The sequence below is a fragment of the Nannobrachium achirus genome (genome assembly GCF_963921795.1).
Source record: "Nannobrachium achirus genome assembly, chromosome: 13".
NCBI classification, from domain to species: domain Eukaryota; kingdom Metazoa; phylum Chordata; class Actinopteri; order Myctophiformes; family Myctophidae; genus Nannobrachium; species Nannobrachium achirus.
The window spans coordinates 33,571,062-33,715,240 of NC_137833.1; the positions used below are offsets into that span (position 1 = coordinate 33,571,062).

General features: G+C 41.7%; 2 protein-coding genes across 5 annotated transcripts; one reads left to right on the forward strand and one right to left on the reverse strand.

Moving 5' to 3' along the window:
• Nucleotides 1–23,527: 23,527 nt before the first annotated feature.
• Nucleotides 23,528–60,886, forward strand: LOC308297649 (atlastin-2-like; the record flags this gene model as incomplete). 4 transcript variants are annotated; one of them, XM_080741164.1, is made up of 14 exons in its annotated part: nt 23,528–23,600; nt 37,267–37,454; nt 40,791–41,006; nt 45,992–46,126; nt 46,997–47,101; nt 47,218–47,268; nt 47,459–47,515; nt 47,661–47,753; nt 48,257–48,395; nt 49,990–50,117; nt 54,186–54,242; nt 55,220–55,291; nt 55,997–56,428; nt 58,597–60,886. In XM_080741164.1, 14 exons carry the CDS (start codon nt 23,528–23,530, stop codon nt 58,714–58,716), a joined length of 1,866 nt encoding a protein of 621 aa, XP_080597290.1. In that variant the 3' UTR covers nt 58,717–60,886. The 4 variants fall into 4 exon arrangements, with proteins under 4 accessions (XP_080597290.1, XP_080597291.1, XP_080597293.1 ...); XM_080741165.1 differs by having other exon boundaries at nt 45,995–46,126; XM_080741167.1 differs by lacking the exon at nt 58,597–60,886 and adding an exon at nt 57,793–58,562.
• An 8,762-nt stretch (nt 60,887–69,648) lies between these two features.
• LOC308297573 (equilibrative nucleoside transporter 1-like) lies at nt 69,649–87,038 on the reverse strand (the record flags this gene model as incomplete). Its single annotated transcript, XM_080741043.1, has 12 exons — nt 86,966–87,038; nt 86,509–86,590; nt 85,698–85,882; nt 82,364–82,503; nt 80,055–80,189; nt 79,200–79,297; nt 78,436–78,517; nt 77,797–77,870; nt 74,008–74,116; nt 73,582–73,667; nt 70,298–70,497; nt 69,649–69,760 (listed from the first exon to the last, which is right to left on the reverse strand). Exons 1-12 carry the CDS (start codon nt 86,992–86,994, stop codon nt 69,649–69,651), a joined length of 1,332 nt encoding a protein of 443 aa, XP_080597169.1. The 5' UTR covers nt 86,995–87,038.
• Between the last annotated feature and the right edge of the window lie 57,141 nt (nt 87,039–144,179).

Genomic DNA, 144,179 nt, shown 5'->3' on the forward strand with positions numbered 1-144,179 from the left:
TGATACCTTCATCAAGGGATATGATTTTGAGGAGGTGCACACATCGAAGAGGCTGCTGACACTGATGTCCAATTGCCCTGAGCTCTGAGCTTCCACTAATTGAAGAGAATTGATGGAATTCAGAGAGTGGAGGGTATGTTCCAGTTGCCTCAAAGGCAATGCTTGAGATCATCACATGTAGCTGCAAAGCAGGTTGCAAGGGACAGTCAGTCTCTGCAAGTGCTATGGCACTGGACTGGAGACTTTGCCAACTGTATAAAGGCCCATTCCCACTGGGCCAGATTAACATATAAAGAAATATAATTCCCCATTCAAGTGGATGGTAAGACACAGCTAAAACATATCTGTGACAGATATTTTCTTTTATCTGTATCTTACCATCCACTTGAATGGAGAAAGATATTTTTGTATCTGTTTATCTGGCCCAGTGGGAATGGGACTTAAGGGAGGATATAGATAACATTGATGATGAATAGATCCTGTATTTGACAAGAATAATAACAGGCCAGAAGTATAAATGCTACCCCATCCTCCTCACTTGAACTGTTCCTACCTAAACTATTGAATAGCCTCGGAATATACTGTGAAGTTGTTTATAAAGTACTGTAAAGTACTCCCCCCAGGAAATGAGGGAGAAAATGTGTACCCCGTCATTTTCTGAGTTTGGTCCCTATAGAAGCCAAAACAACAATAGAAAAATAATATTTTAGCAAAACAATCCTATGGGAGATTGGGAAAACATAGTCGAATTGGGCCAAAACTGAAATGACCCGCACCCAGGAAATGAGGGAGGGGTCTGAAAATTTGAAACCCATAGTTTTCTGATGTTTGGTCCCTATAGAAGCCAAAACAGCAAACACATCAATTTTAGCAAAAAACTCCTATGGGAAATTGGGAAAACAAGGCCAAATAGGACCAAAACTGAAGTGACCCGCCCCCAGGAAATGAGGGAGGGGTCTGAAAATTTGACCCCCGTCATTTTCGGATAGTTTGGTCCCTATAGAAGCCAAAACAGCAAAAAAATCAATTTGGGCAAATAAATCCTATAGGAAATTGGGAAAACAAGGCCGAATAGGGCCAAAACTGAAGTGACCCGCCCCCAGGAAATGAGGGAGGGGTCTGAAAATTTGACCCCCATCATTTTCTGATAGTTTGGTCCCTATAGAAGCCAAAACAGCAAAAAAATCAATTTTGGCAAAAAAATCCTACAGGAATACATAGCATACCACACTATTGTGACGCCCCTGGTCAGGTGAGCATTTCCAGCACTGTGGGGAGTTCAGCACCTTGGACAGTGCCGCCTCCTAGGCCAGCTCATTGAGGGGAGGTATCTTCCCATTTCAATGCTCAATCGGCTTGATGTGATGACACCTGGCTCTGATTCATAAGCTGGTGACAGCTGAGCTGAGCTGGCACACGTCATCATCACTCCCGCAGATCTTTGGTGATACACACACAATAGCTCTAAAAGTTCACAATACACATTGTGAGGCCATGTGTTGTGAGCTTGTAGATTGGCTATTTCACAATTTCTTTTTTGTTGTTTGTGGGAAAAATGTTTGCATATAAATGACGTGCTGCCTGACAGTAGGGACGCCAGTTGAGTGGTTAAAATATATCTTTAATGGTATGAAAGTGCACACTGCACAGTGAAAAGTATTTAGTCAGTATGAATCTCAGTACCAATCTCGGTAACGCCTCAATAGCAATAATGAATGGTTATCCAGGGTTTGATCTTTTATTTTAGACTGCTCTGACATCCCTGTGATGTCAGGGGAACCACACTAATAGAATGCCTTTTATGCCCATATATGGATATGTCATCAATATTAAGCCCATATCTGTGAATGCCAATATTATATATATATAATATATACTGACATGTATATTATACATGTCAGTCTAACCTATAGACTATACATGTCATCAGTCTAACCAGTGTGGCTGGTTCTGGTCCTTTTATGCTCCATATATGGGCATAAAAGGGATTGTATGTATGATGTCAGACGTCATAAGACTTTCACATAACGAGTAACCGAGTAAGAATGTCTGGGGTCATCACCACACACGGTTGGTTCTACAGACTCCAACTTTTGCACACGGATAGCTCCGTTTTTTGCCTATGTTTTGCTGCTTCCCCTGCCGTTACTGTACTACTACTGTACCGGCGATCCAACCAATATGCCCATATCTCCATATTCATGGATCTCCATATATGGGTATATATAAATTTATATATATTAATAATGAATTCCGTCCTGTGCGAATTACGTCCTGCGCGACCTCGCTCTCGCCCTTAGGCGTCTTACTGGTATAATGGTAAATAAAAAGCATATTCATAACTTTTTGTAAACATATTGCAATAATAATTTCTGGTTGCACAAAATCCCAAAGTGCACCTGGCCTTGTCTCACGACAAACGGTTTGGGAACCGCTGGTACAGAATGAACAATGGGGTTTTGCAGTGACAGGTATAATAAATCCATGAGGGGAATTAAAGAAAGAAAGACATTTTGAGACCTTTGTCAAGGACTCAACACAAAGTTTTGTATACCATGGAAGAAGAAGAAGTTTATTCTCAAGACTCAGGAAAAACCCTGACCTGAAAGTCAAATTATATCGGCAAGAAGACACGCTTCTGCAACATAAATAAATTGTGAATGTCCCAGGCAGTGCTAACTCTGCAGCAGCAGGTTCTTGGATGACGTTAGGAGTTGGCGTGTCTACTGTGGTCCGCACATGCAGGGTTCTTAGAAAACAGGGTTAGGTCAACGATGCAGAAGTAAACGACCAATAGTGTGCTGATTAGAGGACCAGCGTTCTAAACGAATCCTTGCCAAGGTTGTCATGAGTCCCTCCTGTCGCTGTCTGTCTGCACAGATCGTCGTTGTCGGGTGGAAACCTTGTACCAGGTAGGCCTATGTCAAAAACAGTTAGTAAAAATAGCAGATCTACAAGCACGCAACGCCTCGCGGTAGTTTTGTGCGACACTTTTGTATGATGATGAAGTAGGGCTTTAATTTAACAAAAAACATTTAAAACGTGGAGACACAAGGTTTCTGCCCGACAGTGACCATATCCCTATTCCAGTGCTAGTCTCAGTGATCGCCAGATTTCAGTATTGAAATGCCATCATTGCTTGACATCGATGGCATAGAACAAGAGATCATGCCTCTTGTTCTATAGAAATGAAAGCAGCACTATGTAACTTTTTTTTATTGAATAAAATATAATTTTGTCCAATGTGTATGGTAGAGTATGTTAATACAATATTTGTCTCCCTGCTCTTACATTGAGATATCTAGATTGTGTCATAGGTCATGTTCTCACCTAGACACAGGATCTGAAATGAATTGCAGGCTCTATTAGCTTAATGGTAAAAATGTCAGCTCTCGCGCAGGAAACCGGGTTCAAATCAGGGGTAGAAGAGGAAAGTTATATAGTGCTGCTTTAAGTCGGCTGTCTCCCAGCTATACCCTGGTCATAATATAATATTAAAGCTACAGATCTATAGGCCTACAGTAGAATAGAAAACCACTGTATCCCGTGTGGCACTCGGAGCACTGTTGTCCTGAACCTTTAACTCACTGCTGACTCACCAAATCACCGTAGCTTTGATGTTACAGGATCTCATTATTCACATAATAAGTACTGGCTGATGCTAAACGTCACTTGTAATAAGTAAAGTGCTATATGAGCCTTTTTACCTTTTTATATTTATTCATTTATTTTGTCAAAATTCCACATTTTTGTCCTAAACAACATACTGTACAGTATATCAAAACCTAATGGCTCAATTGCTATGTAATTTGCTGCCGGGTGGATAAACCCTACTGACTCTAGTGACCTCATGCCCTATGTTAGTGCCACCCGTAGGCCCAAATGTGATGTTTTTTTTAGGCTCGACAGTCCAAAGAAGGACACAGCTGTTTTTGAGCGGTGCAAACCGCTCCTAAGTGGCTGTGCGTGTGTCTGTAGCCTTTTTCCTCAGCGTTTTGCCATAGCAAAATGTGTGTACGTAGCATCATGTTTGTCTAGTGATGTCATATGTCGACAAGAGGGGGAACAGTGGTCACTACCACTATACCACCTTCCTCTTATGACCAACTCCAGTATGCAATTACAATTATAACTTCATTATCCACCATTTTCTCCACACTTTATTAAATACCTTTATGATAACCTGTATATGCCTTCTCAAGAATGTTACATATGGCATGTGATGTCACATGGGAGGTCTACAGGGGCTTCCCATGGGTCACAGAGAAGGTTATAGGGAGTGAAGGATGAGGCTGGCTGTGCACTGTGTCAGGCACCTGGAACTGATCACGAGCCCACTGACACTGTGGGAGCCAACTCGAGGCACAGCGAGGACAGGAAAGAGGCACACTGCCGCGTGGCAGTGGAGCCAGCAACACTGCAGAGCTCTAGACCCTGATACTAGATAGGAGGAAGGGGAGGGCAGCTGTCTAGGAGTCCCTGGAGAGTATGTGGAACTACAACTCCCAAAATCGGGAAGCTGCCTTTTCCGTTCACGAAAATATATTTTAAAATGTCATTTCTGATAAGCAGCAATATATATATGCTTAGATGATTTTTATTTATATTAGGATAAATGTGCGCGACTCATGCCAGATACTCATGATTAGAACTTCCGTCTTCCAGACTGTATGACAGAAGCATTTGCAAATTTTGGGAGGCAACAGTCTGGCCAAGCGAGACTAAGGAGTCTCAAGTTGGTGTTGGCTTGTCCGCACCCTCGCATTGCATTGCATCGCGGGCATGCGAATACTGTCTTGTTGCTCTATGTATGCGTTTCTACTTATCAGGGCAGGTGTAAACAGATGAGCCATGAATGTGAACCAATTTTATTGACACGCGTCCATAAAGAATAAAATGAAACCCATAGGAACTAGGTGATATGCTAGTAATCTCTCCTTATGTCCATACATCCATGAGACAAAATACAAGGTAGAGGAGGACTGAACAAGGGACCTAACCCTTGACCAATAGACTGAAGTGAGAAGAACATATTAATACAGCATTATGTTATTACCTGTATCATTATATTATTCCTTGATGTTATTACACGTATTACTTGAATTACTCTATATCATTGAAATCATTATGTTATAATCACAATGTATTGAGTTCAGTGTTTTAATATGGTTTTAATTTACAGTAAGTGTTTAGATCTAGAGTTTGACACCCACCACAAACTACAGTGAGGAAGGAAGAGCTCTAACAAATGTTTGATTCAAAAATCCCAGCCTTGTTCAAACCACCAACCCTCCACTCACCAGCACGGCATTGACCACAAGAGCTCCTCCTGCCCACCACATAAAGAGGGTCAGAATCAAGTGTGCAAACTCACTCCAGTCCTAGTGGATCTCTAGGGAGCGAATTGGTGTGCAGACTTTATCTTTCTAACCTAACTAATCTGTATTGTATAAGGTGTGGATTGTAGCATATACTTATACAAGTGTGATTAAGGCCTGAAAGCACCTCGGACTGAAAGCCTGAGAGTGCCTGTTGAACAGGCACAAACCCCAGTGCATGCAATGGGAGAAGAAGCTGATCAGACCGGTTTGCTTGGCCTAGTGGATGATGATTTTTTATTGTTGCGACCGAAGGTCGCATATACTCTGAAGAACCGTGTCGCTTGAGTGACCTTCCTTCCGTATCCTCGTGACCTTCCTTCCGTATCCTCTGTGATGACAGTGTGATGTCATCGAGTTGTGACATCACTTCCTGTACAGGGCGGCTACACGAAATGTGGATAACACTATATATGGAGATAGTCCAGTCCATCATGTCATATGGGACTACCGTCATAGAAAGTAGCCATTGTTAGGCCGGAGTCAATGGCTGTCTAAACATGGAGATGTGGATAACACTATATATGAAGATAGTCTAGTCCAATATGTCATATGGGACTACCGTCATAGACAGTAGCCATTGTTAATCCGGAGTCAATGGCTGACTGTCTGTACAGGAAGTGATGTCACATGACATACTTTTTATGCCCATATATGAGTCCTTCTGTACCACATCTCCATGTTTAGGCAAACTCCACACAGAAAGGCCCTATCGCCAACCCAACCTAGGGTGTGAGCGATAGGGCCTTTCTGTGTGGAGTTTGCATGTTCTCCCCGTGTCTCCTAGGGTTGATACCCTCACAAAAACATGAACAAACTCCCCCCAGAATGACAACAACTAGAATCGTCAGAGAAACGCTGTGGTTGGCCAGATGGTCAAGAATTGGCGCGACCTCGCCCTTTAGGGCGAGGTTGCATGTCACCCTGAGGTCGCATTCCACCCTCAGGTGTCTTACTAGTATTAAAAAACTCACTCATTGATTCACTCTTATACCTAAATGCACTACATACTTATTTATATATATATAGGCTATATCTAACTATTAAACAACCAAATGTCCGTCCATCCCATGAGGAGGGGAGGAGAGGACAAGGGTGAAGTGAGGAGGAGGACTAGGGTGAAGTGAGGAGGAGAAGACTAGGGTGAAGTGAGGAGGAGAAGACTAGGGTGAAGTGAGGAGGAGAAGACTAGGGTGAAGTGAGGAGGAGAAGACTAGGGTGAAGTGAGGAGGAGAAGACTAGGGTGAAGTGAGGAGGAGAGGACTAGGGTGAAGTGAGGAGGAGAGGACTAGGGTGAAGTGAGGTGGGAAGGAGGAGGGATAATGGAAGAAGGAAGGGAGGAGAAGGGGAGGGGAGAGGAGGGAGGAGGGAAAGGGAAGGGAACCACAACAAAAAAAATCTCGAAAACACAACATAAGAACCTCCCTATTTATTTATTTTGACAGGTAAGGACCTATTTATTTTTCAACGGTAACGGGTAAGAACAGACTAGTGTGTGTATAGCCTGTCTGTCTGTCTGTCTGTCTGTCTGTCTGTCTGTCTGTCTGTCTGTCTGTCTGTCTGTCTGTCTGTCTGTCTGTCTGTCTGTCTGTCTGTCTACACACACACATACATGCTTACTATGGTCTATACACATGCTTACTATGGTCTCAACATGATTAGCCTAGAACAGCGGTACATACTGAGACAGGTTTTCAGTTAATTCCTTCACCATGGGCAGATGCTCTCTCTTCAGACTGTGACCTTGCCCTCAAAAGTCCCTTTCATTGTTTCGATGTGACGCACAGCATTAGCACAGCGACAGATTCCTCACGTGTAGCACACACACACACACACACACACACACACACACACACACACACACACACACACACACACACACACACACACACACACACACACACACACACACACACACACACGCACAGACAGATAGATATGACCTTCTCTTTACTAACAGGTTGAATGCACTAAGTGTGGGAATCAAAGGCAGTCTTCCAGCATTTGGTGTATTGACAGCTGGCCAGCAGGTAGAAAATACCACTCAATAAACCATCTCAGTCCAGAACAGAAATCCATTTTTGCTCAGTCCTTACCAGCCTTTCAATCCATCAGCCAGAGTCAAGACCAAACAAAAACAAGTGAACAGAGATGCCTGGAATGGTCCCAGACAAATATTGTATAAACAGAAAGGAGGAAGAGTATTGTCTTCAACTGAATGAAAATGCTTTAATTAAATGTTGAAGATCTCTCCTTAATCTTTGGTTGGGGAGTGGATGATGGTGATTATTATTTTTTAAGCAAACAATTGTAATATTCAGTGCCTAATTAAAATGGCCCTCTGTGGCTGAATGTGTTCTAGCAGTGGTAGGAATGCATATAAACAGGATTGTGCATCAATTGACCCTGGTGCTTACCAAACAAATCTGTTTTGTAGTAACAAGATGACTTTTCCTATGAAGAAGTACACAGCTTTATGAAAATGCAATCATCACATTTAATTTCTCTTAGGCTTAGCATAAATTAATAATTTAATACAAGCGGAACAATTGTGTTATTTCAAGAATGCTCTTTAAAGATAAACAGTGAAACCCTATTAACATATTGCAAATGCCCATGAATGAAGACAACCCATATTTTACTCTGTGTCCTTAAATATATTTAAAAAAAAAAAAACATTATCTCCACAAATGAACAGCCTTAAAATAGCCTCTTCCTCTACCGAATGCCTCCTTCTGCATGGGACAGGATATAGATTCCAGTTTGAAAGGGGGTTCCGGGGAGCGAGGGTTACAGAGGGTTAGGACACCTGCCTTAGAAACATATGGAACAAGCAGCTAGTGATGGGATGGGATGTGACAGTCTATACGATCCCTGGAGATGCACCTGTGTTGGAGGTCAGCCAATAGCTGCGGAGACATCTGTGGACGACACATGACCATAACCATAGTAAGATTTCTTGGCCCCTTAACATTTGCTAATGACCTCTCCTCTCAACACACCAAGCCCATATGGTAGTGTGATATTTTAACCATTATGGTTGGGTAACGTAGGTAAAGGAACAAGCAAAACAAATGACAATACGGTAATTGTATCCTAAAGTGATCATGACATATCCACTTTGAGAACTGGATAACATTTTGCAGTTTGCCCATAACGTGCCTTAAAGCGTAAGATCAGCAGCAAAGCAATGAAATGCTAGCCCTAATTTATTGATTATTATAATACTTTTCATGAGTCAAAGCTTTGATATCCCATATGGCTTAACTGTTAGCTAGTGTTACACACGTTTATTGTGCTTTATTAATGCAACAAGACCTGCTTTGAATGTACAAATCAAAATGCTGAGATATTTAAAATGGACTTGAAGAGGGTCCAAATATGGAACCTTATTATTCTATAAACTGAGATCCTGTTCTATTTGGCTGTTTCTGAGTCAGCATCTCTAAGGATCAAGGGGTTACAGTAAAACTGAAGAAATGTGACCTTGATTTGCTTAATTACTGTACATCAAATTATAACTTGATTCAAATACATCCGAACACCACTTAGGTGGCTGCAGATGTTTCTTTTTGGTGTTCATCATTTTGAAAAGCTGACTTGTCAGGTGTTGAGTATTGATGACAAATATCTGTGTTTGGCATTATATGAAGATGTAGAGGTGCAGCGTGTTTCTGTTACTTGATGGTGTTCTCTTCAACCACGCACTCTAGAGCAGGGGACAGGGGTCTTCAATGCCAAATCTTTGTGTGATAGGATATTTGTTTTAAATGAACAACTTGAACCCTTACATCCCTATTCTGAGGAAAACGTTAGACAGAAATAGCACATACAAGCTCTCAATGCCTCACAGAGGTGTTAAGAGCTCTAGATCAGCTATTTTCTTTAGAGAATGTTGCACTCACATTCCCATATCCACTCCCCAACCCCACTCCACCAAGGTTTCTGTTCAAACGGTGCAACATCCTTTCTTTGTCAATGAGCTGTGTGCTGCAAGGTTATACATGTTGGATTAAGGGGGAGCTAATAATTTATGCACTGTCTGGGACACAGTATCACATGTTCTAAATTGAAATAGACAGTGAGCTATAATCTTTATTCTCTGTTTCTCTGGAATTGAGTGTGTATGGGATTTATTTACTTTCTGATGTGATCAACTCAAAGCCTTTACCAAGTTTTAAGGCTGTTTTGTAAGCCTTATACTGGTCTAACATGCTAACATGGAAACTGAGAGCTCACAACTATGTATTGCATTTGGAGGAGTGTCTCCATTCTCCTCATGTTTTAATTCATACTGTAGATCATACTGTACATTGTTGGGGAGAGGAGGAGGGGTATGTATTGCCTTGTGGTTGCTCTGCAATATTGTGTCAGCTACCTGTAGTTATCACTTCCTTTGCTGTAACAGTAAACTTGCCCCAATATTTGAATATTAGAACATATTAGAATAACAATAGAAGTTTTCACCCTGGCTTGCTGGGGTTACTGGCAACACAATAACCAAGCAAAATAACTCAAGTGCAATTACCCTGTTGTGTTCAGGTTTGATACATGGTTGAAATTCTTTGCTCTTTGGGAAGGGCAAGGGAGGGGTGGGTGTTTCATGGTTGTTGACGCTATCTATCTATCTAGGTCGTCCTCAGACGAGCCCTCCATCGTTGTTTCCAGTCATCTCGGTTCTCCATACATCTGGCCAGCTCATTGGTGTTCTGTGTCCCTACGTCTTCCTTGAGTACGTCCACGTATGTTTTTGTGGGACGTCCTTGCGACCGGTGCCCATGTGTTGGCTCCCACAGTACCAATTTGCTGGCTGGAAGCTCCTGGTGTCTTTGGCAGTGTCCTGCTAGTCTCATTCTTCTGGTGGCAATTTTCTCGCTTACCTTTGGTATTCCCTCATACAGGCTCCTGTTGGTAACATGTGCACTCCTGTTGATGTTGAGTACTGCACGCAACATTCTAGTGTAGCACCCGTCTAGAGACTTCTGCAGGGTTGGCTTCAGGGTCCAGCATTCACTGCCATAGAGGAGAACAGACTCCACCGTTGCAAAGAAGAAGCTAAGTTTGATTTGGCGGGGGAGGTTAGAGTTCCATACACTGTTCATGCCGTTCAGGGCCCTCCACGCGAGTGCCTTCCTTACTTTAAGGTCTTTCTCAGTTGAGTCGACCCATGCGCCCAGGTACTTGAAGTCCTTGACTTCCTTCAACACAGCTCCTTCTGTTGTTGTCAGAGGTGAGTGATCAGGTAGGTTATAGGTGATAACCTCAGTTTTCTTAGCATTTAGCCTGAGACCAACTTTGGCACACTCTATCTCCACCCTGTTCAGGAGTTCTTGTGCTTGTTCCATGCTGTCGGAGAGCAGGCTGATGTCGTCCGCATAGTCCAGGTCTGTCAGAACTACTGCGGGATGCCGCCTTGACCTCCTTGGTGTTAGCGTGAAGCCAAGCTCTTGTTCTCGTCCCCCTATGGCTTTCCTGAGCGCGTAATCTAGAACTATGATGAAGAGGTAGGGGGCTAGGGTGTCTCCTTGCATTACACCAGCTCGGATGTCAAACACCTCACTGCTGCCATCCGGGGTCACCACTTTGGCCCTTGTTTTTGCGTACATGGTCTCGATAGCCCGGAGAATGTTGGGAGGGACATTGTAGGCCTCAAGGATCTTCACCATCTTGCTTCTGTGGATAGAATCAAAAGCTTTTTTGAAGTCAATGAAGCACAGTACAGCTGCTAGGTTGTCCTTTTTCACCTGCTCTATTAATCTCCTTAATGCCAGGATCTGTGCTACGGTTGTTCTCTCCTCTCGAAAACCATTTTGGTTCTCTCTCAGGTGAGGGTCGATGGCATGCCGTATCCTGTTCAGTATCATTCACCGGGATGATGTTAGACAGAGACCATATTTCAGGTTGCTTGTTGTGCTGTAGAGCATTGTTGCAAAAGTCTAGGATGAGGTTGTCTAGGTCGCAGTTCTTCAAGACCTCTGGGGGTATGCCATCAGGCCCAGCACTTTTTCCCTCTCTCAGGGTGGATTTTGCCCTGGCGAGCTCGCTGGTTGTGAAGGGTCCGTCGTCGATGTTCAGGCCCTGGAGGACTGTCGGTATATTTTCCTCCTCTCCCTCTTCCACTGATGTTCCCAGGAGCCTCTGGAAGTGGTCGAACCATGTTGCCACCCTCTCCTCTGGGCTGTGTCCTTCCACCTGGCCCTCCTTGGCCCTCTTCCGCCCTGTCATCTCATTTATTACCTTCCAGGCCTCCCCGTATTGCCTTTCACCTTGCGCTGCCTGCACTCTTCGCACACTTTCCATCACTTCCTCCCCTTTGATGGTGTCGTAGGTGCTGAAGAGAGACTGTTTGGCTTCGTTCAGTGTCTCGCGACCCTCCTCTGTTGGTTCACGCTCAAAGTTGAGTCGTGCTTCCTCCATCCTGCCTCGTGCTGCTACAACCTTCGGGTGTCTGGACCGTGGTGGTGCTCTTACTCTGTTCAGCACTGGCACGCACAGTCTGGTCGCCTCCTCATTCGCTGTGATGAATCTCCCATATTCACGGCTGGGCTCTCCTCCCCTATCCAGCTGCCGAAAGCGCTTCCTGACTTCCTCCGTGTACCTGGTTTGGAGGCCCGGATTGGTCGTGAGTGCCTTCCAGTCATGCCGAATCTTGGGGCTTGGCTTGGGGACCCTGAGGCTCAGTCGCACCCTCATGGAGACCACACGGTGATCAGAGCCTACAGAGCTGAACGTGCTGTATGGCTCAGCATTCAGGATGGAATTCCTCCACTTTTGCCTCACTAGGATATAGTCCAACTGATATAGCCTGGGTAGCTCCCCAGGCCTTGTGGCTCGGTCTCGGAAGGTCCATCTCTTCCCTGTTCTCTTCCTGAACATGGTGTTCGCTGCCAGGAGCTGGTGTTCCATGAGAAGGGCTGTGAGGTATGCGCCGTTGCGGTTGGTAGACTCATGGTATGGGAATGGTGCATCCTCCTGTCCGATCCTGGCGTTGAAGTCGCCAAGGATTGCCAGGAAGTTGTGCGCTGGGACACCTCGGACTGCTGTTGTGAGGTCCTCATAGAACTTCTCAACATCCTCAGGTGTTGCCGTGTTAGTGGGCGAGTACACCACTATGACTGTTGTCACTGGGTTACCTGCGAACTCAGCCATGAGGATCCTTTCGGTGTGCTTGTGAACCCGTCGGAGGGCCCTGCGCGCTAGAGAGCCTAGCATTAGTCCTACGCCTCCTGTTGCAGCCTGGGCCTTGTTTCGCCACGCAGATGCAGTGATGAACGTGCGTTTCTCCACTTGGCAGTAAACTATCTGGTCGTTAGTGTTAGTGTGGACTCTTCTGTGTTCCTGGACTCCCAGGATCTCTACCCCCTGTTCTTCAGCACAATGTGCCAATTCCACCAGTCTAGCTTCTTCTCTCACTGTGCATGCGTTGAAGGTCCCCATTACAAATGGTCTCCGACAACGCATGAGTGCATTGGACGGGATGCTGTGGTCAGACAGAACCCTCCCTCGTTCCCGTGGGTTTGAGGTCCTGTCGTCATGATGCCCTCCGGAAGGGGGACCAGCACCACCATCCGCCGCGGTGCTCCTGCGGACTCCCGCCGCTGGAAGTATAGGATTTGAAATGACTTTGTTCTTCATGGTTGGCTTTTCAATGCTAGTTTAAGGGCTGTGGGGTCGCAAATTCTCACAGTCCTGGTTTTTACCTCAGAGTGACCTTCTCCTAGGTGGGTTGCCTACCATGGCTAAGAGCCCCACCCGCCCTGACTGATTGCTCAGATTGCTGGATCTGAATGGTCCACTTGCTGATGTTTTAACTCACTGGATGGTTCTAATTCAATACAAGTTCTTAATTCAGTACAAGTTAGAAAGTGTTGAAGTAATCACCTGAGTGTTCCCAGCTGTGTGCCATGTTTTCCTCCTGAGCCCATGAGCTAGGAACATGCATTCCCTCAAGTCTTTGTTCCCTGGACCTGGAATATGCTCCTAAGTTGGCCATTCTGGCTGCCTATAGGGTATTCCCTTTACAAATGCCTAGTTTAGGTATAGGTGCCACAAAGGCTCACAATTAGCCTACATTCTGGTGTCTCCAAACTACTTCCTTGAATATTTACTTGCTCTTATATTTAGGCTACCCTAGAAACTCATGCAATACATTATTCAGACAGCAGCCCAGAAGCAAACAAGTTGAGAATGGACCACCTCTGCTAGCTCGAGCACAACAAATATGAACTAGAACTAGCACCAATGTAGTGTTTCACTTTCAGCTAATATGTATTGAATATTGAATTCAAATTCAAAATGCAATTGGAAGCCGATAGATATGTCTTAAGTAGGCTGAACGTTGTAGAGTTAGAACAGAATTTCTAGCTAAAAGTATGTGGGACTACTAGTTAGGGATAAAAAGAAAACGGTCAGAGTAGTGTGATCACCTTAGCGCTTACACAATTATACAGACTGTATAAGAAATATCTACCATACCATAGTAATATGCTACATTTCATAGAAAAGTCCTATCTAATTTGAACCAGGATATTCCATTGCATCAAGTTCAGTTTTTATTAATTGTCAACATGGCAACAGCTTTTATATATACTCTATGGGCAACAGTAACAATAGCCAATAGTGTGAAACCTCTTTGAAAGAGCAACTACATGCTAGCAGCCTAGCACAGCATTGTCAGAGCATAATGCAAATGAAAAGGGTTTAGCCTGTGTCTAGTTTAATTTGCTGTGCATGTTTTATTGATTGCTTTCTCAACATTACAGTCTAGCGAAGCAGCTGATGACAGCTTATCACTTCCTAAGACATAAGGTGTCACATCAAATGCATGCCACTGCAGGAAGCTTTACAAAAGTTATTACTGTAAGTATAATCTAAAATGCATTTGGCCACTGTGACAGGATCTGGAGGGCAACACACTACAGTATTATAAATGCTATCATTATTCAGATTGATCTCTTCTGAATTGATTGATTGATATTGACTTTGAAAACATATGTCAAACTACATCAGCTCTCAAACGATGTAGGCTAGTTTGCTCTTGTTGTAAAATGATGTCAACCCAAGACACTGACATCCTGTAACTACTATATTTGAACTATAGAGCGCCTTTCAGACGGAAGACGGAGTGGAGAAGTTGAGTGGCAAAATGAGTTTAACATCATTTAACATCGTCTAATGCAATCAGATAGGACTTTTTGGTTTGGATGTATGGGCTGTCAAGGCCAGAAAGTAGTTTTTTTTTTTCACGCTGTCCGTCTGAAAGGCGAAATTATTAATCGATGGACAGAAATGTATTATTACTTATAACATTTTATTTTAGTGATCAATCTGTTTAGTGATGATCTTTACATATTCAAGTTGCCTAGAGGGTGGTCAGGCGGGCAGGGGGAGTCTGGGGGATGGTGGATGTCACAAATGTTACATGCGGACTTGCAAGGCAAACAATGTTCTGCCATCAGAATAGCCACATCAGGGGCCACGTGTGGCCCCCAGGGGCCCCTGGGTGCCACATTGGTTCCGTTTTTTTAACCAACACACAGGTGTAAAGGTTCATAAGCTGATGCTGTCAGTGTCATGCACTATATGTGATACCTAACTCTGAACACAAGGCTGTGTTATTGCTTAGGCCTGTTCATCAATAGCATTGATTTATGAAATAATTAAAAAGCTGAACAAATGGAGTTGTTTTTCTGCCCGACAGCAACGATATGTAAATTAAATTACATATTTTATACAGACTTTTCCCCTTGACAACTTTACAAAATATTTAATCATGGAGCCAAAATGGTGCTGTTGCTTTTTTTCCCTTTTTCTTTTCTTTCTTTTTTTTCCAAGATAAAACATTTCTGTGGAACACTCAATAGAGACCCTTCTTGGAACACTGGTGACAAAAAATAAATAAACAGATTGGCCACCAGATGGCAGTAAATAGCTGTGGCTGCCTTTTACCAAGCAACAGTGAGACACAGTGCACAGGAGTCTCATTCCAATGTAAAACAAATAAAAAATAAAAGAAAGGAAAACTGAGGAAAATAAAGAATATCTGATATTGCATTGACAACTATTATGGATATAATATATAAATGAGAAGATTCTGTGAAGTTAATATGGATGCCCAGAATCCTTCCACACTCTCAGAGCTGTTATGTTGTCTGTGTGTCTTGTGGGGTTTTAAATTCTATTAAACAATCTGTTTTCTGCTCAAAGTCAGTGAATACTTTTAGGAAAGTGTTTTTGACTTAAGTGTATGATCCTCCAGGAGTAACCAACAGAAAACTATTGATGTCTGAAGAGGTTACTTATACAGTGATTTCACCTTTGTTACCTGCCTGAAAGCATTATAGCCTACAGAGCATTATCTAAACCCAAACAGAAAATACAACCTTCCATCATACTGTAGTTCATCATGTATGAATGTGTCAAACATAATGTAATATATATGTCAAGTAGGCTAATATATTGCTGTGTGTTGGTTGTTCATAAGTTGATGCTGTCTGTATTTACATGGACACCTTTAATCGGGTTAAAACAAGATTTAAAATAAACCTGATTAAAATTATCCATGTATAGGCCTACACCTAAATAAACCTGATTAAACCCAACCCGATTTAAATAATCGGGTGCAGAGGGGTGGTCTAGACCTTTTTACAACCTGATCAATCGGATTGATCTCACCACATGTAAACGCTTAATCCAAAACCTTCAATCGGGTTTATTTTAATCAGATTGGAAGAAAGATGTCCATTTAAATGCAGCTAGTGTCATACACTGTGTGTAATGCCTAACTCTGACCACAAGGTAGTAGTAGTAGGCCTATTGCTTAGGCCTGTCTAACATGGCCATTCTTACCACTTACTGGGTTCTAGGTGTTCAAATGACCTGTGTCTCATTTGGGCTGTGTCTTTTTTCACATTGTCACAGACTATTTCCAACGTCGATTTAGTTCATTGTTCTTCCACTGCAGTGCAGGATCAATTGATTAAAGGATGATTACAAAATTGCATTCATAATTCAAATCCTTTCTTATTTTTAGGGCCTACAGCTTATAACCTATATACAAGTACACAACAGTCTTTGATTTTTGTTCCTCAACATTGTAGCAGCAATAACAATGACAAAAAATAAATAAAGAAACTACAGGAAAAATAGCAAAGTATGTACATTTTAGTAGCACAGCACATGGTGTGTGCATGCCAAGCACTGTTCATATTAGGAGAAGAACCAAGCAAAAATTGACAGCTAAACGGTATGCGGAACATCTGCAAGTGTTCATTGAAGTGTGCCCATTTCACACATGCTCCAAGATTAATTGCTTGTCAAGATCTTTAGTTGCAAAGTCATTCTACACCCAACACACACACACACACACACACACACACACACACACACACACACACACACACACACACACACACACACACACACACACACACACACACACACACACACACACACACACACACACACACACACACACACACACACACACACACAGACCACAGTTATGTGCAGGGAAAACTGAGGCTCCATTCTTTTCCTCACAAGTCACAAGTTTAATATCCATGGTAAACTGTTAACTGTATTGCTATCTTGCAGGTAGATAGTAGACTAGTAGGCTAGAAAAGCCTCCAACTTGACTGAGGGCCCGAGACACACCTGACTCCACTCATCCCTTGAGTATTTAAGTAGCTGCAGGCTGGCCAAGACCACTCTTTCTCTCTCTTTCTCTGGGCATTTTTGGAGCGGTGTGGAACAGCACTCCCAATGGATAGCTTTGTGTGTCTCCCTGTGCAGCATAAATAGCTGCAATGACAATGCTTGACCAGAAGAGGGCACTGTTGCGCATTCAAGCCACACCAATATTGTACTGTAAACTACTGACAGACAGGAACAGATTGAGAAGGGCATTGTGGCACTTACCCTACACTACACTACATACATTACACTACTGATACCACTGACTACTCACACCACCGTTGAGTGAAGATGGTGTGCTGTGCAGGTGTTTTTTATTATTTTGCTGTATAGATTTGCTTACAATTTATGATGTAAAATCAATAAGATGTGAGACACTGTGCTCCAAGATTCCAGGCAGGTATAAGCTGGCTTTTTCAACAAAATTTTAAAAAATGAGTGCAATATAAAAACAAAGAAAAAAAAGTGCAATCTGAGCTCTTATTTTTATTTATTTTTAGCAGTAGGAGTAAACCCCTAAGACAAAAATGGACCAACTCTGGTCAGCTTCTTCTGTGTGACAAGGGAACCTTTTGAACTGTGAGACATTTGAACTGTGTCAAACTGTTAACTCCATCTCTTATGTATCTGATACTCTCCTCGTCGTCACATCTCCAGTGGCACTTTTGGCATCTGCTCTCTCCTCTTGTTCCCTTCTTATCTCTCCTGTCCTGGTTTGGTCACAAAAGGGATGCAATCAGCATATGCCAAATCAATAACCAAATCATTTTCTTATGTGTCTAACAAATGTTTATCAAACGTGTACATTTTATATTTTATACTCTAGACTTAACCAATTGCTGTAGTTACACCAAATACTTTCTTTCTATACTTAGCCCATAATATCACGTAGAGTGCAGGCTAGCAAGACCACGTAGTTCTCACACTGTGTGCCATTGCACTCTTATGTGCCTTCGGAGCAGGCTAGTTTTGCCTTTGAATTTGTCTTGTTTATGATGACTTACACAACTATATTTATGTAAAGGAAATAATTGGCGGTCATATGCCAGATAGTATGTTGCGAATGCTTTGTCCAGTTTTGAGAATTGACCATCCCTGGTTTCACAGCTGCTGCTTATTGTCTGACCATGGTACCTTTTTGAACTGTGAGAAATTTGAACCGTAACACATGTTAACTCTGTGTCTTATCTGTCTATCTGATACTCTCTTCTTCTCCACCTCTCCAGACAGCAGCTCTACTGGTGTCTCGCATGTCATCTTGCGCACTGACACAAAAATACTAAGTACTATAGTGTATCATACATATCATACATATTGTTTATGAATGCATAATTGAAATTATACAATAATAGATCAAGGGCTAATAAAAGATGGGCACCTCATGAAATTATTTAACTAACTGTTTAAAACAAAGATCACACATGTTGTAGATCCAAGGATGCCAGGGTTTGTTTTGGTATTAACTCAATAGATAAAAAGGAGAACTGCTGTAATGAGAAAAAAGAACTCACATATTTATCATATCAAAGAGAACAATATCTGGGCACTTCTGGAGACTACCCAAATAAAGAATACTGAAGCACTCGACTGGTCTGCACGTTCTTTATCGCAGGGGTGACTGACGTTTCAATGCTTAACGCATCTTCAAAACATCTCCTTGTCCACATATTTCTCATACACAGTAAAATCCTGTGTTCATTTAACCATTTTAAATTCAGAATGAGATGACAGTTTTCACACAGATTTTAGTTTTTCTTGATGATTAATGTATGCCTTTAATGCATTGTATGAATGGATCTCATTGTTCTTTCATTTTGAACTGTTGAATCAGTTATATTTCAGAAGATATTATGTGGATGTTGTATTGTTATTTCACTTTGATTCCACTAGATGTCACACTTTATATACAATGACCTCTTTCTGGCAACCAAGACTGGGAAGCCAACCAAAGGTTCAAGCATGTATGTTTAAATCAATGGCTATTATTTGGGCCATGAAAAGACAAAATACCATTGTCACAGATATTCATGTTTTTATATAAATCGCAGTGAAGGGGGAAAGAACAAGGCAAAATAATGATGGAAAGGCTGCAAGACAAGCAAATACTACCTAAAGAAGAGTATTTTAAAAGAACCCATGTGCAAGGCTTTCACTGAAGTTATTGGAGAGCTGATGAAAACAATAGCAATGATGCAGGTGAGTTCTGTAAAAGAATGCTTTGTGCATGCTTTTATAGACAGTGTGTACGCGCAGTGCTGCGCCACCTCACACGGGCGTGCGCCACACACGTGTCACAAACGCACGCACACACAGTCATGTAGGCCTTGTCTGTCTTTTTCTCTTGTTCTTCCCCACCCTGGTCTCAGGGCTAGATTTGGTAGTTTTGTCACTGTTCTCTTACCCTTTCTAAATTTATCCCAGCTTGTTGCTGTCCTCGTGTCTCTCATATTTCTTCTAGCTACTGGGACAAGCTAAGAATAGAAGAGCTGTGACATAGATTAGCCCAACCTCACAAAAATACTGTACCTCCCCTCTCTCTCTGTCACACTTCCTACCCATCTATTTATCTAGATAAGAGATAACATTGCATAAAATTACAAATACATTTCTATTTCTCAAACAAATGGTATGCAATCTTTTTTTCTGCCTTTATTTTGATAGTAGCCTACAGTGAAGAGTGACAGGAAACAGACGGGGAGTGACATGATGCAGCAACGGCTGCCAGGCTCGGGAATCGAACCTGCAACTCGCACATCTCTCTGCCTTCTTTTTGCAACATGATAGAGTTTTGAAAGATGCACAAAGTGAGGGGCAGTTGTGAGCATGTTTTTACTCCCTGTTTTATTATAGTCTTTCTGGGCAATGTGCAGATAAATGCTGTTTTCTATACATTTTCAGTGAATATAGTCCATCATAGTGGGGTGGTGTGCCTCTTTGTAAGCTTACATATACAGTTCCCTGGGCCTTCATCCTGTTCATCCTCTCCCCCCTGTGTCCTCTGCAGGAAAGTCAAAACATTGTCACATTTGGATTACTAAGAATAGTCTCTGTTCGTTTCATTACACAACTGTGATTTAACTGAAAGGATTTCAAACAATGCTACTTGAGTACCCTCTGAGAAAGTATCAGACCCATGTGCCAATACTCCCTAATATGAAGCAGGAATAGGGCACTAGACTGCCCTCTATCCCTAGGAGAAATGGTCTCTCGTCACTGTGAGTATGACTCCGAATGTAAAGTTAGCACAGGGAAGACTATAAATGTCACGTTTAATCCCAGGATGGAGTAGGATGCCCAGGATATGTGGGGCAGCCCCTCACTCGTAGTGAGTGAGTCTGAGTGTGATCCACACTGTCCATTAGGGTCAAGTAAAACTGTCAGGCCTACAGCACATGTACAGTACTGTGTGTAGGGTGTTATTTACGGTCAGATGTGTAAGTGCTTGCATTCTGTCAGCCTCACCTCTATATTATATTACAGACCTGTGTACGTATATGTGCATTATGCAAGGGTGAAGCACACAAACACAATGTTTTCATGATTATTATTTTTCATGGTAGATGGTAATTTTCTCTAACTTTTTTTGTTGCTGTGTTATCTTATAATTGTGCCTGCATTATTTGCAGTGCCTGTGTTTATATTTGTATTTGTTCAACACCATGACCTCAAGTAAAAAGAATAAATGTGGTTAACTGTACATTTGTGTATGCTGAATTTACCTTGAAGTTGAATTACATTTAATTGAAAATCTGCATACACATAAAGGTTATGGTTATTGAAAGAAAGAAATGAAACACGCAGAGCAACAAAACAAAACCCTTTTTCTAGGGACTCTGAAATAATAAAACACATCCTACTTCCTTTGTTTTCTTACTTGTTCTTGGGGGCAGGCCAACTTTCCAGCAATTGTCAGGTCACAGGTTCAATCCCCACAAAGGTGACTGGGTTCATCCTGTCAGAGTGACTGAGCCCCCCTCTGTTCTCACATTGCAAGATAGATAGAGCAACTAGATACCAACAACAACAAAAAAAGACAGGCCAACAGAATATGAAATAGAAATATAATACGTTCAAGAAGAGCTACTCCACCACATATACAATCATGTCATGTGTAACAGCAGCTAGTCTTTCCACAACAGCAGCTGAAACGGATCGAAGAGATTTTGATTTGTCATGCCTTGACATGGCATGACATGACATGACAATGATGATGTCATGTCATGTGATGTCACATCATGGGTTGATTGAGAGTAGTATAACACTATAAAGTGATAAGATGAAGGTGAGCTTATCTCTTTGATACAGCTATTTAGCAAAGGACAGGTGGCGCCTTTTGTTCCTGTCAGTTTTCATTGTCAATTTTTGGAAGAAACAGGGAGAGTTTCACTGATATAGCAGATACAGTAGATCACAGTTCCCCAAAAAAGTAAATATAGAAAGCCCATGGCTTTTTAAATGTCTGAACCATCACATAGTTTTGAAAGAGGTTCATGGGCAATGCTGACTGAGAATCTCAGACATATTACATAATGTTAGTGCAAATGTTTCTTCATGTTAGCCCCAACCTCACCTTGTCTCTCACTCTCTCTGTGTATTTGATATTGGGAGACATGGACTAATATGAATAGAATAGAATAGAATAGAATAAACAAAATACAGCAAAGCTATCGTGCTGACATAGGCCTACACATGGAGGAGGAAATATCTCATTTCCTCTGCCATTCCTGCATGCCACACATTCTTGGTCAGGGTAGGCAGGCCTACTGAACAGAGCAGACTTTATAAAAGCTTAGGATTTTGCTAATGATGCCTGTGTTGGTGTTTTAGTAAAGGCTGGTACACCATTACTGTGTTTTGGGGGGTCACCAGGTGACAGTAAAGTGACAATTTAAGACATTATAATACCTTAATCTTTTTTTTAAAAAGACCATTGCATCAAAGGTAATCAACATAACATTGGCCAAATTGTCAAATAATAACGGGCAAAAAAAAAGCTGATCTACAGAGTCACATTGTGAGTCGTTGTGAACTTGTAGATCTGCTATTTTCACCATATTTATCTGATGTGGAACTAAAGAATGTTAAGGTAAATTTGTATGGCGCCTATCCAAGGTGCTTTACATAGATTGCACAATGTGTGCATTACATTCACCCATTCACACACACATTCATACACCAATGGCGAAGGAAACCATGCAAGGCACCAACCTGCTCACCAGGAGCAACTAGGAGTTTAGAGTCTTGCTCAAAACTCTTCGACACAAACTCTGGGGGATCCCGGATTCAACCTGGGAACCCATCGGGAACCCTCTGTGTTGTAATGACGGTTTCTCTACCCCTGAGCCAATGCCGCCCCTAAATGTAGCCTAATGCCTCAACTCCTACAAGTGCTTGTCAGGGTGGGCGTTCAAATATGATTCTTTTGTGGAGTCCCCAGCTCAAATATGATTATTTTGGGGGGTCACGGCCTGAAAGGGTTGAGAACCACTGGCCGACATCAATGTTTTGCTACTCAGTGTGGGCAAGGGAATATAGGGGAGGGGGATTAGTCTGGGATCTTTTTTTAATAGGCCTTTTAAGTGTCAAATACGTCATTGCTATTAGAGTGTTTGTCTAGTAACAGGAGTCTCCCTGTCTCTCCAGCTCTTTAGTAAACACTAAACAGACAGTAAAGGCTGGGAACAAGGATAGTCAATCAGGATGAAACACAATTAGGACAACTATAGGCTAGGCCTACACTGCAGCAGGATAAGCAAGAGAAATTGGAAGTTATGAAGTGGAAAAAATGAGCAGACAAATAAAATTGAAGATGATATAAAGGGTTCTCTCTCCTGATTGGTTGACATTTGTAAATTGTGACCCACCTGAAAACATTTTCTTCTGTTTTTGAGCTGGAGAGAGAGAGAGAGAGAGAGAGAGAGAGAGAGAGAGAGAGAGAGAGAGAGAGAGAGATTAAAGAGCTGGATTTGTACTATCTCAGAGAGTCAGAGACATTGATTTTAGAATATAAATTGGGGTCCCAGAGTTAGAAATGCCATTAAATGGAAGTCCGTGGCCTCATGCAAGTGCAACTGGGGGTCCTTGAAATGGTTGAGAATTACTGCTGCTATTTATCTGGCATATCTTTTCAAATGTGGTCCGCGGGCTAGTAATTAGTGTCAATTTGGGAGTCCTTGACATGAAAAAGTTTTAGAACCACTGGCTATAGCTATCAGATAAAATCAGAATATAGGCTACGATCTTTTAGGTTTTTAACAAAATACAGTTCAATTAATTAATTAATTATTCAAACAATCAATCACAAAAACATCTTTCACATGTACATTGCTGATATATTAAATATAGCCTATAATTATGTTATTTCAGAGCAGCCAGGCTATGTGAACTTGTGCCAGGAGGAGGGTAAATAGAAAGTAGCTTTGACGTCAGCCACGTTGAATTTCAGTTACAGCAAGATGGCGGAGGTGAGCGGGCTGAGGAACCGAAATCACTTCGAACCGAAAAGCAAAAGCCGCGTCTTCAAAGAAGGTGAGTTGGACATTTCATTGACTGAAATAATCTGAGTTCTTGTGCTGCGGGAAATTTGGAATTGACTGGAGTCGTCGTAGTTATGTTAGTGGCAAACTGTCGCTATTTCGTTAGCCTATGTTTTTACTAGTGAGACACTCTGCGGTACACAGTGGGCACACCGAAGATAGTGACCTATCAAATCCAGTGACGCTTCTTGTTTACATTTTCAGCAAATCGATGCTTTGCCGTTACACAAATATCCTCCTGATAGTTATTACGAAAGTGGAAAGGGGCTCCCTCTCGCTCTCTATTGTTTGACGAATTTCTACATATTTTCGGCGAATCCGCTGAAAAAAGCGACCCCTGGCGTCACAGAACCCGATGGGTCAAAATGTTCAGTGTAACACACACCGTCAGCTGACTGAACGATTCGTTGTATTTTTCGGGGTTAACAATGTAGCTTCGGCTGCTCTAGCATTTACTTTTGTTTTCACACTTGGTCCGTTGGCCGCTAATGACCCTCCAACTGCCAGCTCACCTCTGTCTCTCTATCCGAACTTTAACCTCTAGGGCCAGGCTCTACTAGATTACAGTAGCGGTTTTCTTGGACCAACGGTCTTCTTGACTTGGCTCCAGTAAAGCCTCTCATCCTGGTAATGACCTGGTTATTTTTATAAACACTATTATTGGTGGTCCCTCCCCTGCTTATCCACTTTAAGGCTATAATTATTTACAAGCCAATTTGGTCCAAAGGGATGCCGCCAAAGCAGCCACTTTTGGGAGATCCCTGTGTGAATTTAAATGTTGGCATAAAATGAAACTAGCCTCCTATTGATCTGTGCACATGATCTTGATGCTGTGAGAGAGAGCACAGGCACAGCCAACTGGATGCTAATTTCTCGTGCTCAAGTGTATGGTGTGTGGTAACTCCTCCTAATCCTAAATGAATGATCAACATGAAGTTCAATTTCAAGTTATCAAAAATAATACCTTGCATCTGTCAAGGTTGAGAAGAAAAGGGGGAAAAAAAAGTTCACACAATTAATCTCTAACCTGCTGTTGCTTGCTTCCCCCTTTAACTTGTATTGGTCAGCCTGGTTTCAGTAAATATTGTCAATTTATGAAGGCTAGTGAAAATATAATCTATAGATCTCAAATACTCACATTTGCACCATAAAATAAGATGTTGCACTTTACTTGTTGTTGTAATCTATTACATGGTTTCATTGCATGCATTCAAAGACGTTTATTAGTGAAGCAATGTGCTGCACAGATCTAAAAGGGAATGGATTAATCATGTGCCTCTATTTTCCAGTTAAGCTGAACTAGAAACATTAAGCTAAAGCTACTCACAATCAGCTTTTTTGTACCATTTCAGTTGCAAACAGGGTAGGAAATGAACCCCAGACATGCTGATAAGCTTTGACAGTGGCTAACTGGGTGGTTGCTAGATTTGGGAATAATTCATAAAGAAACATTTTTGTTTTCATTTATTATGGGCTATTGGACAGCCATTGTGTTCCTTAGCCAATTGAACCCTAGTAGCCCTATTCTGGGGGGGAACATTTGCCAAAATAGCAGATCTAAAAGCTAACAATGAGTTGTAATGCTACGTGATATGAGCTTGTGGATCATCTGTGTTCAGAGGAGTTTTAGTGTAGAGGATGGGAAAAGGAAGGAGCGGACCTAGTATAGAGCCTGGGGATCCTGGTGAACTAAATACTGAATATAGGGGTTTAAGTGGTAAGCATACAATGGTGAATCAATGAAATTAATTCCAGAGCTTAGTTTCTCCTTAGAAAACATTACCTGCAGGATACCCGTCAGCATCTATAAACGTGTTACTTATGTTGTCCATGATTATATTCGAACAAAATTTGATCAGTTAAAGAAACCATGTATTTGTCTTGTGGTAATAATATTGAAGCTGAAGTATGTTTGTTATAAGCAATTTGGAAAACAGCAGTGTTTGGCTAATCTGTAACTCCAGGCTATCATGGAAAAGTTGATAAACAATCTCTTCCAAGTGCATATCGCTGATCATTGAGATATGATCCTGAAGAGTCCTATATCTAAGGTTGCCAGAACTTGCTACTTTCTACTGAGAGAATTGCCGCCGTACTACAGAGAACCTATTCGTTATATTAAATAGTCTCTGTGCACAACTGTTGTCCCAGGTTTTCATAAAGTGGCATACCCGTTCCTTTTCTCATAGCTTCATTTGATTGGCTTTGGCTCAGCAGCAGTTTTGGACAGGAAACGAGGACTGCAGTTTTATGCAGCCGATAGGGGTTTGGGCTGCTCAATTAATTATTATAAATTATTATTTATTAATGTATTTGTATTATATTTTGTCTTTCAATGATTATGAAAACAAGATAATCAAGAAACGATTATTGTGCTGTATTCAGTTTTGCAATGATGCTGTCATGTTGTTTGTTGCGTTATCAATCCAGTACACCCTCTTTCGTTTACAGTAGTTTGTTTTGACCAACACTCTACTAGTCTAAACTCGTTCTCAGTTAGACTGAGATGTTTAGTCCAGCTTGAGCCAAGAAAGAGAGCCTTTCGTCAACAAGAAAGGTAAAACCAATTCAGCTGTTTGGAAACATTCTGGTTTCAATGAGTGGAAAAACAACAAATATTGTGCAATATTTGTTACATGCTGATGTCTGCAGCTCAAGGTAATACGACCAATTTATTTAATCATCTTAAAATTCAAATTAATAATTATCATGATCTCAGTATTGACCACAATAATGGGATTTTTGCCTTAATCTGTGTTTAATTTACCTTGAGATTGGGTTAAAACAAAATTCTCAGTGTCTGTAAGTGATGCTCATTGCTCCCTTGCATCACTCTTACCCTGAATTCAAAACAATGTGCATAATGTTAATTGTCAGAGGGTAAAGGCTAGCTGAAATGGTATGGTTTGACACCATTTGGATTTGGGTCCTGGAGCAAAGCTATGTGCCAGTCTGAATTCTGTTGTTTACAATCCAAATCTCTCATTTTGGATAGTGTAATTCCAAGTGAAAATAAATGTCATATTACAACAACAACGACATTTGAAACAACTGTTGAAATTGAGACTCTTGTCCTTATTTATTAACAACTGATTAAATTATATTTTGTTATTACAGTACATTAACGGGAAAGGGTACTAGTAGTACCATATTGTTTCAAATGTGAACAGAACCCAACCGTACCCATATCTTGACACCACTTTTGTGTCTTGTTTTGTACAGGCCTACTGGCTCTGTCTGTGGTAACAATCACTGTAACACGCACTCACTCTGGCTGTACTTAATTTGCACTTTGTCCTCTGAGCACAGACTAAAATCTCTCTTAGCTTGGCGCAGTTGAAGGTTTGCCCTGCTTGACTTGCATCCAGAGAAGCCGAGTCAAGTTGTCCACTGGTGTGTGTAGCAAGGAATTGTGTGCCTGCATCTCAATAGGCTTGAGTTGCTCCCTAGCGCTCTTTCACAACTTCATTCTCCAGAGTCCTGTGGCTAAGTAAAGTAGCCTTGAAACATACCCATATGATTTGCTTTCAGCTTGAAAATGTGCAATGGAAACCCTTAGATTTTGCATCTTCGTCTGCAACAAAGAGGAGGGGGGAGTAGCAGTAGATACCCAATATCAGAAAAACTGCCGATACGGCTTAAAATGCTGGTTTCAGTATCGGCAAGTCTGTCATTTCGATACCAGATTTACAATGTTTAATTTACAGTCATATTTTGAATGCTACAGTTCATGTTGCACAACTGTTTTATACTTTTACTGTACTATTTACAGTACTACTACTATTTACATTATTATTTTACTAACTTGTAGCTGCACTTCAACACCTATTAATGGATTGATCTGTGGTTATTAATTTCAAGGAGACTGTTGAGAATTAGAAGCATTAGCAGAATTAGCAGAAGATGCCCAGACTACCAGTGTTTTGTCTACCAGTAAGACTCCCTAATCGGGAGATAAGCGACCGTAGGTGGCTTATCTCCACAAATAGGGCAAAAATTTGTTTTTCCAAAATCTTCCTGATCCATGTTGATGACATGAGTGTAGACATGCTGTGTAGTGATATTTGTGATTTTAGGGCAAAAGTGTGACGGACTGACTGACTCACTCACTCACTCACTCACAGACAGCCGGTGGAGGTTTTGGTAGTAAATGCGACCTACGGTCGCAATTAACAAAATGAAAATGTGAAACAAGGAGTCGTCAAGCATACTATGTTTGATGTTTTCCTAAAATAACATGGTACTGACTGAAAGTACTGACGGTTGATGTTTGCTCTTAGCACATTTTAAATAACATATTCACCTACAAAAAACAAATGCACATGGTGATTTATTGTACCAACCAAGTCTCATACAAATGAGTGGAAAATTACCCTTAAAACTGGAACATTACCATATTTAGATGGCTGACTTAACAGTGGTGAACCTGGCCTTCTTCAACAAGGTCTGCCTCAGATATAGTGCATGAGTCTGGGGAGGAGAGAGCTGTTTTGGGATACAGAGCTGAGATGTAGGCTAACTTGCCCAGTCTCTTTCTTGCGCTCCCTCTCTCTCTCTCTCTACTTGGCCTGCATAGTTAAAGATAGACACTGCTTAGAAACAGAACAATGCAAGATTAGATTGGAGCACAGGATCATGTTGTGTACGCTGATGTAGGGCTCTGTGGATTTATTTTATTTTATTTATATCTCATTGATTCAGATTACATTTCTAACCTGTATTAGATCGTAAATGTTCTTTATTAGATTGTATTTAATAATAGTCCAAGAAATAATACGATAGGCTAATATCGTTAACTGAAGCTCTCAACCTTAATTAAGATAACTTGATTTCCACTTCAGGATTTGTAAATCGGTGTAAACAGTGCAATCCTATCATGAGCAGCCTTTGCAGTTTAAAGGCCCCAAACGTTGGAACATGTTGCCCACCCGCGTCAGGCTGGCCCCCACTACCTGTTATTGAAACCTCTTAAAACTAATTTATTTTCCTTGGCTTTTATCACAGTGGCACATAATATCCTAATGATGTAATCCGGTACACCTTCCCTTCTTGAGATTCTAACTCCCTGTTTCTGTGGAAATTTCTAGACCTCCGACTTCCCAGTAACTGACAACATTGACACGTCATCTTGAGTGCAATAAGGTGTTATTCATAACGTGCGTCATAAATAAAATTGGTTTGGATTGCTTATTTGAGCTAATACTACCATTTGAGAAACACATCTTCTCCAGTACATGATGGTCAGGTGTTCCTTTAGTTGTTGACTGAGCTCACTAAGTAAATAAGGTACAACTATAGCTCTGCCTTGCTCAGCAATCAAAGCACTGGGGTTTTTCTAATTTTTATTTTTTGTCTTTTAAATTTTCACCCTAATTTAGTCATTGCCATATCCCCCGTGTAGTCTGTTACTGCCCCTACTGTTGGTCTGGGGACATAAAGAAAAAATATATATCTTATATACTTAATTGACCATGATCCCCCAGCCAGGGGTCTGTACTTTGCTCCACTCCCTCCCTTACAGAATACTAGGGTTCATGTGATTAACTCTATCCACGCTTTGAACGTTCCCGTTCGCCCCATTTTTGACGGCCCGATAATGCCAATTGTACGTTCTTTGGCTCGTTCTTTTGTACCTTGGTTTGATGTCTGTAACCTGTTGAGGTGTCGCGCGGGTGTCTACCGTTGAAACAGCTCCCATAAAAGTACTCTTAAAATCCAACTGGACGTTAACATCAATGGAGTCACAACACTGTTCCATGTGTTTTTCTCTGGATCTATTGCTCTGTAGCGACTCATCAGCCTTGAACAGCCTTGACAAGCAAGAGTCGATCTAAGACCATTTTCACATTAATTCTTGCATGAGGCTGCCCCCTACTGCTGGTAGAGCCACGGCACACTCTTTAAGAGAACATTTCAAAAAAAAAAAGAATACACCTTTGTCTATATCATCGCAAAGGTAAGGTGCTTTTGCTGGCACAAAACCCAATAATAAATAACAACATCTGGCAGAATAAGAGTTAAGTGAAAAAAATAATAATCTTAGATTAAAGTTCTTGCAGTGCCGTACCTGTTGGTGAGGAAAGTTCACAAGCTTAAATGTGCTAAATAATGTGATGAAATAGTTAACAAATAAACCATCATGATGAAATGGCATTTTCAGAGACTACTAGGTTTCATGTTGTTAAACAACCAAATGTCTCCGATAAATGTGGATTCTCCAGCCGCTGATAGCGAAGAGTTTCACCAGCTATCCCGCCAAGTTAATACTGAACTTATATTATTCCCTTGACATAATCGTGTATGTGTGTAAATAACTTGGGCCAGACAACATCTGCTCAGTGCTTCAACAAGATAAGAAATTAAGCATCTAATTTTAGTTCTGCCCCAATTCAGTGCAAGTTGACGGACAGTCTGTCTTGCACTTGATATATCGCACGTGAGTTCAATGAGTATGTATTGTGAAAAACTACTTGTCAATATGTTGGGTGGAGTTTATAGCTAACATACTAGCCTCCCTTCAGTATACTTGAAAGCTTATTGTACACTCTCTCTCACACGCGCACACACACTGCTGCAATACAGAATGCTTGCAGTCCCTGCAGAATGGTGTCTTTGTAATCATGCTACTGTGGCTACAGTGCCACTTCATCATGCTGAGGGTCGCTCTGGCCTTGACGGCAACCTGTGACATGCTGCCACACACTCAGGAAATGTGCAGGCCTAATTTGTGTGCTGAGCAGAATGGTCATGCTGGTTAGTGGGTGCATTTATAGCACAATCGCATTTTCTAGTATATTAAAACCAATCAAATGTAGGTGTATATAAGGTGGCCCACGTGTGATAACCTCCCATAAGTAATGATTGCTTGTATTACTATTTCAAGGTGGTGAATGCTGCCTGATACATACAGCTAAAATGCAAAAAATGCAATATGTTAAGAACTCATGCCTGTTAATCTTAAAGATCGGACCAAGGCGTCCCTAATTGTCACAGGTTTTGACGCTACCATATTTTGGAGAGACCCCTGGTTTGGATATGAGATTCTAATGTCTTGTTTGCTATTTGAGGCTAATGTCAAAAAGTCAAAAGTCGTGAAGCTTAATTTATATTCTGAGCAAAAGTCATAAGTCATGAAGCCTAATTTATGTTCTGAGCAGGCCTGTAGAACGAGTTTAAGACTACCCCAGGTAGCGGCATGTCAATTGACAGACTAGTTTATGGGCTGTTTGTCTGGCTTGCTTTATAATGACAGAGTTGTGAAGGATATGATATATTTCCACCTTACGGGTATATGAGCACTTAACTGTTAAAGCACTTAAAGGTAGGGCTCTGCATGAGTTTGTTGACAACTCTTGGCCTTGTAGTAATTTTCTCAATTTCACCTGCACCGTGACCCCTCAAAAAACCCTAAAGAGTAGGTCTTGAGATTATCTAAAATGGTCCAGCCTAATTTTTGTGCAGTTGTGCTTGTGCATGACATCATAGAATGGAGTGTCAATATACTGTTCAGGCACTCACCAACCCAGCAGTCCAGTCCCACTGAGCTGTGGTTACGACAGGTGGTGTTTTGTTTGTGTGTCATCCTGATATCTGTCCAGTATCACAGCACAGCACCCTTTGGCCCTAGGCCGGTTAGAACTGGCAGAGAGGAAAATGACCACAGCAGACGGCGTCCTACTCTGCATGAGCTTTACTGCGTCTTGTCACCAGAATGGACAGCATGCGGACCAAAACACCGACTTTGTAAACATGGGGCTCAGTGAACCAAAAAAAAAAAAAGTCTGAGACATTTTGCCATCCATTTAATACCCATCAGTGATTTTAAGGACACAACCAGGTGCTGGGTTGTTGACCCCTATGTTCTCTTTCACATGGCTTACTTGGCCTTTGACCGGTGGAATGGGAAACTATTGCACCTCCGGTTATGGAATAATCGTTCTACCCTGAGTACTTTCAGTCTGACAGCAGTAGTATGATGATGGCATATTGACATCCCCTTCCCTACCATGAATATCATAATGTACTGTTTAGTCCATTGATCTCAGGATACACATACTTTCAGCGGCTCAATGAGTAGGGTGTAATTCTTGTCCTACCTGTTAAGTGGATGGATGCCCTGTGACTGTTGTAGTATATGCCCAGAGGCTTGCTGTTTTATTATATGGTGCACATGCATTTTAGGGCAGTGTTTTTCAAACCGTGTGTCGTGGCACACTGGTGTGCCATCTAAGTTGCTGGGTGTACCATGTAAAACAGAACGAAATCGACCCCCCCAGGATACCATGGTTCCGCGATCGTGGAAATTACCGCAGGCGCAGAATCTGATTTCTCAGCAGTCTGAGGAATACAAGGCATGGTGGAGAAAACAAGCACAATGACTGAGAATTTCATCCCGGCGGTTGTGTGCCTTGCATGTGCTGGATTGTATGAATGGATATAGTTTTGGAGAAGGCGGGTTCTAAAGCGGATGGTGCTGATTTAAGATGGAATGGAAACCGTCAGGCTTTTCACAGCAATTTCAGCACGAGTCATAACACTGCCAGTTTGACAGCAGCGGGCATAATGAAGTGATGTGCCTGACACAGACCGACCTGTGCGCGTGCGTGTGTGTGTGAACCGTTTTCATGATGGTATGTTTTTGTTGTACTACTTACGATGCCTGAACTTAAAGTGATAGTTCACCTATTTTTGACATGAAGCTGTGTGAAATACTTGCCATTAAAATAGTGGTTACAAATGTATTAATCCATTACCAGAGTCCCGTGGTCAGAGTTCTGGTCAGTTTTAGATGAATATAAAGTAGTTCCGGTGATTTGGCAGGGGCTCATGGCCCAATCGTTAAAAATAGATGAATCCACAAAACTAGCTTCATTTGTATTGTTGACCTATTTCTACCAAATAGACCAACTTTCGTTCAACTTTGACCCCTCTGTCACATGGTACTATTTTTTGTGTCCAGTATCACTACGCCGCTGCAACGTATTTCCCCAAAACAAGGTGCTTTGCAGGCAGCTGATCAGAACGAAACCTCGCTCTATATGGTAGAAATATAATAGGCCAACAATACAAATGACGCTAGTTTTGTGGATTAATCTATTTTCAATGATTGGGCCACGCCAAATGGCCCCCACCCCATTGGAACTACTCAATATTCATTAGAAACTGACCAGAACTCTGACCACGGGACTCTGGTAATCAATTAATACATTTTTAACCACTGTTTTAATGGCAAGTATTTCACACAGCTTTATGTCAAAAATAGGTGAACTATCACTTTAAAGGAGGACTTTGCCACTTTTCAACTAGTGTCCGACCGATAGACTTTTTTTTGAACCGATACGATACGATACAAGAGAGGGGGGCCCATCACCGATACCGATACGATACCGATATAAAATATTTTTGAAAAAAAAAAGTTTTTGAGAAAAAAAGTTTCTCTCGCATAAATCTGGCAACACTCTTCTTTCCACTGTCCACACAGTGTTTTGTTTTATATACCAGTTTGCTTGTTTCTCTCCCATAAGTCTGGCAACACGCTTCCTTCCTCCTCTCTCCACTGTCCACAGTTTGGCTAATGGCTAATGCTAGCTCCGGTAGAACTGGTCGTTTAAACTCTATAAAGGGAATTAAAAATGCTATCCTTAGATCGCCAACAAGTGCTGTCCCTATACTCCCATGGACATTGTTTGGAATTATCTTTGTTGTTCTTCAGCAACGTGAGACGTTACGTGAGTTATCACGCACACACACACACACACACACACACACACACACACACACACACACACACACACACACACACACACACACACACACACACACACACACACACACACACACACACTCCACTGGCCTGGTATATTTCATTACACTACCATTCACCAGTCCACAGACTCCACACAGCTCCCAGGCACTGCGGCCAGTTTTATTTATTGCGACCGTAGGTCGCACTTTACTATCAAAACCACCACAAAGTGTAAGTCAGTCCCTCCGTCTGTCTGTCACACCTCACACGTCACACTTTTTCCCTGCTTATATCTCCGCAACCGTTGCCCCGATCCATGCCAAATTTTGCACACACGTTCCTTGGCTGCCAAACTACAACCTCCAAGGACCCCCGGAGCTCCAGGGACCCCCAGGTCCCTGGGGGACCCCCAGATGTAAAAAATGACCAAATGCGCAAACATGACCAAATGACCACCCCAACGGGGCTGCTCACGGGGAATTCCCGGGGACCACCGACTCCTGGTGCTCCAGAACGGATGCAAAAGTGGTGGCGCCCCCAGTGGAGGACCCCCTACACTGCAGCTCACATAAAATGCCGTAACTCCGGCTAGGAGCGACCGGGACAGCCGGGGCCGGTACCTATTCGTCCGCCTTGCCGGCGCGGAGACCCCACCCCTCATTTCTCACATGGCCCTCTTCTAGCGCCACCATGAGGCCGATTCTTGCAAAACACATTTTTGGACACTGCTCCTACAATTTTCGCCCTAAAATCACGCAAATCGGTACACAGTATGTCTACACTCATCCCATCAACATGAATCTGTCCCATATAGCGCCACCTCCAGGCCGATTTTTAAAAACACATTTTTGGACACTGCTCCTACAGATTTTGCCCTAAAATCACAAAAATCACTACACAGTATGTCTACACTCATGTCATCAACATGGATCAGGAAGATTTTGGCAAAACACATTTTTGCTCTATTTGTGGAGATAAGTGACCTACGGTCGCTTATCTCCCGATTAGGGAGCCTTACTGGTTTATATATTATTTATATTTTCTAAATGTTAATGTTTTAACTTTAATTCATTCATTCACTCATGAATTCATTTATATATTTGCCTTATAGTTATTTACCAGCATTACTATGTATTTATTATCATAGCAGTAACTAATTATTCCTTTAGCACTGTGGAAAGCAATACCCCAAAATGGCCTCAAGTGGGCATCCAAGAACTGACAAGAGCTGATGGTTGAGTTCAGAACTTCAGTCATATTAAAGACATGTTTATTAACAGACTGAAAAATAGAATAGCACTGTATAATACGGCTTTGATCGGATGCACCGATCCGATCGGATCGGTGAATTTACCTTTTGATCTAAACCACCGATTATCGCCGATCACGCTTTGATCGGCCCGATCTGATCCATTGCCGATTGATCGGTAACATCTCTATTTATAACCAGTAACATGGTCTCAGTGAATAGGTTCCACAACACATTGTTTTAGAATGTAATTACAATGAAATGTATATTTCATAAAGGAGTTTTACTTGATTATTAAAACAATCTATTTTCAGTATAACTGGTAATTTTAGGTTTTGTCCGCAGAATATTAACTTTTCGCTCCAGAGTGAAAGTTTTGTTAAAAGGATCCCAGGCTAATACAACAAATATGCCTTAATACATAATTGTCCTCTATAACTACAATGTAAAATTAAAAACACCTTAAATATTTTATTTCTTCTAGAAATAGCTAATCTTTCACTCAATAGGGGAAATGCCCGTTGCAAGTTGATGATGTCATAAAACTATGTGTGGTCTGTCCCTATGGAATGTATGGCATGAATGTGCAAAAAAAAGAAACCCACACACGCATTGGAAATATTGATTTCATGCTCATATTATTAACCATAGGAAGTATTAAGTTTGTTTTTATTTTCACATGCATGCCATAAATTCCATAGGGATAGATCACACATGGTTTTATGACATCATCAACTTGCAACGGGCATTTCGCATATTGAGTGAAAGATTAGCTATTTCTAGAAGAAATTTTATATTTAAGGTGTTTTTAATTTTACATTGTAGTTATAGAGGACAATTATAATGTATTAAGGCATATTTGTCATATTAGCAAGGGATCCTTTTAAGTGTATATGAACTAAGGGAGAATTACAAAGCTTTCTCTGCTGAGCAATCCATATTGGGTTTATTACCAAAGAAGTTTTACTCAAGGAAGAAAGATTAATCTGTCAGTCAGACTCCTCCATTCATTGCATGAGTTTATATTTATATATTTGTAGCTTGTAGGCCAAATGTACTATTTTGTAAAGGTTTTATTATTGCATCTTCTGCACATGAGAGTAAATATCTTATTCTGGTTCCTCATACATTGTAGCAGCAATAAAAAAAGTTGTAATAAAAACTCACACCTGCTGGCTTTATTCTTGGGGTCGGCATCAAAATGCTTACCTCCTTCCTGGGAAGGTAAATCCGAATACAGTCTTAAAATTTTAATGTTGTGATGTTGCAACATAGAGTATTGACAATTTCCATGTTGATAAATATGTGCTGGTAGCCTAACTCAGCCTGAATTGACATTTCGTTTCACTCCATTATTCAGTCTGAACTCACTTCCACCGAAGGCGATTGCAGGGATGGGCGTTGCCAAAAAAAAGGCAGTCTTCAGCGATTGGTTCAGTGTGGCTGGCTAGTGGCTAGCCTGTTGCTTGCTAGTGCTACTTGCTAACCAAAGAAACAGTCAGAATAGGAGCACTACGAACTAGTTATCAAACACAACATAACATGCCTGCTACTGGTGTTTCATAGCGAGATCGATACGATCGCATTTTACCGCAATTTACCGCATTTTATCACGACGCGATGCGCGGTGCTGGTGTACTTGGAAACACACATGAGTTCTGGGAAACCCCCACCCACGCTGATCACAAGACGCTGATTCACGACGCTGATTCGCCGATCGGATTTTCAACCGAGGCAGGCCTCTTATGAGAGCGATGCTAGACCTGAATCGCCAAAACAAAAAATTTAAAGGGGTGTGGCTAGCGATTAAGGGTCTGGAACTAGGCTAATGTGCTGGTGATTACGTGTCAACAATTTCAAATGTATCATGAGGATACTTGAGCATGGTTTAAGCTAAACATATGCCTCTTTCACCTGGCCATGTATTAGAGATGTGCCGATTGATCGGTGAGTGATCGCGATCGGCCGATAATGCCTCTATTGGCTTTGATCGGTATCGGCTTTGCCGATCTACAAGCTAGATCATCTATTTTCACATACTAAAGGACCTCAGCCTGCAATCTCCTAATGTTTATACTTAATATACAATGTCAATGTTTTGTAAGAAGAATCATTAAATATATAAATGCTGCTACAGTAACACAATAAATAGAAGAATTTATGGATTTGACGCTGTGATCGGGAATATCGGTATCGGCAGATACTGATTCCAGTTGATCGGTGATCGGTATCGGCCCCAAAAATCACAATCGGAGCATCTCTATGACACTGTTCTTCAGACTTGGGTACAGTAATTGGCTTTCACAGAAAGCAACGAAAAACTACAGTGTGTGAAATGTGAAACATTATCCCTTTTAACGTCCTCTGTTCCCATCCCTTTCTCTGCCCCTTTGGGATTTCCATTCAGGGCTATTTCAGAATCTGACCTAGATGGGTAACAACATGTAGCCTAGTGCAGAATGTTGTTGGTTTTGGAATCACTCCCAACAACATGATGACCCAACTAATTCCACACTGCTGCACAGTTTCTCATTTTTAACACAATAAACCATCTTTTACTATTAGGTCATATAAGTCCCTTCTCGCTCTTTGATACCATGCACTATATTCCCTTTATCATTGTCATCTTATCCCTCTCACTGCACGTGTTGTTTCTCCCGGCAGGTGTGAGCGGGGTGGAAGATGTCCCCGTTTCCCGGCGTAAGCAGAGGGCTCCGCTGGCACGGCCTGAGGACAGCCTGGATGGGGATGAGAGCCGCAATCACAAACGGTTGCTCCTCACACTGGACTCTGATTCGGGCACAGACGCGGGGCTAACCCCCTCACCAGATGAGGAGGTCCGGGAGGAAGAGGTGATTATTACTATGGATAGATTGGATACTGCTCTTTTCTTACCAACCCCTAACATGTGTTCTCTGTAGGGATGTCCCGATCGCGTTTTTTTGCTCCCGATCCCATATTAGTTATTGGGACCTCCCCAACCAACTTTATCAAAAGGAATTAAGAGAGTGCATATTGTATTGTATTGTTTTTGCCACTGGCTGGAAAAGCCAGTGAGCCTACTCAGAAACCAAACTTTTGATTGGCTGCAGAATGAGCATGTGACCTTATCTACGGAACAGAAATCGATAGGTCACCACATTCGGCGCAACACTAGTGCACATACTGTGTATGTGTGTCTCCCAGTCTCCAGCTTTTTAACACATTTTAGGAAAATACATTTTCAGGTGTGTTGCCAATTTTCGGTCAGTCAGTAAATGGAAGTGGAAGTCAATCAGGAAGTGTTCTAATTTTTCATGACTTCCAATTTCAATTGTTTAATCTGTATCCAGTGTGAGTTCTCTCTCCTGATTGGATAAAATTGGTATTCTGTCCTGCTAATGCATTTTATATTTAATAAAGATCTGGAGAGACAAGGAGAACTCCTGTTACTGAACAAAACACACTACAGCAGTAAACACGTCAGAATATAGGGCCATTTTATTTATTCAAATCATTCTTGTTGAGTTTTTTTATGAGCAGCTGAACTGTTTCTAATGGGAGGTTGGAATGAGAACATTCCAAAGCCTCCGTTCCTTTGTAGGAACTTCACAAATGTAGAGAATGGAAAGAATGTCTTTAAAGTGTTTTTGCTGTGCTTCCTGTTAAAGTATATGTTCCTTTTTCTCTGAGATTTGTCTAAAGCCCCTTTAGGTTTCTTATCTCACAGTCCAAAGCACACGCCGTGCTAAAGTCTCACAGTGTATGGGTGCTGTAAGTCAAACGAAAAAGAAACTATTAAAAGGATCCCTGGCTAATATGACAAATATGCCTTAATACATTATAATTGTCCTCTATAACTACAATGTAAAATCAAAAACACCTTAAATATTTTATTTCTTCTAGAAATGGCTAATCTTTCACTCAATAGGGGAAATGCCTGTCGCATGTTGATGTCATAAATGTCATGTGTCATTTTTATGGCATGCATGTGCAAAAAAACAACACACAAACAAATTTGAAATATTGATTTGATGCTCATATTAACCATTGGAAGTATTACTTTTGTTTTTATTTTCACATGCATGCCATTATGACATCAACTTGCGACAGGCATTTCCCCTATTGAGTGAAAGATTTGCTATTTCTAGAAGAAATAAAATAATTAAGGTGTTTTCCCAGAGTAAATACATAAATAATCCAGCTCCTGCCAGCAAAATCAGCGTTTTCCTTATAGTCCAGGGGAGTTTTCTCCGCAAAAAATATCTAAAAAATTCCCTTTAATAATAATACATTTTATTTATAAGGTGCCTTAGTTTCAAGGCATTCAACGTTGCCGTACAACAATTTAAAACTTCCTTAACAACCCTCTAAGGCCCGCATTAAGAAATACTTGAAATAAAAAATTGAAAAAAATCAGATGGTGTTGTAGGAGTCCTATTAAGAGGAAAATGTAATGTTTTTTTCAAAAAAATGTTTTTGTAAGATTTTATAGCCATAAATCAAAAATCATAAATCATGCTCTAATTTACATATGGGGGATATTTTTCACAATAATAACATATGTACATGTTCTACACATTCTAATGATCACCAAAAAAAATTGTACAGGCATTTTACTTATGTTTTTGTGAGGTATAGCTTCCATGAAAAAGTGAGATGTTGTTCTTCAAAACTCTGGAATTTCAGCGGGTGTGGCGGGTGTGAATGTCAGCCCCTGTGGGGGGTATTTATATGCAAATATTGTGGCCAATGGCATTGTAATACTAAACAATAGAATCCAATGGTGGTGTTTAGGTGGTAGGGGGAGCTAAAATAAAATGATTTAAACCTTTCTTTGGATAAAATACAAACGTTGTAATATTACAACCGTGGGCCTTAGAGGGTTTTAACAGACAGAGTGTTTGGTATTGAACATAATGGTTGGATCCTCTGTTTTTGGAGCTGTGTGGAACACAAGCTCCCTATACGTGGCCGTGTGTGTGGGTCTGTCTGTCTGTCTCCGTGTCTCCGTGTCTGTCTGTCTGTAGCCTGCAGTAACCTTTTCTGACCACACATGTTAAGGGAGGGGCGCTGTTGCACACACACACACACACACACACACACACACACACACACACACACACACATAGCTCCACTTCGAACAGAGGTTCTATTTTTGTCATTAGGTCGAACACCCTTTGGATCGACCACCAAACTCTAACCCAAGCCCTAATCCTAACCTCAGTAAAACTATGCCTAACTCTAACCCTAACCCTAAACCTAACCTCAGTAACCGCGACGCGGGTCATTATCTAACTTGCCGATGCTCGCTGGTGATTATCTAACCTGCCGACGCTGTTCGACCCAGTGGGAGTTCGACCTATGGGGCAGTCACCGTTTTTGTTTGAGTGCTATCATGGCTGAATGGGACTCTTACACTAAGTTGTTTTATCTCACAACCACATTCTCTACCATTTTAAGACATATCGCAGTCAACAGATTGAGTACTCTGTAATGTACTGTTGGATTAACTGTTATTAGTATTTGTAAATTCCTCTTCCCAAACGCCTCTCTTTACAATGCATGCATTTAAAGGTGTTAGTGTTAAATTGCTCACAATAATTGTTGCTATACAGTGTTTGTTCAGTAACCGGCGTCTCTCCAGCTCCTGTAAAAACATACAGGTTAGGTTAGGATACAACTTTTATCCTATCAGGAGAAAGAACTACAGGATAGTGGATAAACAAGTTAACATGAGCAGACAACATTGGAATTGGAGCACTATAAAATTTAAGCTGCTGATAAACGGGTTATTCCTGATTGGGTGAAATTGGTGACCCATTAGAAAATGAAAGCAACCCTTGTTACTGAAAAAACACTACAGCATGCAACTATCACTAACGGAATATAGAGCTATAACTTGACCAAACCTTAATTGCCTTTTTGATGGCCTTTATTCTTACACAAGTCTCCACAAGAGGACTAGAATGACACAAGTATCAAGTGAATGCATTTAATGTAATGCTTTTTCAGAGGTGCAAACATGACACACATGCATCTCCTTGTATGGGCCGTTCTGTCCATGATGTCAGTTTCTTTATATGCTAATTTTGTCTGACACACACAGTGAAACGTAGGAGCTGTTAGCAAAAAAAGGCTATGATTTAGAACGCTGCTATATCAAAAACCAGGCTAAGCCTTATTTTTCAAAACTGTGTTTGCCTCAGATGAAGGTGGAAGAGGAGCCCAAGGCTGGGCCTATCCAGATCGTACTGGCCGATGAAGATGAGCATAACTTTGAGCTGGACACGGCAGCGCTGGAGAAGATCCTGCTCCAGGACCATGTGAAGGACCTCAACGTGGTGGTGGTGTCTGTGGCCGGAGCCTTCCGCAAGGGCAAGTCCTTCCTGCTGGACTTCATGCTGCGCTACATGCACAACCAGGTCAGACAATTGAAGCACACCCAGTAATAACATAAAATAGGAGTCTTCAACAGAGGGTCTCTGGAACCCCTATGTCCTATGAGGTCATCGGAGTTACCAAATCTTTGTCTCAACCCTACCGTTTTTGAAGAGAACTTCAGCCAAAGTCCCTCCTTCATAGCTTTCTTGCAAGAAATGGGAACGCTAATTACTATGGGCGCAAATCTTTGGAACACAAGGACCATTATGTTTTAAGTGGATGAGTGCAGATCTTGTTGATTGTGAAAACGACCTTTCCAAAGATCATCAAAGTGTTTTTTTGTCTTTGAAGTGAAATATTTGTGTGGCAAGCTGTTTAATGGAAATAATGCTTGTGGAAAAAATTATAATTTGGCCAGGAAATATAACTACTAGAGAGGTGCATGTGATCACTGAAGTGCATGCTTGTGTAATGTGTATCCCCCTGGCCAGGTGTCCAGTCTATGATGTGTGAGTCCATATGTGGGCATGGTTTCAGCCTGATCCCACCAAATATTTCCAAAACAATTCTTCATTGATCGGTCCAGTAGTTTGCAGGATTAGCCATACCCCCCCCCTTGCCCTCAGCCTAGTGGAGATAATTAGGGTTAGACAACCTTAGGCACGTGTGCCGTTTTAAAATAAAATCTTTTAAGACGGAAATTAGCCCTGAACATAATCCTTCCTCCTATTCACTTTTGTTTACACCTCTGAGCCTGTTGCCTATATCACACACCGGCTTGCAATGATCACGCTTGCATAATCACGCAAAGACAATAACCGCAAAGAACACTAAACATTTATTGGTTCCTTTGCCCTATTTTAACATCCGGGCATTCCAGCCCTTATGGTATGCAAACACTCTGTGTGATGAATAAGATGAGGTGGAAATCTGGGAGATTTTGAGTCTAGTGATCAATACATCATCCTGATGTGAAAGAACAGTAACTGTATATGGACAACCAAAATCCGTTGGGTTGTCTCTGAGTTGATATGTAACTCTGACTATGAAGAAAATAAAACTTCATGTAAAAAATGGGGCCAAACCTAATGAATAAGAGCGACCAGCAATGTAATTCCATGAACTGTACAAGTACAGTCAAAACTAAAAAGAATAGACCTTTTGTCAGCCTTCTGATTGGTCCCTGAGACTCCCTGACTGGCCAACCAGAAAAAACATTCACTTTTTGCTATCGGGGGTGGAGTTTGTGCAGTGGAGAATGTTGCTTCAGCCTTTCAAAAACTGTCCGCAGTGCGGAGCACGACCTTCGTCCAGTACGGCCGCGGCAGTAGGGGGCGATCTCGCTCATCATAATGAATAAGCTTCAACAAACTAGTTCACATGGACCTTATCAATGGTCTAACTAGTTACGATTGGGTACATATATTTTAAATGGGCAGAATTACGTGTATGTGAGGAGAACAGATTATAGTTCTCCTCTTCCTACCCAAGATTCAATGCGCTTTCTATTTCTATTTCTATTCTCTCTCTGATCCAGAGGATTAAACTAATTAAAACATATATTTTCGGGGGGAAACTACTGTTTTGCTATGTAAAATGTTGTACCCTTTTCTTCCCTTTTTATTAATATCACGTAGATGTGTTTTTTTTTGGTACTTTATATAGCTGTAATGAGGCTATGAACAAAAAAAAAATCCCATCCACTTCCACTATAAAAGAATCTGCAATAGTGATTCTGTCCCACTGGGATTAAACAAATTAAAACATATATTTTCGGGGAAACCCCCTGTTTTGCAATGTAACTACTGTACCTTTGTCTTCCCTTTTTATTAATATCACCTAGATGTTTTTCCTTTGGTACTTTATATAGCTGTAATGAGGTTATGAAAACATAAAAAAATCCCATTCACTGCCACTATAAAAACAATCTGCCCAGGGAAAATGTCCCATCATAGTAACAGGGCAGAATGGGGCGGGATTTGCAAACTAGTCAATTGTACAGCACAAGTACAGTCAAACACCCCGCCTAATAGGAACACCCCCAAAAAGCCCACAAGGACACAGACAAAATCCTGCACTACTGTAGCTTTCAATCCGTTAAGCCATGAAGCAGCTGGGTGTTGAGTGTAAGACAACTGGAAGTATTAACCAGTCCTTCAGAGGTTAATGGAGCAGCTGGACGCACACGACCAACACACACACACACACACACACACACACACACACACACACACACACACACACACACACACAGTTACACACTTGCACAACCGAAAGGCTGAACCTGCCATCTGTTAAGCTGCTCCGTTTTTTGTTAGGAGGAGCAGCAGCAGCTTCTTCTGAGAAGATGACGTGCATAACATAGTACAACTATGCTTGTATAACTTTGTTACGTTTATATTTCTTATACTTGTATAACAAAACAACAACACAACTGTGCAGGTCATAAGTACAAGCTTGTGTTAAAAGGATTTCTCTCCACAGTCTCACAGTCACTGAAAATGAGACTGCAGGCCTGCAGACAAGTCAGACTAGCATTGCCCTGCCTAAGCCCAGTCACCAGGAATCATTGTTTAGACATACTTTGCATTGTAAATCAGTGCTTTGATTTTGAGGGCAGTTTGAACATTTTCATATTGTGATCAGTCTGGCCACCTTTGTAAACATTGTGGCCCTGTTTGCTTTTCACTTTTGCCATTATGTGTCCCTATTTGAAGTGAACAGAAATCTGCCCTGGAGAGGGACCGACAATGGTGGATGCAGTGTTCACAGACGGGAGCTTTTCTCTTGTTTGGGACCTGATGTATATTCTCTGTGTAATACTCTTTATGCCTGCTGATAAAACATTATTGTTGTGTATTTGTACTTCTGAAGTTAAGTTGGTGTCACGTCATTTAATGTTAGAAAATAATTCAAAACACTCCACTATGAAAGCATTTATTGATGTCGGTATGGTTGCTGGTGATTGATGATGCCATAGGCATACATCCCACAGTGTGGTCTAGCAATTGTTTACACATCATTGCTATTTTGAGTAAATTACTGCTTCAGTGAATAAGCGTGCCATCATAATTGGCGTGTGTGGCTTAACCCTGTATGAAGCGCTAATCTTATTTTGGGAGATACTTTTCACCATAACCATTACCATCCACATCTTTTGTTATTCAAAGTAAGAATATGGATGGTCTGTTCTACACAGGAAATCCTTAATGCTGGGGTCTTCAATGTTTTCAGGCAAAGGACCCCCTAGTTGGGAGAGAGAGATGAAGCAGGGATCCCCACAACCTTTTCATAGATTCCATATTTAACCACTTGAACCGTCAATACTTAAAGGGCCATTTCACCACTGGGACAACCCAATCTTATTTTATTGTTGTTTGGGAGACGATCAACACAATCCTGAGTTATTTTTTGTGTTCAATCTGTGTATTTTCGAATTTTAGTATTTCAGCATGTACTAGTGATGCATTTTGCATCATATGATGCAAAACACATCACTAGTACATGCTGAAATACTAAAATATCTCAATCTCAACACACAGATTGAACACAAAAAATAACTCAGGATTGTGTTGATCGTCTCCCAAACAACAGTAAAATAAGATTGGGTTGTCCCAGAGGTAGGCCTGGGGCGGTATGGACATTTTGTTACCGCGATTACCGTCTTCCCATTTACCGCCGGTACTGCGGTAATTACCGCACCCCCATATCTATTAATTAAGCTTTGGCGATAAGCCAAAATATTGCAATCATCTTCCCAAAAGTCGCCTCTCCACAGTGGAGAGGAGACACAGCCTGACTGCCCGAGTTATACTTCTCTGTAGAGCACAGCGGGTCTGGCTTTCAAAGGAGCAGATCTACAAGCTCACAACACATCGCATCCGCGACGCGTTCTGAGCTTTTAGTTGGGTTACCATAGTAACGTAGGCTAGCTACTTGGGCTTTTCAGACACGAACAGCTGTGTGAACAAACCAGAAGAGGAAGGGTAGTCAGATCGTGTACAGTGATTCTGTAAACTCACGTCACGTCTCAACTCTCAAATCGCAGTGATTGAGTGCTGCTATATGCAGGTTTTAGTTACAAGACTTGACAGAAAAGGTTATAAAATCGCCGACGCGCCGTACGGGGCACAACGTGCGACGCGGTGGAGAAAGTAAAATAGTTTCATTTTCGGTTTTACTCCACGCGGCCCGCGCTCCGCCAGTAATCCGTATGAATAAAAAAAGATATGCCACAACACAAGGTATGTATTAACATCCTTGTGTCGAGTGGATTACAGAGAAAGTGTATGCTGCTCCGTCATAGAGTTGTGCTCCGTACCCTGCTCTGTGCACTGTGTGCAGGGCGTGATTCCTAAACCCACCAGGATTGAGTTAAGACCCGCCTCACTCCTGGAAGTCCTCGCGTTTCCACGAGGCGGGTCTTAACTCAAGCCTGGTGGGTTTAGGAATCACGCGTGTGCAGGTCTGTGTCTGAGTGACGTATGTGGCTTCCAACGTGTGGTACACGGCCCAGAGCAGAGCGGCATGGAGCGCATGCGGTCCTCGCTTCTCCCCCGTTTTAAAACTCGCTTGTTTTCCAATAAAAAAATAGACCTTTTTTTTTGTCTTTTTACCGCGGTAAGCACAATGACACCGCGGTACGGCGGTTACCGCCTCCAACCCTACCCAGAGGTGAAATGGCCCTTTAATAAACTTTACCTTTCACTATGTATGTACTTAGTCTGCTTATTTTCTCCTCTACACCAAAGCTCTTTGCCGAAAATAGCCGATCTACAAGCTCACAACGCCTCGCAGCGCTAAAGTTCACATAATATGGACACTAGGGTTCAAGTGGTTTATATAAAATAGGAGAAAAAAAACTTTCTATCACTCAAAGATTTGGGGGACCCCCTGTAGTAACTCTGAGGACCCCCTAGGGGTCCCGGACCCCCTGTTGAAGACCCATGCCTTAATGTTAATTTAACTAATGTTAATTATCAAAATGTTATTCTCCCCTGTCATCCCTCTTGTTCCCCCACAACAGCAGAATAAGGTGTGGATAGGAGGGGAGGATGAGCCCCTGACAGGATTCACCTGGAGGGGAGGCTGTGAGAGAGAGACAACAGGCATCCAGGCGTGGAGTGAGGTCTTTGTGGTCGAAAAGCCTGACGGCACTAAGGTGGGCGCCGACTGTAGTCAGACACGCATCACAATCCTGAGAACGGAACTAATGTATTGACATTTGACAAGGTTATAGAAATTGATTCAGAGACAAATAATATGGGCAGTTTGGGCACAACCAGGTGTGGGAGGTCAGGATGACAGTTGACTATCATGTGTTTAAACCCATTCAAAAGCAGAAAACTGTTAGAATTTGAGGCTTTTTTAGAATTGCCCTCCGGTCTAAATGGTATGTAGAGGAGTGCCATTTTTGGGACAGTTCTGTTCTCATTAAGATTTGAGATTGTGGAAATGATCTTTTCAAAATCACCAGTGTGGTTGTTTTGTCTTTGAAATTAAATTGTTGTGCGGCAAGGAGTTCACTGCAATGTACTTGCAGCAGACGCATAAGCACACAGACAAAATCCTGCACATGCTTTCAATCCGTCAATTTGTGAAGCAGCTGGGTGCTTAATGCAGGCAACTGGAAGTATGAACAACCAAACCTTCAGACCCTCATGGTCTGAACACACACACACACACACACACACACACACACACACACACATACACATACACACACATACACACACACACACACACACACACACACACACACATACACACACACAGTTTTTGATTTATTATAGACACATTAGCCAGCGTAGGAACGTTTCCCACTCTTTTGTCATTAATGGATACATTTTCTAAGAGTTACCACTGTAAGTGTTGTTTAATGACCGCACTTACAGTCCGGAAAGAAATCGGGGACATTTTGAGATTTTAAAGGGATGTTTTTCTTCCATTTACCCCAGTACCTTTCTGACACGGATTGTTGCTGAACGCATTTTAACATTATTGTTAAAATGCTCTCCCTTTGACCCTCCAGGTTGCAGTGCTGCTAGTTGACACACAGGGGGCATTTGACAGCCAGTCTACCATCAAGGATTGTGCTACTGTGTTCGCCCTCAGCACCATGACCAGCTCTGTACAGGTGTGATTTAAAAAGCATCTCTGTTTGTATATTGTTTCTATTTTTTTCTTTTTCTTATAGATGAGTTTTATCTCTCATGGCATGTTTTTTTTTCTTTTTTTTTTTTCGTTTTTCAGGTTTACAATCTTTCCCAGAACATACAAGAGGACGACCTCCAACATCTGCAGGTCAGTGTCCTGTTGTCTTATGGTACAATCAACCGGGCATTTGCTGGGTTATCAACCCATTATCTCTGTTTCTTAAATGTTTTATATTCCCTAAATGGACACAGGGAATGGTATATTGTTGAATTACATCAATATCGTAATTTTGTCATTCATCCACGCTCCAGCTCTTAATGTTGTCTCTGTTCTGCAGCTCTTTACAGAATATGGACGCCTGGCTTTGGAAGAGATCTACCAGAAACCTTTCCAGGTACTGTTCTTATTCTGCTGACGTTTGATTTGTGTTGGGTTGGTGTTGTACATTTACCCACAAGCTCCAGCATTGACCCAAAATAAATCACATTTGACCACTCGGACTGAGTCTGACCTGTAACTCCATGGGTTGTGTGTTCCAGTCCTTGATGTTCCTGATTCGAGACTGGAGCTATCCTTATGAGCATGACTATGGCATGGAGGGGGGCAAAGCCTTCCTGGAGAAACGGCTGCAGGTAAGGAACTGTCCGAAACGTCACGTGACACTTTTGCCCCTACTCTTATCTCTGGCACCGTTGGCCCTGTCGATGCCAAACTTTGAACACGCACTCCTTGGATGGCAAATCACAACCTCCGCCCCTGATTTCTCACATGGCCCTCTTCTAGTGCCACCATCAGGCTGATTTCACATTTTTGGACACTGCTCCTACAGATTTTGGTCTAAAATCACGCAAAGCGGTACACAGTATCTCTAAATTCATGTCATCAACATGGATCTTTTCCCATATTCCCTCCTGATTGGCTACGATTGCCTTCTAATGTTTGTGTATGCGACGTGACGGTCGCTTATCTCCAATTAGGGAGTCTTACTGGTATCCGTGTATTCCTGCAGCTCAACAGTGCAGCTTGTTACGAAATGTCCTAAACTACACTGTTCATCAATCATGTTCAGCAGACAAACGCAGTACAAGTCATTTGTTTTAAGCGGAAAACACTTGCCCTTCAACCTTCCCTCCAGGTGAAGCAGAACCAACACGAGGAGCTGCAGAATGTGAGGAAACACATCCACTCCTGTTTCTCCAACATCGGCTGCTTCCTGCTGCCCCACCCCGGCCTCAAGGTGGCCACCAACCCATACTTTGACGGACGACTTAAAGGTGGGCACACATCTACTAACTACCATATACGTACACTAGTGTATCCCCTGGATTTTTAAGCGTGGTACTGGGGCCCTTAGTGCTGATGTTGTGCTAATAGATCACTTCCTTTAGTCAAATTGTCAAACTGTTATTTTCCCTTTGATGTGTTGAGCAACTCAAGAAGAAGCCAAGTGGACAATGTTAGCTTAAGTAATTAATGTTGGCTACACCACATGCCACTTTTATCTCACTATTCTAAATAACACAATATTTAAAAAAAAAAGGGTTGTGAGGGATATTAACTCATTTAGTGCCTATCCCGAACAGGTTCGGGATATTTTCAGTCCAATACAATTTTTTTTTTTATTAATTGACTTACCCTGAGCTGCTTGTATAGTCGTGGGTGGTCCTGGCTCGTCCTACGCTAGCCAGCTAGCCCTTTTACATGGTCCGACGATATATTCCATTAAAAATGGTTTAAAATACATTTTTGAGACCCCCAATGTTCACCAAATGTTCAGCGCCGCTTCCGGAACGTAGTCCAGTGTGCCTATCCCGAACATGTTCGGGATATTTAATGAAATGAATAAAATGATCCGAGGCCTTCTGAAGCCTGGGCCTAAATGTAAAATCCAGTGGTCCAAATCCTGGGGAAGCCATGCCGGCCGTGAGCCGCGAACGTAGCCGCGAATCGCCGCCGAATCCAATGAAAAACCACATCTTTGGAGGCCCATATCTCTGGATTGTGTTTTTAGGGATGCGCGCCGAGGTTTATTTACGGCGAAATCGCCTAAAAATGATCTTTAAAATGACTAGATGGGAATAGCTATTCTGTTAGCATTAACATCCGGGACCTTTCCATGATGTGCACGAACGTGAGCACGCGCGTCACTGCAACGTGAGCCCCTGGATGCTGAAGCGCTCGCCTATGGGAGAAAGTCTGGCATTCCAACGGCGCCATCTAGGGGCTGGCACTGGAAGCGTTAAGACAATGATGGACATCGTAGGAGCATTAGCTTGCCTTTAGTTTAGCATTATCTAGCATATCTGCTGCACATGGGGTTTGGACGTTGCTGTGACAACTAGTGGTACAAAGTACTCAACCCCAGCACTTCAGTCGAAGTATAGATACTTCTGGTCAAATATTACTTAACTTCAAGTGAAAGTTGCTTAGTCAAATTTGTAAGCTTAGTCAAATTTGTATTTGTACAAGTAGTCGAGTTGAGCCTGTTCTATGCAATTGAAAGGTCGTCAGTTGTACCGAAATTGGTTGTGCATCACAAACTCGGTGACTCCAACTGACTGTGAGGAGCGAGTATACTTGGTGAGCACATAAATATATTTAAAAAATAATAATAATAAGTAACAGACAGATTCATAATTTGTCCACAAAATATATAATCTGAAATTATACATTTTGTGTTCAGAGAGTTATCGAAAAATAATTGTCATCTTTTAGGTAGGCTATAGAAGAGGATACTTACATGAATAAATACCCTGCAATAGATGTCCTCCAGTCCTTTTGCGGTCTCTCGATAGCAAGATTAAAGAATCAAACCCTTTACTAAATATAACGTCCTGTTCCATTTGCATTTGTGTGTGTCTTACTAAGATATCGATGGGGACTTCACACGGCAGCTCTCCAAACTGGTTCCTCTGTTGCTGGCACCAGACCGACTGGTGGAGAAGGAGATCGGAGGAAGCAAAGTCAAGTGCAGAGACCTCGTCGAGTACTTCAAGGTCCCAGCATTTTCATGTCATATTCTTCTAGTTTACGGTTACATTTACAGGCCTAAATGGCCACCATCCACACCAAGAACTAGAACTCTTAAATCTTGAATCATATAAAAAATATGATATTAACACATATGGTGCCAACCCCGAGTTTCCCGAGTTTGTATTGGTACTAGTGCTGTGCCAACCCCGAGTTTCCCGAGTTTGGGCCGTTTTTGAATTTTTTATTTTTATTTTTTTTCAAAAAAAAATTTTTCAAATTTTTTTTTTGGACCTCCAGAAATGTATTAGGCATGATCGCGATCGCGAAATTGCATGTTTAACCCCCATACCAACCCATTCTTTCAAACATGGCAGCCATGTTTGTTTACATCTGAAGAAAACATAATGGCTGATAAATCATGAATGCCTGAATGGATTTCCAAGCGGATTTTTTTGTTTGAAAGCTGTGAACAGCATCTACACACGTGGTGCATCATCTAGGCATGGGCGTGCACTTTTTACACACTTGCACAATTACATGGAAGTCTATGGTAACCATGGCAACGCGGGACATTGGCCGGAAAAAATCATTGCAACATAAGTGTTAAGCTGCTTACCTGGGTTATTAAAAAAAAACATACTACTATGAAGCATAGTCTGATAAATGACTGTAGATCAGGGGTTCCCAAACTTTTTTGTCTCAGGGCACCCCATAAATATTTTTTTAATCCGAGGCACCCCTACATTATAATTTTCACTCCTAGCACCTTATATTTATAGCATATCATCGTTGTCGGGTGGAAATCTTGTATGTCCAAAACAGTTCGTTTTGTTTATCATCTATAAAATGTACTAAACTAGTGAAAACAGCCGATCTACAAGCACACAACGCCTCGCGATGCGTGCTTGTAGATCGGCTGTTTTCACTAGTTTTGTGCGACAGTCTTGTATGATGAAGCAGGGCTTTGCTTTACCAAAAGACGTACACATTTCAAACTTGGAGATACGAGGTTTCTGCCCGACAGTGACGATATATTAGTGATTATGTTGCGAGGAAAACGTTGAGATAATAGCCATTTTGGTTAGAACTGACTGAAAATAACTTTGTACTTCAAGTTTAAAATGATACTAAATATTTTTTCAAGTGTCCAAATAAATTCCAAATATTATCAAATTATCTCGCGGCACCCCTGGACTGCCGTCGCGGCACCCCAGGGTGCCCCGTCACCCACTTTGAAAACCCCTGCTGTAGATATTACCACATCCAAGTTCTTACGTGGACCAAGCAGTTTTGTGTATTGGATTCCAAAAACACAGGACCTCATCGAACACAACCGAATGTTTGATGAAGGTGTATACATTAGAGCCCGACAGATATATCGGTAACGGCGATATATCGGCCGTTTTTAAGGTATCGGAGGGGTATCGAACATCGGTGAATTATTTCACCGATGTCCGATGTTTTATACAAGTGACATATTCATTGATAGAGCGTCTTCTGCCTTGTTCAACCAGGCAAACCCAAGCTGCAGTACTATAACTATCCAGCAGAGGGCAATATAACACCCATAAAGGCCGCACTGACTTGAACTGATGACGAGTGTAACATTAATTATGTCACATAATATTATGTGAAAATCCACAAAGGGGACAGGGGGTCCTCGAGGGAGTTCCAGGGGGTCCCCAGCTAAATGATAGTTAGGAACCAAATGTTATGGGTATGTAACTCAGTGTGTACAAATGGAAGAGGTGCAAATGGGTCCATTTGGTTCCATTTTTGCACCGTGATCAGTGAAGGTTTTTGTTTATTGACGTCAGCCAAGCCAACACATGGCGTGGCTAAACCTTGTTGATATAATCCTTTGCAGATATAGGCTTATATGTACTTACTACTTCTTGTCATGTTGGCAGAATGTTTTCTCCATCGATGTTTATGAGACTTTGGGACCGTGGGACGCATCGCAAAAAAAAATCCATTTGATATCCAGACCAGTCCGTATGGAAAAGATATGATAATGATCCATTTGATTCCATAGCCAATCCATCCATATGAAGAAACATGATAATAATCCATATAATATTGAATACGGTCGCTCTACCCAGCAGACGCAGCAGACATCCATTGCTGTAGCAGAAGTTGTACATAATGCTTATGCTTAGATGTACTGTACATTTAACAAGATGACATTCAAAACGTTTTGATTTGAGACTGGTGTGGTACTGGTAGTGGTTTTATCTGTGGCTCCATGTTTGCACTTTGCAGAGCTGAGCGAGTTTGGGTTAGCACTTAGCAGCTTAGCTTAGCTACTTGGGGAGACAGGCTCCCTGCTGCCTGTTGCTGCTGTGGGAGTAGGGACCGTCAACAAATTACAGATAGCAATTTAGAAAAATGCTACATCTCCTAGACAAAAGCACCTGGAATTACCAAATTACACCATAATGTTCTTGGCCCATGGCTACACGATGCACCTTGCACACCATTTATTTTTTGGTCTTTCCATGTGCTTTTGTCAAGGAGATGTTGTATTTTTTAAAATTGCAATCTGTAATTTGTTGACGGTCCCTAAAATCCTCGAACGTCTCCATGATGTACAAGCTCTCAGCTTGTCATGCGGCAAGGCGTTGTGGGCTTGTAGATCGTCTATTTTTTTCTTTTTTTTTTTGTTAAGCTACTCCACATTACTTTTTGACCTTAAAACAAATTAGTTAGGGTTTCTCGCAGCCCTGCCTGGCTTCATTTATATACTATGCATAATAATAATAATAAATAAATCTGTGCAAACTGACAGATATGGATACAGAACCATATAGGCCTATATGCTATATAATGTCTGCATGGGGGAATATCTCCGCCAGGTCAGGTTGGCGTGTAAAATTCATATAATCAATTGGAATGAAATCTGCTCAAACTGTCTGATATACGGTTACAGAACCATATATAGGCTATATAATGTCTGCGTGGGGGAATATCTCCGCCAGGTCAGGTTGGCCTGTAAAATTCATACAACCAATTGGAATGAAATCTGCTCAAACTGTCTGATATACGGATACAGAACCATATAGGCTATATAATGTCTGGTGGAAACCTTGTATGTAAAAAAAAAAAAAAAAAAACATTTTTTTTTTACAAAACATTAAAAAAAAAAACCTTTTTAACTCATACAGTGCCAAACGACTTTTAGATCAACTTTCTCACTATGGACTTCCCTGCCAGACGACTTAAATCGACTTTTACTTAGAAAAAAAACAAAAAAAAAATGTTTGGACCCCATTAAATCTAGTAAACATGATTTTAATCGCGATTTTGCATGTTCCACCCCCATACAACCCCATCTTTCATACAGGATAGCCATCTTTGCTTACATAACATGTAAAACATAATGGCTATTATCTCAAGAATGCCTGAACGGATTTCCAATCTGTTTTTTTTGTTTGAACGCTGTGAACAGCCTGCACAAACATGGTGCATGATCTGTGCATGGGCGTGCATGATCTGTGCACTATAAATTACATGGAAGTCTATGGAGAGGGCTGGCAGGGAGAACCCAAAGAAGGCATATTTAATTGGCAGTAACTGAGTTAATGTTTTGTAACAAAAACTTTTTTTTTTTTTTTTTTTTTACAAAACATCGGTATCGTATCGGTATCGGTGTCTAGCACTCTCCAACATCGGGATATCGGTATCGGTCGAAAAATATGGTATCGGTCGGGCTCTAGTATACATATCTAAATTGTCCTGCAATAATGTTATTACAATTGGAATACTTGACATCTTAATTCAATTATTCTCGACTTTGACCGTACGCCGGTCAAGGTAACAAATAATAATGCGGTTTAGAATATTGCTGTCAATAGAAACATACTCAATCAGGGAGACAAAGATTGCCCACAGGAAGATGGCAATCCCCACACACACATTGTTGTATTGTTGTTTTATCTCCCTGGGTCTGAAATAAAGATTTGAAATAACGATTTGAACAAACACACGCACACCAATATCATTAACATATTGGTATCTTTACCATATTTTGCTTTATTACCCCGTAAAAACTACATAAATAGTTCTATTATTAATCTCCATTATTCCTGCAGGCCTACATCAAGATCTACCAAGGAGAGGAGCTACCTCATCCCAAGTCTATGCTACAGGTTTGTTGTCCTGAGATTGTCTAATGCAATGGATCTAAACTTGTCTGAGGGTATTGCAAGTGTGCCCCCAAATAATTGGCATAACATTCAGATTTTGTATTTATTTTTATTATTATTATTTCAAACATTGAACAATTTATTTACATAGTGATGCCAATAAATAAGAACTCACGTTGGTTCCATGGAACACAATTGATTGATCAACGGGTACACAGTATTGTGTGTATCATTATTTTATGTTTTAACTATTGAAATGAAACGATTTTTCAAAAATAGCAGATATACAAGCTCACAGTGCGGCACAGAGTGCCGCGCTGCGAGCTTGTAGATCTGCTATTTTTGAAAAATCGTGAAAATTTGAATTTTGACCCCATTCTATAAGTGTCTTTTGAATCCTTCTAAGGTTTTTTGAAAAACCTATGTTTCTATGTCAGCAATCTGGCTAGCCATCGTCAAAGAAAAGGTCCTTTTCACTTAACTGGAGCTCAGTTAGTCTGTTCTTGAGAGACTGCTATGTCAGTGGTTCTCAAACCTTTTCATGTGATGGACCCCCAAACTGATATTTATTTGGCCACGGACCCCCATCTCAAAATATTTAGTTCCAGGGACCCCACAGAAGCAAAATTTGAGTTACAAACGTTTGCTTTAAAAATACATATATTCAAAGATTTGCACGCATTTTCACGACTTTTTCAAAAATAGCTATTTTTCAATATTTAAAGCATTCAATAATTCTAGGCCTAAATGGGTTAAAATAAACATGCTCTGGAAATGCATGTGGCCCACCCGTTTGAATACTTCATGTGGGTGCCGGTGGGCCACAAACGCTTTCAAGTTTTTCAATTGGGCTCTGATCCATAAAAGGTTGAGAATCACTACTCTTCATGTATTTTTAACAAGGCTACTTTTCCAAGATTTCACGTTCCATTTCCTCCCATTCTGCTTTGTAAGCCTGAACAGCTTTCCTTTGTTTCCAGGCGACAGCAGAAGCCAATAACCTAACCGCTGTGGCAGGAGCCAAAGACTTGTACAGCAAGAACATGGAGCAGGTAAGGAAGGACTAACACTATCTAATGAAAGTGGATTTTTATAGGTGGCGGAGTGACATTAACATTTTCTTCTGCACACCACAGACATAAGCCGGGTAACTGCTACACATAACGGCTGGCGATATCTACATAATTACTTTACACCACGCTTCAAACCCATTGTATTTATTTTGAAATGATCTATTGACAATATGAACCCTCCTTATCTTGGGTGAACATTCAGTGAAAATGGATCTATAAGCTAGTGACGCATTGTGAGCTTGTAAATCAGCTATTTTCAGCGAGGAGATAATAATTGCTAGACTGTATGGCATCCGACTGCATGAAGTTAAATGTACTGTACTGTACTTCTGATATTCGTTGGGTGGCACATGCACCCAACGAATATCAGAAGAGCTCCACATGCCACCGTGTTAAATGAATGACTCCCTGTTGTATCACAGCTATAAACATCCACCATAAAGCTGTTCCCCCCTCCTCTCTTGTTAGATGACCAAATATGAGACACCCATTGTCACTTTATATGTATTATACAAATATGAGATACCCATTGTCACTTTATATGTATTATACTCATTATGTGTTATCTTGATTGAGTGTGTGTGTGTTTAAGGGAATTGGTTTCTATTCTTTTTTTTAAGCAATATGAAGCCATTTCCTGAAGGATAAATAAAGTTCTATCTAATCCTCAAACCCCAACTTCAGATCTGCGGTGGAGACAAGCCGTACATCGCGCCGGCCGATCTGGAGCGCTGCCACGACGAGGCCCGCGAGTGTTCGGTGCGCCACTTCCGCTCGGTGAAGAAGATGGGCGGGGATGAGTTCTGCCAGCGCTACCAGAACCAGCTGGAAGGGGAGCTTGACGAGGCTTTCGCTAACTTCTCCAAACACAACGACGGCAAGAACATCTTTTACGCGGCGCGCACGCCCGCCACACTCTTTGCTGTCATGTTCGTCACCTACGTGGTGTCTGGCGTGACGGGCTTCATTGGCCTCACCGCGGTGGCAGTGCTCGCCAACATGGTCATGGGCGTGGCGCTGCTTTCTCTCTGCGCCTGGGCCTACGTCAAGTACTCTGGAGAGTTCCGCGAGTTGGGGACGATTATAGACCTGGTGGCCGAAACGCTCTGGGAACAGGTGGGTCATCACGTGTGTGTGTGTGTGCGTGTCAGCTCTTGAGAACTTGGAATAAACTGACCTTAATAATGGCAAAATTAAATCAATTTTTTCTTGCCTCCACGAGGATGGAGGTCACAGACATCATTTACATAAATCTGTTCACGGTCAATTATGGTTATAGTTGAGCTTTTGGGTAAGGTCGAAGTCTAGCACAAATTAGTTTCTGCTATAAGAATACAGTATATAAGAATTCTGTGTGTGTATATAGTCTGCCTCATGTTCTATGGTTGACCAGTTGTATGCATGTTTGTCTACTTGTAGACCGCTGTTTGAATTTACTCTGTCCTTTTCAGCAACCAGCACCAAATTCTCTGAAATCACCTCCTATATTATAACTTTATAGATATATTCTATACTTTTGTATACTTATGTTGTAGTTGGTTCTGATTTTATTTTTACAGACTTGGATCAGTTGTTCTTTCATTTCCTTTAATCATCAACGTTTCAGCCTGCCAGCGATCCCCTCTCACTCTGAGCCAGTCGGCTCCTACTGTCTCCCTTGATCCTGCCTGTTCCTCCAATTGGCTGCTGATTTAACTGTAGGAAGCAGCAGGGGGTCCAAGTGTTCTGAACATAGACTTGGAAGAGTGTTGCGTTAGAATTGTTGTTTGGCAGTAAAGAAAAAAAAGTTGTAAATCGTAGAAATGGTACTTGATCTCCCCTTCTCCCTTAAGGTCTTTACACACCAGAAGCAGTTAACAATTATTAACTCACCCGAAATAATGTTTTAGAAGTGTTTGTCATGAGTTAAATTCACACGCAAATATTACACAGCGATAAAGCGACATCGCTTTATCCCTCCCGGAAGTAAGATCAAATAATGTCAATAAAAGTATCAACCTGCATGAATGATGTATAAACTCTATGAAATATGTGAAATATGAACAGATTTATTATAAGATTGATAAACATTCTTCTGGTGTATAAAGGCCTTTATCCTCCTCCTTTACTTCTCCCTCTCTCACTCCCTCCTCTGCTCCTTCCTCCCTGCTCCCCTGCTTAACAGAGGACTCGCAGAAAGGTGAGAGGCGTTTCAGCTCCCGTCTCACTGATTTTATTATATTTATTTTTTATTTTTCCTCCAAATAATTCTTGTGTCCTGACCACTCGACTTTCTTGACTTTCTTTTTTTTTTACCCACAATCATTCTTCCTAACCACATCCTTCCATCCTTCTCTCTCCCTTTCTTTGTACGATCATTTCTCCGGCCCCCAACCACACCCTTCCCGCCGCCCCCGACACATTCCATCTAAACCACCTTTCTTTCTTTGTCCAGCTACCGGTGTTTTAACTCCTCTGATCCCTTCCCTGCTGTCTCTCAGGTGATTTCCAAGCTATGGGCGCCCGTCGGCAGTCGCCTGGCCTGGCCGGCCACTCTCCTCCCTTCGCTGCTACCAGGAGCGGCAGCGCCGCACAGCCTCGGAGGGCTGGCCAACCACAGCTTCAAGAAGAGCCAATAAAAACTTTTAACGGCTCGTCCGCCCCCGTGCCGACCTTATGGACTAGCCGTCAAACTTAGGTTTTTCTTGCATCGAATCCTTCAGCAAACTTTTATTCATCCTCAGTCCCAACAGGTTTCAGTACTTGACGCCAGGCAGGCCTGGCTCCTCCTCAGGATCTCAGGGACACAAGCGCACATGGAGCTTTACCCCACGGCTTTTAAATGTCTTCTTATTCCATAGTTTATGATGGATGGATGCCTTGTCTGGCTCCTCTTCCAGTCACGGCGACTGTGAGTCAAGGGGGGGGTTGTGTCTGGGTTTATTTTAATTTTTTTCTTATTTTCTTTTTGTGTGGTGATGTAATATAGTTTGGTTTTCGTTGAAACAGTCATATTGAGTTTCCATCCCCAGCATGTTTGGAGAGTTATATCCTGTTATGTTCCTCACCTTTTTCTCCTCCCTCACCTTTTCCTTCTTTCTTTCAGTTCCTTTTTGGTGTCGTTTTATTGAGCTCATTCTGGTGGGTGTTTATCTGTCCATTTGATCGGTTCTCACACCAGACTCCTTTGTCTCTCCCCTCTCACTCACCCACCCCCTTTTCTTCTTCTCCCCCCCCCCCGTCCCCCCCGTCCCCGTCCCCTCCCCCTCCCACACACCTCCTCAACCTCCTCTAATCTCGTGCAGGTGTTGAAGCCGTTAAGCGAACAATATATGGAAGATAACGTCAGGCAGACGGTGGTCAACTCCATCAGAGCCAGTTTGACAGAACAGGTTTCGCAGAACACCAGGCTAAAGTCCCACTGACCCTCCCTTGTCCCTGCTGCTTCTCACCCCCTCCCCTCTTCCCCTGCCCACCCACTCGCTCCATGTGCTGAGGTCCTACAACTGTGGAACTGTTTCGGAAACCAAAGTCGAACGCCCTCCCCCCTCTCCCCTTGTCCTCCTGTTCTGTCTGCTGTTGTTGGGCCTAAACACACACAACCACCTCCCCCTGGTGGCCGGGAGGACAAATCACGAATTGTTACCAGGAGAAGAGGAGAAATGTAATTTGTCTAGGGTAATGTCTTAAGCAAAACAGGACCTGAACCATTTGTCATCTTCTCCAATGTGCCATGTTGCGTTAGACATATCCCAGCAAATCATGTCATAATTTATGTAACTGTATGCTGACTGATATGCGCACACACACACACACACACACACGATTCTACACTACTGACATGTACAGTACATAATGTGTCTGACGTTCAGCAATAAGCTTAACTGCACTTCGTTGAGGATTCAGCAGTCTTTCAGGGATAACTGTCACAGCTCCCAGCAGCTGTATAAAACAAGGAATGCATTCTGAAAGCCTTCCTCTCCACGGTTCAAACGGTCACAGGAAACATGTCTCGTCTAAAATGACCGTATGCCACCAGAGAGTTCAGAGCTGACCTCAATTCACTTATAGTTCAGCATATTTGACAGGGCCTCTTATCCAAGAATTGTAAGTAAATGCTGGAACTGGAAGTAATTAGTTATCAAACCTTTATGGAAACATTACCTGATTCTGCCGAATTGTAAGCAAATTGGCACCAACCTCGCCATGGACTTGTGTGCTATATTGAAGTCGGGGTAGTATTCCCCCAACTCTGAATAGTATGGATTGACCAGGTACTGTATGAAGGTGGATGATCCTAATTCTCTCCACAAGAAGGAATTTGTGTAATTTGTCCTCCATTTAACCTTTTTTGTCCCCTGACTATGTTTGAGAGTAGTCCCAACTATGGCATATAAAGAACTTGCATAATGGCATTGTGGTAATTCTGGACTGTGGTTTTATATGTCATGACTGTAACCCAGAGGAGCTCTGCAGGAAGTCTTGAGCCTCTAAGCTGAAGTTTTCTTTTATTTGTTTGTTTTAGAGGAACTGACACATTTTATCTGGCCTATAGTGTTATTAAGTAGTGGGCCAGTGTGGACCCTCTGCATGCTTGTTGAGAGCTGCTGTACAGCATTAAAGCTAGCTAGGCCCTTTTAAAGCCCAGAGAGGATTGTCATTTCACACCACGTTTCTGTTCCACTGCCTTTGCTAAAGCCTCTCATCCTGGGTTTCCCAAAGTATATTGACCAGCAAAGGCATCGTAATTCATCCGTCTGTAAAATGAAAGTGGTTTTACTTTTTGGAACTCCAGCTCATAGTGATTGGACAGTGTTTGCCTGAACGTATAGAACATCTCTCAGTATGTTATGTTTCTTGGATGTGTAATTAATCAGTGTTTGGGAATTTTGAGTTCTCTTTAATCGAACTACTATTGCAGCCCGTTTAGTTGATAATAGTTGATTGTAGTCATGAACTCACATGACAGACTGAGATTCCCAAAATTGTTAAAATTGTCTCTCTGAGCTGGGATTCTTGAAAGCCCTTTTAGCAATAAGGTCTACTCTGATTTTGTCCGTCAGAGGAAACCGTCTGTGAAATGATCCACGATTGTTAGATTTCCATGAACTAGACTCGAGAACCCCAACACGGCACTACTGGTAATGGCACTTATGTCAAAAGCTCTATCAAACTAATTCCCTCCACAGCTGTCTTCCATCAAGCGCCAGTCTTGTACAGTCTCATTTTCTGTGTATGACAAACAGGGCATGTATGTGACATTTGAATATTTAAATAAAGTTTGTATACATTTTATAGTGAAATTGACGGTGGCTTTCTTTCTGATTTAAATCAATGAGTGCTACATTATGTAAAGGATGTTATGTTTGTTGCCGTACAATTTTCAGTAGTACCCTGCTTTCAACATGTTGGACGGTTTATGTAGAATCGTGGCCTGAGCACATGGATTCCATCGTGCGGAGTAAGCATTTTATTTAGTGTTGCGTGGGTTGGAGATACTTTGTCCGCCTTTTCAAGAAGAAAAGAGAACTATTCACTGTAATTTATTTTTCAATAAAGATCATGTATGTTTAAAAATAAACCATCTACACATCACTGTGGTCTTTGTCTTTCTTTGTAGACACTGCAGTACGACAGCAGAGCTAACGACACTGCAGAGCTCAAGACCCTGTTGCTAGACAGGAGGGTGTGGAGGGCAGCCATTCAGGAGTCCCCAGTTGGTGTTGGCTAGTCCGCACTCAAGCATTGCATGTTAGATGGGTAACGGGGTCAGGTGGTCAAACCATCGGGGCACCTCATTGTAAAATTGGCTATTTTGTCCTAAAAGTAAAAACAAAATGGTCTTAAGTAAAAAAGTGTACATGATCATTACATGTTTAAACATTTGACAGTTGAGGTCTACTATTTCTACAATTGCTACTAAAAAATAAAATGCTATTTGGTCAAAATTGGTCCAAATGTTACATCGAGCTACTAGTGTCCACCTGACCTATATCCGTATCATTGATGCTTCTAGCATAGGGAATATACGTGAGTTCAGTTTGTTTATTTCCAGGTCTTTTGGATGACAAAATATATATACAATGTACACTAGACTAGTGCAATTTGAGCAAGGCACAATTAAAAGAAAAAAGTCAAGGCACAAGTTGTCAAGTCCATTTGACATAGTAAAGTGTCCAAGATGCTGGAAAAGAGGATGGGGAGAAGCATAATGCATCTTATCGAGTCCTACCCCTGTCTCAGTTTGCAAAGAAAGAAATACATAGAAATTAAATAAATTCTCAGTGTTTACAGCACTCTTCAAAAAAGAAAAAATACATAAGCTCTCTGTCTACCGATCAATCTTCGTTCCTACTCTCACCGAAGGTAATGAAGTGTGGGTCTTGACCGAAAGTATAAGGTACTTATAAAGTACAAGCGGCCCTCATACATCCTGAATTGTGATACTTCTGTTGGAAAAGCCCTTGACTCATCATCAGAAGGTCATAGGATCTCTCCCCAGCACTGGTACCTCTGCATCTGAGCAGTTGACACTGGTGGCTTGATTTTTCTCTACTTTAAAAGGCCATTGTCATTGACAATGGATGGGGCTCTTAAAGTAAAATATTTCAAAAACTACAAATTATTACAAAATCTCAAGAATGCATGTCCACATACCTGTTTTGGTTTTAGAGATATAGTCTTTACAAAACTCGGAAAATTAACATGGGGCTCAATAGCAGATTTGTGCGCCTCAAAAAAAACATGTTCACCTAGAAACTCTGTTCATACTTGTTATAATTCACCTAACTGTGGACACACATGCTTGAACGTTTTACTTTGAAATGTTTTGCCGTTTTGGAGATATTTAACTTTTAAATCTGAAATCTGAAAACCTTGGTACCTTGCTGTTCCTACATACTTTAACCAAGCAACTTAATTCACAATTAAAAAATTCCACCTTGCTGTGGACATGCATGCTTGAGATTTTTACTTTGAAACAATTGGTAGTTTATGAAATATTTAACTTTAAGCGCCCAATGCATTGTCAATGGCAATGGACATTCAAAGGAGAGAAAAATCAAACCATCAAATTCTTTGTCCAGATGCAGAGGTGCCAATGATGCCCCATGACCTTTTAATGACGAGTCGGGAGCTTTTCCATCTAAGCCACCCATACACACATACCCAGGGTGCCCAGTGCATTTTCAAAGACATTTTGAGTTACTCATGCATATAGCTTTACAAAGAACATTCCAAAGTACTCCATCATCAAAACTACAGGTAGACTGGGGTTTAAATATGGTTAAATATGTATATGGAACCTCTCTGCTGACAGTCAGATTATTAGACCACTTTACTATACCTGTCAGAAACTGAGGGCACTGGGAAAAAAAGTTAATGTTAAATAAGAGACACATACCAAGAGTGCCTGAGAGATAGTATAGTGGTTTAATGATTGGTTCTTTCATGTTCAAACCACAGTCTTCCCAGAGTTTAATGATGCACTACTTTAGAATTTTCTATGCAAACATATACATGGGTGACTCAACACGTTTTTATAAATGCGTTGGGCATGAAATTATGAGTTGTGTTAGCTCTGTTGGTAAAGCTCTTGACTCATCATCAGAAGGTTGCGGGATCAAATCCCAGTTTCAGCACCTCTGCTTCTGAGCAATTAACACTGATGTGTTGATTATTTCTCTCCTTTAAAGGCCCTTGTCATTGACAATGCATTGGGCACTCAAAGTTAAATATTTCAAAAACTACATATTATTTCAAATTAAAAATCTCAAGCATGCATGTACACAGTAAGGTGGGATTTTTGAATTGCGAATCAAGTTGCTCGGATAAAATATGTAGGAACAGCGAGGTGCCAAAGTTTTCGGATTCAAGTTTTAAAAGTTAAATATCTCCAGAACTACAAAACATTTCAAAGTAAAACGTTCCAAGCATGTGTGTCGGCAGTTAGGTGAATTGTAAAAAGTATGAATGGAGTTTCTAGGTGAACGTGTTTTTTTGAGGTGCTCAAATTTTCCATTGAGCCCCATGTTAATTTTCCAAATTTTGTAAAGACTATATCTCTAAAACCACAAAACATTGCAAATATTCATTTTCAGGCAAACATTTCCACAATAAGCTGAACACGATAAAGTCTGAACGGTGTTTCTAGGCGTAACTTTGTGGCTCTAGTAGCCTGGCAAATCTTGTACATTTTCCATTGACAATGCATTGGGGGCTTAAAGTTAAATATTTCAAAAACGACACATTATTTTAAAGTAAAAATCCCAACCATACATGTCCACAGTAAGGTTGATTTTTTGAATATTGAATGAAGTCGATAAGTTAAAGTATGAAGGAACAGTGAGGTGCCAAAGTTATCAGATGTGGGTTTTAAAAGTTAATTATCTCCAAAACTACAAAACATTTCAAAGTAAAATCACACATTAAAATTGAACCTTGCTGTGGACATGCATGCTTGAGACTTTTACTTTGAAATCATTTGTAGTTTTTGAAATATTTAACTTTAAGCGCCCAATGCATTGTCAATAGAAAAAGCACAAACTTTGGCAGGCTACTAGAGCTACAAATGTATGCCTAGAAACACCGTTCAGACTTTATCGTGTTCAGCTTACTGTGGAAATGTTTGCCTGAAAATGAATATTCGAAATGTTTCATGGTTTTAGAGATGTATAGTCTTTACAAAATTCAGAAAATTAACATGGGGCTCAATGGCAGATTTGTGCGCGTAAAAAAAACACGTTCACCTAGAAACTCCATTCATACTTTTTATAATTCACCTAACTGTGGACACACATGCTTGAACGTTTTACTTTGAAATGTTTTGTAGTTTTGTAGTTATTTAACTTTTAAATCTGATATCTGAAAACTTTGGCACCTAGCTGTTCCTACATACTTTAACCGAGCAACTTGATTCACAGTTCAAAAATTCCACCTTACTGTGGACATGCATGCTTGAGATTTTTACTTTTAAATAATTTGTAGTTTATTAAATATTTAACTTTAAGCGCCCAATGCATTGTCAATGACAATGGACATTTAAAGGAAAGAAAATCAAACCATCAGTATCAATTGCTCAAATGCAGAGCTGCTAGTATTGGGATTTGATCCCATGACCTTTTGATGATGAGTCAAGAGCTTTTCCAACAAAGCCACCCAAACACACACATTTTGGGCACCCAGTGCATTTTCAACGACATTTTGGTTCAACCCCAGGCTCCCCCAAAGTGTCCTTGAGCAAGACGCTGAACCCTTATGTGCTGGTTGGTGCCTTGCATGGTTTCCTCCTCCATCAGTGTATGAATGGGCGAATGTAATGCACAAGCTATGTGTAAAGTGCCTTGGATAAAGGCGCTATAATACCTCCAAAGTGCACTGTCTAGGCCTACATGAAATTAGCATACAGACTGGCATATTTGATCTCGACCCTCTTATAGCCTACACGTTGTAAAATCACAGTGTTAATTTAACTCTGAAAGTGTACAAATGGCTCAGGGCCTCACCTTTTGGTACAGGCCCTCACAGATCCATTTGGACCCCTGGTGGTCCCCGGACGTGACATTGAGAAACCGGTGGCATTATCCATAAATCTATGGAGGTGGATGACTGCAGAGTTGACTGTAGTGTTGAGTGTAGTTACATCATACTAACACACGGTGGCAGTATGTGACCTAAAGATCTAGGATCTGATCATAGCTCTCCTCACTTACTGGTTGATTATTTGTAACATTATCTAGGACTAGGATCTGTTAATAACATGGCTCAGAGTCTCAGCTGTAGGCATACCTGCCAACCCTCCTGTTTTAGGAAGAAGTCTGTCTCCTGTTATTTGATTGTTCTTTTTGTTGAAAGGTGTGAGATCTAGCTCTCTCTAAAATCAAGGCGAAACACCTGAAAAAAGTGAGTCCCATCAAGGTGGACACACCTGGAGGAAAAAAAACTCATGCAAATGAGGTCCAAATCAGCCTAGAATCTCTCGATTTCTAGAGGTCTGACTTGGTCCTCATTTGCATGAGTTTTTTCTTTTTTCGGGTGTTTCACCTTGATGGGACTCACTTTTCTCCAGGTGTTTCATCTTGATGGGACTCACTTTTCTCCGGGTGTTTCGTCTTGATGGGACTCACCCTTTTCCAGGTGTTTTGCCTTGATTTTGGGACTCAACTTTTTGGTTTTTTTTTTTTGGGTATTTTGGGACTCACTTTTCTCTGGGTGTTTCGCCTTGATGGGACTCACTTTTTTCCAGGTGTTCCGCCTTGATTTTGGGACTCACTTTTTGGGGATTCTTTTGTATTTTGGGACTCACCTTTTTCCAGGTGTTTCGCCTTGATTTTGGGACTCACTTTTTGTGGTATTTTGAGACTCACTTTTCTCTGGGTGTTTCGCCTTGATGGGACTCACTTTTTTCCAGGTGTTTCGCCTTGATTTTGGGACTCACTTTTTTGGGGATTTTGGGACTCACTTTTCTCCGGGTGTTTCACCTTGATGGGACTCACTTTTCTCTGGGTGTTTCGCCTTGATGGGACTCACTTTTCTCCGGGTGTTTCGTCTTGATGGGACTCACCTTTTTCCAGGTGTTTCGCCTTGATTTTGGGACTCACTCTTTGGGGGATTTTGGGACTCACTTTTCTCTGGGTGTTTCGCCTTGATGGGACTCACTTTTTTCGCCTTGATTTTATGACCCCCCCCCACCCTCCCTCCCTCAAGAAATCTCCTGTTTTCTGACGGGCTGAGGTTGGCAGTTATGGCTGCAGGTCAGTTTACCAGGATTTATAACATTGTTATAATTAAACGAACATTTGATAAAGTATAGCTTGTCCATTTACTCAATATTTTGAATACACTTTTACTTGTAACAGTGTTTTTACATTTTGGTATTGTTACTTTTACTTAAGTAAATCATACTTCCACCACTACTAGTGTACGTGTCTTTTACCTGGTCGAACACATATTTACCACTGAGGAAGTCATACATTAGCCTACTGAGAATTATGTCTACAAACCAAAACCTCTCAGCTAAGTGGTCGTTGGCATGAAAACATTGAAGACCCCTGGTGTAGATGATCTATAATATGACAAATCATAATATACAGTACAATTGATCTCCATATTATGGGTAACTGGTCACTGGCAAGATGGCCAAGACATGACACGATCTCGCCCTTTAGGGCGACGTTGCTTGTTTCTCTGAGGCGTCTTACTAGTGTTAATTTAAATACCAATACATTGGACATAAAAAGACAATAAAATTGCAATACTACTAGTTATTAAACTACTAATAGGCTATAGACTGAAGTAATTAAAGCATGTTATATTTGCATGTTTGGAATTGAACAGCTGAAATCAATAAGATCAGTATTCTGATATTAACCTGTGGGCCACATTAAGTGAAGGTAGGGGCCACATGTGGCCCCGGGCCGCCAGCTGCCCATTTATTAGTGGATCATGCACACATACAGTATACATGAACTTAAAAGTAGGATCCCATGCACAGAGCACCTTCAAGCACCTCAAAGTGTGCTATGGTTACTGTACATACTGTTCTTTTTGATAAATTGAGTACACAGGACACCCAATGGAAACAAGCCATAGGCTTTCCTGGAAAAATCCTTTCATTTTACCGTACTTCCCTGTACCCGTGTCTGCCAAATGTTAAAGTATTCAAGTGTGCTGATGATCCCTTTTGGCCATTTGGCCGAATTACCCAAGCATGAATGAAAGCTCTGGAGGGTTTGTTACATTGAGCTGAAGATTACTGCATTCATAACAGCCAGTTTTGCTTTCCAATGGGTGGCATAACTCATTTCACAAAACCTGTGAAAATACCCACAAAATGAATGCTGCATTACCAAAAATGACCAACAGAGGTAGACATATTATTACAAATACACCAGGTTTATTTTCTCCTCACAAAATGGTTTTATGCAATATCAGTAACATTTCATTGGTCTGAGCCAACCTCGCATTACACCACCCCAAATCACAGGATGGAAAAAAACAGACCAAAGTTTTGCTTGCGCTGTTAAGAGTATATACAGCTGATATAATGCATAGTATACAACAAAAGCAGCCTTTATAAAGGCATTCAAATGCAAGCATAAAAAAATAAAAAACTTAACACTGACAGGTGTTGTAAAATTCTATTCATACAAACAACTACAATTGACTCCTACTAAATAAATCTAAAACGAATTTCTTTTTGATGAGAAGTGGCACCAACAGTTTGCAATGAACAACTTCACTGGCACAATTCAACAACAGTCAAATGCTGCTTTTGTTTGTTTTTTTGCAATTTAAAAAGACATTTGTTTGACACTTGACACTAAATATCTATCAGGCAGACACTAGTAGATGGCAACTTACACAAAGACTAGAATCAGGTTCACTAGACAGAAAAGGTGACCTCTCTTCAATACCTGTACCCTCATCTGCGTTACTTCCAAATCAAAGGCATATTAAAGCAGAACAATCACAGACAGAAAGCTAAAACTACAACGAGCCAACAGACACGACAAGGTATTAAAGGTACAAACATGACAACGCAGGGGAAGACACCTGGATTAAACCTCGTCCTTCGAGTGAAAGCCCTTCCTTACATTCTGTGAAATCACTACTGACAAGAAGTGGCAAGAAACCCCAAGCCAAGAGGCAGAGGCAACTCCTCTACCTCCAAGCAACAAAGACACATGTATGAGGGTTGTATTCTGTGACTACTTAAACAGAGACATATTTATATTTGATCAGATGATGTTGTTTCTTTTTACATCAAGGGGTCCTTGAGGGTGTTCCAGAGGGTCCCCAATATAATTATTGATAGCTAGGAACCAAATGAACACTTGCGGGTCTGGAGCTCCATGTGTACACTCCCAGAGTTAAATTAACACTAAGGTTTTTACAGGGTAGACTCGGTTGCCAAACGAGTGTCTGTAGTTACGAGCACAAACAAATGGTACCAAAAGGACCCTCTCTGAGTTATGGGGGACTAATGCATATCAAATTGGGGGCCCTTGAAATTAAAAAGTTTGAGAACCACTGAACACAGCAGCCAACTCATCCAAGATGATGTACAAGTGCTCCTTTAAGTTTAACAATCAATTGTAATAGTCAATGTCACAGTTACCTCACCTTTTAAATGGATATCAGTTTAAATTTTTGGTATCACCGTACTAGTTGCAAAAAATTAAATAAAAAGGTTGATATTAGACCGCTTTAGTTTTGCCTCCAATTCCAACTTGAACAGAAGATTTTATGGATACTTAGTTGCGTTCTCTGAAAATAGGCCATCTACAAGCTCACAGTGTGTTGCGATGCATTGTGAGCATTGTGAGTAGATCTATTTTTGGTGAGGGATATGGCGAGCAACCAAGTACACACTACTCTGTTATCTTGTTTATTATAGTGACGTATTATCTGCTTATTGTAAGTCGCTTTGGATTAAAAGCGTCTGCTAAATGCCTAAACTGTAAACTGTACACATCAGGCAATAAAAAAGTAACCGCAGGAGACTCAAGTAGATTTTCTTTAGTCGCCTCAACTCGCACACACACTACTGTACACGTCTGAGTCTTCCTAGGTTTCATTTGCACCTGGTGAACTTTATCTGAGGCTGCATATTACATAATTTTCAATGCTGGTGCGTTTCCATGTAGACGCATATAAGAAGTGAGAACGCAATGACATGTTGCTGTGTTTTCTCTGGGACCGTTGTTGTCTGAACATGTCCTAATACACATCAAGTATTCCAACCTGTTAACGTGAAAACTGCTCTAATCTAACACAAATATTTCATGCCACACTGGTGTTGCATTTGTAGGCCAACTGTGAACTGTGTAAGCTGCAAACCCACTCCAGTTTCTCCATTAAAAAATAAAAACAAAGCATACATCAGGCAGGGGAGGAACAGCTAATATTCTGCAGCTCTCCTAAAATGGAAAGCAAATACTGATGGTTCCTCTTTTTTCCCCTGCTTTTACAACTGATATTCTTTGTGTGCAATCATAATATGTACAGTATTTGGGTGCATAAAAAATATAAAACAAAGTTCAACTTATGTCAGTTCCATGGAGTCTGAATTAAATAGCTGTTGAGTTAGTTTAGATTGTGGATCTTCTTCATAAAATCAGTTTCAGATTGACCTTTTAGGTGTGTGTGTGTGTGTGTGTGTGGGGGGTCGCGATGCGACACGTGAGCTTGTAGATCTGCCAGGTGTGTGTGTGTGTGTGTGTGTGTGTGTGTGTGTGTGTGTGTGTGTGTGTGTGTGTGTGTGTGTGTGTGTGTGTGTGTGTGTGTGGGCTGGGGGGTAGAATGGTCACAAAATGGTAGGTGGTTGGGCAGAGCTCTCCAGTCGGGCTGTAATTGTTCTAGATCATGGCCCTAAAGGCGAATGAGAGTGCCGCACCCAGCGCCAGTCCAAGGGACAGGAAGAAGGCCATGATGGCTCCAGCAGTTTCTGCTTCGTGCTGCGCCACCTTCCTGTATGGAGACATCGGAGGGACAAACTCATCAGGACTGGGCAATTCCAATTGAAGGTGGTCAAGAACCAACTTAAGTGTCACATCGCTGGTTTACAGGTGTAAGTAATGTTAAGTGGGTGAAATACATTTTTGGTTCATTATGATTGTGTAACTATGGCCAGATTCATAATGTAGAATACCACATGAAACATATCTGGTGTAATCACAAGCATCCTCTAGCGGATTTCATGAATCTTAAACGGTGCGGTAAGAAGTCGATCCATCCCTGCCATGAGCCATCCAACGTTATTTGTCAATTTGAGATTTTCTGTTGACTTTAACAGTCATGTATGTGTGGCAAAATGGCTTAAACTAACATAAGGGACAGTTGTCAGTGTGTAAATTAAATAATGTCCCTTGCCTCACACTGATGCAAAAACACATTTGCCAGTGATTGTCTAAACTGCATATTAACCCAGTGATTAAATACATCCACAAATGTTGTTTATTTGGTATAAATCAGGCTAAATTCTGGCAATGTTTGTTTTGTACTTACTTGGGTCCAAAGCACATGCATAGGCTGGCTAGGTATCCATTGGAAAAGGCGAATACGATGATGAAGATGATGAACCAGGCGTCATGATCAAACCACACAGGGAGGTAGTTACGAGGCTTCACGTTACACAGCATGAACAGAGGTACAAAGACCACCCGGAGAGCCACCAGGATGTGGAGCCAGATACTGTCCTTACCCGGCTGAGGAGAGAGACAGAGACAGAGATAGAGGTTAGCTTTTCACAGTTTTACTCCATTTCTGCACATCTTTCTTTTCAGTTATTGAAATCACAATAAAAAGAAAATGTGAAATGTGAAAACACCATAGTGTATGGTAAAATCAACAAATTGCTGTTTGGGAGAAGATTGTGTCCAATTTCATTACAAAATCCTCATTCTCTGTCTACAGCATACACTGGTTTGTTTATATTTCTTAGATTTTAAAGTATATTTTGAAAGGTGTCTGAGATAAACGGTACGACAATGATGTAGGAAAAGAAAAATAACTGCATAGCTTTTAACCACTGAAACCCTACATTCGTTGACCGGGGTCCCCCAGTGATCTCTACTAGATCCTCGAGTCTTTCACTCTACACCAAAAATCCACAAACTCGCAATATAATTGTAGATTGCCTGCTTTCACCAAATGTTTGCCCCAGAACAGGGATGCTAGGGTTCAAGTAGTTAAGAAAAAAGGAAAGCATTGACACACTTTTAAGCAAAAAGAGTGATGATTTACTTTGCCTTAAGAGGGCAAATCATCTCAGATGGATATGGAACAGCTGACTCTTGGCATTTGTTATCAGCCTGAGATGCCTCAGTAGAAAACAGCTCTGCCCTGGTCTTCAACTCCCAACTCAGCATCTACTCCTGCATTCCAATGAAGAGCAGGCTAGGCTAACAAACTACCCACTTTGTAAAGGCAGTGCATAAACATGTGTTTGTTTTTGGTCATTTTATTCAGTCTGATTAATTTGATAGGTTTGAGTGCACGACTGCACATATGGGGAAACCAATGTTAAGAACTTTCAGTGGTTTTATCAAATGTTTCCCACAGCTCAATGTATTTTTATTACATTTTCAATTTTCAGATACTGTCAGACACTGAAAGTCCTTCATTCATCCTTGCTCCGCAGACATAACTGGTCAGAATAATGCAAATGATGCAATCAATCATGAAACATTGTCTTGAAACTGTAGCGTACAGCAAGACATGGATAATTAAAATGTGAATTGAAACCATATTTGTACATACCATTTCTGGAATGTTATGCTTTGCTAGAAAAACACTATGTGTGAAAGCTCTACTCTTTCTCTCTCCCTAAACACAAACATCCCCATACGCCAGTTGAAAAACCACTTCCTTGACCAGTCACTCCCTCACAAAGCAGTACTGTAGCATCCTCTTCCCAAAACAAATCTCTGACCTACACTTGCGGTTTGGATGCGTACACATTTTTCCACGATTCCACTTAAGTGTCCGTCCCCAGTGGCATAACTAATCCTGCAACTGTCAACAACCAGTTGTTGATTGCACATAAATATGTGGGTGTGGTGTTCATAGCTAAATATATGAAGACCACCTAACCAACATACATTATTGTTATCTAGAATATAACATTAATTTGACTAATCTTTATGGTAGAGTTAGAGTATGTTAATACATATCTGCAGTGGTCGGAGGTAGTCTCCCTCTCTCCAGAAATGTAAACCCTGTGATTGGTTACCAACTTCAGACACATCAGCGGACACATTTCAACCCAACAGGTCTTCCTCTGCGTTGTGTCAAGATAACAGGAAGTGAGGAATAAATAGTAATATAATATATATAATAAATAATAATATATGACGAAGTCCAAATGAATACAACTGTCATCACCGTGAAAGCTAACAATGAAGACTCAATATTATTCATAGGGTTCCAAGAAAGGACAGATGCCATTCATAAGCTCACACAAAGCCAACTCTAAATACTGTACATAAGCCATTACAGGGCCTACTTGGTGCCTGAAATGTTAGTCAACCTAACAAACAAGTGACTCTTGAGATTCAAACAGCAGGTGCGAGACATGATGTCTGCACTCTGAGGTTTCAGGGGATAAAGAGAGGTTGTCAGCCCCTTAAAGAGAGGTGATGATAGGGACAAAGTATTACTAGAGAGGGAGGCCTGCTGGATGCACTACAGAACCTGAAGGCTCTCAACGAGGAGCTTCTTGTTAAGATATTCAGCCACATTGGTGTCTTTAAATTGGCACAATCAAATTTGAATTTTCAAAAATAAATCTCCATATAGGACTAATTAGTGTTGTAATGTCTTGCCTCCCTCCTGTATTTTTATTGTGTAATTTAGTATTTTTGTAATTTTTTGTATGTCATATTATGTACTGTTGAATCTCACAAGTCACTTGTTTGTTAGGTTGACCTTTCAGGCACTGACCGAGTAGGCCCTGTAGTGTCCTGCATTATGTACTGTATATAGAGTTGGCTCTGAGAGATCTTATGACTTGTCTATGTAATTGCATTAGTAGTATTCCATGATATTGAGTCTTCATTGTTAACTTTCAAGGTGAAGGCACCTGCATTAATTTTGACTTGATTGCATCATATACTATTTATACCTAGCATCCTGTTGTCACAACGCTGAGGAAGACCTGTTTGGTTGAATCATGTCGGTTGTTTCTGTCCGTGAGAGGTAAAACCCATGTGAAAAGGACATTCATTGTGTACTGTCTATTTCCTCACTTTCAGGTCATGTTTTGACACTACATTCAGTGAATCTAATGATAGCTTCAGTCAGTCAATCACTCCCATTACACCAGCTGTCGCACAGGGCAGCAACAAAGTCCCTCCACTTCTGTGTTTCTTGAGCCTTCTTCTCCATGCACAATTGCAAATAAAATGTATATGGGTTCATTCATTTTAGTTCAATATACTAATGCCAAATTTCCAATTGACGATAGTTAATAGCATTGTACATTTTTGCTCATTAGTACAACTACATCGAAAACACTGATTTTAACCTCAATATACCTGCGAACTCACAGATTCGCCTAGGGTTCATTTCACTTTAAATATATTCAATTAGTTCAAACACCCAAGAGGGAACACACAACTTAGAAATTCCAGTGAATAAAGACTGAATTGTATAATTTTGGACTTTTATAGTGAGATGTATCAAGGACAGCTTTTGTCTGTAAATAAGCATTTAAACAAGTGCTCTTGCCCAGCACTGTTGCTACTATATTGGTAGTGTTTGTGCTCTGGTGTCATGCTGTTGCTACTGACCCACATACAGACAGCCGTCAGGCTCCTTCCAACCCAGTCCATTATGTTGAAGAGCAGGAAACATGAGACGGGGATGAAGTATGTGTCTGCAATGGGGCGGAACACAAAAACAAAAGGGTCATCACCAAACTACAGCGAGACCGCAGGCCTCTGTGCTCAAGAACGTCGGCTAATTAGACATAATGAGCAGTGGGCACAGTAAACATTTCTGGTTCACAGACTACACGTTTGGTTACATGGTCAGCCTTAATCTTAGCTCTGCGTGTCAGACATAGCTGTAAGATTTATGAAAAATGCACCATTTCAGTCAAAAATGAAAGAATATCTAAGTTAGGTTGAAGACAGTTGAAGACAGTGAAATACATTAGAAGCTTGCGAAGCCTCATGGTACAGCGCTGTAGTACACCAGTGAGAAGCGAGCCTTACCCCAGGACCCGTTGTCAGGTATCGAGGACTTGACATCCGCTGTGACGGCAGGGAACGTTCCAATGGTAATGGTGAAGATTAAACACACAGACATGGCCATCACCCAGATCTGGTTAGAGGGGAACAGGACACTGTGAACACTGTGGCACTGTCGTCAACCAACTAGCAGGCTGCTGAATGATTATCTGGGATTTAGTTGGTTCAATTGTTCAGTTTACAGGTGGTGAGCTTAGGGCTGTCACAATTATTACATAATCGTCTAATCGTGATTATTTGACATTATCGCAATTATTTTGTCATAATCGTCATAATCGTGAATGTTGAAAAATTTCCGAAATAGTGGAAATAGCAGATCTACAAGTGAGCTTGTAGATCGGCTATTTCCACTATCAATGTTATTTTTTAAGTAGAAAGTTGTCAAATATGTCAGTAATTTCTTTGTATATTTAGGTTATGTGTCATATCTACCATGTACAACTTCAAAGCCTAAAAGCCAAACAGAAATGTAATTATCAACGACAAAAACACAATTAAATCGTTAATCGCCAATTATTTGAGTGACAATTAATCGTCATGTAAAATGTCATATCGTGACAGCCCTAGGTGAGCTAAAAGTTGAACAAAACTATTACAAACTAAAATGACAGAAAATAGCAATTTAACACACCTACTGTACAACTACACAATCAACTGCACAGTGGACTGGATAACTGGCAGTGGTGGAAAAAGTAATCATATGTTTTACTTAATATAAAGTTTACTTGAATAAAAGTACAAAAGTATTGCAAACAATAAGTACTTAAAGTACCAAAAGTAAAAGTACAACATTTTTGAAAATAGCAGATCTACAAGCTTACAAAGCTTGTAGATCGGCTATTTTCAAATAGCTGCGGTATAAAATAGGGCTAAAGTGGTTTATGTATGTTTTATAATATTATAATTGATATCTTCAAAGTAACTAGTAACTAAAGTTTTCAAGTAATTGAAGTGGAGTAAAAGTACACTATTAGGATCCAAGATGTAGTGGAGTAGAATTAAAAGTATTGGAAATTGGAAATATGCAATAAAGTACAAATACCTCAAAATGTTACTTAAAGGGGCACTCCACCACTTTTCAACATAATGTTCATATAATTGGTCCTCACTCAAAAATTGCTTTTTTTTTTTTTTTCCCCTCAGAGGGCTGTGGGCAGGTCAGAAACCCATCGTCTTGTGACATCATCGATTGCCAATCCAGCTTATAGAAACTGCAGGATTTCTATTCCTGAAAAGTTGCAATTTTAAAGTGGAAGCCATTGTTCTCGCGATAATAAAAATCTAAACATTTTTTTCAAAAATATTGATTCAATTTTTTTTTTGGAAAATGGTGATGTCACAAGATGATGGATTCTGAACTTCCCACAGCTCTCCTAGGAGACTTGGACTGAGTAGAAGAAAATTGTGATATTTTATCATGAACATTAGTGAGGACCTATTATATGAAGACAGGTTGAAAAGTGGTGAACTACTCCTTTAAGTACAGTAGTACTTAAGTAAATGTACTTGGTAACTTTACACCACTGATAGATAACTGGCAGCCAAGACTATACATTAAGCTGGCAAATACTTATGCAGCAGTTATACACTATACAAAAACAACAGCGTGGGGGTAGCTGATTAGATGAGTCAACCACATAATCGCAATGTCCTAGTTTGACTCCAGCTGGATGGATGTGAGGGAATCCTGTCTTGTGTTCCAGTACGGGGGGAAACGCTGTCATTTAAGAAAGATTATGGGCTAGGCAGAGATCTGTAGTGCTTCCCAGAAGGTGATGACTGCAAAAGATAGTGAGCAGGGCAAATGTTGAGTGCCAAATGCCTAAATTCAGTGAAAAATGATTTTCTTTATCCTCTCAACTGAGTTTGAGATATGGTGATGTAATTTATGAGAGGTGTGGTTTCAAGAATACCAGAAGACTTGCCGGAAAACACACTCGCCTTCGGCGTCTATCCGGTGGAACGGTAGAAAGGTCTCTGCCTGGTATTCCTAAACGTAACCTCAGTAAACTATGCCTAAACGGTTAAACCTAACCTTATTCCTAACCTTAACCTCAGTAAAACTGTGCCAAAACCTAACCCTATTCCTAATCTTAACCTCAGTAAAGCTATGCTTAACCCTAAAGTTATATTAACCTTATTTATCCTCAGTAAAAGAAATACAAGAATACAAGCTGACTAAGTGGTCAGCTTGAGGTCAGCAGAAACAATCTAGGCGAGAAGGTTTCCCAGCGAGTTGACCGGTTACTGGTTTCACCATGTGCATAACAGATGTGTGTTAAGTTAAGTATTGCCTTGAGTGAACTGAGGGAAAACACTTCTATTTATCATAGTTTTGGACTGAGGTAACGCTCCCTTTTCTGTACAATATTGAACAGAGCACAGGGTGTGTTTTGGGTAGAGGAAGGTTGCCCAAGATGACTAAAAAGACAGCTTACATAAATATTGGAAACTGTTAGTTTAAGTTATGACAGGCCATACATTATTTTAACTCCTATTAGTCCACTGTTCTACAGAGGGTGGACTTTAACCCATTTAGAACGGGTACACAATTTGTGTTTCATTATTTTATGCTTTAACTGTAGAAAAATAGCAGATATACAAGCTCACAGCGCGGCACCGAGTGCCACGCTGCGAGCTTGTAGATCTGCTATTTTTGAAAAATCGTGAAAATTAGATTTTTGACCCGATTACATAAGTGTCTTTTGAATCCTTCTAAGATTTTTGGAAAAAAAACCTATGTTTCTATGTCAGCAATCTGGCCAGCCATCGTCAAAGAAAAGATCCTTTTCACTTAACTGGAGCTCTGTTCAGTTAGACTACTATGTCAGTGGTTCTCAAACCTTTTCATGAAGGCAATTATATTTATTTGGCCACAGACCCCCCATTTCAAAATATTTAGTTCCAGGGACCACCCAGAAGCAAAGTTTGAGTTACAAACGTTCACTTTGAAAATACATATATTCAAAGATTTTCACGACTTTTTTTCAAAAATAGCAGATCTACAAGCTCGCAGCGCGGCACTCGGTGCCGCGCTGTGAGCTTGTATATCTGCTATTTTTCACTGGTTAAAGCATTCAATAATTCTAGGCCTAAATGGTTTAAGGTATGGAGTTGGGTATAAGACCTGGATGCCTGATTTACAGTATTTATTTGGAGAATGGGTGTAGCCTAAACCTGACTTTAAACTGCATCCCCAGGGGATGTGCAGGAGATGATCTGTGGCAATCACATAATTGTAATGTCCCCAGTGCATCTGCATCTGGCCTGGAGAAACCTGGTTCTTTGCCTTCTACTCTACTATTTAAATAACACAACTGTCTACATTTTGTTTCTTAAAAATATAGCCCTGGTGTGAATCAGATCGGTCTTTCGAGCTTGTAATTTTCATATGACTAAGCATGTCTGCGTAAACACTATGCGGGTCACTCTGCCCACAAATGTATCCCTCATAGGGTGCTGAAAATCCCAAAACAAACTTGGGCTGAAACAACTACCAGACACCACAAATACAATCCAAGTCAGATTTCAAGGTAAAGTTGTTATGTACAGACTATGTTGTTCAAATAATAGAGCCAATCTACAAGCTCATACTGGGTCCCATGTTCAATCCGTTGAGAATGTACATAAGCTATTTTCGCCATTTTTGAAATTTTACAAAATCAAATTTCAAATGTGAAAAATGTTGCAATGTTTCCAAATTTGTCCAAAATAGCTGTGCTAATGTAACCTGTACAGCTCATATGCATTTACCTGTTTGAAGATGGCAAAAACTGAAACAACAGGCTTAACGTCCTCTTCTGTCAAACCAGCCGCTGGTCTCTTCTCTGGAACACAAAACATGCATTATTGCATATTAAAAGTCTGTCTCAGGAACCAAGTTTGTATATTTATTATGCTAAATGTTGTAGGCTCAAAATCACAATCAGTTAACTTCATTTGGGGTCATTAGATTTGCAACTATTTTCTTAGCATTTATTCGAATGATTACTTTAAAAAATGTAAAATAAGCACATTTTGGGATTATTTTTGTATATCAACAAATCAATATTAAAAAAAAGGTTTGTTTGTAATCAACTAAATCGATAAAACAATGTATTTTAAGTCATTTTAAAATAAACTATCGATTCTTTTTCATAATCAATTTAATTGATTCGTTTGATTAAGTGTTTCCCCTTATCCCTAATCGCATAATCCCAGCGACATACTGTAACTCATCGTGTACTCAAGACATATGCACACACTTGCACCAACTGTTTTACCTTCCATTACGATTAGATTCCAATTATGAAATACATGGTTGTCAATAAAGGTCATCTTTGAAATGAAGCTCATTATTTACACACCACTAGAACCTGTTAATAATAATACATATTAATCGTGTGGCCCTACCTTTCTTTAGCAGATCCAGCTTGTTCTCCTCATCAGTGGGTGTCCTGGTTCCGTTGCTCTCCGTGTAGTACTGGAAGAACTCCTGTATAATAAACAAAAACCACCATGATCACACCGCACTAAGCCACTAAGGGAACTATACACCTGCCTGGCAAAGGAAGGTTTTGCAGACAAAGTTTGAAAACCATGAGGTGGTCATATCATCTTGGAAGTGAGGTAGAACAGATAATCCCAGAGGAATTGTGTTGTTCATGTTACAGTATGGGAGACAGGGTTCCCACACATTTTTACCAATTAATTTCCAAAACCTTTCCAAAACTTTTTCAGAATATTTAACCCGATTTCCAGGACTATATAACAATAATTCAGCTCAATAACAAGTCGCTTACTCCTACGTGCAATGCCCAAAGACAGGTAGTGTTTGCCAGTGGTTCTCAACCTTTTCAGGCCGTGACCTCCAAAATAATCATATTTTAACTGGGGACCCGGCACCCTGACGAGCACTAAGAGTTGAGGAATTTTGTATAACACGGTTCTATTGTGAAAATAGCAGATCTACATGCTCACAACGTATGTGTAGATCGGCTATTTTCACAATTTCTTCCAGGACCTTCCAGGACCCTTGATCAATTCCAAAACCTTTCCAGTACTGGAAAAATATTTTTTTCTAATTTCAAAATATTTCCAGGAATTTCATGACCGTGGGAGCCCTGGGGAGATCATATCTGTACACTGTGATGTAAGGGACTATATGGCAACCTCACCATCCTGGGCAGTAAGAGGTAGGAGACGATGGCCAGCAGGATGACAACGCAGGCTGTGATGAAGTAGCCGAAGGCACTGTCCTGCAGGTCTGCGCCAGCTGCAGACACAACAAGAGACCGGGGAACAAGACATGGGTGAGAGAACATACATACTGCAGTGTTGTTTTTGACAGCAAATTTTGATTTAGTTTTAGTCAGTCTTAGTTTTAGTCATAATTTAGTCAACTGAAAAGCTTTAGTTTTAGTCAAATTTTAGTCGACTAAATATCATAAGATTTTAGTTGACTAAATCTACAGTTGATTTAGTCAACTAAAATGTATTTTGGCAGTGCCTTGATGGCATCGTAATGACTGATTTTACACTTGGTTGCGTGCTGAAAATAGCCGATCTACACATAAAACCTGAGAGCAACCAAACATAAAATTACTTTCTCCTCCACTAGTCCCTCCCTAACGTTTTAGTCTAGTTTTTATTTTGTTGACGAAATTGTCAGTATATTTAGTCTTAGTTTTAGTCATCACAGCTTAGTTTTTATTTACTTTTTATTTCGTTTGTCAGTGAAAAAAACGCAGTCGACAAACATTTTTCGCCAGTTTTAGTCGACGAAATCAACACTGACATACTGTATATATTATATTCATGTCTGTTTTATCCTTATTTACAAATATTCTGATCATGACGTTTATGCAACATTCATGCTAATGAAAGGAACTGGAGGGACAATATTTGACATGCCAACAAAATATTATATTCTGTCTATGCCAAGTTTTACTACCTTTGTGACCGAAAGGATAGTCCCTGATGGGGACATTGCTTACTTTTATACAATAGTTAAATGTATGAGAGAGACGTACTGGCTAGTGCACATATCATGGAGAAGGCGGCGAATATGCCAGCCAGCCCTTGCCCACTCATGATAGGTGTGGTGTAAGATGCAGGCAGCATCCCTGCCAGTCCGAACAAACTGCTCTGGAGAATCGCACCAAACGCTGGAGGGAAGGAAAGAAAAGATTAATCAAGAGAGTGCCTCTTAGCATAACGTAGCATACCAGGTAAACTATGAACCTAGAATGTCTAAATCCCATTCTTAACATTTATGGTCAAGAAAAACAAATCTACAAAACGTCTAATTTCCAATTGACCAGTCGCTATGCCCCTCCTAAAGCCGTCCTTGTCCAATGCCAAGTTAGCAACAGGTTACTAACGCAGCTGACTTGGCAAGCTGCCTTAGCGGCGCGCATCGGTGTACCGCGAGTCTGGCTGCTAGATAGAGATGGGATTTATGGTTCTTTGAAGTGAGCCGGATCTCTGAGATCCGTTCCTTTCAAAGAGCCGTTCAAAAGACTGGCTCATTTTAGTTACTGGTTACTTTGTAGATTTTGATTATGATTGCAAATCACTTCCACCCAAATAGGCCTATACATTTTGGCCATTGGATACATTTCTGGCATTTGAAAATAGGTGATCTACAAGCTCACAATGTGTCACGTTGCAATGCATTGTGAGCTTGTAGATCGGCTATTTGCAAATGATTTTTCTACATTTTACTCATTGGAAAACCTGTGAAACAGGACATTCTGCATAATGAGTACGTTCTAATATTGGTACTTTAAGTACATTTTGATACCAATACTATTTTACTTTTACTCAAGTACATTAATAACATTCCAAACTTGATTGCAGTATTGATATGTTTACCTAAGTAAAGAAATGTAGTACTTTTCCCAAAACTGTTCATTAGAAAGGAACGGCTCCCTACTGTGAACCGAATCATATCGTTCATTTCAAAGAGCCGTTCAAAAGACTCGATTCGTTCGCAAACGTCCCACCCACTCGCTCCGTGTCACAAACACTGAAACAAAAACAGAACGGATTGCACTGACCTACACAAACCCACGGGAATAATTTAGGAGCACTTCATGAGAAAATATAACTGGTAACACTTGTGTACTGTATCATGTTAATCTGACTTTAGTATAGGCTATCGTTTTCTTCCTGGACGTGCGTTTGTGGCAGGTTTAACATGGGATTTTGACAGCTGGCTTCTCCTCCTCTGCACGCCGCCATGGCAGCTTGCCAAGGCACCCGCCTTAGTAACCTGTCGCTAACGTGGCATTGGGCAAGCACGGGTTTAGGAGGGGCATAGCGACTGGTCAATTGTCCCCCCTGGTGGACCCCTTGGGGATGCAGCCCCCTCTTGGAAAACCTGTGAATCAGTCTATGCTGGTGGAAACACTTGCATGGGCACTTTAGTATCAAATCTGATATGTTCGGAGAATGAGGCCCATTGTAACCACAGAAAATAAATAAAGTCATGGGTGAAAGTCAACAAGTTTTTCCCCAATATCAAATTAAAGACAAACTATCCCCGGAACAACAGAGAAAAGAAGGCCTTATCGTGAATGTGAAGGGACGACACCATAACAGGAAACAAGCATTTAGTTTTTATATGACAGTTACATAACCATTCATTTATTCAACAAGCACTTCTCTTATGAAGACTGACTGCAAACCACATTTTGACGAACATGATCACATTATAACTTTACAAGTTTCAAGATTAAATTATTTTTGGTACTCAATTAGTCCAGGAAGTCATGTTGGGGTGTGTGTGCTCTCACAGTACTGTCCAAAACAATGGGCTGGTATCCATATCAAAGCTTTGGGGCTCTCAGCATCCTCCCCTTTAAAAACAAATGGGGCTGTTTTCCGTTAGGATCTGATCTGTGGGTCAGGGCCGGCCCAGGAGGGTGAAGGGAGAAAGGGGAGTTGAAGCTTATCCCTGCTGCTTTCTAAGTCACTCCAAATAAACCAACGTGGTACGACTGAAGAATCTGTGTTCTGAAGCTCAGTATGGCACAGCCAAATCTATGTTTGTGTGTGTATAAGATGGGAATTTCCTGCCCCAGTCGACCGAGATCACAGTGAGTAAAAACGGAGATAAGTGAGTGCACATGTGCACATGTCTGCAAGTGTGTGTGCTTTGTGGCGTAGCAACTTTGTCCAAACATGTACTAAGCTGGTCAGAGGGGAGTTCTGTATCACCTGACTTGATTTGCATTGTCAATATGGTGTGTGGGAAAATGAGTAGCAAGCTCAGCATATATGCACAGCGTGCGTAAATTAATTAATAACGCATTGGAAAAGTAGTCGCTCAACTCACAGTTGATGCAGACGATTTTGATCATGGTGAGAGAGAAGAAGGGAAGTGGCGCCACGTCCACCTTCACCAGCACAGCCGTCATCAGGAACACAACCAGGATGACCGTCAGACTGCCTGAGATGCGCAGCTTCTGAGGAATCCTGAAAGAAATGCACAGAAAGAAAGAGAGACACATAGAAATGTTAGCCTACATTTTAGTAAACTGGTGCAGAACGCATTGTCAGCAGTGGGAAGTCAGTCTATGACGTCAATCATCTATGGGAGAGTTTGGATACCTCCATATTATGTGCAAGTGTAGTTTCAACCCAGCAGCAAAGCCAATTGAGAGAGAGACACACTTACAGAATACAGACATAGATTCATAGATAGATGTTCTCAGCCAGTCTGAGAACAAACATAAAAGTATAAAGAGTAGTGTGAATTCTTGGATCCAACATCACCAGCCTTACAATCAATTAATTGTGCACAAAGGTCAGAGTGCCAAAGGGTCCTAACCATGGATGGGAGTGGGACCATTTTCCCACATCCCTAAGATTGTGTTTCAACCAATGAGCGGATAGAAGTTCTCGGCCAGTCAGAGAGCACAACTGCACAGCAGTATGTATAGCATGATTTTTGGATCCAACTTCACCAGCCAGCCATACAATTGATTAATTGTATGGTCAGAGAGAAGACCAGAGAGGGCAACCATTCATCAGAGAGAGAAGACCCAGAGATTAAACAGGCTACTAACCATGGATGGACCACGTATAATACACAGTACAATCCTGAGTGTTTAAATAACTCTTGAGAGAGTACTCTGAAGAATTAATTTACATAGCACTTGCATTTCTGCACTCGCAAGAGTTAATTTAACACTGTTGGGGTGTAGAGCAATGCTGCATGAGAAAAAAGTCTGTAAGAGCAGATTATTATATCTATTAGGGAGTGCCAACATTATGCTTAATCAAGCAGGAAAGTCACTGAGCCAGTCAGTTCCTCCAATGATCTGATTGAAGGTTCCCCTTCACACCATCATGCCATCACATGTAGATCAAAAAAACTAATATAGAACTAAGTTGTGTTACACCCTAAGGAGTAGTAACAGTGAAGCACAGGAGGTAGATGTTGCAAAGAGGTGAGGTCTTTGGGGATGAAAGCAGAGTAGATGAATAGCATTCCTGGGTGTGTTTGTGCAGGGGGGCAATGGGGGTGCAGGGTAGGTCAGGGGTGGTGCTGCCACCCACGATCTCTCTCTAATCCAACTCTAATTAAAGAAAACATACCAGAAGCCTACAGATATAGAATATAGACCCAAAACACGGCATCATATAACTCTATAGGGGTTTAATCCTTGGGGACTGCCCCATAGGTCGAACTCCCGTTGGGTCGAACAGCGTCGGCAGGTTAGATAATCACCCGCGATCGTCGGTGGCTAGTCCCAGTTGGGCGGTGTCCCAGTTGGGCGAACAGACTGTAAAGCAAGCGATCTTCATCCCATTCATGCGTTTATCGTGCGCTTGGCATAAATATAACGATTGCATTCACCACGGCTTCGTAACTCGGCTGGCCTTCGCGCCGCTTGCAATGCCGCGCGGCTGGCCTTCGCGCCGCTTGCAATGTCGTGGACAATAATTACAGTCTGTTCGCCCAACTGGGACACCGCCCAACTGGGATTTTCCCGATCGTCGGCAGGTTAGATAATCACCCGCGTCACGGTTACTGAGTTTAGGGTTAGGGTTAGGTTTAGGCATAGTTTTACTGAGGTTAGGGTTAGGGTTAAGGTTAGGTTTTGGTGGTCGATCCAAAGGGTGTTCGACCTAATGACATGTTACCTTAATCCTTAACCCCCCTCTAGGACGATTAAAGCTACAATCCAGAACTTTATTTTAATTGAATAAAACTTCATTTTAACCAATCTGTATGCAGTGTTGTGCCTGAACGCGTTCAATGAATGATCATTCATGAACTCGTTCAACTGGGCCAACTTGAACTGAACGTACTGTATTTCTGCTAGATGAACGTTATTGTTGAACGCGTTCATTCTGGCGTTGTGAACGACGCTCATTCGTCTTGTTCGCGCTGCACCGGGTCGCACGTTGTCTTGTCTTTCTTTGCATTCACTTTGAAGTGCTGTGTGTGCATCGCCTCCTTGTTCTTCTCCCAAGTAAAGCCTGACTTAAACTTTGTCGTACAGCGCTTTGCATGCCGAAAATAGCTGATCTTCAAGCTCTCACAACATGTTGCATCTACGACACGTTGTAATCTTGCAGATCAGCTATTTTTCACCACGCAGAAAGTCTCAGGAAGTTCACAATAAAAGCTTATCAGCTTTTATGACACAAGACGGAAGTAACATGGGAAATTCAGTGGCATTTCACATTACAAAAGGATGCAGGAAGAGTGGGCACCTGAACATTGTGGGCGCCTCAATGTTAAATTGGATGAAATAATTGCTGTGTGTGGTTCTATATGGGTTTTGTCAATAATTTAAAATTATAGCTTGCAACGTATTGGAGGAAAAAAAGAAAGGAAAAAATAACTGAACTAGTTAATTTTAAAATGTGTGAACTGAACGTTGAACTAGGTCATGTAGAAAGTGAAATTTCCCTACACTGTCGGTATGGTAGAGTATGTTAATTCAATACTAGCATATCTGCAGTGGTTGGAGGTGGTATCCCTACTCTTTCATTGAGTTATTTGAAGCAGAATGCACACCAGACTGGACACTAGATGCATTGTAGTTAGGACCTCGTTGCAATTACAAATCTCTATTGGAAGAGGGAGAAAGGATGTACTTTCTGAACTGTACATAGCACACCAATGATACGCAGAGTGAGTTGACAAAGATTGTGGCATATTATAACTAGAAAGATGCAATTCTGGAAAATTGCAAGTGTGGTTGCCCTGACGCGAGTCACTAGGAATCCGCTAGGATTACCATTTGTCCCTTTCATGCCCATATATGGATATCTCTGTAGCTGTCAGTCCTTGTCCCTATTTGAGCAGTGCTAACCATTTCGTCCTTGTCCCTTTTAAGCCCATACATGGATATCCCTGACGTCATCAATATTAAGCCCATATCTTGGAATGCCTATATATATGGACATGCTGTGTCAATCTCATGTGGTCTAGTAGTCAACTCCCTATTTGGGAAAAGTTTAATTTTATGGTTTCCAATCCCAAGGCACACCTGGACTTGTCTAACAGTAGATCAGTGTGCCTCATGCAGCACATCGTTTGAGAACCAACAGTACGGAACACTACTCTAATATGGCAGGACAAGAAAGTATCCTACTGCATTAGAGGACATCTACATCTCTCTCTCTCTGGTGTGCACTGTATGGAGACGTACCTTTGGTGTATGAAGGAGTTCAGGCAGGTGAAGATGAGCAAGGGCACCATGGCACACAACGTCATCACATTGTTGAACTTCGATTCCAGAACGTTCCGCGTGTCCCCACCCACTGTAGTCCCGTTGACCGTGCCATTGCTGTTGACGCCATCGATGGGTGGGTCCTTCAGCCTACTGGTGAAGTACTGCGGCAGAGAGGCACATACAGGCATTTTCTGTTAAGATCTTTGACGTGTTTAGATTGACACAAGTCAGAAGTCACTTAATGGTGTTGGAATCAGGTTCATTCATACATCATGGCAAATGATCTCACAAGAGTCTATTATTTAGTTCTGCTGAACAATTTAAAATGTAAACAAAAAGGAGAATTAATAAGAAAACCGTTTCCAGACAGGTCTGTGATCCTGAGTGGGACCAGGTGGTTTTGGGTGAGAGCGTAAACAAATAATCAATCCTTTTAATAAACTGAAATGAGATGACCCTGCCTCCGATTACAGCCTGACCTTTTAAGCCTTTAACTAATAATAACAACCTCAAGGCCACCCTGGGTCTATTGTTCTGTTCCGTAACCCATGAAGACCGGAATTAAAGCCTATACATTGTTATACCTTTTAAAACTGGGAAGGCATCCGTGTTAATTTAGATGTTGCTATGTAGTATATAGCAATGTAGTATAGAAATAGGTCCAGGTGGCATTAGAGCCTATATGTGGTATGTGCCTAGATGGCTAGACCAGTGGGCGGCTGGGTGCCCCTTTAAACAGTCAATTAACAACAACATGCAAATGAACGTTTGTCACTGTCATAATTACCATTGTTGCTGTCATGAAGAAATTCCATGGCAACAGAGTTCCCAGGCCCAGGATGAAGAAAATTATCCACACTGCATAGTATCTAGGGAAAGACAAACCAAACCAAATAAATTTTATAAATACCTCTATGTCACGATTTAAAAGGTTACTATTAGATCACATCACCTCCAGCACTGTACTGTAGTTACTAGGCTAGCAAACAAATGATGGTGCTTTGGATTCCAGCTACAGTATAAATAGTACATTAGTATCACTCTAGTTTTGGATGCTAACCAGGTCACAGTTTAAGTGAAGATCATTGTTTAAACTTTACTTGGTAATTAACAGGAGAAAGGCACATTAGGAGAAATAGCCCACTCCAAAAGTAAGCATTTCATGAGAAACACACGTTCATCACAGTGGCAATAATGAGTGACGAAGGGAAAGGCATTAGGCTTGTAAAAACGTCTCGTCTTACTTATCCCTCTGTGCATTGATAGCCGTCATGTTTTCTGCTGCACGGTCTCAGGCACGTCTTCAATCAGAGGTTGGCACCGGGTCTGAAATCACAGCAGAGGAACACATTTCCCATTAGGCCGTTATAAATATTCTTGCAACTTGTAGGTATGTACATCAGTAAACTGTTATTTGCAGGTGGATACTATTAGAGATGAAACAATCAATTGAAGAATAAATTAATTGACTCATGCCGTCTACAACTTGATATTTAATGTGCCGTTTACAACTTGATATTTAACGTGAATTTTTATCTTGGTTACAAATAGACCACAATTTATGTTAGGACTGCTGGGTAAAGAATTATGTAATTATGTAAAAAGTTATCCATTTGTATAACTACTGATGAAGATTTAATATAATTCTGTACTTTACTACCGTACCGTATTGTAATGCTATTTTATGGTCCAAAATAATTAATAATAATCAACTAATTTAAAAGAAAAAAGTATAATACACAGATTAATCCATGATGACAGTAATCATTAGTTTGCAGACCTAGATGCCAATGCCATCACTGTTAAGATGTAAATCTTAAAGCTCTTCAGGTGCAAACCCGACGGACATGGGACTCAAACTCCCCAACACTGGTGAAATGAATGCATGTTACTCAGAGTGAGACAAACCCATGAACTAAAAAATCCATGTGGTTCAAAACTACCGCAGACAGTGAGCCTCAAATAAACAAATAAATCCTGGTATTTTGCTGGCAACGTTACATCACCATGTGTGGAGTGAGTGACCAAACAACCTTCAAACCCCCAGGCAACGAAACATTGCGTCACTCTCTCCAGCAGAGAAATCAAATGAAAATTAACATTTGTTGCAAGCATGCTCTACATCCACGTCTTTCATAGAAAAGTTTGTATTTCTATTTTTTAACAATATTCTTTGTAAACTTACTTGGGAAGAGGAGGTGGTCTATGTGATTCCTATGAAGATTCCTATGGCTTGCCTGACATAGACCACAGAAAACCAAGGGTCTGGGTCGGAGCTGTATGATTTTTTGTAATACTTTGCCAGAGATCTAATGGGAGGCAAACCCACTTCACAGCCCTCCCGTTCCAATTCCAAGCCCCTATCCTCCACCCATCTCTCTTCTTCCACCGCTGTTTCAGCCTTCCTTCCCTCCTCCCACCCGTGATCCAAGTTTACACATTATGCTCCCTTCCTTTTTCCTCTCTCTGGTCTCCTTTATGCTCTATCATGATGACATTCATCAGGTTTTCTTCCACATGGTTAATTGCTTCTCCCTACTGCTTTCCCTCTTCTGCTCTCCCCTGCATGATAAATCTTGCTCTTGTCACAGGTCTTCTCATCGCCCTCCCTGCACAACTTGCCTCTAACTTTTTAGAGGCAAAAAGTAAAAAATTTAAGTGGTCAGTGTAGATGGTGTCTGGCTGAAACACTAGGTACCCACAACAGCACTGCTCTTCTTTTTTATATATATTTTTGGGCCTTTTTCTGCCTTTATTGATAGGTGTACAGTAGGCTGACAGGAAACGGGGAGAGAGATGGAACCTCAAACCTGCAATGCTGCAAGTGCTGGATTACCAGCCTAGGTGTTCTGGACCACTACCCTGTGGCCCAGGCCCAGCACAGCTCTTCTTATCCTAACGTCTCCCCTGCCATGTCTCCATCTCTCATCCCAACCTTTCCCCCATTTGATTCATTTCCTCACTCAGTTCATCACAACCACCCATCAATGCCTTTTATCCCTTTTTCTCCCCTCGCTTTGTTGTGATGGAATACATGTGCTCAGATAGTTCAGTGACACCTTCCCTAAACAGAATTAGCTGTTCATAAAGTCCCTCCCTCCCCTTTTAAACAAATAATTGCCTTTATTATACACAAGGATGAATACACATGCAGCCATTTGGCATCCTGTCAGGCCAAACAACTCCAAGCAAAGTTTTGTTTGTGTCCACTGTCCAGGCGTGGATCATCATCACAAGCAACTCAACATGTTTCCAGTCGCCAAGAAACGGCACCATCTAGATACTTTCCAATCGCTGCTGTAGTGTGTGGCCAGTGCTGCACAACACACTCAAAACTACGGTAACTACAAAACTAACAATTGTGAGCCTTCCCACTCCTCAAATGTTTGCAACCCATACCCATAAGAAAATAACTTGTCGGAAAACTTTTTATTTAAACTTTTTATTAAACTTCTTTTAATAAATATGACTTACTAGACCTGGCTTGCAGGTGCAATTCCACTGGCGAATCTTCAAAAAAGATCTAGCCACCGTAATGCTTCTGCACTTATCTTTTCACATAGCTCATCTACCCTTAGCGTTTTCAGTCACTGGTAGCTAGTTCCCATAGTCAGGCTGTAATCACTATGATTACAACCGTGAGGGACTGATCATGTGTGCGTCGGTAGAACTAATCTGTATCAAGAAGCCCGCTCAATAATGCTTATTGTGTAGGAGTGGGTTAGTGGGGCAGGCACTGTGGAATCCCCACTAATACACCGGACAGAACAGGAGCCTGATTGAGAAGGTGGTCCAACATGGGCTATGTTGGGTGCAAGAGAGAGAGAGACAGAAAGCCAGGAGGTCATGAGAGAATGCATTACTGCACAATACATGCCTTCTGACATGCCAATGGAGCCACAGAGTGCAGAGCAAGTTCAGTTCAGTTTATGTACAATAGAATCCCCACATGATGCTATGGTAAATGGTTCTTGTGTAGCAAGAAATTACTGAATTACCTAAGTCACATGGACAAACACCTGACCTCAAGTACAGATGTTATGATCCTCCCTGTTAACGTAATATGACTAGAAAGCATGGAAATAATCCTTTGACCAGTCTGTATTGTAAAAGCAGAGGAAGCGTCCTTGTCTAAAGCCGTCTAAAAAGCCTTGTCTGTAATGTTCTAATTTATCCATCTAGCCTTCGCTGAAAGCTAGATGAATGAATAAATAATAGATTACAGTTGAGATAGATGTTTTTTTAAATACCTGTCAAAAAGGTTGAACCGATGTGACTTCTATAAATATTTTAGTTGATATTTGACATGTTGTACATGGCTGGTTATATCTTCTCTAAGTCAGAATCAGAAGTATTTTCCTTATCAAAAGATGCATATCGAACAATGGAGTCCTGCACTCTGTCTTCACTTACATTTGTATTGGCAACGTTTCGGTCGCTCAGAGAAATGTGAAGACAGACAGTGTGCGGGACTCCATTTCTCTACTCGTCAAGTTCACAGTTCCGACGCACCTGTCCCTGTAGGCGTTCAAAAGGACTTTTTCATTCCCATATCGAACAATCAAATATATCATATTGGAGGAGTCAATATAGTGTCTTAAGTCAGCCTACTAGCTACTACCGATGTGGATAGGATTTTGTCGCCTCTCCCTGCCTCTCTCTCTCTCTTTCCTATCAAGCACTTTTATTGTTCAACATGCCCTCAGTTCTCCCTCTCTGGCCCTCATGACAGTTAGTCCAATCCAGCAGAGCAATCCAATAAGGCCAAACTCTATTACAGCCAATGGAATTAAGAGATGCCCCAGCTTGTCCTAAGGCTGACGGATGCCGACTTGCCCAGCCACGGGTCCAGTTCCTGTTCATCCATCCTAGCTCTGCTAAAACGTGCCATCAGGTAAATGCCAGCTGGTGTGAGAGGTCCTGTTCTTAAGAGGCATAACACACAAAAGCCAAGGCAGTTTGTCCACAATCCACATTGGCAACCTAGCATGAAAACTAAACCAACTTGCTGAGAACTGCAGTTGACATGGAAATTGTACCAAGCAGCTGACAGTAATTTATCATTTCCTCCAAGCACACAACACATTCTACTAGTATTCAGAAGAAGAACATCCAATACCTGTGGAGTAAGGATGCGCCAATGTGACTTTTTTGGCCAATACCGATAATCAGTAGCAGCGTTTACATGGACACCTTTCTTCCAATCTGATTAAAATAAACCCAATTGAAGGTTTTGGATTAAGTGTTTACATGTGGTTTGATCGGGTTGTAAAAAAATATATATATATATATATATCTCCTACCAGTCAAAGGTTTGGACACAGCTTCTCACTCAATGTGTGTGAGAAGCTGTGTCCAAACGTTTGACTGGTAGGGTATGTATAAAAACAAATTCAACTTTAGTCTTGTCTGAAAAAAGGCATATAAACACTGAATTGGAAAACGCAATGCCTCTTTATTCCAAAACTAGGGATGCACCATTAATGCAATGTTGGCCCACATCCCAACATAAACACAGCTTGAATGTACTAGTATTTTTATTTAAAAAAAAATCCAACATGTTGTTGATCCTTTTGAAAGCTTCCCCATCTGCAGCCTTGATCATCATCATCACAAAGGCTTTTCAGCTTTACATTCAAACATTTATTTTATAAAATAAAATATGAGCTAAAACCAATGTTATTTTGATCTATTCTATCCCGATACCGGCCGATACCGAATCCGATATGATGACCGATTAATTGTCCCTCCCTACTGGAGGGGAAAAGCCAAACTCAATTAACTAAATCACATATCAAGTTCAACAAAAGAGGGCTGAGCTGAGCTGTTTTGGGTCAGTCTTTTACATAAAAAGGTCTCAGCCTACATCATCCTGATCACAAGGCTCAATCCTGATTAAAGACGACATGAGGGCATAGCCAGCAAATATCTGTAAAGGGCCATTTATAGTTACGTATGGTTGATTTTGTGTACGTTTGGGGGTTAGACAGTACGTACGGTAATTGCGTTGACATTCATACTTACCGTACGGTCTCTGTGTACAGGGTTCAATAAAGCCTATATGTACATACTATATCCACTAGATGGCACCCACATGCATCTTCCCAATGAGCAAATGCTACATGCTACATACATAGCGCCTACATTGTTGACAGAGAGGTTTATAGACACCCTTGGAAGATACACTCGGATTGAACGACACTAACCATCGGCGCTAGTCACTGTGCTGTCCGGGTATAATATAAAAAGGACTGGAGAATGGTGCGTGGACACATGCCGTTGCGAACGCCTGGAGCGCAATCTCAATGGGGGCGCCGCCGACAGTAGTGAGCCACGGTACGGTAGCCACCAAAACCGACTAAAAACACCCCGTGCACGGGAGTGGAGAGAGACGCATTTGAGAGAGCTCAGCTGGTAGAGAGCGCTGATTAGGCTGACATGCGGGTCTGCGTCCTGGGCTGGCCTGTTCACTGTTCAGCGTGTACTTGTGATTTTTTTGTTAGTTTTTTTACTTCCTCCAACGAAATGGATACAAGAAAAAAAGACGACACATTTCTCCCTCTACTGCCCCCACGGTTGACACAAGTTCGCCACGGGTAGTTCATGTGTACGTACGTTTTTAGCGGTTTTTATCCGTCGGGTTGAGTGTTGTCCGTAAGGTTACGGAGACAATCAATTACGTCCGGACGGCCGGAGGAAACGGATTAAATCACTCTCCCCCTCCGTCTCTTGTGTATTCTTGCGGTCCTTATGTACTACTATGCATGGTACTTAACAGGTTGACCTACATCCCTCCCACACACATTTTGCTTGTACTCATTTTCCAGTCCTTCTGAGGACATTGGTCCTCATTGGTGCAAGACAATCCGAAAATAGCCGATCTACAAGCTCACAAGTGTAAATCAGCCATTACGACACCATCACGGCCCCGCCAAAATACATTTTAGAATTGACTAAATCAACTGTAGATTTAGTCAACAAAAATAAATCTCATGATATTAGTCAACTAAGACTAGACTAAAACATTTCAGGTGACTAAAATATGACTAAAACTAAATGGAATTTTATTCAAAAGACTACATCAGAATTTGAATAAAAATGTTCAATCAAATAATATCAGTGACACCCAGAGAAGTCAGCTGGGGGGAGGGGTCAAAAGGGTACAGCTCTCTAACACTTTTTATAATTTAGCATAGCAAACATTCAATTGAATGAAGCAGCTCAGACACGTGCTCGTCAGCAAATATTCCTGCTTGTACTACTGTACTACTTCGTAAACTGCAATATTATAGCTAAATCTGCCAGATTGATGTACAATGGAGAGGTATTCTGTTGGTTCAGCACGAGCAAACTGAGCAAACGAGAGTTGGTAACACAACACAGCTGTAAACAAAACAGAGACAGTGCTTCTGCCATGACCACATACACATACCTAGTCTTTTACGTTTAGACGGGCTAAACCACAGGCAGGGGGTGTGACCACCAGGTTTAACAACAAGAACAACCAAGAGAACGTTTTTTAGAACATGGTGAAAGCTCAAAGCCATCACACTGATTTACTGAAGCCATGTTCCATTTAGTTTAGGAGCTAAATCTGGAGGAGAGAGTCGCAAACAATAATCTTGGGGTTGAGAGGATGCAAGACACACTCAGTCAGCCAATTACACACATCAGTGCACTAGCTGCAGGTATATGGACTGCGGACACCAGACGTGAAATTGCACAGGCTTCTTTTACAGTCTCAGCTCTGGACGTCCTTCACCACGTATGCACAACAGCATGCCATCTACAACCTCCACTGAAATATGATGATAAACCAGACACGCCAAAAAGAAAGATTCAGTTTGCAAATTGTCAATGCTGGTGACCAGGCAGTGGCACTGGTGTGATCATTGGGTACTAGGTGGTAGTATTTTTTTAGACTTTTTTTCTGTCTCATGTTTGAGGCAGGCAGGCTTCAGAGTAAGGAAGTGTATCCTTTTCCTATAGCATGAATCATGTGGCCTTTACATCTGTGTCCTATACACATACTAAAATAGGAGTATACTCATTTTTAAGGACGATGTCCTATGATGCTGAATTCCAATTTCACAGCCCGTCTCCTCCTGCTATTACTCTTGCAAGGAAGTCAGCAGGAGCGAATCCAAAAGGAGAATAGATCAGCATTTCATAAAAATGATCTGTGCTCTAGGAATAGACTGAAGAAATGCAGCGTTTTGGTTGGGGGTCACAGTGGGTTGAGTATTGCTCAATACGTCCACATGTAAGTAATTATAAGTATTACATCACAGATTGGAGACCAAAACCATAAAGTCAGAAAATAAGTAAAAGCTTACACCATGGTTCTCCGATGAAGAAATATACTTAAAGTGATAGTTCACCCCAAAATTACGTATTTTCTGTCAATTACACACTCAGTCACCGGTCATCAAATTATTTTCTTAGGAATGTGACAAAAAAGAATTATAAAAAAATCTGTGATTTCAGGGCTAGATGGGGGATATCCCTTAAATTAAAGAGCTATAGTCAACTTTTTCATTGTAGGGCCGACACTTTGTTTAGAGGCGGAATAACCTGGAGGAGACCCATTACATAAATGATCATATTTCTTGAACATTGAATTGACCATAATTGTCTCCACCAGCCGAAGGCTGAGGGAGAGTATGTTTTCCCCTCCGTCCGTCCGTCCGTCCGTCCGTGCGTCCTCGCAGTTTGTGAACAGCTAATCTCAGTCACCGTTGGCCCGATCGCTGCCAAACTGAGCACACACACTCCCTGGATGCCAATCTAGAACCTCTGCCCCACATTTTTCAAATCAGCCTCATGGTGGCGCTATAACAGGCCGATTTGTGTGGCCTGGTTGTTACCAGCTAATCTCCGGCGTTCATCTGGCCTTCATTGGGCATGTTCTTACAGGCCCAAACATGAGACGTTGAAATACAGCCCAAACTAATAGGCTACAATAAATTAAGTCTCACCACATGCAACACAGGCCACACAATGCTAGACAGATCATAGTCAGATCTCTTCCACGTGGCTAGAGAGGGATTTGCCAATGGGCATTCATTCAGTCGCTAAACCAAACAAACTCAGCAGGCCTAGGTGACGATGTTGGGGTTCTAATACTCTGCCAGACTTAAAATCAGAGAGATAACTATGACTGTCACATCTCACAAACTTCTGAGTCTGACAGTTAAATGCAATTTGGAGGACAGGGCGGCGACCTAATAACCACAATTCCTATTTCTAACACGTTTCACATGTTCAGTATTATTCTCTCAAGCACTGATCAAACGTAATTGTCTTCCAGAGACATGACATACCTTCACAGCCATGACAACAATATCAGCACACAAAAACAGCCATTTTAATTAACCACTTAAACCCCATACTTTAGTTAACCAGACTCACCAGAGTGCCTGGGGGCTTTTTACTAGACCCCCTGCAGTTAAAATACAAGCTCACAACACATCATGAGACATTGTGAGCCAGATCTTCGGCCCAGAATAGGGACGCATTTGTGAAAAAGGTGGGTAGATTTAGCCGTCAGTCAGCAGAGAAAGTTCCACCAAACAGCAGGCTGTTGTGGAGCAAGTCTTACCAAAACAGATGCAGATCCAGCTGTGCTCTTCTCACCGTCACAGAAACTTAAGTCTGGATTATTCTGAAAACCTGAATAGAACCGTCATCTTCACAAAACACTCAGTGAATAGGGCCCACTGTGGTGTTCACACCAGTTAGAGCAAATGTATCATCCTTTTAGGGCGCGTTCACACCAGGGTTATTTGGTCCGCTTAAAAGGGACCATGGTCCTCTTTCTCCTTTGGTCCGCTGGTGTGAACGGGCAAAGGGACCATGGTCCCTTTGTTTGGTCCGGACCATGGTCCTCTTGAAAAGGCAGGACTCGGTCCTCTTCCAAAAGGACCATGGTCCGGTCCTCTGCTGGTGTGAACGGAGCCGGACTTTATAGAGGACCAAACGTAGGTCTGATCAGCCTACAGTACATTCTGCACTGTGTGTTGTTCATTGAAAAACAATAGGCTATGGAAAAAAAGAATAAACGACAACTCGTGAATCAATTCTAACTTCAGCTACCTACAGCTTAGCCTACACTCATCAATCTTTATGTTTTGCAGTTGTGAAGCTGGATTAATAATTAGTTCTAAAAGCATGAATTTCTTACGGGAATCACTATTGATATGACCCGACCGCTGATATTTCTTCATTAGATGCAGTAGGCTACACGTTAATAATTGTATCATCTCCTCTCCCTGTGAGCTGTCGCTCCGGTGCGGTGTCTTGTAAGCTACAGCCTACATGGAAACTGGTGGTGACCCATCGTGTGCGGTGACTCCAGGGGTCGCTCTCCGAACACGGTGATCATTGTTTGTTTTGACGCAAATACTGTCACAAATAAAAGTAAGGTCACCATCTTGTGTGTAACACGGGAGTAGACGGAGACAGCCTCGATGCGCACATAACTTCCATCCAACAAGGAAATGTCAAACTTGGCTTTTTTTTTCAAGGCATTATTAGGATTTCGCTCTCTTTTCGCTCTCTCACTGTTCCCCTGAGGACAGGCGTTCACGAGTCAAACTTTTCACATTGTTGTTGGGACGGCAGTAAGATGTCCATAGCCTACTCCAGTCATCGTGTGCTGTGCGTAAAAATAACTGATTTGCAAGCTTACCCGGCTGTTTTAGAGCTAAATGAATCCTGTGGTCTAAAGAACAGATCTGCAAGCTAGCAACCTGTTAGATATGTTATTTTTAAGCATGCGCCACCGCATATAAAGTTATGGCTCACACGCATATGCTAGATTCAACATTTGGGACAATAGGGATTTGCTATTATTTTATTGTATTTATTTAGGTTATTTATTCATGTAGCTTCACATTTCCAACATGATAAGGATAGGAAATATCTTTATGGACCCGTTGCTTGTAAAGAAAGAAAGAGACAGAGAGAGATTATTTGATGTGGAAACGGTGACGCTTATTATGTTTTTATTTGGCCACGCGTTCTTGCGCTATTTATTGTTAAATGAATCAAGACGAAGGCTTTATATTAGGCTATATTTTTTTGAGAGAGAGAGAAAGAGAGAGATTCCTCCATCCATCGCTAATTACTGCCTGAAATGTGTGAGTTTCGCTTCTTTAAAAAAAGATATAGGAAGCGGAGAGAGAAAGAGAGAGATTCCTCCATCCATCGCTAATTACTGCCTGAAACGTGTGAGTTTCGCTTCTTTAAAAAAAGATATAGGAAGCGGCTGTGATTAATAACACAAAATGAATTAGAATAGGCAGTGAAGTAATTTTCCATAGGAATAGCCTATTCTGTCAATAGATCAACAGCAGCCTGTATGACCATGTCCACGTGTCATTTTGTTTACATATTTGGTTCTTTTAACAAAAGTCCCGTGTGAACGCTACCCGGACCAAATTCAAAATGCAACAATGTAAACATTTGGTCCCTGATCCGGACCTTTTAAGCGGACTTTGGGTGAGAAAGGCCCCTTAGTCACAGGAAGCACAGAGGAGTGACACATGCAGATGGAAATCATATCCATTCAAAATAACAACCCCCTTTACTTTAGACCCTCGATAGCTAGTTAGCTACCCTTTTGCAGATCCGTCTGCAACAAGTCGGTTGCTACTAGTTTGCTTCCCAGTTCCCACACATTTACAATTCCACCGTTTGAATCCTTTGATTTGTTTTTTTCACAGAATTTGCTCTGTGGCCATCAAAATAACATGGTGGGCACTGGGTATCAGAAGGCAGGAGGACTCTAGTTTACTAGGCTAGGCACTGGGCAGACAAAGGAATGCAGCCATAGTACAGGACAAAATCCACCAAAGGATGTGTAAGAAACAAGGGAAACAGTTTTTTTTTTTTTTTGCAAGTTAAATGGTCATCACATGTTCAAATAACCCAAAATGACAACCGGGGGATGGGATGAAAGCAGTTCCCAAACTCATTGTCCTCAAAGCGACCCCCACCCCCAATACACTCAACCTCAATTTCCCGCCACTCGAGTGCCCCCCCTCACCTTCCCCTCTGAAGTCTGTTCAAGTACTCTGGCTAAATGAGTGTCTGATGAACTGGCAGTAGCCAGCAATGAGCAACCCCACCAATCACCATGACAAAAGAGTCAAAGACTACTCGCATCACAGTGGAGTTCAATGTTACGTACCATTACCACAGCTAGAAACAGAAGCAAATTACATTTCAATTAATAGCTCAGGTCAATGTCCTGTTCTAAATATTTTAAAACTAAAATGATGTGAATGTATACTTTCATGACTTTAGGATTAGTTCCCCCTCACATTTTAGACATAGCAGGCCTATGTAACATGTCTCCTTCATAATACAATTCTGAAATGTACTACACATCCCAATGTTGTTTTATAATTGTTTCTTTGTTAGATGTTTTTGGGTAAAGCACAGTGAATTATGTTCTTGTTGTTGAAAGGTATACAAATTAAATTACCTTGCATGCATTACAACTCAACTGTAGTTTTGACATACAGCACTGCTTGCCAGGGAACTAAAGTGTGGTGCCAACAGAAGCCAAGTCCGTCCATCACTTTTAGACACTTTGGCCATTTCCACTGTTTGTGTTGCTCCGTATAAAATATTAAAGACTGATTGATTATGTAGTGTGTAGTATTATCTGTAATAGTACTCTACAAACAGCCAACAACAGCTGTTCAGAACCACTACACTCCCTGGGGTACAAAAGACAGATGTTCATTTTACACCCACTGTTTGCTGACATGGAAAACAAAGCCACGATTCTAGTTTTCTCCTCTCCTGGGCAGGATTATCAACAGACACACAAATAGCCCACAGAGCCCAGACACATGCGAATGACGTCCCAAACAGGAGGACAAACACCCACCCAAGTTAGACATCTGATCTCTGACCTATACTTAGATTTAGATACAGCGAAATAGCAATACACAACCACCTTGCCCCTACTCTGCATGGGTTTGTTACATAATACGTAGGACATAGAAACCATGCACAAATAAAAATAATAGTGTGACTGTGAACAAAGTTAAAAAGGGATGAATAAAAACAGAGGAATAAAAGGCGCTCATACAATCATGGCATACAAGGAAAATGCTAAAGTAGTCGTTACTGCTTTGAGAGTGAGACATTAGTCATTTCCACTTGACTCATCAGCCACACACCCCGCACCTGCAGTGCCAGCCAGGCAATACATTCATGCTAGCAAGCTGAACACGTGGGCACAAATTCATTCACTAGTATAGTATTTACTAATATGCTACTGCCTCATGGACATTTCATCAGCCAGGGGATTGTACAGTCACTACAGTACCATGTGAGCGATAACACGTTACAGGTGGCAAACATTTTCATGCTGTGTAAAAACAGAACAAAAAAAATATTCTAAAACGAGTTAAAATGTTAGTCTGGCCATGGTTTTGGACTTTTGGTGTAGTTTGATAGTGCGGAAATCAAAACAGGACAGGAGCATGCATGCATCTTTAACCACCCGTAGACACCATAAAGTTTAGCGTTTCAACTACACAAGTTGGAACGAATCCGTAAGATGGCATGAATGAAAGATAGACGCCAATTTCACAGAATCTCCCCATTTACATGTTCTTGACTGGACAACGTGGTCATAAATTTGGTAGTATTTACAACCTGACATACGGTAGCAGCCGGTGGGAAGGCTACCGAGTAGTGAGCACCCGGTTAACCAATCATTACACCAACTGGTGACCTATCGAATTATGTGTGTGTTGATCGCTTTCATTTCCTAGCTCAGCACTCTCAGTTTTTCGTAATAATACAACTGTTGGTACAAGCTTATAACACAACCTTTATTTGCCTGAAATGTAGCAATCTTCGCTAAACTGGCAAATATATTTTAAACTTTACGTTTACAACATTTCGAGGTGTGTTAATCAACCTGGCCCACTGGCCCAGGCACAATGAGAAAGCACAATAACCTAGGGAAACTTTCCTTGCGGCTGACCGGCGTCACCGACCGTATTCGATAGGTCATACTTTTCGGCGTAACACAGCGTGCAATGGCGCTAAATTTAATTCCGCGGACCGCGACAGGCGGTAAACAAAGGCGCCACGCTGACGTCTAGTAAACACTGTGATGTCGTTTCTCCCAGACAAACTTTAAAACACATTATATACAGTCTGTGAAGCGGACCTGACGCCTCTAACAAGTCTTTAAAGCAGCGTACAAACGCAGAAATGAAGCTCAAAACTCAGAGCACTAGTCAAGTTCACCCCGCACTAAAACTGTGCTTTCTCTAAAATACATTATTTTAACATTTTAAATGTTCCACATTTTAAATCCTACTCCAGCCGCGTTCATGAAATGTAAAACTGACCACAACAATGCAACTTACCTGGAGTCTGCGTGAGTGAGCGGCGTGTGTGTCTCTCTTTTTCCGCCTGTGTGCCCAAGCCTGTTGTGTAGAGGTTGTAAGTAAGTTGTAAATGTGTGTGTGAACTGTGTGACTGAAGTGAGCTGGATCGCACCCACACACGCGCACACACAGTCACACCAGTGTTCAACTTACTCGTCACAGGAATAACGGAGGAGGAGTTTAACTGTCATTTTGGCACTGCATCGGTGCATCGACGTTTATGTCAGTGAATAAATTAAAGAGAACAAAAATTAGGGGAGGGGGCGGGCACTCCGGGCAGGCAGACTTTATATTATAGCAGACAGAAGTACACAGGTTTTTTGTAATAAATAGTGGAGATCATTTCAAAAGACACTTGAAACTATATTTAAAATTCTGAATGATTTCCAAATTTGTTTCACAGATTTTGAACATGCCTTAAATTAATTCATGGATAACTTTTTTGTCAGTGCTGTTTTAATTAGTTTATACTAAGATTTACATTTGGTGTAGGCCTATGAGAAAACAGAAAAATACACCCACAGCATTTTTGGAAGTTGCCTCTGAGTAATGTAATTGCGACCGTAAGGTCGCAGTTTAGTATCAAAACCTCCACCGTCCGTCCGTCCGTCCGTCGGTCACACGTCACACGTCACACCTTTGCCCTGCTCATATCTCCGCATCAGTATGACATCACACTGCTGACATCAGTATGACATCACACCGTACACAAATGACCGCAATCAGAATGACATCACACCGTACACAAATGACCCTTATATAAGACTGGCATTATCTACCAACAGATTAGTAACAAGATGTCAAAATCGATTTGTGTACGGTGTGATGTCATACTGATGTCAGCAGTGTGATGTCATACTGATGTCAGCAGCTATGTCTCTATATATGGAGTTATATGTTGTTCGTGTCCAAATATGGGGCTTGTGAGGTCAGACTTAGTGAGATTCGTCGGTTATCTCCATATATGGAGGGAGAACCAGCTTATTATGAGCCGATGAGTTGTGTCAGAGTCGTGCGTGCGTGAGTGTGTGTGTGTGTGTGTGTGTGTGTGTGTGTGTGTGTGTGTGTGTGTGTGTGTGTGTGTGTGTGTGTGTGTGTGTGTGTGTGAGTGAGTGAGTGAGTGAGTGAGTGAGTGAGTGAGTGAGTGAGTGCGTGCGAGAGAGAGAGAGAATCGCCACCATCTCTTTACAATTTCCCAGTCCGGCACAAGGAGTCACAAGCCTGCCTTGTGATGTTCACTGCAAAAGACTGTAGAGGTCACAATCAAGTTAGCCAGATAACGTTTAGCCACAGCACGTATAACTGCACATAGCATCCATTCCACACATGATCTGGTCTACAGGAAGCCACCTAATTTTATTGAACTAAAGCATTTAGCTCACCTTGTGACTTGTGAGCTTGCAGATTTTCGCCATTTGGCGTATGACAAATTATACAACAGGCAGTCAGGCTCTCTACCAGTGCAGTAATGAGCACTACTGCACTGTCTCATCTAGCCTGGGATCCACACCCACTGGAACTGGAATAACAGCCAGTGAAAGCAATGCGATCGATGACACTTTAATTTGGAGACAGTATCTGCTGCGTGCCCCTGTTGATGCAGTGACACCATTGTAGTGACAAAGGAGCGCAGTGACATTAATTTGGCACTTCTCAGTAGATTTCCACAGTTACCAGGTCAACGCCCATTCTATAATCCTAGAAAACACATTGTATAATGCAAATCAAAGCAGGGGAGACTATTTTTCTACCATCAGTAGAAGAATGGACTTTAAATGAATTGCGTAATGGATAAACAATAAACATCCCACCACATGGAGTAGCCTTTTCACTACCAGTGACTATTGGCAAATAAGTAATCACTCTTTGATGCATTTTTGGGAGAGGAACAACCCGTGGGAATGAAGAGAGGAGAGGATAGAAAAAGAGAGAGAGGAGTGGTTGAGAGCAGTGACATAATGAGGTTGTATACTAGTAGGTTTAGATGGGAGAGTGGAGAGTAGGGCTGGGTGCAATAACCGCAATACCGCGGCTGTGTAATGCATACAGTGGTGTCGAGTTCATAACCACGATTATACAGCGAATATTTATTTTATTTACATTTATTTGAATTACAATTGTGAGCAGTGCAAACCACTTCTGTTTCACTTTGTGTGTTTCAGTACAGATCCGTAATATTATCAAAGGAGATCCGTGCTCATACACATAAAGTAACTGATGTCACCGACAGAACGACCCACAAGGAGATATGCACGTGTGTTGTGTTTGCACCGCTCACTTCGCACAGGTGCGATATTATTATTTTTTCATTCAAAAAAACTTTTTTGGGAAAATACCGCCATATCGTCAGTAAACAGTGACTTATTACCCCAACTACTAGAAATCCCAGCCCTAGTGGAGAGAGAGGGGGAGAAGGTCACAAATGGTGGTGCTACTAGGTTGAATTCACAATCAGAGAGTGCCATCTTCTGGGAAAGGAGTTGTTGAGAGTATGCTGCTGATGAGTCATAAATGTCTTATTAGCTGGTCAGTCAGGACCAGCTTTGTAATCAGGTCACTTTCCTAGACGAGAGAGTTGCTACCGTTGAGTACCTCTTCTGGATAGGCTATCCATGTACATGGTACTGAGCTAAGGGCCAATCGCAGGACAGTACCCCAGGAGTGCCCTTCCAGACAATGGGGGGAAAGAACTGGGCCAATAGCAGTTACCGCTCCTCCAGGCTATGGGGAAAATTAGCTGTTGGAAAAAGTACTCAAATGTTTTACTTAAGTAAAAGTATCGTAAAAGTATCAATACTGCACTGTAGATGTACTCAGTTACAGAGATGGGAAGTAACGAAGTACAAATACTTTGTTACTGTAACAAAGTACTTTTTTCAGTACTTTGTACTTTACTGAGTAGTTATTACTTTTTACTTTTATCCGTTACATTTTAACACAAGTATCTGTACTTTTACTCTGCTACATTTTCAAAACAGGCTCGTTACTTTGGTTTTAATGGTATATAGCCTATTAATGTTGCGCCGGAGCATATCTGAATTATCTGATGCGCATCTGATAGGCACACACAGTCGCACGCACGCACGCACACACACACAGGCACACACGCAGAGCCCCTCCGCTCAGCAGCAGCAGCAGCAGCAGCAAGCAAGTTCCCAAAAGTTATTTTTTCGCCAACAGACAACTCTCTCTGCTTTCCTCTTACCTGCAGCCTGCAGGACATCCTCGACATGTTCCCAAATAAATAAGTCCTTATTTAAACAGTAGGCCTACACAGCTTCCAATTCCAAACACAGCCTTTGTGATCATTAATCCACCCATACCGCTGGATTAAGAATTGACGTCTTTTCTCTTTTTGTCTTTCCAGGTGTAGCCTATTACAACTCGTTAGCCTCGTCCGAACGTTTTAAAGTGCACTGATCAATAGAGAGAAGTGTAACATTGTAAGTCTCTGTAGAGAGGTTAAAACTAATCAAAACAACTTGAAGCAGTAACATGGGGTATTTTTTTGCTTTGCATATACTTGAAGGCATCAGACTAATGACATAAGGTACATTTCTCACCTTAAACAATGAAATGCAGACATGCACGTACTACTATGTGTTTGAATAGGGAAACCTTATTTATTTATTTTAGCTTATATTAAAAAATATTAAAATAAGATTTTGTTTGATAATATAAGTTTTGCCATAATCATGCAGCTTTATTACAATGACACAGCTATAACAGCAATGTTTAAAAATGTTATAGATTACAGTAGTAGACCTATAATCTATAATTCTTTTCATATTATTTTTGTATCCATATCATGATATTAGACTGGATAATTATCGTCTGTGATTTGGGATATTGTACTACACTAGAGGTTCGCGGGCCTACGGCCCGCTCACATCTAGAGTCCACGCCCGCTTCTTTACTAAAAAAAAGTAAAAAAAAAAAATAGTTCCGCCACAATAGTTCCCCCCCCCAATTTTTTTTTTTAAATTTATTATTATTTTTTTATTACTTTTTTTTAAAACTTTTTTTTTTTTTTTCCTTTTTTAAAATTTTTTTTTTTTTTTTTGTAACTTTTTTTTTTTCAAAACACTTTTTTTTTGTTGAAAAAAACAGTTTTTTAGTAAAGAAGCGGGCGTGGACTCTAATTGTGAGCGGCCCGAAGGGCCGCGAACCTCTAGTAATGAATAATTGAGGACTGCTGTGCTGCCTTTCTCCATGCCGTTGTAAAGTTTCAGTTTCGGTTTAGAGCCACGGGGACTGTAAGCCTCTCTCTCTCTCTCTCTCTCTCTCTCTCTCTCTCCTCTCTCTCTCTCTCTCTCTCTCTCTCTCTCTCTCTCTCTCTCTCTCTCTCTCGCGTTGTAAAGTTTCACTTTCTGTTTAGACCCACGGACTGTAAAGCCTCTCTCTCTCTCTCTCTCTCTCTCTCTCTCTCTCTCTCTCTCTCTGTGTGTTGACTTTGTGTGGCGCTGGTGTGACGTGAGGACGTGTGCGTGAGGACGTCGGCACGTTTGCCACGTGATCTTCCTAGCCACGTGATCTTCCTAGCCAATTGGAGTGCTGCATTTGGTCGTGTCTGAGTCACACACAAACTGACAAAAACCGCTGGCTGCAGTTTTAAAATGTAGGTATAGATATAGTCCAAGTCCAAGTCTTATTTGTCCTTTTTTTTAATAAGACAAAACGGACTCGAACCCCCTAGGACTTGGACTTGACTTGGACACTTTAGGTGGACTCGACTACAACACTATAGCACATTCTCACAATGACATCATAAACATATTAACTAGTATTGTAAGATTACTTTTTAAAATGACAGTAGGCTACCCCTTAGATGACAGTCCTACTTCAATTTAATATCCTTCAAATTCTATTGGCTTTGCACAGAAACATACGGTAAAATACTTTTACTTTTACTTCAAAAGTACTTTTCAAATCCGGTACTTTTTACGTTTTACTTGAGTAAAGTTTTTAGTTGAGTACTTTTACTTTTACCAAAGTAGTTTTTTTCACAAGTACTTGTACTTTTACTTGAGTACAGAATGTGAGTACTTTTCCCATCTCTGCTCAGTTATAAGTAAAAGTCCAGAATTCAAAATGTACTGGAGTAAAAGTATGAAAGTATTGTCATCAAAATGTACTTAAAGTAGCAAAAGTACAGATGCGACACGTTGTGAGCTTGTAGTGTAGACAGTAGCGGCCTTTACTATGTTTCAACCGTCAATTGAAACGGGCCGCGGCCGTCAGGGGGGCCTCCGACTGCCGGTCAGTCTAAGTCCAAATCACGGTCAATGCCAATGACAGTCCATCGAAAATCCCCTCTCACATTGGGGCCCCCTTTCTGTAACGCGCTGCCTAATGTCCTGTGGCCAGGGGGGACTCCGACTGCCGGTAAATCTCAGTCCAAATAAATGACACTCAATGCGAACGACCCTCCATCGGAAGCCCCCCTCAATGGGCCCCCCTCTGCACAGCATCGTTCAGCTTGACTTTGGAATACGCAATACGACCCAGGCGCGCGGTTTAGTTGTACAATATATGTACTGTGAATGGATGGACTGTCAAAACAAGTTGTTATTAGTTAGAATACATCACAGATCCTTTCAAACGAGAGGGCACTTGTGAGTAAAGTTAAGTTGTTCAACCACTAATTAACAACAAACCGTATTTCTCTATTGCAGTATTGATACTTGTACTGGCCAGCCTGCTTGTGATAAATGAAACAGAAGAAAAGAGAGGCCTAATACTTGAGTAAAAGTGCAAAAGTATTGGCATCAAAGTACAAAATGTTTGTATGATTGCTTGTAGATCGGCTATCGTTCTTTGATTTTCACAAGTCATTGTTGACATCATCATCCATTTAAGCTTTATAATTAGCTTCATACTAACATTAACATTAAATATTAACAGTACCATAACCATACACATTAAGCAACATTATCTGTGCATAGAACGAATACATTTGTTATTCAACCAAATGTTCATTATACAGAGAGAATCATACACCTTCATTGAAATGTAGTATGTACAGTAGGCCTACATAAATGCAACAAGTTAACTTTAGGGTTTAAACCATATGGCTAACAATCATCAAAGAAAAGGAAACAGTCTGTTCTTGAGAGATTATTCTATAAATAAAAACGACCTGCTCATTTCATGGCATAACATTATCATCTTTTGTGACACAAGACAAGATTTTGGAAAATAGCGTACAATCAATACACTTATTTGAACACCTTGGTTACATTCTGCATAATGCGTACTTTCTGCTTTTGGTACATTTTAATACAATTACTCTTTATACTTGTACTCAAAGAATGCAAGTACTTTTCCCACTACTGCCTAATAAGCATGCTAGTTTTAGTGAAATCAGACATCCCAGATAGATAGGAAACAGTCTGTTCTTGAGAGATTTGCCCAGCTTAAAAACGACCTGCTCATTTCATGGCATAACATTATCATCTTTTGTGACACAAGACAAGATTTTGGAAAATAGCGTACAATCAATACACTTATTTGAACACCTTGGTTACATTCTGCATAATGCGTACTTTCTGCTTTTGGTACATTACCTGTCGTATCTTTCTTTACAGGCTAATAATGACATGTCATTGTTCTTATGTGTCAACTTGTACATCTGCCATTTTCAATTGATTACATAGGGCTAATGTTAAAGGGTCACATCTGACCAGCTTATATATTGACTGTGTCAATTCTTGTTTCACTACTTTTAGTATTGTAATGTTCGTGCATATGGGTAGCCCACAGTTTGACTGAACTGTCTGAGGCTGTAGTGCACTTTGGTAGTAAGTATAGGCCTACAAATCATGACAGAGAGTTTTCATAATAGCTATATATGGCTTGTCCAAGTGTTAGCTAGCTATGGAGACATCAAATGTGACCAATACAACCAAACACAATGTTACAGGCCCTGACACACAATATTGGCCACACAGTGGTAGCCAGATACAGATAGATACTTCCACAAGGCTAGAGAGACCGGGCATTCAGTAGGGAAATCAAATAAACCCAGCAGGCCTAGGAAACACTGTTACGGTCTCCCGATGCTCTGACAAAGACCCAGAGTTTAACCCAAATTTTGAGTTAAGCCTTTGACAGCAGCAGTTCAGTTGCATAGCTGGGGGGCAAGAATGGAAACAATTAGGGAGAAAAAAAGGTATACTTAGTTATACCTGCAGGCTCTGTATTCGGCCCTCTCCTTTTCCCTTCTACTAAACTTAAAGCGCATTGCAACACGTTGGTGACCTTGTATTTCAGTTATTTTCACAGAATGTTTGCCTCTCTTACCCGAATGTTCATCTATTACTCTATTATGACATGCCCAGAATGACAATGCTATAGGTTAATTACAATGAATTGTAAAACAAGCATGTATAGACCCCCTAGTGTTGCCACTACATTAGTTTTAGTTACACGTTTTCCACTGTGTCGCCAAATGCAGAGACATGTTGATTTGGGACAAAGGTCGACATTAACCACTGTGAGACACACTGTGTGTGTGTGTGTGTGTGTGTGTGTGTGTGTGTGTGTGTGTGTGTGTGTGTGTGTGTGTGTGTGTGTGTGTGTGTGTGTGTGTTTGTTTGTGTGGTGACATACAGCCGAAATAGTTGCCTGAGGATTATTATGCCTGGTGGCCTTTGTGAGTCCACATGACCCAAAGACCTGGAGCGATGCATGCTAACTATGATGTGTGTGTGTGTGTGTGTGTGTGTGTGTGTGTGTGTGTGTGTGTGCGTGCGTGCGTGCGTGCGTGCGTGCGTGCGTGCGTGCGTGTGTGTGTGTGAGTGCAAGAGAGAGGTGGGGGTGGGGGGGATTTGCATGTGACTCTGTATAAAAATAATTTCACGCTCAACCTGGTAACCTACATGACGGCATAACTGCATGATGACTAAGTGTCCATGCACACGTTTTCTATACAAAGACCAATAAAAAACATTCTTATTATGGTGGCTAAGGGGCCTAGTCCTCCTGGAACAGGATGTCTCTTTATGTATCTCTGTCCCCTCAAAAGTAGACCAATCACAGCTCAGCTCACCCTGCTAAATGCATACAGCAAACCATATATCAGAGTAGCAGAGTATCAGCTAACATGGCTATGTAGCAAACCACACGTCACACTGTCACACATGTGTGGTTTGCTGTATATTATGCACATAGCTATATATAATGTTACTAGTAAGACACCCTGAGGGCGAGGTTGCGATCTCCATATATGGGCATGGAGAGGGTGTCATGAGACTGACACAATATGTTCATATATGGGCATTTGCAGATATGGGCTTAATATGAATGACATCAGGGATCTCCATATATGGGCATAAAAGGGACAAGGACAGAATTAATTTGCAAGTGTGGTTGCCTGGGGAGGTGTCCCACTGTCACTGTCCCACTCAGAAGTACGAGATGGGGAGGGTAAACAAACAAGAGTAAACAACTGTCTACTCTTAGCCATGCAGGTGCCCAGTTTAGGAAAAAGAGAAAATAAGAGGAGAGACTCACAAAAGGGAAAATTATGTCTGATAGAAATGAAACAAGTACTTGACATGTAAGAACTACATTCAATTATATAATATATATTCTCTTTACTATGATCTTTAGCACACCGGTGTGAGAAGTGACACTGACACTCACAAGTCCAACTTGGCTTGTAGGCTAATGAGACATCCATGAGCCCCATGTTCCTCCATGCCTTACCCATTGGCACGATGGCAGCAAAACCGTCCATGCACACTCCCTGGGTGGCAGAGCAGAACCTCTGCCCCCAATTTTTCACATGGGCCTGTTACAGCGCCACCAGGAGGCGGGCGGGTTTGTGCAAACATTTTTGTCCAAAAAGCACGCAAATCGTACACAGTATGATATCTCTATAGCCATTAAACGAAACAGGTCTTTCAGATTTGTCATATTCCATCCTGATTGGCTAAGATTGGCTTCCAAAGTTTGCAAGAGTGTCTCAACAAAATGTCTCAAATCATGAACACAGAGTGTGATTTCTGTGACATTTTGCAAACCATGCCAATCATCTGGCCAGTGAAATCATACTAATTGCTATTGGCTTCCGAAGTTTGCAGGATTGGTCCATTTTGGACAAAATTACTTAAATCATGAACACAGCTTGTGATTTCAGAGAAATTCTGCACACACATTGCACGCACACTATGTCAAGGAACAAATGCCACTCTTTTCACATGATTGACCTGTTTTAAAGTGCAACCAGCAGGTTGACTTTTGCCAAACTCATTTTTGGAAAAAATGCCTTAAATCATGCATGCAGCGTCAGATTGCCATTAAAGGCCGAAGAAGACATGGCACCCTTTCCACATTGGCCTATTATAGCGCCACCAGGAGGCCACAATAACATACCTGACCTGGTGGAGACCTGTGCTCGGAAGAGCACTGCTTCTAGTTTTACTATACTTTCTTTTATATTTTTAAATAGTTAAATTGCAAGCTCACAACATGTCTATATAGATCGGCTATTTGAAGTATTTTAAAATGTTTTTTAACATAGTGGAAAAAGGCAAAGAAGTTTAGGGATAAGGGGTAAGGCATGGACATAAATATAGCTCCCATGTCTCAAATCAGTCTACTACTGTGAGTGGAATCGGTTGGTGCAGAGGCGTTGTTTACATTTTGGTTTGTGCTGTGTCGTGGATGTCTGGATTATGCCGAGTGTCGGGCAAGTCCGCTTGCTCATGCGGCCGTGGTAGGTCTACAATCCCCACACCCTGTCTCCCCAACTATATTAAGAAGGCGGTGGTTTCTGAGGGAGTGCGAGACTAGCCCACTTCCGGAGCTGGACCACAGCAAACTTAGCACCACTGTCTTCTTGCCAACACCAAAACACTTTGCTTTGCTTTATTTAGCGTACATCACTGGAGGTTCAAATTGGTTTAAACCCTATTTAACATCCATTCTCTCACTTTATCGTTTTTGTCTCTCTTTCTCTCCCCAGGCTTGTTTATTGGCTTGGTTTGAAGAAGGGGAACCCCAGGCAACAGTAAAAGGACACAACCCTGACTGTGTTTTTCCATGGGGGTGAGAAGCCTGCAACAGAGAGAGAAAGTGTGTGAGACAGAGATGGAAGCAGACTGAAAGAGAGAGAGGGACCTGTGGCTGCATGTTTTCCACAGTTGCGGACAACTTGACCTATCCCTTCCTCTTGTTATTCCCTCATCTACGAGCCAGACAACAGACAGAGACAAGTAACCACTGCTGTGACTTGTCAAATGTTGCAGTTGGTTTTCATTTAATTCTATTTGAAACAAACCAGAGAGAAGTGTTAGGCATCCAGACGAGGGTAGATGCAACGTGTGAATCTGCTCAAAGTGTCCATCTCTCGTCCAAGTCTGAAGAACCAGACACATCTATTTCTTGGCTCCACCTGTGTTATCTGTAGCCACCCATATAATCTCCCATAATTCCCATCGTCATGTTTTAGCATTCAGGAATTCCAGCTATATAACATTATCTAGATTAATAAGATCTTTTTTCTTTTTTAATATATTTTTTATCTAGATTAATAAGATCTAAATACCCCTGTCACCCTGTCCCTACACTTCCTGCTAACGAAAGGAGCACATGTTTATGAGACAAATAAACACAGCAAATGTCTAATTCAAGAATATCCTGTAAAATTGGTGGCATAACAGGCGAGTGGTGGGGGAAAGGGGAGTGCATAACATTAAAAGGGGTGGAAGTGGCTTTGTGGCGACACACTGAGATTTAAGAGGACAGGGAGAGAAAGGAATTCCAATGGATGGCCTCTTTAACCTCGAAATGAGCTGAGAGAGAGAGAGAGAGAGAGAGAGAGAGAGAGAGAGAGAGAGAGAGAGAAAGGTAGGAGTGTGAGAGAAAAAGATAAATCCCACTTGGGATTCTGGAATCTTGTGGAGAACCAAGAGTCATTCTAGCCTTGGGATTAACCTCCGAATTGACAGACAGGAAAATGAGAGAGAGAAAAGCCACCGAGCCAAGGGGGTCTGTGGGAATTAAATCCCCCCTTATGTTCACCACACCCCCTCCAATGGACTACATTACAAGAATGGTTAGGTCTGCCTCTCCCTGGATGGACCTAAAATTCTTGATAAAAAAAAAGGTCTGCCCAATTTAGTTGTCATTAGACACAGGTTTGCTTCACCCTTTTTATAGCAACCTGACCAATCATGGAAATTGGCCCACTTATAGTCTGGTCAAAGTGTCATGTGAAGCCACCAATCCTCAAGCTTATCAGACATATGCCCGTTTGTGTCCATCTGGCATATGCTATGCTACGGGCAAAGACGGCCCTTATATACTGTATGCCTCAATATTATGACATCACCCTCTACGTTTATATCAGGTCGCATTTATTGATGGTGACGTCACCAAGAATACTGGTCTCTCGTTGGCTTTTATGTGATGACATCATCACCCGATTGATGACATAATTCTGTGTTTTTTCAAGGGTTTTCCCATTGGATGACGTCATCAAGGGTTTTCTCAAGGGTTTTACCATTGTATCCTATCGGACATATGCCCGTTTATGCCCATCTATGCCCATCTGGCATATGCTATGCTATGGGCATAGACGGCTCCTCTCCCTTATATACTGTATGCCTCAATATTAGGACATCACTCTTTATGTTTACATCAGGTCACAATTATTGATGGTGACATCACCAAGACTGCTGGTCAGGGACGTGCTGGCCATTGGGAAAAGCGGGACAACTCCCGAACGGCCGTTCCATTCCCGGCCGGTCCAGGCCGGCAATTAAAAAGAAAAAAAGAAAGAATAGCATAAATTTTATTTAGTTTTGAGCACTTTTTTTTAAATTAAAATATAAACCTAGAAAATGTGGTTAAAAACTAAGTTAAATGTAGGCCTACGTTGTTATGTCCCATATACAAGGCAGCGGATGATTCAAATGAGTGGAAATATCTCAGAAGCAATGCCCAAATGCGGCTATAAAAACTAAATATAGCAAAACTACTGAGAATGTATTAAATATTTCAACCAACACAAATCAATCAACACATTTTTTTTCTTTTACCAAAAATACTTAATACACTCCTTATTGTCTATATGCCAATGTGCTACACATTTTACAATGATAGTATGTCTGCATTAACCACTGAGCCACAGAGAAACATAATAAGCCATTGTTTTGAAAGCCAATCTACAAGCTCACAACACATTTTCAGAAATGTTTACTTGGCCTTCAATGACATGCCCAAAATGGGGCATGCCAGGTTCCATATTCTGAAGAAAACCTATAAGACTTCCAGGAGGTTAAGACAGGCATTAAATATGGCATGGTGAAAGTCTATTCCCTATTTGGGATTTCAATATTTGGATCTTATCAGTACATTAGTACTTCCATCGCACACAGGGGTGTCGCACCAAATTCTGGGCCCTGGGTACAAGGATTCACGGCGGCCCCCCCATGAATCTTCTTCATAGGGGGAGGGGGTTTAACCCATTTAGACTGGGATCGCATTATTTTGTGCTTTAACTATTGAAAAATAGCAGATATACAAGCTCACAGCCGAGCTTGTAGATCTGCTATTTTTGAAAGATCTTGAAAATTTATGCAAGTTTTGGAATATTTCAAAGGTTTTTGGACAACCCTGTTTCTATGTCAGTGGTGCTCAAACATTTTCATGTCAAGGATCCCCAAAATGATATGTATTTGACCACCGACCCCCATCTCAAAATATTTATTTCCAGGGACCCCCAGAAGCAAAATTTGAGTAACAAATGTTCGCTTAGAAAATACATATATTCAAAGATTTGCGCACATTTTCACGACTTTTCAAAAATAGCTAAAGTATATAAAATAATTAAGGCCCCTCCACCTTGGGCCCTAGAAACTCAGTCACACTTCCCCCCCCCCCCTTGTGACGCCCCTGATCACACATTACATGAGCCAAAGGCTCATTTAGGTGCAGAGGTGAATGGCTGCGTGTCATATGGTTATTGTAGAGATTGCTGGCTTGTCAGAGGTGAGGAGGTGAGGAGGAGATCAAGTTCTACCAGTTCTACCTTATCAATCCAAAACTATGTTTTTGTAAGGTAGCTTCGACAGTTGTTGTTTCTTTCCACTGTGGTGATATCTTGATGAGAAATCTTCTATCATGATGAGAAAATCTTAGACCATGCATTTTTTGTGATACAAGATATGTGCAACAATGGAAATAGAAAGGTCATGTACTGTACTGTACAGGGGCGCTGGAAGTGGGGTGCTGAGGGAGCTGCAGCTCCCCTGGTGGTGGGGAGGAAAAAAGAAAAGAAAAAAAAACTTTTTTTCTTTTTTTTAATAAGCCTATATATACACACACACAGAGCTATATTAAAACAATAATGTATTTGACTTTGGGGAATAAAATATGTTGGAAAAAAGGTATTTGATTATCACATGGTGACCTAATCACATGGTCAGCATTGGTCACCTTGCCACTTCCGGTCAGAAGGGAAGTCAAATTTAAATCCCGCTTTGATGGCACACCATCTCATTGTTGCAAACTAACACTGTTGTATATGGGGAATAAAAAACAGTAGAAAACTGTTACAAAAATAATACCCGATTTTGTAGTGTGTGCGTGAGTGACTGTGTGTGTGCATGCATGCTGTGTGTTGCACTGTGTGCTAAAATAACTAGTAACTATATAGCTAACTAGTAACTATATAGCTCCCCACCGTTGTGCGGGGAATAAGCACCCGAAACCGTAATAAAAATAACCCAAAACCGGATAAAAAACGTGAATTTACTCCTCCAGGCTCAGCTCCCCTTGGGATTTGGGAGTTCCAGCGCCCCTGGTACTGTACGTGACATACATGACCAGTGATTAGATCATGATAAAGGGCATGGCAGGATTTAAAGGAATGCAGTGTCACGACTACTTTCATGCAATGTCTCCTAACTTTAATCAGAGGTGAGCAGATATATAAGCTGGAGGTCTGATGGTGATTGTGGACCCAAGTGGTTTCCACTGACTATGATTGTGGAGTGTTACTACAGCATATTGTTATTTTTGGACACTTTCAAACACTTTCTCTCAAGGGTTTACATGTCCAGTGCTGCCCTCCTTTGCTTTTGTAGCAAATAGATCCTTCTGAGCAGATCTGTTTTTGATCTTTTCCTGCACAATTTTTCACTGCGGTCCCATTGACTTTAGTTGTTTCATTGTCTAACCACACCATATGAATCCATTGTCCAAAAACTAGGTTTCTCCAACAAAGGATTAAACACACGTTTTGCTATTTTCAGGGAATTAAGGTAGTTATCAAATATTACTTCTAGCTGTCTTGTTCTCATCTGATGCACTCTAACCTAACGCGGACCAGTTTGTGTAGGCAGATGGGCGGGCGCGGCGAATCTCTCCGCAAGTCTCTGGCCAATAGCATGTGTTCTCCTCCCCACACCCCCCTCTGCTCCTCTGCTCAGCGCAGAGAACGCTGCTGCGTTATGACGTCAACACATACAGTGCGACGCTCTCTGCACTCTGATTGGTTAGGGAAATTCTACACTTCCTCCAACAGTGATCATAACGCTATCGCCCAGGCTTCTTTTTCTTCCTATCGCCAAAAGAAGCATGGGTTTCCGAGGCTACATCTGCAATCATGTACAGTACCATGTACAGTACCACAAATCTCCTGCAACATATTAATGAGCAAGTCATCCCAACATAATTAGGTACTCAACAAAGAAAATATTTATATAGACTATATTTTTCATTGAAAAGAAATAAACAAAATGAGCCACGGACATAGACAAGTCTTGCAATCACATTGGCCCCACTGGCTTGTCTATCATGTGAATACCGGCCCCCCCAAAAATCTGGCGCACTGCCAATAGCCACGCACGATGAGGGCCTCTCCAATTCCTTTTAACGGTTTGAATCTGGGGCCCAACACGTCCCTGCTGCTGGTCCCTCATTTGCTTTTATGGTGATGATGACGTCCCATTGGATGAAGTCAGCGCAGACACGCAGACGTAGTTAGACCCATTAATGCTATCTATCTATGCCCATCTAGCATTCAGTTCATAGCCGCAAGGCAGTAAGCATGAAACACAGCCTAAGAGTCACCAGCCACTTATTCTCACCTGCCAGTGAGGAGTATCACCAGGACGGCATACCGTGTGCAGAGGAACAAACTATCCCTCCCAATAGTGACTTCTACAGGCCAACCTGTTCCCACCAACAAATGTGTTAAGTGGAGCAGACAGCCAAGCTGGAGGCATCATGGAGGAATTGAACCAGAATCCCCACAATGGTGGGAACACCTGGATGCCAACTGATGAGAAAAAGCATTATTGCGACCGTAGGTCGCATTTACTACCAAAACCTCCACAGGCTGTCCGTGGGTGAGTGAGTCAGTCCGTCCGTCCGTCCGTCCGTCCGTCCGTCCGTCCGTCCGTCCGTCCGTCCGTCCGTCCGTCCGTCCGTCACACTTTGGCCCTGCTCATATCTCCACAACCGTTGCCCCCATCCATGCCAAATTTTGCACACACACTCCTTGACTGCCAAACTACAACCTCCAAGGACCCCCGGAGCCCCAGGGACCCCAGGTCCCTGGGGGACCCCCAGATGTAAAAAATGACCAAATGTGGTCACACGTCACACGTCACACTTTTTCCCTGCTCATATCTCCGCAACCGTTGACCCGATCCATGCCAGATTTTGCACACACACTCCTTGCCTGCCAAACTACAACCTCCAAGGACCCCCGGAGCCCCAGGGACCCCCAGGTCCCTGGGGGACCCCCAGATGTAAAAAATGACCAAATGTGCAAAAATGACCAAATGACCACCCCAACGGGGCTGCTCGCGGGGAATTCCCGGGGACCACCGACTCCTGGTGCTCCAGAACGGATGCAAAAGTGGTGGCGCCCCCAGTGGAGGACCCCCTGCCACTGCAGCGCACATAAAATGCCGTAACTCGGGCTAGGAGCGTCCGGGAGAGCCGGGGCCGGTACCTATTCGTCCGCCAAGGCAACGCGGAGACCCCACCCCTCATTTCTCACATGGCCCTATTCTAGCGCCACCTTCAGGCCGATTTTTACAACACATTTTTGGACACTGCTCCTACAGTTTTTGCCCTAAAATCACGAATATCACTACACAGCATGTCTACACTCATGTCATCAACATGGATCAGGAAGATTTTGGAAAAACAAATTTTAGCCCTATTTGTGGAGATAAGCCACCTACGGTCGCTTATCTCCCGATTAGGGAGTCTTACTGGTTTTAATCTAATTTGTGAACTTTCTTTCCCCTGGCCTCAGTGGCCTGTAGGTTATGCAAACATCTCACTCAAGAGTAGGGGAGTTCAGGACAATAGGTCACAAGGGTGTTAGGCCTCTCGCACAGGTAGGGAAGTTTAAAACAAAAGGTCATAAAGATTCTAACGATAATGGAAGGTTATTGCCTCAGTATCATAATCATGTAATGTATCTGTTGACGGAAAAGTGATATGCTGCACTTAGTGTGATGGACCGAGGAATTACAATATTAGGCTTGTAAGAATTTGACGATAACTAGCTATAGTAGTGCACTTTGTGCTGCACGCGTGTTTTCTATTCAGGAAGCGTGAAGGCGTGAGTGGTTAAAGTGCTCCATTCTTCAAATGACTGAGAACTGTCAACAACCTGACATCTATCATTCTGTCATACCATCTGTCACCTGAGATCGCCCTGTCTCTCCGTCCGTCCGTCCGTCCGTCCGTCCGTCCGACGTCCGTCACACGTCACACGTCACACGTCACACTTTTGCCCTGCTCATATCTCCACAACCGTTGCCCCCATCCATGCCAAATTTTGCACACACACTCCTTACCTGCCAAACTACAACCTCCAAGGACCCCCGGAGCTTCAGGGACCCCCAGGTCCCTGGGAGACCCCCAGGTGTAAAAAATGACCAAATGTGCAAAAATGACCAAATGACCACCCCAACGGGGCTGCTCATGGGGAATTCCTGGGGACCACCCACTCCTGGTGCTCCAGAACGGATGCAAAAGTGGTGGCGCCCCCAGTGGAGGACCCCCTCCACTGCAGTTCACATAAAATGCCGTAACTCGGGCTAGGAGCGTCCGGGAGAGCCGGGGCCGGTACCTATTCGTCCGCCAAGGCAACGCGGAGACCCCACCCCTCATTTCTCACATGGCCCTCTTCTAGCGCCACCTTCAGGCCGATTTTTAAAACACATTTTTGGACACTGCTCCTACAGATTTTGCCCTAAAATCACGAAAATCACTACACAGCATGTCTACACTCATGTCATCAACATGGATCAGGAAGATTTTGGAAAAACACATTTTTGCCCTATTTGTGGAGATAAGCGGCTTATCTCCCGATTAGGGAGTCTTACTGGTTTAGAAACTCAAGTGTGCAGTCTTCGTGCCCTGTCACTTGAGTAAAATCGGTGTCAGGGTTTAAGATTGGGACCCTTAGCTCTGCTGTACTGCTGTATTGCTATATACAAGTTTGTATAATTTTATCTTGCATTCATTCATAATAGAAGGCGGTTAAAACATAATTGTGAACTTAGCAAATAGGAAATAAAATAATGTGGATAATTGGATTATAACTTTTGCCTGGACATTGGGTTTTATGGTATATTGATTTGATAAAATCTTTTTCTGGTATTTATTGACACAAGGTGGACACATAAAACGCCAATCAAAGTGAACCCATACATTTAGGGATTCCTCTGAATCCAGTGGTGGATTTGAGGTATTAAATGTCCAAATCTCTGAAACGATGTGACAGATGCCCCCAAAGTGCACCCATGTGCGATCAGATTTACCCCGATTTACTGGGACAATTTGTGCTGTTTGGACATTTTTCCCAGCAACACAGAAAGCATTCATATAGAAAATGCTTTGCACATATCTGAGGCACATGTTTTCTGTTACGACACACCCATTTGGTTTAAGACACTTTAGGAAACGATACAAGAGTATTTTGGGGATTAACTCTGTGACCTTTCAGTTACATGGTGGTCTCTCTATCCACCAGGCCAACGTGTTTATAGCAGTCACCTACATTATACCATATCGTCTTCAACGTTTTCAGGAAGGACCCCTTATAGTCGGAGGCGTTAGGGAGATGACATGGTAATGTCGTGCCAATTAGTCTAAAAGCGCCAAATTTTGCACAGATGTAGCCCAGGGTATGCTCTAATGATTTAGCTAGGGTGCCCGAGTCTGCGACATTCGGGGTCGCCACAGCGGCCAAATCAAGTTGGGCTCCCATCGACTTTCAATACAGGAGGAAAATACCCAGAAAAACACTTTTTTTCTGGGTATTTAAGTAGGATGTGAGGGGTCTAACTAGGGGTTTGTCATGATGCTGAATCCATTGCAAGCATTTGTTTTGCACAAAAAACATTCCTTGGGCTAGAAATGGCCTCAGAAAATGATGCATATATGGGTGAGCTTTCATGTTAGTCGGAGGCCTTAGGGTTTTTTTTCTCGTGCTAATCAGTCTAAAATCGCCAAATTCTGCACAGATGTAGCCCAGGGCATGCTCTAATGATTTAGCTAGGGCGCCCGAGTCGGCGACTAACATGAATGCTCACCCATATATGCATCGTTCTCTGAGGCCATTTCTAGCCCAAGGAATGTTTTTTGTGCAAAACAAATGCTTGCCGTGGATTCAGCATCATGACAAACCCCTAGCTAGACCCCTCACATCCTACTTAAATACCCAGAAAAAAAGTGTTTTTCTGGGTATTTTCCTCCTGTATTGAAAGTCGATGGGAGCCCAACTTGATTTGGCCGCTGTGGCGACCCCGAAGGTCGCCGACTCGGGCGCCCTAGCTAAATCATTAGAGCATGCCCTGAGCTACATCTGTGCAAAATTTTGCGCTTTTAGATTGATTAGCGCGAGATATCCTTAAGGCCTCCGACTATTAGATGAGAGAGAGATGAAGCAGGGACCCCCACAACCTTTTCATAGATTCCATATCGTTTCATTGTTTGCCAGCACAATCATTAGGGTATGTTGGATTCATGTCAATTTGTGTTTTCAGTTATTTAATCACTTGAACCGTCAATACTTAATAAACTTGACCTTTCACTCTGTACTTAGTCTGCTCTTTTCCCCCTCTACACCAAACCTTTTTGCCGAAAATAGCCGATATACAAGCTTGTAGATCTTGTAGTGTAGATCTGCTATTTTTGGCTAAAGCTCTCAGAATCTGGTTAAGAATCTGGCTAAAAAGGAGATTTTTTTTTTCTTTCTATCACACAAAGATTTGGAGGACCCCCTGTAGTAACTCTGAGAACCCTTTAGGGGTCCCGGACCCCCTGTTGAAGACCCCCTGCTTTAGTGTGTTGAAAAATGCAAAAAGGACAGCATAAACAAATCTAAAAGATGAAGAACATGTGCCAGATATGAAAACGATTGCATACATAAGAGTGTGACGTGATGTGTAGGACTACGTTCCCCATCGATCACCAGAGTGTCAGAATGTTTTACACAAACTGCAACAGATGTGATGTGGGTTTTAATTCTCTCTCCCCAACCCTCGCCTCTGGCAGCATCTGCACAGAAATCCCTCTGGAGCCATTATCTAACCCTCCACAATCTTTTTTTCACAAGATTGTGTGAGTGTTGTGCATTTTGTGTGTGTGGCAGTTAGCATCGGGTAAAGTGCCATTTCGCTCTGCTGTTGGGCATGGTGCCCTTGAATTTAGACAGAGGCTCATATAAGAAGCTGTTGTCTTTCCTAGCTCGAATGACTCCGCCAGTCAATTATGTAGCTTTAGAACATCCACACACAAAATATCCCCAGTTAATTTAACTCGGAGGGTGACAAATTGATAAATTAACACAAAATTAAGACTAAATTGAGCAAGGTGAATATAATACAAGTGGGCCATGTGGCCTACTTGTGCGCCAGCAGAGCGTGCCATGAGGTGTGCTCACCACTAGCATTACCAATGGCATCACTGAAAATGCTGGTCCCTCATTGGCTCTTAATGATAACATTGCCAGAAATGTTGGTCCCTGATCGGGCTACCAGCTTAATAGTCCAGTCATTTTAGGGTTAGACCTAGAACAAATTGCAATAGTAGCAAACTCAACTGATTTTGTATCCTCATTATGTCCTTAGTGAGGGAAAAAAAGTCCCAAGGAATCCCACCGGGGCAAAGTTTTGAAAACGATCTACCTACCTTCAATTACTATACACTACAATATAACGGAAAAAATGACTGAAAAAAAATCTGCTTTAAGTGGGATATGAGGGGTCAAACTAGGTGTTTTTAATTATTCTGAATCCATTGCAAGCATTTGTTTTGCATGAAAAACATTCCTTGGGCTAAAAACGGACCCCAAAAGACTGAAAATTGATGAAAATTGATGAAAATTGACGTTTTGAGTGGCCATTTCTGGCCCAAGGAATGTTTTTCGTGCAAAACAAATGATTGCAATGGATTCAGAATAATTAAAAACCCCTAGTTTGACCCCTCACATCCCACTTAAAGCAGATCTTTTTTCAGTCATTTTTTCCTTTATATTGTAGGGTATAGAGAAACGAAGCCATGTCGTCATTTGTGCGTAATGACGCCCTCTAGGGGGTTCATGCTGGTATTGTTTTGTATTCAAATCGCCATTGGGAAATTTGCGTTTGCCGCATATAAGGACTGTGTTAAAAAAATAAACACACCATGTGCGCGTTTCTGTCAGCGGGGGGGTTCTGCATAGTTTATGATATTCATTCATATCTGATAGCCTGTTGTCAGAGAAAATGTAATCAACGCTGTCCTAAATGTTGGAAACTACAGAGAGACACTCGTGTCTGGGACAGACTGTCGCTGAGAGCATGTCCGCGCACGGGATGGTGTTTTTTACTGGTGTTTCAGTCCGAGTGTGGGGAAAGGGTGCGTTCGGAAATGCGCACCGGACTGCGCGGGCGTTTATCGTGGGCTTGCCCAGGCCTTACGGCCTGGGCATAAATATAACGATTGCATTCACCACGGCTTCGTAACTCGCGCGGCGCTCCGCCGGCCGCGCGGCCCTGGCCCGCTCTTCGCGGCCACTCGCGCCTGCGGCGCTCGGGGGCGAAGAGCAGGACCAAGGTCCGCTGGCCTTCGCGCCGCTTGCAATGTCGTGGACAATAAAACGAGCGCACCCTTTCATACACTCTGACTGAATCACCAGTAAAAAACACTCTCTCGTCCGCGCACATGGTGTGTTTATATTTTTAACACAGTTCTTATATGCGGTCATCGCAAATTCCTCAATGGCGATTTGAATACAAAACAATACCAGCATGAACCCCGTAGAGGGCGACATTTCACGCCATTTCACGGAAGTGACATCACACTTCGCTGCTCTATAGTAAGTGAAGGTAGATAGGTCGTTTTCAAAACTTTGCCCCGATGGGATTCCTTGGGACTTTTTTTCCCTCACTAAGGACATATTGAGGATACAAAATCAGTTGAGTTTGCTACTATTGCAATTTGTTCCAGGTTTGGCCTAATTTTGGCCTAAAATGACTGGACTATAAACACACACAGCTACCTCCCTACCTACCTACCTACCTACCTACCTACATACGCAGCCGAACGCTCTTCTGACACAAGTAACCAGAAATGTGCGATTCCAGGGAAAGTGCAAGTGTGGTTGCACTGAGGCGAGTCGGGAGGAATCCACTGGGAAATGAATTCCGTCTTACCATTTATATTATTGCGACCGTAGGTCGCACTTACTACAGAAAGCTCCACCAGGTGTCCGTGCGTCAGTCCGTCACACCTCACACGTCACACTTTTGCCCTGCTCATATCTCCGCAACCGTTGCCCCGATCCATGCCACATTTTGCACACAAACTCCTTGCCTGCCAAACTACAACCTCCAAGGACCCCCGGAGTTCCAGGGACCCCCAGGTCCCTGGGGGACCCCCAGGTGTAAAAAAAAATACCAAATGCCCTAACTCGGCCTAGGAGCGTCCGGGAGAGCCGGGGCCGGTACCTATTCGTCCGCCAAGGCAACGCGGAGACCCCACCCCTCATTTCTCACATGGCCCTCTTCTAGTGCCACCTACAGGCCGATTTTTAAAACACATTTTTGGCCACTGCTCCTACAGTTTTGGCCCTAAAATCACGCAAATTGCTACACAGTATGTCTACACTCATCCCATCAACATGAATCTGTCCCATATAGCGCCACCTTCAGGCCGATTTTTAAAAACACATTTTTGGACACTGCTCCTACAGATTTTGCCCTAAAATCACGAAAATCACTACACAGTATGTCTACACTCATGTCATCAACATGGCTCAGGAAGATTTTAGAAAAACAAATTTTTGCCCTCTTTGTGTATACATGTGACCTACGGTCGCTTATCTCCCGATTAGGGAGTCTTACTGGTACTATATGTATATTGTGATGTCAAGTGAAGCATGATGACCAAAAGCTTCACTTTTCTGTTGTGCAGCCTTACAACCCGGATAACATCACTCAAAAAATTTACAAAACAGAAGTTCACTTTGCTGGCAAAAAAATAAAAAAATAAAATCTCGGACCGAATACAATAGTGTGTTGCCTATAGCAACCACACTAATAACACTCTTCTAGGAGAAATACTTCCCATCTTCTAATTAAAGACTTTCCTTTCAATCTGTCATCTAGATTATTGACTATAATATGTCTGTGTTGTGATTGAATGACATCAACTGTACAGGGTATATGTATGTATCATGCCTTTTGTTAACTGCATGCCAGTCAGCTGATTCCTGCTTTATGTAACACATCAGTGAGTGTGTGTGTGTAGTATGTCACGTACTTGTTGGCTAGCAGCTACATACAGAAGCTAACAACACAGAAAGTGGGACTGTACTGGACTTTGTATAAATGTGTGTGTGTGTGTGTGTGTGTGTGTGTGTGTGTGTGTGTGTGTGTGTGTGTGTGTGTGTGTGTGTGTGTGTACGCAAGCATGTTTATTTGTGTTCATGTTGTGCATATCATCTTAATATCACTGCTTTGATCAATTTACCATGGTCAATATATCGTAAGAAATGCTGACGACTCCCAGCTGCTGACATATCCTTGTGCATTTTAGCTATATATTTAGCTGTCATAGACTCATGGTGGGACACAACGGAGGCTCAAATATAAACTCACCCCCATAGTCTGGATCAGTGCCTGTGAATTTGTCTTGGCCACTCCTAGGAAAGGAGCCCCATCAAAATTCCTGACCATGGCCCACTGAGGCCTCACACATCCTGTTGGCTCATCCAGAGACTGTCATTCTGTTGGCCAGATCCAATATTAACGACAAAACAGGCCAAACCAACCAAGAACAAGAGTGCCGCCATTTTCATGTTTCCCTTGGCTTGCTTGCATCTATCGGCTATGGCAATCCTGTTGAAACCTTACAAAAAGCATTACTTAACTCCATGAGAGTCTGGACACAATTGAGGACAACAATTCTACTTTGGATTTCAACTTTGCTCGTTTTAGCAACTGTTTTCACCTTCAAAGCTGGATGCGACATTTCATGTTTCTCTGCACCTTAATCTTCACGCACTGATACTCTTCTTGCACTGATGTCTAGGAACAGATACCAGCTGCTATGCTCAGGCACCTTATTTCGAAATCTCATGTACATATACAGATGTTTTTCTCTTTTCTGGAAACAATGAAAACGATGAGGCTTGCACAAAAAATTCTTTCACCCACTGTTCTACACCTGTAAACCTGTGACGTGACGATAAAGATGATTCTGATTCAAAGGTCTCAAATATTTGAAAGATAGACAACTCCAACCGCAAAATCAGACCCTTCCTCACCCAGGAGGCAGCCCAGCTCCTCATTCAGACATCTGTCACATCAAAACTTGACTATTGTAACTCTCTCCTCACTGGTCTCCCGGCATGTGCACTTAAACCTCTCCAACTGATCCAAAATGCCGCGGCACGACTGGTCTTCAACCAGCCTAAGTTCTCACATGTCTCTCCCCTTCTCCGCAGCCTCCACTGGCTCCCGGTTGCGGCCCGCACTGAATACAAAACACTGATGCTGACCTTCAAAGCAGCCAAAGGTATGGCTCCTCCATACCTCCAAAACCTGATCAACCCCTACACTCCCACCCGTTCACTTAGATCAGCCAACACAGGGATGCTGACAGAACCCTCGCTAAAAACTCCAGGGCAAAAATCCACTCGTCCGAGACAGTTTGCCCTCCTGGCTCCCAAGTTGTGGAATAAACTCCCTGTCGCACTTAGAACAACGGACTCACTCGCTAGCTTTCGCCGTGGACTGAAGACTCACCTTTTCAGACTCCACCTAAACCCTTAGCACTACAGAAAATCAATGACCATATTGAAGCTAGTTAGCATTCGTTTTTTAGGTTTTTTAGAACTTTGATTATATTGTGTTTTTTTTCTAGATAGATATCCATTTGCATTTGTTATATTGCTGTTGATGTACTGACATATTATCTTGTTTATTATTGTGATGTTTTATCTGCTTATTGTAAGTCGCTTTGGATTAAAAGCGTCTGCTACATGCCTAAACTGTAAACTGTAACTCTTTTTGAAAGGGAGGGGATGGAGACCTTTCTTAGTGAGGGAGAAATTCAGTTTCTGCTTCACCCAGCTGATGGCTGTCCAGATGGTTATGATGAGCGCTTGAGAGCAGTTAGGGGTATCTTGCTCAGGGACACTTCCGACACATAGCCAGGGCCGGGATGCAAGCAGGGGACCTTCTGTTTCCCAATCAAAAGTCATTGTCCAGATGTCAAGGAAGTTCAAATCAAGTAATATTTATTTTTACCAGGTGTCAAGGAATTTATTTCTTTAGATTTCTGTAGGTCAGGCATAATGTGCAAGGTCCGTTTTCTCATCCTCAATAATTACACCAGATAAAGGGGGTGATTCCATTCACAATTATCTATCACAAAGTCGACTTCCCTCCGCTGACTACTATTAAAATAGCCTGCAAGATCTTGGCGTACCCCTCACTCCTCACCAACATTGAACTCCAAGCTTCACACGCGCTGGACTTCACATACTTCAAGGCTGTCAACGCGACAAAACAGGACACTCCACGTCTCCACCCCTTTGCTCCTTTAAAAGTGGACGAGGAAGCCGACGTGCCAAGGTGCATGTGTGACTGTGCCCGTGCCTGCCTTGGCTTATGTCCACATGTGGTCGAATCCCTTCTCTCTGAATGCGTGAGTCTTTTTTTTTTTTTTGCGCTTTTATGCCTTTATTGACAGGACAGTAGACTGACAGGAAACAGGGAGAGAGATGGGTGTTAGTCAGTGTGGCATATGAACATACATTGTAATCCTGACACCACATGCAAATAAAATATTTCCAACACATGTCGATTGTGCACAGACTTAACAGCCTTTATTTTTTCTGTTATTGTGAAATGTTGTCTTTCACATGAGGATATTGTATTTGTCGTTAATACTTAAGGCCATCTATGTCCCAGACCCCCTCCCCAGACAGAGTTGAGAATTTGAATGAACTAGACCTTACCCGTTCAAAGATATGAGCTCCAAAATGATGTGCAGTGTGTGGGTTATGGGATGTGCACTGTGCATACAGTATATGAGGGATGGAAAGTAACTTTAACTGGTGCTTGCATGATTATGTAGGAGCATCAATGTAAGAAATACCCGTTTCGTTTAATGGCTACCCCCCCCCCCCCCCCCCCCCCCAGCCCGCCCGCCCGCCCACCCGCCTGCGCACACACCCGCCTGCCTGCACACACACACACACACACACACACACACACACACACACACACACACACACACACACACACACACACACACACACACACACACACAGAGAGAGCTGGTTAAACATGTTGCCTCATGCTAGATGCAGAATAGATGTGCCTCATGCTAGATGCAGAATAGATAGTAGATACACCATAAAAATGCTAATATACAGTATATGATTTGTGAAAGTGACAAACGGGCTTCACAGTTATGTTAGGTGTGTTCATATGCTAATGGTGATGCGATTTCAGATCAATTGCTCCAGCCACTGAGGAGAAACGCTGTTTCAGACAGACAGACAGACACTCACTCAGACATTCGCAAAATTATAGTATAGATGTAGATTAGAGTTGCCAAATACATGACTGTGATTCTGTAAATATGTCTCAGCGGCAGACACTACACTGTGTTGGGGTCTTGCACACAGCACAAGAGACTTCTTCAGCCATGGCCAGTTCTATGTGGCAGCCAGCACGTTTGGCAAATCAAGCAGGCGGCATATTCTTGCTTGAGATGAAGAGACAAAATCACACACGTGTGAACTGAGCGGTGGTCGTGGAGGCTGCGCAATAATTTAATTGAATTCAATTGAATTGAATTTTTGAATTGAATTGAGTGAGTGAATGAGTGAGAGAGCCACACTTGCTCACCAATAGAGAGAGAGTGTGTGTGTGTGTGTGTGTGTGTGTGTGTGTGTGTGTGTGTGTGTGTGTGTGTGTGTGTGTGTGTGTGTGTGTGTGTGTGTGTGTGTGTGTGTGTGTGTGTGTGTGTGTGTGCCTGGCCTGGCCTGAACGTATGTGTGTGAGTGTGCCTGGCCTATCCTGAACAACAGCGCCCTTGAATGTTTTTTATGAAGAGGTCCTGACAAGATAAATGTATGTGGCAACTCTAACCTACATTCATTCAAATTCTGAACTCTGACTGGGGAGGGGGACAGATGGCCTTATTGCTCTGAGTCTAATGACAAATACAATATCCTCATGTGAAAGACAACATTTCACAATAACAACAGAAAATAAAGGCTGTTAAAGGAGTAGTTCACCCCCAAAATGACTTTCTTTCTATTGATTAGTCACGCCATGGAGACTAGAGTTCAATAATATTTTTAGTTTTTTGTCGCATTCCTAAGACAAAAAACAAAAAATATTATTGAACTCTAGTCTCCATGGCGTGACTAATCAATAGAAAAAAAGTCATTTTGGGGGTGAACTACTCCTTTAAGTCTGTGCACAATCGCCATGTGTTGGAAATACTTCATTTGCGTGTGGTGTCATCATTACAATTTATGTTCATATGCCACACTGACTATCAAAAAAAGATAAACCTGCCACTTCATGTCAGAAAGGTCACAAAAGGAAACCGAATTAAAGTTACTAAAATGTTCTGAAAATAGCAGATCTACAAGCTCATAGCACGTCACATTGTAGATCGGCTGTACAATATGTGGGTAGGCTTTGTATTAATAATAAAATCTGCAAAGTAACAACTAAAGTGTCAAATGCTGTAATTGTAATGGAGTAGAAGTAACAAAAATGGAAATTAAAGTAAAAGTACCTCAGAATTGTACTGTGCATTGTAAGCATTTGTATAGTACTTGAGTAAATGTATTTAGTACTTTACAGCACCACTGAGAAGCCAATGACTGACGGCAGGTGCACTAATTCATTGAGTGCAGAGGGGGGTCATGGGTTGATATTAATGGTCGTAATAGCTTAGGTGGATTACATTAGAGAGCAGACCTGTGTGAACCTGGTGATGTAAGAATAATTGTGTAAAGTTTGCCTTAACGAAAACATGGGTCATTCCTCCTGTGTCCTCCTCGCTCCCCACTAGCAAAACCCATTGGAAATGCATTGGGTGCTTAAAGTTAAATATTTCAAAAACATATATATTAGTAAAAGCAAAAGGAATTCAGCTGTGCATGTCCACAGTAATGGGGAATTTCTTAGCAGTGAATCAAGTTTAGGAAGAGTCCAAAGTTTTATCAATTACGTTTTTTAAATATCTAAAGCCGAACATGTTAAAGTTTGAATGTGTTTCTAGGCATAAGTACGTAGGAGTATACTGTAGGTGCCAAGGTTTTGAGGAGAATATTGTTATTCTTCTTATTAGTGGCCAAGCCACGCAGTGGCAAAGGCCACTCATTGATATTGTACTTCAGCACTATTATTATTCCGCCACTTTTTCTCTAGTGGCTTGACTGTGCAGTCGCTTTTTACGAAACTCAGCAGTATGGTAGAGGACTATGCCAAACGGCTAAAACACGAAGCTCGCAACAATTGACCAAAGGGTGGGGCTGTAGGAAGCCTTTGAAAGTGCAAACTTTGAACAGGTATAGCTCATGCTCTGTTTGAGATACAGCCATGAAACCTGTATACACTTATGCGTCTCCTCATGCTGAACAACTTTTACACTATGACTTTTGACCTCTGACCTTTAGTTCTCCCACCATTTTGAATTATATGAAAAACAGTAAAAATCTATCTCCTCCTGGGAATTTCGCGTCACATGCGCGAAACATTTTTTACATGAACTTTGGACCAATACGGTCAGATCTGTCTCTGCGGATTTTTTTAAAAGTGAAACGTTATTTTTTTAATAATTCACTGAATATTGCAGTTTTATGCAAATTATTCTTCTGCCTCAAATCATACATGCAAAGTTACACGTTCGGCATTTGGCAAAGATGTAGAGGGTTAGTCCAAATATCACTGAAACCAATCTTATTCCAATTGGCCAAAGGGGGGCGCTATACAAAGCGTTTGAAAATTCAAACTTAAACGGGCATAAGTCATGCCTCGTTTTGTTTAAAGACATGCAAGTTGCTTACACACGTGCCTTGACTCAAGCGGAAGCCATCTGTGTCTTTGTTAAGTAAGCTCTGCCCTTAGATTTTCTGCCATTTTGAGCAGTTTGTAAAACGCTTAAACCTGCTTTTATTCTGGAATTTTCATATCACGTGCACAGAACTTTTTTTACATGAACTTTGGACCAATATCTAATGTCAGATCGGATTTCTTTTTAATTGAAACATTCTTTTTTAATAATTCAATGAATATTGCAGTTTTATGCAAATTATTCTTCTGCCTCTAAAAACATACATGCAAAGTCACATTTTCATGATGAACTACTGTAGAGGTTTAGTCCAAATATCACTGAAACCAATCTTACCCCAATTGGCCAAAGGGGGGCGCTACATAGAACAGTTTTTCTCTGTTTTCTAACAAACATGATTGACAGAACCTGTGGCTGTCTAGTGTAGTGGTCAGGGCATATGCCGTTCATGTGGAAGGTCGTTGGATCAAATCCCGCCTGTGGTTGATATAAGCATAAAACCATGAAATTTGGTAGACTTGTACAGTTTGGGTCCCTGGACATTGTCTGATATGGAGCCTTCCCCAAAATGCCCCTTCTTGATGCCTATTTTAATATCCGCCATTACCAAATAATGTATTTTGCATCATCTCCTGAACCAAGCGTTATAATACAAACTATGCGATGTCTACACCTATGTTGTGATGGCCAAGGATTACAATGATATCATGTGCAGCATCATAAACTGTCCAGGTGAATTATAGTATCACAGTATTTTATGTCTGTTACATACAGTCTTTTGCATACATGTGTAGAGGCCAATTTGTGCTTTTACCTATAACTTGACCGATTAGTGTAAAACTTTGTATGCACACTTCCCAGAGGCCAAGGAAAAACCTGTGCCCTGCATTTTTCACATCTGCCTTTTATAGCGCCAGTGCGCCACCAGAAGGCCGACTTGCAGTATGTAAAACACATTCTTCGATATTACTCCTTCAGATTTTATCAGAAAATCACAAATCAGTACGCAGTATCTCTACAGTGATGTAATCATGACGGATTTGTCGAATATCATATTCTATCTAATTGGCTAACATTGAATTCCAAGGTTTGCAGGATTGCTCCTTTTTGAACAAAATGTCTCAAATCATGAACGCAGCCTGCTATGTGTGTGACATTTTGCACACACATTCCCACTAGGCCAACGAACAGATGTCACTCTCTCACATTGGTCTGTTATAGCGCCACCAGCGGGTCAACTTTTACAAAACACATTTTTGGAACAAAATGCCTCAAATCCCGCATGCAGTGTCCGACTGCCGTGAAAGGCCCAAGAACGCGTGGCACCCTTTTCACTTTGGATTATTATAGAGCCACCAGGAGGCCAAAAAAACCTACCTGACTGGCCGGAGATCTGTTCTCGGAAGAACACTGCTTCTAGTTTTGCTCTTATTTCTTTTCCCACTTTTCTTGCTTTTCCTGCTTTCCCTTGCTGCTTTTTTGCTTTCCTGCTTTTTATGGCTTGGCCACTTTATCACTGCTTGCAGCTATATTTTAGTTCTTAAATCCCTGAAGAAATGCAGATTATCAAATTGACAGCAGAATATGTTATGTTCGAGACAGTATGACAAAAACAAGCCTGAGGCAAACCCTGAGTATTTGGCTTGGCTTTAAATGTGGATTTGTGGGCAATTAATTAGAGGGATAGTCAGTGTTAGTGTCTATAATGTGAATTGCTGGATGAAATGTTCACCTTTACTTGTCTGTAGTGGTTCTAGTAATATTACATTTGAAAGTGGCACGCATGCACGCACGCACATACGCACGCGCGCACACACACACACACACACACTGCAACTTAAACACTTACAGTTATCTAAGGTTAAGAAGAAGGCAAGCTACTGATAAAGGAGTACACCTAATCTATCATTTGAATTCCTCTGGGATCTACAGCAGTGGTTCCCACATCTTTTAGCCTGTGACCCAAAAGATTTTTTTTTCCTCTGGACACAAACTAGAGAAAATAGCAAATCTACAAGGGGGGCGGGTGGGTGTTAAGTGACTTGCTCAGGGACACTTTGCCCGAGACCGGGCCATAAGGGCCCGCTGGTGACCGTGTACTTACCAGACGCTCAAAATATCTTATCAGCAATGACTTTTAGTCAGGTCCCTTATGTAATTTTGTTGGATTTTTTTGAAGATTTGCAAAACTATACATTTTTGGAAAGGTTATTGTCTAAGGAATCAGAAAATCAATGTTTCCATTTGCCCAGATGTGTTTATGGTGGCCATATTGGAATTTACAAAATGGCCACCATAAAATTATGTTTTGTAATGTCTCAGCCTCTAAATAAGCTGGAACATTGATTTTAACTGCTAAACCTACATTTTCAGGGTCAAGGAATCCAATGGTGGTAGTTATATATGGCATGACCCCACAATGTTTACATGTGTATACGCACACACCACATTGGTATTTGGCTCAACAGACGTTTCTTCCAGCATAGAGGCATGCTGTTCCTGGCACATCCTCCCATTTTCTCCCAAAACATACTGGCTGCATCCACCACTCACAACTCACTGTTATTGAAGACCTAGGGTTAATTTCCTGCAAGGGATCTTCTCAGCCAACAGGCTCTATATCACTACCAAGGTCAGATAAAGGGCAAGGAGCAAAAACATGCCATTAGTCAAAAATGCTGTCTGGGAATAAGGGCAATATTGTCCCTTCACCTTGAATATTTTGGCTGCACTGAGCTGAACCACAAAGGATATCATGAGACTAAACCAGCCCTGGGGCAATATGTCTCAACAATATCAAAACTGAAACAGACCTGGGATTTGACAAGAGTCTTCTTTGGAAAGCCTAATGAATCTACATAGCCAATAGGGCTAAAGTTATTGCTGTCTCTTCAACTAAATTAAAATGCCAACTAACCAGTAGGTCACCCAGCAGTATTGCAGCTTTTGAGGCCGTACTCATACTGTATGATGGACTACGGAACAAGGATCAAGCATCCGGCTTGTAAGGCCCCGTGCAGATGTCAACGGTCTCTAGAGAAAACAGCAAAATTGTGTTGCGTTCTCACATTTTATCCTGCGTTCAGACCATAGAGTTATAAGAAGAATAGAGAGGACACCAGATATCCCCGCCCGTCCACTTGCATTGAGTTGCTCACCCAGTGCATGAGGCGTTTTCACCCCTTCTTCTGGGTAGTAAAACCGTGACGTAGTGGGGCCTATGTGATGCATTTTGGGTCATAGTTTGTGTTCATGGACGCGCTGGGACTCCAATTCATGAACGAGCACTTTCAGTATGAACGCGCGTCAATACAAAGAAGCCTAGATGCGCGTTCATGTTTCTGGCCCCAACTGCAGTACCTCAAAACGGCCACCATGTCCATTGCGCTTCAGAGCTCACCCAGGGTTCTGGGGGCTTGGTTCAGACGAACACGCAACAATGATAAAAACGATGTAGTGTGCATGCCATGTCGCAAGGTGGCGGTGACGCTGGCAGTGTATGACGCATGTCCATTCTCCTTCCTATCACAGCTGTTGTTTACATATATCACCATGGCAGCGTGCAGGCTCCACTGCTGGGGCTTTGCAGCCTGAGCCATGACATCACACATCACTAAATGAACATCACCAATTCACCAATATTAACCTCTTGTTTGATTCATTATCTGGTCTTTCTTTCATTCTTCTCATTGAACTTAACAACACTTCAAGTTAGTTGAAGTCACTACTAGTGACTCACTAGTAAATACTGTACTAGAGCCGCAGTTATGGATTCGTCTGTACTGTAAACTGCAAAGCTAGCAGGGCTTGGTGTGAGTTGCTGTCACCCCAGGTTTCTGGGTCATGTGGGCTTGTGTACATTGAGACATGCACAGACTCACAAAGGCCACCAGACATAATCCTAGAGCAGCTATTTCAGCTTTAATATCACCCAAGAAAGTTACAAAATGCTTTTTAAAAACTGAAAGAAATCTTTAGATAAAGTCAGCAACAGAATAAAATCACACCCGTGTGAACTGAGCGGTGGTTTACCCACCAACCCCTAGAGCTTCGAATTAATTTATATTTAATTAAAACAACAAATCTGCAGCACTTCTCGCGTGTAACGTTAAAATGTGGCTGGTCTCGCGAGGCAGAAGTCTGCATTCGCCGCTGCAAAAGTGGGCTGATCTACAAGTCCACAATGCGTCACTGATCCAATAGGTTGTGGGCTTGTAGATTAAAGCGTGCATGTTTAGCGACACCGACATACAGCGAAGAATAAACCTCCAGCTACTTAACTTTCCCTACACTGACCGTCCTCCGCCTAGCAGACACAGTGCTTTGCCTCTTGAGTTAAACACAATGTAACTTTAATTGATTCAGAATGATAACGAGTCAAGCTGAAACGGGCGACTCATTTGGTAGGGACGGGAAGGCAGACTGTTTACGAGACTTCTCCACCGAAAACACTATGTAAAGCATGGATTTCTTCTCTCACGAGTCTGCCTGCACGCAGCCACGTTCACGGTAAAACTCCCTCCGTCCCTCTGTAGACTACCTAATTTGGTTCAAACGAAAACATAATCCATTGGTGTGATTATAATTGCTCGTTTCACATCGTGGTTGTTCCACGCTTCGCATAGACGATGCGATGATACTGCTCTTGCTTTTACCAACGCCAGTCGTCAGGCACGTGCACACAGACATCAAACGGGGCTTGAGCCCCTGCCCTTTTAAGAGAGAATTGTCCACCAAAGGGCCCTTTTAGAAATGTCAGCCCCTGCCTCTCTTAACATTCTCTGCACGTCCCTGACCAACGCGGTCCCTGACCAACGCGTGAGAGAGAGAGAGTGTGTCTGCCTGCCCTGCTCAATAGCGCCCCTCCTTTAACGTGTGTGTGTGCGTGTGGTCTGTGTGTGTGGTCAGGAGAGGTATGGCAGCCAGGCGACAGACATACACGGCCGGCCAGCCGGCCAGCCAGCCAGCCAGCCAGCCAGTAACATCTTGAAAGCGAATCACAGGAGCGGCGGGACCACCGCTCAAAAACATGTATAAAATATAAAGTGCAGTGAAAAATTCAAACATTAAGGAAATAACATTCCAAAACGTTTAATTATGGAAAGGCATTACGATAAAAGTATGTTTCAAAAAGAGATTTAAGAGAAGATTTAAAATTAGATGCTGATTTATCAAGCCTGAGCTCCTCATAGAGGTCATTCCAGACCAGAGGAGCCCTGGCTGACAGCAAACTGAGTGTTAACACTCGCATAACTAACAGGTCATTTTGACCTGTTTTTGCGATTTAGAAATGGAATTAGAATGCTCAGGAAACACTCAAAACATTTTATTTCATATTTACTAAACGTCTCAAATGGTAGAAAAAAAACAAGACTTTGCTTGTATGATAAGGAAAAATCATGAAAGGGAACATTTCTCATGCGTTCAGTCATGCGAGTGTTAAAAGGCTCTCAATGTGTGAGGGTAATAAAAGGACAAGGTGAACCATTTCCAGTTTCCAGGGATCTCAATCAGTCAGGGTAAGTTTGAGGACGAGGAGAACCACTTTCTACTGATCATCCTGCAGAAGACAAATAAAATACAGCTTGTCTCCATTCACACATCAGCAACGGAGGCAACCACCTGCTCATCAGGAGAACTTTCTTCAACACTAAGCCAAGGGGAGCTGGGATTGAAACGGGAACTATCCGATTCCCAAGCAGCTACTGTACCTCCTGTGCTGCAGTGCCACCCAATCAAACAAAGTCAATATCTTATAGACTTAAAGTAATAGTAAAGCAGGAAACAGGAGTCTCATGGTCCACAATGGTGACGTCTCAGCTGAGCGCATTGCACTTACCTTCTGTGCATCCCATATTTGAACCCGGGTCTCCCGGTGGGAGATCTAAAACTCAAGTAAGAAGAGGGAATCGCCACCTGGGCCACAGTACATTTTTGGGGTTCAGACTGAGCTACTCTGCAACATTCACTCCCCTTTGACCTACGCTGGGACTGGGAAACCCGATACGGGGCATGGCACCAGTGTAAAACCTAGGTCTCCCATGTGGGAAACCATCAAACCAAACATCTACAATTAGACAAAGAGGGAATCCCCCTTGGCACTCCTGCTTTTTTGGGCTTCAAGCTGAGCTACTCTGCTACCCATGAACTGGATGAGGATTTACCTCGGTTGGAGGACGCGAATTGATTCACCTCTACAAACTACACAAACATACCCATTTTGGCAAGGCCACACCCACATCTCAGTGTTCAATAGATGGGGTTGGTGCGCATGGGGAACACCAGGAAATACATGGAAAAACATTAAAAAAAAAAATGCAATTCATTATTAACCTCATCTAGTGCCATTCGCGAGATATCTCGCGAAATGTACTCGAGTATCTGTAGTGCCATTCACGGGATATCTCGGGAAAAGTAATATATTACTGTAACGGCGAGTACATTACCGAGAAGAATGGCCGGCGGTCCGGAGACGAAATCCGTCGCTGATTTCGCATCATCACGGCTCCACGAGCACAAAATAGTCCCATCCATAACATTGAGGTGGACGGGGGATCTCATCTTTAATGTCCATTATCTCAAAACTACACTTTAGAAGCTAGGATGGAGGCAGATGCTCGCTTATGTTACACAGTTATAAAAGCTCCCGGTCGGCCATTACACAACTCCACGTGGACACGGATCGGTTCCGGCGCACGATCCGATGACGTCAGACCGGAAGTGATTGCGCGGTGGACTTCTGGCCTTCAAAATAAGACAACGCAAGTGAATGGGACCTGAAGGAGGCACTTTGGACATTATAATCCGTTAATGTCTGGGGCTCAGAATGAGTTAAAGCGATCGGATAAAAAGGCTTCTTATTAAAGTGATCCCCGGCTAATACGACAAATATGCCTTAATACATTATAATTGTCCTCTATAACTACAATGTAAAATTAAAAACATCAAAATATTTTATTTCTTCTAGAAATAGCTAATCTTTCAGTCAATAGGGGAAATGCCTGTCGCAAGTTGATGATGTCATAAATGTTATGTGTGGTCTAATTTATGGCATGCATGTGCAAAATAAACCACAAACACATTTGAAATATTGATTTGATGCTCATATTAACTATAGGAAGTATTACGTTTGTTTTATTTGCACATGCATTCCATAAATTCCATAGGGATAGATCACAAATTACATTTATGACATCATCAACTTGCGACAGGCATTTCCCCTATTGAGTGAAAGATTAGCTATTTCTAGAAGAAATAAAATATTTAAGGTGTTTTTAATTTTACATTGTAAGTATAGAGGACAATTATAATGTATTAAGGCATATTTGTCGTATTAGTCAGGGATCACTTTAAAGAACACAATGCTGGCCAGTAGTAACACAATGCCGGCCAGTAATTATACAATGCCGGCCAAGATGTATAACTGGTTGTGACTTTATAGTACTTTATAAGTACTTTGTTTGTGAAATTTGAATGTTTGTGTATGTATAGGCAAATCAATTTGCGTCCTCCAACCGAGGTAAATCCTCATCCATGACGGTCGTGAGTCAGATTATCAACGACCGTCATGTTTCAGGGCTACCTGGGACCCCACTCTTGCAGCTCTGGCATTCCTGATCTCGTTGGTAGTTCTCCTCTCCTCTCCTTTCTCTGCTGTTGCTATCCTCGGTACCTGGTCCTCAAGCATAAGAACCCAGTGTCCTGAGCCAAATATGTTTCTATAATTAGTTTTAGTTAAAAAAGAAACACACAGTGCTGCTGCTCCAGCAGCCAGCAGGCCCAGGGAGTGTGATCAGTGTGTATGTCACCTTGAGAATATCCACAAAATTACATGTCTCAAAACAATGTCAGACTGACAGTCAGAGATGCAATTATATGTAAACCAGACAATAGGCAGTTTGTGTGTGTGTGTGTGTGTGTGTGTGTGTGTGTGTGTGTGTGTGTGTGTGTGTGTGTGTGTGTGTGTGTGTGTGTGTGTGTGTGTGTGTGTGTGTGTGTGTGTGTGTGTGTGTGTGTGTGTGTGTGTGTGTGTGTGTGTGATACATTTAATGTTTAAGGAGGGAGAAATGTGTGTAGGCCTAGTGTTTACATGATAAGGAAGTGCTAGTTCAGTCACAGTGGAGTCTATTCCTGGATCTCTTTCATGGTATTCCCTGAGGGAGCATGTGTGTGTGTGTGTGTGTGTGTGTGTGTGTGTGTGTGTGTGTGTGTGTGTGTGTGTGTGTGTGTGTGTGTGTGTGTGTGTGTGTATTTTCTCTAGTTCTCACACTCTAACCCTGATGTGTGAGACCTTTGTCTCACAGCATGTGTAGGCTATGAGTTTCAACTTCTGGCCTATGGCAAAGTTTACTCCAATCTGCAAGGTCATCTCTTTCAACTTCCTACAGCTATAACAACATGTAGCAGTCTATTTGTATCACCAAAACAACGCCTTAATAAGAGAGAGAGAGAGAGAGAGAGAGAGAGAGAGAGAGAGAGAGTTGGGTGAGTTATCACCCAATAGCGTGGCTCTGTCCCTTTTTTTTTTTTTTTTTACAGTCTATGGTTAATGTATCGGTTATCACACACACACCTGTCACGTAGTAGGCTGCAACTTAAGATAACGCACTGCGATTTTGTGACCGTCTGACCTTCATGAGATGCCTATATGAAGTTCAGCGTGTCACCTCTTTTCTATCTGAGCCATAGCCTAATATTGCCGCATCAGGAGGACTGCATTCTTGAAAACTGACACTCCACCGTTTCTGTAACCGTAATATTGAGCAGCGCAGCCTGTGAGCAAACTGTTTGGCACGGCAAAAGGCAGAGCGACGCACCGCAGCTGTGTCAGCACAGGCTGCAATAGCAAAACAAATGTCGTTTGCGTCCTTATCGCCAACGTAAAACACTGACAGACAGACTTACCCACATAAACTCTGCCCTGGAATGTCCTCACGTTTTCCACACCGCTTCATTACGTATGAAACAAGCTGGCTGCGTACATTTCCCCTTATCTATCGATGCAGTTGGTGACAAAACTCATCATGCTGCATTCATTCAGCAGGCAGCAAGCGCAGCTCTGCAGAGGGGGGCTATGACTGAGCTGCTGTCAGTCCAAAATTCAACACTTTCAGGGCAGTGCAGAGTACACACAGCTTTTTACAAATCCTGGAATGTAATCCTTTACTACGAGAATTACGCCTTTGTACAATGTGCAGTGTCATCATAATTGTATATGGGTCAACATGGAAGGTTTTCTGGAAAACAAAGCACAATTCAAGACCAGGGGTCATCAATAAATAGGCCTACATGGACACATTTTGGCAAGACTTGTCCGTGGCAATATTTTATTTTTTTCACACCATTGTAATTTTCTTATCTTGATTATAAGACCAAATTACTGAATGTCAGACTCCAGGTTTTCATTTGAATATTATGAGACTATTAAATGACAGTATGGCACATTAGGTGTCCACTAGTAGGCCTACAGTGGTTCCCAAACGTTTTATTTTCAAGGACCCCCATACTTCTGAGAGTTAAAGACCTAAATCAGTGGATCAGCTCTTTATGTATTTGTCTATTTGTTTTGCATGTCCATGGCAAAAATAGAATTTTGACAAAAATGTCCACCACAAGCCAGCATGGGGATGAACCCTTTTCAAGACTGTCGGCTACTGGTTATTATTTCATCATTAAGTGAGGCCTGGCTGCAACTACAATAGCTGACAATCAATTGTGTTGTGTAATAAATAGGCGGGCCTACAGCAGCCATAACATGAAATGGGATACAATAGGCCCATTAATGGTATATTATATAAGAGGTTAAGGAGTTGATTCCAGTTCCACAGTTATGTTGAGTATGGCATCTGACTCATGTCGATGCATGTCAATGTAAAAAAATCGAACCTCTGTTCGAAGTGGAGCTGTGTGTGTGTGTGTGTGTGTGTGTGTGTGTGTGTGTGTGTGTGTGTGTGTGTGTATTGCAGTTGATGCTCAGGGCAGGCTAGACTCAACAGCACCTCTCTGGTCACCCAGGATCATGTGTACCGATTTTTGTGACATTTGAAGAAAATATGTAGGAAAAGGAGCAAAAAGTGTGTTTTGGAGAAAATTCAAGATGGCGGAAAATCTATCCTGGCGCAAATGGGCGTGACCATATGGGGAGATGCGTCTTGACCCAAGGAATCCAGGGAAAAAAGAATTTTATAGCGCCACCATGAGGCCGAGTGATGTAATTATTTTTCGATTCATTCTTAAAATCATTATGAATCTCCTCTCCGAGGTTTGAAACTGTAGCTCCTATGGTTTACGAGAGAAAAATACTTGAAAGTGATTTCTTGCATTGTCAATGGGGACAATTAAGCGTCGTTTTTTGCCGATTACGTCGGCATGGTAAGGCGGATCGGAACGAAAGGTAATAGAACACCATTCCCGGCCGAGCCGCACATTTTGATGTATATATTGCGCGAGTGGCGTAAATGGTGCGGCACTAGTTACGCGCCGAAGTTTAGGCTACACGGACGGACGGAGACAGACAGACCCACACACACGGCCACGTATAGGGAGCTTGTGTTCCACACAGCTCCAAAAAATCAATCCTTATGTATAACCAAATCAACATGTCAATACTATTTGGACGAGATCATTTGCTTCTCATTCTGAAGGTAGCAACTCTTAAAGCCATAGCTGAAGTCTATACACAATAGCCTAGTAATGCGATACCATACAGAAGCCTACAGTATAAATATAGCTGGGCTTAGTTTGAGTTAGTGTCAGTCACCCTGGAAAGTCTGGTGACTAGAGGTTTGTGTCACCCCAGGTCTCTGGGTCATGTGGGCTCAAAAACGCCACCAGACATAATAATCCTCAGGCAACTATTTCGGCTGCATGTCAACCCACAAACAAGCACACACACACACACACACACACACACACACACACACACACACACACACACTACTCAACAGACCGAAGCACAACCATGCCAAAACAGATGGGTCAGATTAGCAATGTTCTTGTGGCTGGGGCACTACGTGTGCATTAATTGTTTTTGTTTTGACGTGTGAAGGCTGCAACTGTAATATGTCATGTTTTACAGTACATTGCTCACTTCAGCAATGAGCTCAGCAAGGACAGTGGGTAGTGTGGTAAGAAAGAATGCTATGTGTTGTGAACAGTGCATCCACAGCTGCAATTTAATAAGCAGTTTAGCAACTTTTCCAGCATGAAAAGATAAGCCAACAATGTGTGCATAGGGGATCTCTAAAAAGAATTGGAGATTGGAGAAATGGAAGAGAAAACAGAGGTGTTTGTAAATAACAACAATAATAATAATAAATAATGATAGACAAAATAGGACATTGATGCAATAAAAAAATATAGAAAATACAATAAAATAAACATATTTGTTCACCATAACTCCCACACCAGATAACGGTGCATAACGGATGTCATACCTCCCACTTTAGCAAGTGGATCAAATCCACTGTAGCACTAATTTGATTGATTCCAGACCACAACAGCATCCCTTGCCTCCATGTACAATTCTCTGGACCACCACACCCCCAGCCTGGGCCAAAGTGCATTTGGAATCCACTCAAATATTTCTCAGAGCTTGGCCTGTTCAGAGTCCTAGCTGGGGCCTGGGTGGGTGCTGTATGAATAACTCAATAGTTGAGTTATGTAAGTGAGTGCAAACACAATTCCTGATGATTGTTGAAATGCCAAAAAGTATTCTGTCCTCTACATGTCATCATGTGCATGTTTCTTTCTTTCTTGCTCTCTCCCACATAAACACAGATGCACCCACTCCTCTGCCTTTAATCCAAAGTGACACAGCACAGTTTCTGGCCTGACCCAATTGAAGAAAATCCCTTCAATGCTCTTCAATAATTAGCAAGTAACTTCATTTCACATAAGATTAACCTTTTTTCCCCTTCCCTCAGAAAAGAAAGTGGGTCAGTCTGCCCAGACGACCCGTGTCAACCTATTCTGCTTAGCATGCCTCTTAAGTAGGCCTACATAATCTAGTTGCATAATAACCCAAACTAGTTTGAGCCCAGAAAAGTGTATACCTAGATAAGCTGATAATATCATATTACGATATTTTATCTACTGTGAGATACAGTAGATCTTTCTTTGACCCAGGTTTAGAATTAGTTTAGTCATTGAGATTGAGACATCTTATTAAAATAAGTTTCTTGGAGTTAAAGCCCAGATTTGAGATGGTATGTGGAAAACCATTCCCATGGGTCAAGAGAGTGCTTTGGTGGTGGTCTTGTGTCTATGGGAATGGTTGTGTAACCAGATTTAAGACAATTGGTTTAGCATTTCGGCTGCAGGTTCACAAAGGTCAAGCGCCATGATTAGCCTGATTCCTTGCCGGGCTCCTGTTTTAAAGAGAGACCACCAAGGTCTTCTCCAAGTTTCGTTTTTTAGGGCTTTGTGGTCAGTCCCCATGACCATTAATGAGTGGTTCAAAATTGGTGATATGAAGAGCTGCCTGAAAAATTATTATATTTATTTATTTTCAAAATTAGCTTAGATATAATTAAATGAAAAGGTTTCATGTGACCAGATGTATTTGATTGCATAATGATGTCATTGGAAAATGACAACAGAAAATGATATAGGTCTTTCTGAGTTGACAAAGGCATTTATCCATGCAAAAGAACCAAAACACAGAGTAGGAAAACAGTGACCTCCAGTGGTTCACAGATGGTTTCATACGATTCCTATACCAACCAACTAAGCCAGTGGTTCTCAAACATTTTTGGCTCAGGTCACCCATGTGAATAACTTTTTCATCCACAACACCCCTGAATTACATCGTTACTTAGCACCTTTTGTCATATTAATGATAGATGAATACGTGTTATGTCACAAGAACAACTTGAGAGAATATTTCGTTTTCATTAGGACAGATTGAAAATCACTTTTATACTTGGCATTTAACCCTAGCTTCCCTATTCTGAGGGGAACATTCACCAAAAAAAGCAGATCTTGTGAGCTTGTAGATCGGCTATTTTTGGTGAAGAGACTTGGTGTACTGTTGACTGAAAAGGAACACACACATTGGCATTGATACATTCTGATGCACCCCAGGAAATTGCGTCAAGGCACCCTAGGGTGCCACGGCACCCACTTTGAGAAACCCTGAACTAGGCAGCACCTGCAATGACAGTATTGTTTATTTATTTAGAGCATAGACTCTGTACAGTGCAGACTTAACATTTCCACAGAAGCATGTTGGCCAGAGCATATTTTTTAAGACACCGGATGTCACTATCGTCCTTGAGATCATCCGAGAGGATATGTCCAGGATATTTTATATTTAAATTCTTCTTATGATTTCCAAAGAGGTATCTGAGAGGAAAATTTGATTTCTTGTTTTCTTGGCTTAAGTCATCTGCCTAAATGAGGTGTTAAATGAGGTGATTGATGACAATCACCTACAAGACAACCTGTTTTAAAATGACCTGGTTGGCTAATAATCTATATTTACCATATCCATGAAAGTTACCTTTTTCAGAAGGTTAACCACATTAACCCTAGAAAGAGAAATTGTAGAAAAGAAATCTACAGTCGATCTACAAGCTCACGTGTCGCATAGTGATGCATTGTGAGCTTGTAGACAGGCTATATTTCCAATAGTTGAAGTGTGATATAAGATTAAAATGGTTAAACAGTTCCTCATTTTGCTGGGGACTCCCTAGAGTCCCTTATTCATGAAAACATGACATTCCTAACTCTGTGAGTAACTTTACAGCCATCTAGGGAACACATTGTAGGCTACATCAAGTAGCAGATTAGGTGGGTGTATCTGAAGAAAACAATGGCTGCATGAACTTTTTTATAGTCGGATAAATGGCTGGCTCCTGACATCTGCTGGCATCTCATACTAGATACAGCTACTGGCCAGAATTAAGTGAACAGCACTGTCAGTGAATTCAGGATTGTTGCATTTGTGTTAAGGTGTAGCAGTTAGAATTTCACCCAGGGGTGCAGGGTTAGACCTTCTGTATGGGGAAAAGAAAATTGGGAGGCCATAGCGTAGTGGGTAGACAGGCCTGTAGGACTAATATTCAGACTTTTGTCTTTTTTTCTAGCACCTTAACATACATAAGTATATCGTGCACAGTATGCATCTGCTGCTATGCTCACGCACCTTTATATCTCATCTCAGGTAAATATGTAGATCATTTGTTTGTTTTCTTTGATTGATCTCCTTTCCCCTTTGCTCCCCCGCCCTTTCTTCTTTGCTATGGAAATAATACGATGGGAACAATGCACTAAAATTAATTTCAACCACTTTTTTACTTCTGTAAACCTGTGATGTGACATGACAATAAATATGCATTTAGATTCAAGGCTTATTGTCCATCACTGATTTGTGCAAATACTTCTGTAGTGAAATGTTAGTGATAGCTATTTATATATAAACAAAAAATGTAATAAAACAAGTAATAGTACAGGTACAATTTTAGCAGTAGTAACAGAGTAATTAAGTGAAAAGTATCACGTGTGTAAAGTTTGTAGTGTAGAAAATTGTAAAATAACCTTATTCGAGTACAGTCTCTCTCCGTTTCTTCTTCCTCTATCGGTCTCTCTATATATGTATATATACTGTACATATATATACATATATACATATAGTATACACACACACACACACACACACACACACACACACACACACACACACACACACACACACACACACACACACACACACACACACACACACACACACACACACACACACACACACACATTTATACCATTAAGACGCCTAAGGGCGACATTTGCAAGTGTGATTCAAGTTGCAATTGGTTGTTTAAGTTGAACTGGTTAAACTGACACAATATGTCCATATATGGGCATTCCCAGATATGGCCTTAATATTGATGGAATACAAGGGATTCTATTGTATGGGCATTCCCAGATATGAGCTTAATGTTGAAGGGCATAAGAGGGATTCTATTATTTGTGTGGTTGCCCTAACAGGGCATCATCTGGGAATCAGGTGTCGATGTCAGCTCCATATATGGAGATCTAGGTGATGTTCCAGTAGATTCCATGTATGGATATCCAGGGTTTGATCTTTGATGAGGTGATGTCACAACAATATGATGTCACAATGTCAACAAACAGGTCAGCAGCTATAGACATTGAGGCGTTAGATACGTATGGACAAGAAGTGCCGGTTTTCATAGTTAACATATAAACATTTAATGCCAGATGAAAAATATACAGGCAACCAGGATTTATATTGCATCATGTGCAGATGTGCAAGAGATATGACCAATAATGTTTTAAAAGCTTTGTGTGTTCTGTTGTGAGTATTAGCAGATTAACAGTTGACCTGGCAATTTGGTCATTGCTCAGGGCTCTGATAACCTGAGGGAAGAAAAACTTGTTCGGTGTCTCTCTGTAGTGACTTTGACAACTCAAGTGTTTGCCTGACCGCAGAAGCACAAAC